Raw genomic sequence first — 141,488 nt, 5'->3', positions numbered from 1 at the left:
AGCTGGGTGTGCCATAGACACCTGCTCTGCACCTTGTGCTGCTCTGGTCACATGCCCTAAACCTCACCTCCGGGGATGTGTTGGAAGTTTTCTCTCCTCTGTGCAGTCTTTGGCCTCTCTCCTGAGACCATTATTTGCCTGGTGGGACTGGCTGGCCACAAAGATTAAAGGCAGGACTGAGTAATCTGATACATCAAACATCGTTAACTTCTTCATGCTAATGGTATTGGCCTCTGCATCAAAGCTAGAGCAGCTGGTTTGAGTGCAGTGTCACCAAGTATGAGATTAGATGTGTCTTATTGGTAAAAATGATGGCCAAAAATCAAGTCTAGTCTGAGGATGTGGCCAAACTTTACAGCCAAATTTTAAGCTCCCGAGAAAAAAGGGATCTGATTTAAATTCTTTGTCAAAGGCTGTTGAAAGGATAGAAAAGCAGATGGAATTCAGCAGCTAGAGATTTATGTGTTGTTTTTGTGCTTTTTAGAGTCATAAGCTGGAGTTAAAGGGAGAAGGGACAGTGCATTTATAACCAAACTGAAAATACTGTGCCAATACCTGTATTAAATTTCTGACAGCTCTTTGAGTAGTGAGTAATGATTGTTCACATGTAAATGGACTGGGCAACTCGCTGTCACAGCACCTTGAGACTGGACTTTAGCAGGATTCCTAAAGCAGATTGGATATGTAGAGAGAAGATAAGATTAACCAAAGTTTGAAGGGAATATTTAAAAACACCGCAGGTCAGACTGCCTGCCTTACAGGATTGGAAATTGACTAAAATGAAGATTTAGCCAGTTGTTAAATACCAAAGCATGGAAAGTCACAACATTGGGAAAGTGTTATCTTGAAAGTGCTTCCAGCAGTATTTCTTATGTCTTCTCAGTAATAGCTGGCATTGGCCCCTAACAGAATCAGGGAAGGGGATTAATTTTTGATTACTGGCCTGAACATGGGAGCACCTATGCCTACTAGGACACTCCTTGCTACAAGGCATAATTTATACTAGAAGCAGCATAATTTGCTGGTACAGAAGTTATATCGCTGATTGCAAACTTTTCTGTGAAACACCAGCTGAACTGCAAATTTTTAACCAAGTCCTAAATCTAAACAAGCTTTGCATGTTTTCAAGCTGTGGTTTGGCTATTTAGTGCATCCCCTCATGTGCCATTATGAATCTTTCATTACTTGCTGTAGTCCAAGTTGACCTCTAATGATACAGCAGAATTATTTTCTCAGTGACTTTCCCCACAGCAGAGCACCGCTGCAACGGGCAGTAGCAGAGTACCTGGCTTTGCCTGAAGTAGCAGCTGTCCCTGGAAATGTACCCAGAGACACGGGGAGCTTCCCTGCCTGAGGCTCAGTGTTTCAGCATCCTGGTGGCTGAGGGCCACAGTGAAAAATGCAGGTGTGACGTGGTGCAGCGGCTGGGGCCTGACCTCAGAACAGAGAGGCTGATCATGGTGGGACCAGGGTCCTGGCAGGACAGAGAAGAGGAGGCAGTGGGTGCAGCTGCTGGGGCTGAGGGTGGCAGGGAGGGTCCTGCTGTGCAGAGAGCGGCTCGGTGCTTCTGCGCGTCTCTGCTCTGCGGAGCCACTACCTGCTCCAGGGGCTGCTCTGCTCCTCCATCACTCTACATACGTATTTCTGACCTCTTTTGTCACCAACTGAAGGAGTTTTTGCTACCAGTGGGCAAGAGGTGCATGAGATAAGAGCAGGAGTAGTGCTAATTTGCCCCTGCCTCCCACTGCTGAGCTGAGATGGGGTAGAAATGGCAAGAAACAGCAAATTCTCCCAGAGGCAGAGCCCGTCTGTCTCCTTTATTGCTACTTTGCCCACAGTAGTTTAACCTCCTGTAAAATAAATTGGCCATCTAGAATTTGGGTGTCGTTCTGGGCTTCCATCCGTAGTGCCTCCAGTGCTTTCAGCAGTATGATTGGAAAATTGTATTTAGATAAATGACAAAATCAAAAGGCTTCTGCATTAGAGTTGGAGTTGTTCAACCTGGAGAAGAGAATGCTCTGGGGAGACCTTATAGCACCTCCCAGTACCTAAAGGAGACCAACAGCAAGAGAGCTGAAGAGAGAGTTTTTGCAAGCGTATATAGTCATGTGAAAAGGAGAAATGGCTTTAAACTGAAAGGAGATAGATTTATATTAAGTATTAGGAAGAAATCTTTTACTCTGAGGGTGGTGAGGCACTGGAACAGGTGGCCCAAAGAAGTGTTGGATGCCTCCTTCCTGGAAGTGTTCAAGGAAGAATTGGATGGGGCTTTGAGCAACCTGTTTTAGTGAAAGGTGTGTCAGGAGGATTGGAACTAGAAATCAACTCAGGATGTTGAATGATTCTATGATTTGTACAGGCAGGGGACAAATCCTGACCTCTGTTCAGTGAAGCAGTGAATACACAGACATCCCTATGTAGTGTTTTGACACTGCTTGAGCTTCAATGTAGCTCAAGAGCAGGGGACAGGGAGGCTACTGGAAAAAAATGTCACCCCTTGCTCTGAAACCTCCATCATAGTACAGTTTGTGAGAAGTTTTCTCTGAGCAGGCTGGGTGACAGAAAAAAAAATGCTGGCAGCTACAGGTGCCTTGTCTAGACCGCAGCTTCCATCCCAGCCCTCTGCTCCAGCAGACCCAGCTTAGCAGGCCTGGGAAATCCCAAAGGGAAAGGCCTGCAGAGGCACACCTCAGAGTAAGGTAATCTGGGCAGCCAGCTGGGAGTATGATGTTACACCGATGAACACTACAGCAAGAGGTATGCGAGTCATCCTACTCCTGCCTCCGTTTCCATACGGCTTGATAATGGCTTTTTCTCCTTAGAGGGTAAGGAGATCTTTCCCGATGATGTTTCAGGGCTGAGAGCTTCTCTGAACAGGACATTGGGGTCTGAAATCTTGAAATAGGCTAGGTATGAAATCTGGGAGAAAGAGTATCTCATCAGCAGCATTTTTCATTTGGCTGGGACTGCTTCCTGCTAGCAGGCTGTGGGACCCCATTACTCTTTCCTCAGGTCTAGGGTAGAAAATGGACCATTTCAGGTCTCCTGGGAATAGTGTGTTTGTAATTCTCATGCAGTTCCCCAGGAAATGCAGGCAAAGAATTTCCATGAGATGTGCCCTCCATGAGAGGGCATAGTAAGTTATTTTTTTATACAAAGTGTTGTTCTTAGGTATTGTACTTGTTGATTCAGAGAGGGATGTAAATTACAGCCTGGATTTCCACTTGTTGAATGAAAAATATTTTGTTCTAATAATAAATACTGAATCTCTGCTGTTCCCATTTACATAACATACATGACACAATGTGTAAATCCTCAACAATATTTTTTTCAGAATTTAGCAGCTTGGTTTTCTGCAAACGTAAACATTTATTTTTGGTGTTAATAATTAATAATATGCCACATGCACATAATAAATGCAAAATCTAATCTTGTATAGGCATAAATGTATCTGCCAAAGTGGTCTTTCTGTGCTGTAAATGACTCTCACAAAGTGGCAGCATACATTCTATTTTCAATCACTGTTTTTTTGTTTTGTGAACAGATATGTCACTAAATTAAATGTTTTCCTGTGCAATTAATAAATACTTCACACTTTAAGAAAAGAAAAATAGTAGATAATTATTTTAAAAAGAGACATGGCTAATAGAAAAGTCTTTGCAGCTGTATCCTAAGCAAAATGCAGACAGAAATGTAGAAAAAATCCAATCAATGGAGAGAAGATCAGATGTGAGAGTATCAGTCCTTTTCTGCAATGAAAAGAAGGAAATGACCTACTTGGGGTCAAAGTCACTCCTGCAGTTGGACAGGGAATGGCTCGATGCTGTGCAGAACAACATACTGGAGTGGCTCAGGGCAGCAGATGGAAGTACACCCTTCTCTCTCTATTGATTCCTCCCTCCAGAGTCCAGTGCTTTTACGTTTCATCACTTCCTCGAAACCAGCAGTAGCTGAGAAACCTCCTGACAAAGCCTTGGGGTTTTATTGCCGCTAATGGCTGTCCCACCTGGCAGCCGGGGGTGCGGCTGCTCCCGGTTCCGCTGTGACCGCTCTTCCTCACGGTGTGAGCACAGCCGGCAGCAGCCGCCAGCTGCAAGCTCTGGCTGCGCTCAGGAACCCTGACTCACAAATTAGGTGGTATTTTAGCGCTGATTTCTGGTACGAGGTGCACTGTAGTTTGTTCATTTTTTGGAAAACCACGTGAAATTGTAATTTGCAAAACTGCGGAGGAAATAACTATCTTTCCAGAGTAGGCTGAGCTGACTTTTTGGGAAAGGTAGTGATACACTAACCCCAAAGGCTTAACAGAACATGGGATGTTCTATTAGGCTGTTTTGTAAAGACTTTTTGTTTATATATTTTTTTGGCTTTTCAAAAATATATAAACAAACACTATTCCAGCCATTAACTCTTGTCTTTGTTGACAGTTTGTTGGGTGTGGTTAGTAAGAGGGGGTGACATAAGGGACCTCAGAAATTTGTCAAACCTTCTAGAAAAAGTAAACCTTAATATTCCACCATGAAATAAGAGAAGAAAGAGATTTATCTAAAGTGTTTTCATGCTATCATTATGCATTCTGTAGAAGACAAAGATCATAAAAGTCCTGTTGCTATTAATGAGCCAATACTTATTAATCAAACAAAAATAAGGTGCCTTAAGAAGGGTGAGTGCGGAGTAACTGGGCTGGGATGACTCAGCCATTTTTACAGCGACAAACTCACTAAATGCTATTGTCCAAGGTGCTTTGGAAGAAAGTTTTCAAAAGTCCTTGTTTTCTGAATTTCCCTCTGCTCAGTTCACCTTGTGTTTGGGGACTTTTTCCAGAGACTCTGGACACTTTTGGAAACCCACAGTCATGCAGAGCTTCACGGAGGCTCACGTTGCTGGAACCGAACCGAATTCTGGGGGAGCCTACTTACCCGCATGGGTGATCATAGGGTACAGCTGTCAATACAATTGATCCAAAATGTGCATAGCAAGGTTTTTTTGCACTTCCAAAAAGGCTTTTAAAAATGAAATGTTCTCTAGAAATGGCCAGCACCAATGCAAGCTTCAGCCATTTTTCAAACATAATAGTAAACACAATATATTATAAATAGGAATAGATTATTTGTCAAAAATATTGGGCCTGTTTTTGAAATGGAGGTTCTATCTTTTGATTCTATATTTTGAAAATATTTCTTTTACTTGGGCTTTTTTTTCGCAGGCAGACTTGTCAGGACTTGGAGTGGGGGACTACTGCTTATGTTTGTGTACAGAACCGAGCACTGCTCTCATCTCAGTTATGCATCTAAGGTTGGACTTGCTGCATTTAATACATACAGTAATTAGCAGTCATTCATCATCTGTCAGCAGGTTCCTTCTAGCTGTTAATACTATCCTAAATGCATTTCCTTTGGAAGAATCACCTTTTTAAAGACACGTAGGTCTCAGTATGTATATGACAACTAACTGAAACAACCAACTAATCTAAACTCAGTTCCCGGATGAAGCTTAATGTTTGGACACAGTCACTATTACATTTGCTGAACCGGCTATATTCTGTTCCCTCAGCAGGGTAAAATGCACATGTTGAGAACTACTGGTTATTTACCTGATCCCACCTGCTCCTACACAAATACAGATATTATTTAGTAGCACTTTTAATCTGTCAAATATTTTAATATTGAACAGAAACATTCCGGTGAAAATTATCTTTATTCTATTATTGAGAGATTTTTTTCATGAAGGAAAAGCATAATTTAACACTGAGGAGGTGATTACAGTAGTGCTCTGACATGGGATATAACACAAGAACATTGGGCAGGGATAGTATAGGCAACAACTTATTCCTCCCAGTGAAAGGCATAAGTATATAAAAACATTTCTTACTTGAAAACTTGGATTGTGCAGAGGCAGTTTTGGCTGTTCATTTGATAGGAATGTGGAAGTCCTGGAGGGAGGAGCAGGGAAAACTCAGTTTTCATGCGGCTGAGCCACAGTTTTGTCAGGTAGCCATTAGTTTTGATTTGTGGTATACCATTATGAACCAGTGAAGGGCAGCACTATCCAACTGTTATAGGTTACTAGATAGATCACTAATTATGTTTTCAAGTTTACAATGATGTAAATATTAAGTGTTTGGATGCATTTGCTATGAAAATGGTTGTGTTGCTGTATTACTGCAAAACAGTAGCTTCAAGAACCTTTTGTAATCATCACCAGATTTCTGCAGTTACAAATTAACAGCTTACTTGTAATGGATTTTAGGGGAGGGCATTTAATTTCTCAAAAAGCTGAATCTCTTGTTAAGAGTCTGGTAAGTTCAATTGCTTTATTAGGTTGCAGCATAGGGTCTACATATCAAAACAGATTTTAGGAAATTGGAATATGATTAGTATCAGAAATATGTAAACAGTAATACAGTTATTTTTGCAGTTCAAAACACTGGAGGTATGGTTTTCTACACAAATTGGTAGAGGAGATTAGTACTTTTATTTCTGAAGATTATTTCAGTATTTTTCAAAAGGAATTAATGATCTATGTGTCTGATACTCATATTTATGCTCCATATAATAGGATATTGGAAAGAACTTTCTTTAACAATTTTATTTTGTTTTTTTCTTTGTGTGTGAAAATTTAGCTGTATAACTTATACAAACCCTGTCAAAGTGCTATCTTATTTACTATGGTGGTTGGGAGGGAATAAAATTAAAAGGTGTTCTACCATTTAGTCTCCTTTTAAAGGTTCTATGCCCGTGCATGCATCTAAAAAATAGCATTTTGGTTCTTACTCCAGAAATAATATCTTGACTTTCCAGAGGAAGCCATGGAGAGTCAAGATATTATACTACAAGTCCATGCTAATGATAGTTCATCTACTTGTAAAAGCAAAGCTATACATTGTTCTGGATTTGAAGTTTTTGTCATGTGAATTCAGATGGTGACACTGTGTCCTTGCAATGTTTTGCATGATGTGAACGCCTTAGTTTTTTTCAAAAGATGTCTAAGACTTTCTGGCATACAGCTGGCTCTTCTGCCAAAAAAAGAGTCCACCTGGTGCGTTCCAGAGCTGGAATTTCACCTGTGGTGCTTCAGGCACAAGAAAGCAGGTGCTGGCTGAGGAAGCTGGTCTTGGCTCCCTGGGCCAGGGGATTAGGTGGGCAAGGATTCATCATCCCTGCAAGATCTGAGTTAATGAGAACCCGACGGGGAGCCTTGTGGCTTAGGGGTGAGCTCCAGGGACAGAGCCCCTGGGTGCTGTGCCGCCAGCCCCAGGATGGCTCTTCCAAACTGCAGCTGAGAGAAGTCTTGGCTGTATTTCCTTGCCTTTTTCACACAGATGTACAATTCCTTCAGCCTTGCAGTACTGTAGGGAGGGTGTCAGGGCCAAGATGATGTTAGTTACTTTCTTTCTCTAGAAGACTTGTGTACTTACTAAACATAAATTTCAGGATATTCACATTCCTATCGCCAACACCATTTATTTATATTTTAAATTTAAATTTCACCTGCATTGCAAGACATTTATTACTATATTTAATGTGCAAGACTGTCCAATTAATTAATGAAAAATTCTGGGACACTGGTTACAAATTAAAATGGCGACATTTGCTGTAATAATGGTTTTTATGTTGGAGAACAAGACCAATACATCAGATTATAGAAAGATGAATGAATCCATAAATGAATAAAATGATTAAAAGCTTAAGTTGGCAGTGAAGTTTATATGTTTACTCTGGTATGTAAAACATCTATTGATCTGAAGTTTGATCACTAATATTTACAAATTTATTCTCATATACATCATTATGATTGCATTCTCTTGTGCTACAAGTTTACTAATTTACCTGAGTAGAGTATACTGGTTACCCAGGCCGCTGCAGATGCTCAGACATCTTGGGAAGCTCTGCCTTCCATGTATTGATAGGGCTTCCACCTGAGGTGGGAGAAAAAAACGAGCAGGAGGGCAAGTGTTTGTCCCAGGCAAAATGATATCGTAGGGGTGCATCAGTTCTCCAGGGTGGTGTGTGCTGCGTGTGACAGCAGGCTGACAGCTGCTGGCGCTGTCCTGGGCCCAAGCATCTGTGGCTGCAGAGGGAGGGAGAGCAGTCTGGGGCTGTCAGCCCTGCCTCCTCCCTCAGGACAGGGCTGTCATTCCTTGCAGGAGCAGTGGAGCGGAGAAGGCTGTAGAGCAGCGAGTGCATGAGTTTGGCCACTGGCATGAGGCAGAGCAGGAGGAGACCAGACCCGTGTCAGTCCTGTGAGCTCAGGCTGCACTGCGGTGCACCTCTGTAGGCTTCTTGTGTTTGTTCTCAGAGGTCTGTTTCTCCAGGGCTTTTAAAAGTAAAGTTCCTGAGGGTAAGCTTTCTTTTTCCTAGTCTTTTCCTCATTTCCTTGATGCTCTGAAAAGACACTATATTAAACATCACACATGCCCTCCCCTCCTCTGAGTATGGACATTTTGAGGGATCCACGGACTGATTTCAAGACCTGAGAGGATGAGAACTCACTGTATTATGCTTGAAAAAGGCATGTACAGAGAGAAAAAGATGTGAACCTGGAGCTTTCACTTTTAAAACAGAACTTAAAAAGAACTGTGAACAATAGACAAGTAATTTCAGAAAAGCAAAACTGGATTAGGCAGAACCTGGGGTTTTTCAAGAGAGGAAAGCTGGGCAGTGGATGAGGTCTGCTGATAAAAGAGAAAGTAAAAGGATCTCTGAAAGCAAATATTTTAACAGAATTAGTATTTTTCAGAATGATTCACAAACACATAAAAAGGATTAAAAGAAAGAAAATTTCCAAAATCAGAAGTTAAATACCAAGGGGATGCATCTAGCATCCATATTTTAGTTGACGGTAAAGCTACAACTGCTTTCAGCAGGTGCAGGGTTCAGATTTGGCTCTTTCAAAGTTGCCTGTCAGGAGTCCTTTGTGCCATCTACCCTCTCCAGCTTTTTGATTTCAGCGGCTTTGTTTGCAGATCTGGGGCTGGGTTCTTAGGGTCTGAGAGCTTGGAGAGCATGTTTTGACATTAGCATCTGTCCCACTGGGGAATCTGCCACTGGCTTGCACTCCTGCCCAGCATTTCACGCAGATCAGAATCAGTATCAGCTACAGCTGTCACTTTAAGTATTGGCCATGTATATCCTTCTAACTTATGCAAAAACATAAACTAAAATATGTGTTCTCATTTTTCATATGCTTCACCTGATGTCTGAAATAACAAATTATACCCAAAATGGGAAACACTCTGTGCTCAACTAGTATATATTGCAACTTTTAAAAAGATGTATTTTTTATAAAGTGTCATAATATATTATATTTGTATATGTTCAGTGGCATGGAGCTAAGCAATATTTTTACAGGAAATATAAATGTGCTGCTCTGGTTGGAGTCTGCAGTGGCCCTGCTGAAACTTTCCATAATGGGCACCCCCAGCAGGCAAAATGGGGCAGGGAATCAGCAGGAAGGGTGTGCTAAATAAATACTCATAGGAGAGCTGAGGCAATACAACTTATAACTGCAGGTGCTAAAGCTTATAAGTAACTTTACTTAGGGGAATAATTTCATCTTAGTTCTTAAGGGTTCTTTTGTCTTTGTAATTGCATTCTCTTGTAAATTAAAATGTAGGTTATCTTACCAAACAGATAACACAAAGTCTTTTACAATAGGAAATGGAAATATTTGAAGTCATGTCATATAGTAAGTTGTTGCCTGAACAATCATTTACTTCTGAGAAACTTGGCCCAACTGCCCTAAAAGGGCTCCTTACTTTATTTAGATGTTTATTTAAAAACTGTATGTAAAATAGGGATCTGAACTAGGTTTTGTTGGATTTTTTGTTTGGTTTTAAATTTTGTTTTAAGGCCCTGTTTTGTTTTAAGCCTGACAGTCTGAGAGTTCAAAAGATAAGCATTTTGTGGCACAAATAAACCGAAATATATTTTAAAAGAAAGCCATTAGAAATACTGTTTTCTAACACATTTCACACTTTACTGATGCTGAGTAGTGAAAAAAAAAAAAGAAGAAATATATCTAGAGTAATTTTTTCACTGGACCATTATAGAAAGCATGATTAGTCTCATAATGAATAATAAACAATGTGCAGCAGAAACTGCAGGCAGGAAGCATGTGCATAACTGCAGTAGAGGTTTCATGGGTTAGTTGTGTGTTGTTAGGTCCTCTCCCCTCCCCCAAATGAAGAAATGAACATCTAGCAGCACAAACAATTGTTTTTCTGTTGTCTTTCAAATGCAGGCTGCTAAAAGACTATGGGAAATGAATTGAGTTGTGTGTCGAAAATGACACTAGCATGGAAAGTCTATTTTCTTGCCTTGGGGCTCTCTATAACTTGTGTGTGGATGTCTCAATGCGGCTGTGGTCTTGTCATCACCATCAATTGCATCTGCTTGCTTATTTCTGCCTCCTTTTATTCACCACAGATCAAAATGAGAAGGTCCATTTCAGCTCTGTGCATGTTCTCCAGTCAATCCAATAACTTCATCCATATTCTCCTGCAGATAGGCTTCTTCACTCCCATCTGCTGTGTAGATCTTCAAAATGGTGTGGAAATTGCTTCAGCAACCTCAGTGTATCAGATGAGAGGTGCATTCACTGTGGAACAGATACAGAACTTTCCTTCCCTTCTAACAGTTTTGAATCATTTAGTTAGTAGATGGTTAGTGGCTCATGTAGCTTTATGGCTTCTTGGCGGCTTCCTGAGCAGGTGGGAATCCTTGGATGGTCTGATTGCACAGTGGTAACATAATATGTGTGATGTCATCCTCTACCACGATGGTTGTTAGCTGGAGTGTGGAACTAATCCTGAGGATTTCTGAAGAAGCTATTCTAGTTTTGCCTTGGTGGATACTGAAATTATTAAGGAATGAATGGGATGAAGTTTGTGTTAATGTCATCTTTGCTCTCCCCTGTACAGTATGTTAAGCATAGCTCAGTCATCTGTCAATATCTGCACCTCTCGATCCCATTGCCAATTACTGGAACCAGCTACTCTCTGTATGTATTTTAGAAATTAATCTCTGATTATTAAATCATGACTGCATGTTAACACACATTATTTTTATAAACCCACTGCAGACTCCCATGCATTATAAATAAATTGTATTAACTCCAGTTCATATGAAATATTTATAAATACTATGGAAAGGGCTCACTTTCTGTGCATAGTTATTAGACATTTTAGATTATAAAAGATTGCAAATGGTCAATTATGTAAAATTATGAGAATACAAACTTAAAACCAGGCTCATAATCCTACAATGAGAGAGACAGAAAACCAAGATTCCAACTGGGTTCAAGAAGAGTGGCATGCTTTATGTTTCTTAATTATCTTTATTTCCCAGTAGCATTGCTATTGCCAGAGCTCAATTTACTATGTGCCAATGAAAGAGTAATAAGTTGCAGAGACACTCCTATATCAGATGGGAGAGTTTCACTCTCCTCTGTTGTCAAAACATAAACCCATAGAGGTCAGATGATTTTAGCTGTACCGTGTTTAACTCAGAGCAATTTTGTGATCTGGGCAAGAATCAGCTGTGAAGTAAATGGTTCTTACCAAAAACCCTTCCAGAGATGGGCACTGAGGCTATTGATTCCACTTAATGTTAAGCAGCTAATAGAATTACAAATCTACATGTTTTTGTAAATCTAGGTCATAACTCCTGAGCCTTTGAAATTTTACCTGGGCGTAGTAATACACCCCAGAAGCCAGAGCAGGAGTACTGAGCCTGCTGGTTTGCAGTGCTCTAGTTTATGGACTGGGGAAGGACATGGCTGAGTGATGGGAAGATGTTTTTGAAAATATTCACAAATATTCCACTGAATCCAATTGGAAATCATCTTTTCTTCTCTGGGAGAACATGAGGAGACCAGTGAAAAATACCTGTGAGACTCTCAGCCTGGTGGTCTGAGCTGACCTTCACAGAGCTGCCCGGCAGTTTCCCCGTCAGGGATTAGAAGCTTTTGAGATGTTTTACCTTTTTGTTTTGGTGAGGAAGCACCTCTAAGAAGACTCTGTATGGTCTTTTACATAAATATGATAAACCTGTTTACCCAACCTCCTCTCATCCACAGCTTTCTTCTAACTAAATCTAGGTTATGTCCCCAGTTAGAAAATTAATGAATAAGTTAAATGTTTGTACAGCACCTTGAAGCTGTAAAGTGCTGTCTAAATCCCAAGTACTAGCAACCCTCTCAATTATGATACAGCATGTTTATACAAATATGTTTGATGTTCTCAGAACATTTGGACTAAGTGGAGCATATTTCCTGTTGAGAATAGATTTTGCTAGTTGGAAGCCATGCCTTATGAAATGCAGACTGCTGTCACAGCATCCAGTTCAGGAAAATAATGACATAAAGAAGCATAATTTGCTACATTAAACCCACATTTTCTACATATTGAGAAGCAGGAGTAAAAGATTTCAAAGAATCTCTTCTTCCCGGTTTAATCAGAATCATGTTTCTTTGCTGATTACGGGAGCACCTGTGAGTTTTATTACAGTGGCATTGCATTTGACTTTAGTTAATGGTCTGACTATTTTCATTATGTATTTTTACAAGTTTATTGTTTGGACATTTTAAAATGGAAACATAATGAAAATCATAATGGAATTAGGAAGCTTTTCTCTAGTGGAGCAGTTTTCACCATAGCCTGTTCCTACCAGTACTGTTTTTCTCACTGTAAGCAGAGGAGAGGGCTGTCTTTGGGAATACTGGGATTTGCTGTGAGGTCCAGGACTGCAGCCAGGGCTTTCTCTAAAGCACTTCCTCTGTCACATTTGCAGGAGATGTGTAATAAGGTGCATGAAAAAACGAAAAGAAAATGTAGTCAGAGTCAGTCTTCTATTTTCACTCTTAAGACAATGACTTCTCCCTCTATATACCAGCCTGTACTTTATTATCATAAGCTTTCTTTGAGTCAGAATATCTTTAGCATTCTGATTCTTGAGTGTTGAAGCTGTCAAGCAGTACCTCAGCAAGCAGAATCTATTTTTTTCAGGGAAGTATTTCTCATCATTACGATGCTTTTTAGCCCCAATTAAGGATGGTTTATGAATTACAATATCACTGCTAATGCCAGTAAAGAGGTCACATTTTGCTGTGATGGAAAAGAAAAATTGTGCCTAAGGACTCCAGAAAATGCATGTACATTTTGGGTAAAGAGCTGTTAGACTTCTAACAACCGTGTCAGAATTCATATGCTCATCGCTGAAAGCTGATACTGGATAATTAAGCCATGCCAACAGATAGCCTCAAAGATATGCTACCAAGGATACACCATGCTATTCATGGCATTAAAAAAGCTCCAAGGCAGAAAGTTCTGAATTGCTCACCATTAGGGTGGCTCTGCTGCCACTGAAGTAAAAGGTAGAAGTCCTGTCAGCCTTCACAGGAACCTTGCTGCTCTGCTGACACGTGTTAGATATCTTCATCATTAATTGCATGACCAAATATCTTAATTGTAAATCTGATTCAACCTTACTCATCAGTAATCTATTAAAAGTATAGGTGGGAAAAGAGCAACCATTGTTGCATTGACAATCAAGCCTTCAGCATTGTGTTTATTTTTTGCCAGATTAAATTGAAATTGAGAGAAGTAGAGAAAACCCCTTCAGAAACAGTGCTCTGATAAGAAATAGCTGTTTGCACAGTGATTAGGGAGTTACCTAAGTGATGGTTAAGAGAATGATTCCCTGTACTTGAGCTGCTGGTGCATTGCTTTCCCTCCGCAGCCTGGGAGCCTCTGTGCCCCAGCAGAGGTGATAAATCACGGCAGGCAGGGCTGCAAGAGGCTCTCCTGGTCCCCATCCTGTGCCCTCCCTCCTGCAAGATCCCTGGGTGCCCCACTGCATCCCACCTGCCCGACCTCCAGGCTGCCGGCAGTGCCCAGGCTGCACAACTGCTTTTCCTGGCAAAAACCTCCAGCCCTAAATCCCTCCTTCCACAGCTTCTCCATCTCTTGTTATGCTACTTTCTGAGTCCATGGTTAATCCCCGCCTTTCATGTCATTTCTTGCCCTGAAAAACATTTCTGAATGGTGCTCAGGCCCCTGGGATATTTCCCCTCCCAGGCTATTGCCTTTCTTTTCCTGCAGTTTCTCTTCATCAGCAAGGCTGTTGATTCTGCCTTTTTTTTTTTTTTTTTTTTTTTTTTTTTTCCCTCTCATATTCTCTATTCCATGGAAATCAGACAACAGTCAGAACTACAGGTGAAAATAAATTGAGTAGTACTCAAATTCATTATGCCAGACTTCTACCTATGTTTTCCATATCTGAAATCTGGTAATAATTTATCTGTGGATAATTTATTGTTGATGGAACCTTTTCTTGTCTTAACTTTTTTGCTTATCAACTGAGACCAAGCCTCTAGAATAGAGCATCCTTCAATTTTCTGCCAAAATCTGTATGGAGACCTGCTGGTTTCTCTGCCTGTGATCCCATACCTGCTGCATCGCTGGACTTGCCTCAGCTATCTCATCATTTTTGTATGAAATATGTGAGGTGGTATCACAGGCACATTGAGCTGTCTTCAGTTTATGCTTTTTGTTCCCATAGTGCAGTGGCCATGGGAATGGGTTGCTCCGCTTTAGCCTATTCCATGTTCATCCCATGCCTGCTTAATTTCCTAAATATCTGATTTTATGTTTGCTTTAAATCTTGTTTGGCAGGTGAATTTTCTGACGTGTTGTTTGGGTATAGAAGCTTCTCTTCTTTTCCTGTGAGTGTCTTTCAGCTGAGGTAGCCCATCACTGCAGGCTCTCTGTGTGACCTCAAAGGACTTGTCCATAGGAATTCCAAATCGTTGTTTAAGCTGATTAGTAAAGAACATTTACTATAGATACTGAAAGCCCAAATGCTTAAGAGATTGTCACACTGCATAAACTCTTATGCAGTATCTTTAGCGTGGTGGTTTTTATTTTTCTAAAATCATCAATATGTCTTATAATTGGGTGTTCATCATGAGCAATTTCCAGTGTTGGCCAAGTATCTTATGGTGATTTCTGAAGCTTTCTGGCTGTCATCTGGAGTAGTAACTCAATTTGTATTTTTGGCGTACAGTATGCAATTTTCTTCTTAAGAATGATCAGAAATCTTAATACCAAGTTGGGAGATTGCTGTACTTTGTTCCCAAGAGCCAAGCCTCTTTACCCACGAGGTTGTCCAACTGGGCAAAGTTGTAGCTAGTATCTACATGATCTGTTTTAATATTGGTGAAGTGATGCATGATCATAGTGTGGCTCCTTACCTCATTTCTTTAATAAATATTCAGACTTTTTCATGTTTTACTGGGCAAAATTCTATATCATAATTACATACATAATTTACCTTAATGCAATAGTATAAATGTACATTAGATTATGTTGTTAAAACTGACCAGAATTTTATTTATTAAATTTCATTTTATTAAATGCAATTTCTAATTAAAAAGTAGGAGTTCCTATGATGTTATTTGCATTCTTTGCAGCATGTGCATTTTAAAGAAATGTTCAGTATATATTGAAATAATATTAATTGATATGAGGGTTACCAGAGCAATAGTTTTAACTGAAAACCACGATAAAGAGAAGAATAAACCCCAAGGTAAATATCAATAGCTTTGTAGCTCCCCATAGCACAACAGGAACTGCTACAGGAAAGCAGTCAATTTCTATACAAGCTTTATTGTTCAGTGCTGGTTTTCCAGCAATTTGAAACTGAAAATGCAGAAAAATATTGCTTTCACGTAAGCAAAATATTTTCTCCAGCACTCTTGTCCACTGGCGTGATGAAGAAATGGCCAGTGAGACACGTAAGAGATCCCCAAGCTTCAGCTCTATTGATCTGTCTGGGATGAGGCTCCCTTGAGTGACACCGTGCAGTGTGAGACTCTGCCCGTCCCAGCGAAGGTGTTGTGCCTTCCCTGGGATGGAATGTGCAGCGTGAGGTGGAATGGGCAGGGGTCAAGGTTTCAGAGGTGAACACTGCCTTTCAGCTTGCCCCTTTGAGCTGTCATGTCTAATAACTCTTTAGAAGCTACTTTTGTTTGGTTCCAGTTCTTCAGCTTTATTCTTTGGTTACTATGAAATATTTCTATATACACGCGCACATAAAATATTCCCTGACAAAGTATGGTAAGAGAGTTTTATTTCCTGGTAAAATTTATTAAAATGTTACCTGGATGAGAATTCTGGATGCACATTATCATATAAACATGCATTGAAATAAATGAATGATTTAGCTGTTGAAATGTTCTTAATTAACAAAATTTATAATATTCCTTTCACTCACCAGTGGAAGGAATGAACGAAGCATGGGCAAGTGATGTTGTCTGATTTCGACAAGAAATATGAATCTTTCTTACACCAGAATACTTCCCAGTTCTCCTCCCCCACCCCGCTCTCCTTCTGAAATTCAGAGTGCAGGGCCAGAAGGATCTTGAGGCTGTCCAGTCAACCCTTCTCTTTCTGTTACAGTACTCATTTTCTTCATCTGCTCTCAGGCTCAATACATTGCTGAATAAATTATTAAATATATATATATTCCTAATTTTTAGTTTGAATTAATCTGCTTTCAGCCATTGCTTCTTGTTACACTTTTTTCCAGCTAGATTAAAGATCGTTTTAGTGCCTGGTATTTTCTCCCTACGAGGCGCTTATCTGTTGTAATCAACTCACCACTCAATCTTCTTGATAAGATAAACAGATTGAGCTGTTCAGCTTTCTTACTGTAAGGTATTTCCTCCAACCTAAAATAGTGTATGTGAGCCTCTTCTGCACATACTTCATTTTTTTTCTTTTTTAACATCCTCTGCCTTTTTATATCTAAAAGGAGCAATCTAGCACAAAAATTGCCTCCCCCCCACCAAGGAACAATCATCATACAATGACCCTATGCAAGCCTCAAAATAACAAGAACTGGATTTCTTTTGACAGCACTCATTTATTAGGCAGCAAGGGCAGCTGAATGTATCTGAATCTTACTGCTTCATTTTTGGGTAAACCAGGTTGCGGTAAAATCCTCTGATTCATCAGAGGGGAAGGTGAACAGTGACACATGTCCCCAGGAGAGGCCACCCTGCCTCACAGCTGCTGATGTGCTGGACTTAAATGTGAAAGCTTTGTGGAAGGGGTGGAAATTGTGTCCAGCACAGGGACAAAGCTGGGGATCGTGCCATGGCCAGCCCTGCTACACCAAACCTAGGAGCATCTTTGTACCACGGAGATTTGGGGATTTTAAACAAACCCCCTACTAAGCAGGAACAAACATATTTTGGGTGCAGAGGGCTCTGGGGAGGAAGAAAAATCAGATGTTGGTACTTTTTTGGGGGTGGGTGAAAGGGAAGGTTTATCCTGGCTGTGCAGGAGATGGCTGAGAGCAGAGGGAAAGCATTCCCTGCTTGCTAAAGTCACTCAAACCCCTTGTTTACTACTCTTATGATACTCACTGGTATTGTTGGTAGCGATGTGGTCCAAGAACCAAATGGTATCAGCTGTGGTATGTTGAAAAAAAAGTGATTTGCCCAAATTTGGTAATTACCTCCCTTTAAAACACAGAATAAGTTGTAGATGATTAAAAAGGCAGTTTTAGGGCTAGTACAAAGAACAGCAGAATAAAAGACATACTAATTAAATTTCTCTCTAATCTATATACCTGGTGGAATCAAATTACATTTTAGAAAACAAAGTGAATTACAGGTGAGTTCCTCCTGATGCTGTCTTACAAAACTTGGCTTTTCTGCTGTTATACCTGTAAACCTCCATGTGAGTGCAGGAAACTGCCCACAGAGACTTCACTGCGTGGCTGGGTTCTAAATAACCAAAAATTCCATCACTCTTACACAGGATTATGGTGAAACGTGGCATTCCTGCCTTCAGCTGCTGAAAGACGGAGGAGATGAGGTGTTGGAATTTCAATAGCTGCCTATGACTGAACAGTCATGGTTCAATACTTTTCCCCTGCTGTTAAAAAAGCTATTTAAGAAATTGCTAATACCTCATTTAAAATCTTGATCCTTTTGATGAGATGACAGGGGGTCAGGCTTGGAGGCGGTGTCACAAACAGAAAGATATGAATGTTCAGCATATAGAAGTGTTCATTAATGACTCATAAGCAAGTGTGCCTGGCAACTAATTGGAGATTTTTGTGCAGAAATATTGTATTTATGGGCTCCATAGAATCTAACTTAGTTTTGTTCTGTGGCTTGTGAGGCTATCTTTTTGGCAAGAATAACTCATTAATCAAAATCCTTCCTTTTGTAAATGACAGAGTATTGAGAGGGTGCGAAGAGAAGAGGGCAGGTAGAACATGCATCTGAAATGCCAGAGAGATTTTGTACTGATACAGCTCATACCACCAAATAGGAGAGGGGATGTCAGAAAAGAGGAAAACCTCTATTCTAATACTGCTTATGTCAGGGCATCATTGATGAAACCCAGCTCCACTTCTCTGTGAAATCTGAAGTTACACTTTTATGATCCTTTTACATTTGTTCATTTTTGTAAAGCAATGCAGCTAAAATCCAGTCTGTTTACCATCAAAGTATTTGAATTAACATTTTACATTCTCAGGCTATTTCTCACTGTCTAAGGGTTCTTGGTGGAATAAAGGTTCGTGGACAGCTGTGGGGTTTGGGCAGGGAGGCTGATCCTGTTTGTAGTTGGGTACAGGACATCTCCTCTCTGCCCATGTGAGCTACCAGAGTTAGGGCAGCCTGGAAAGCAGGCTGCACAGAGCAGTGCTGGGGTGCATGAGGTACCTAGAAACAGAGAACAGCTGTGGATATGCCTAACAATAGCTCCCCTTGAGCTAAGGCCAATGCTGTTTTCACATTTTATTGCTATTGAGCAAGAATCAGGGATAATTTAAACAGATTGAAAAGTATCTCCACCCTTTCAAAGGACTGAAATATGCATTCTCTGAAACAGTTTCCTTGGAACAGAAAATGTGGTATTTAAGCTCCTTTTGCTTATGCTGTGTCATAGACTAACAGATAGGGATTTCACACGTGTCTACTGGCAGACCCACCTTTTATCCTGTTCTAGCAAGGCCCGATTAATCTATCTTTTTAAGATAATAAATATGTCATTGACCCTGCCTGCTCCCATAATTTATAAATTCATTAACACTTTTCCGTGCTTTATTTTTTGCTGTGCCATACGTCTATGCAAAGAAAGCTCCAGCCATTGTACTGTAAATCACTAATACCCGGACTGAAAGCAGTTGCTGTTAATGAGATAGCTCACCTACCACTCACATGTCAGAGATCTTAGTATAAGCAGGATGATGTGCACAGCTTTGGTGGAGGCTAAATTTGTGTCCCTAGCAAATGCAGAAAAAATGGACAGGATGCTTGGCCATGCACCTGAGCAGCCTGTCTGCGATGCCAGCACTTTGAAAAGAACATTAGAGAAATTAACAAAGATGTCCTTCTGATTAGCCAGCTTTTCCCAGTCTTGCTAGCATAAGCTCTTTAGTCTTTGGAAGGAAATACTTCCAAGGAGGATAGAGAATTGTTTTTAGTCGTGGTAATCTTCTAATAAATTACTTCTGACCAAGGGAAGACTTGGAGGGGCAAGGTAATCCCAGAGTAAAGTTGATTTAACTTCTCCATTATTCTCAGGAAGGCTCTGGGATTGGAGGTTTGAAAAACTGTATGTGACATTTTTAAAAGGTTTCAGCAGAGGCTTAAACTCCTATAAAGTTAAATATATTTTCTGAAGCAATGAGATTCTCATGCCAGGGGCAAGACAAGAGGACCGCTTTTGTGTGTGCACTAACGTAGATGACATCGGCTTTTTGACAAGGTCACAAGATGCAAAAGTACTTCTGGGTATAATCTTATTGCTTTCCCAATTAATAACAAACAGACAGTTTCCATTTTTTCTCTGGAATTAAGCACTGTACACAAAAGAAACTTCTGCTATCAGACACGACTGTACCTCAAAACTGTGTCTGATCCAACCTCTGCCCGTGTGCTCTAGGTCTGCCGTGGAGCACGTTGGCAAGGCTCGGGGTGTAGCTGGCTGCCCTCACTGGCCTGTGCATAAAGAGGATATGGCTTTGCGAGTCTTGAGAAGCGCTGCTTTTTTCATTCAGGTACGAGAAGGAAACCTGAAATGGTCATTTTTTGACAGGATGTACTGATTTGCATTACAAGGCTGGGAAGAAAACATGCACTTCATCTGCTTTGACAGTTGGCCTTCTGAATTACACTTATCAGCTGTATTAGCCCGGCGGCCTTTGGCAGGAGAGGAGCAGGGGTGGGTAGTGTTGTTCTTGCTGATCAGGGACGATGCCTGGCTCTGGATTTCTGCATTCCCTTTGGCACTTCGGTGGCATTTAAAAATATGACAGCTGTGAATTAGCTCAGCTATTTACAGGCTGGATTGCGCATGGCTCACTGACAGGCAAGGTGCAAAAGGTTTTTTTCTTCTCTTTCACTTAGTGTTTGATTTCCACCAGGAAAGCTGTGGCAGCCAAATATAATAGCGGTCACAAGCCTCAATAAGACTCTGCTGATCTATTTACCTTGCTAATTTCTGGGGACAGTTATGTTGTATCTGCAGTAGGTCTCGGCAGGAGAATCCTCCTTTTACAGCTCTATGTGCTTGTGTTAAGGGATAATGAAGATGAAGGAGGCTGCACATCTGAATTCCTGCCCTTACAGAGGACTCTCACCCTTGTTGCTGTTTGGGTGCTAATCGTGTTTCTGGCTTTCCCATGGCCTGTTTGATTGGTGTTCCCTGCTGGATGGGCTCTGTAATGAACTGCTAGTGCACGGTGAGAAGCCCACATGGCCTCTGCACCATTACTTTGTCTTCCTTAGTAGGAGTGGAGGGGGGAGCTTCACAACCACTGTTGCTTTTATTTTTAGAAGTTTCTCTCAATATTCCACCTAGTTTGAAAGTTTAAACGTTTGCTGAATTTCTTTGAGGTCATAGGCAGAAGTGACTTTTCCTTAGACTGTACTGGCATGTCTGTATCCAAGGGTGTGCAGAAAGCGCCCAGTATTGCGGGAGAGGAGAGGATGGGAGCTCATCGGGAAAGGCAGAGAGCAGCCGGAGCCTCAGATCTGCCCAGGGTGGGCAAGAGTAGAATCTCCTAAAGCCCTGATTTCCTTTGCAGCAGGCTGTGTCCTGGGAGGGTTGAGGCTGGGCATTTGTCTGCACCAGGCCACTCTGTGAGTGGTTGGCATCTTCTTGCCTATTTCCTCTTCTCATGGAGAGAGTGCCTGTAAGGCACCAGGGAATTAAACAGGGAAGACCCATTCCTTCGTCCACTGAAAGTCTCACTGCTGCCTTCTGTATCAGCCATGAAATTATCCATGTTCTTATTGATGCTGGTAAGGTTCCCCATGCATCACTGTCTAAGTGCCTTAAAACAGGGAGATGCTTTTCCCTCTCTGCTGTCTGGGAAACATGGTCTTCTCTGGTCAGATTGTACCTCAGCAGCATCTCTGCATGGCCTTGTTGTATAGATGTAATCATAGGTCTCTCTTATGTTATATCATATGTTTGTTTGTGGCACAGAGTAGAGCATTGGTGTGGAAAATTATGTCTCATGAGAGTTATTTCTGTGTTTGCACCCCCTTCCCCCATCAGACTTTAGAATGATCTTTTTAAATTTTTGCAGTACCTCCCATACAATTCTGCACAGTCACCACCAAAATCAGTTATCACGGAAAATCCTTCCCCTTCTGCCCCCTCGCATTGCTAAAATCTAATTTTAGCCTGGGAAAAAAAGATTTAAAGGATTCATATGGGTAGGGTGAATTTTGTGACAGACTGGTCCAGAACTCCATTCTGGAAGCAGTCCTGCCTGTCAGCTGAGCCACTGCAGTATCTGTAATTTTTATGTATTAGGGATCTGGCACCTTTCTCTGGCATCTTATGCCATACAGAATTAGCCCAGCATATGGGTAGTGTAAATTGGAGGACATAGGTTTGAGTAATGAACAAACAGTGACTGTGCTAATTGGCTTCATGGACATGGAGTTCAGTGTCTTCAAAAGAGAGTCACCTCAGCTGTTTTGCAACCAAAAATCATAAAATGAGAGTTCCTGATTAGGTAATTTTTGGGTTTTTTTTTCTTTTTGTTTTGGCAATAACAAATATTTCCAGCCTCCTACTTACTGTGATTAGAGTTTGTGTGCAGCCCGATTCTCTGCATATTGTAATGGATGGCTCTTACAAACAGGTGAACCAACATCCTTTTCCTTTAAGTTGTTTAGTGTAGCTGCAGTTGATAATAAAGATCAGCACATCTGAAGGTGTTCATCAAGTTCTAACATCAAAACAAGTATGGAAAGCAGGAATCGCTGCATTCGTAAGAGCTGTAAATATCTCATAAAACTGAACATCAATTTTCAAAAAATAAAGCTTGTTATAAAAAGAAAACCTCAGAAAATATATTTTACAGTAAGATTTATTTTATGAATTTCTACTTACTACAGTGGTTTCCAAACTTGCCAGGCTGGGGTGTTTGTTTTTTTTTTTTTTTTTTTTTTTTTTTTTTTTTTTTTTTTTTTTTCCTTTTTCCCTGCAAACACTTTAATGACCCTCATTCTTTCTCTGCCTGATCCTAATTCTGCTGCCCATGGTCACTGCTGGCTTCTGCACCGGAGTGGCCTCTGGCCTGGAGACTGCTGAGTCAGCATCAGCACTGTCTCTCTTGCCAGCCCTGTTCCTACACCCTGGCTGGCAGAAGTACCCTATTGCTGCAGGGCTGAGCGTGTTCTTTGTCCTTCCAAAAGTTGTGAGCCATGTTGGGTGGGCAGGGGGGATCTGGCATGGAGTGGGAAGCTTTGGGAAGTTGTTTGCTGCCGTTTAGGTCCCTGCTCTCAGTGTGGGCAGGTCTTGCCAAGCACTAATGTTGGGATTTAGTGCAGGCTGAACTTGTGCAGAGTAAGTGCAAGCAATTTCAGTTCTCCTCTCACTGTGAAAAGAAAAGGATGGGGTAGAAGGAAAAGGAAAGAAGAAAAGGTGGTTTTGCCTTGGGAAAGCCAGCTCCTTGAGAGACAGTACTGCTTTCTCATTGCTCTATGAGCACACCTCCGTCCTCATATGCAATTTTGTAATCTGTGTTTTGGGGAACAAAGGTGACCTTTCAAATGGAGTATTCTGGATTTTCTCTGTGGCTCTTGGGGTTATGGAAGTATTCTGAAATTGAGAAGTGTGATCTAAACGCAGTCTACAGAGGACCTCTTAAGCACCCTTTGTTCCTTGTGTTGGTTTAGGAGACCAAGGACCTGCATTTTAGGTACTGCTTGTGTAGTTTTAACTGCGAGTAAATGGAGGAATTTGATAGCCACATCTATCCTGGAGGAGACGTAACTCTAACTTATACGTGTTTCTTGATTGGTCATAAATCATAATCACAGATCTCAGAATTTTTTGAGTTGAAACGGACCCATGAGGATCATCAAGCCCAACTCTTAAGTGAATGGCCCATACGGGGATTGTACCCACAAGCTTGGTGTTTTTAGCACCATGCTCTAACCCACTGGGCTCATCTCAGGGTGATAAAGATCATAAGGTTTCATAGAGATTGACCATTATTCATGGTAAATGAGCTAGAAAAATTTTCATTTCTGTCATACCCCTCCTCAATAACCTGATAATCATTACTGTGCTAAAAACCTTAAAAATATCCTAAACAATTTGCTTATTAATACAGATATGTGTATATTTATATTTGTATATGCAAAAGGCTAATACTACGGTTCTTGTAGTGCTGATATTCTAGGATGTAAATGGGCAGGGTTTTTAGAAGGATAATGTCTTTCACTGGATCAGCAGTTTTAGTTGGGGAACAGTGGTAAGTGCTGGTGTCTGTTCTCTCTGCCTTGCAACAGTAGTGCATACTAGTGCAATCCTCATGTGGTTGTCGTCTGTTATTACTGATGCTGGGGCTTGAGTTCCTCACCTAATCATGATCATTTAAAAGCACATTTTGGTTGCTTTACATTGCACCTCCTGTAATTATCAGTGGAAAAAAAAAGTCCTGCCAATGGCCCCTCTAGCCAGGGACATCCTCACAGTGTATGTTACTTAGAAATTTCCTAGTCATGGCTGCCCACAATTCTTCTCAAGTATTTTTCAGGCATACTGCTCTTCTCTTAAAATTGAATTGCAGAGTACTCCTCATCTCACAACTTCATGCAGTAGGATCAGGACAGCAGAAAATGCTGTAACTGCTGGCCGGTGTTTTATATCACCAGCTGGGCTGCTCTTTTTTAGAGGAGTGCCTCTTTGTTACTGCCCCTGTACCTCCACTGCTGCACAGTAACTTCATCTGCTGGGAGTGAAAGTAATCTAATTTTGAGCAATTTTTAGAACAGACATGGCTAAAATCTCCTGCTGACCTCAATATCTGAAAGATTTCATGAAGCAGAGGAGCTAAGACTCACACCTCACATTAGCTAATTTCTGTCTTAACTATCTGAGGACTAAGAAAAGAATCAGATGGGTGATGTCATGATAATGATAAACTTGTGTAACCATGAGCCCAGATTTTAAAAGAAAAAAAAAAATCATGATCTATACATCTTGTTTTGCCTCGCACTTAAGTTTTCATGAGTTGTACACAGCACAGGCAACGATAATGTGTTCTTTATACTCTTGACAGATGACCAAAACCAGCCTCTTACTCCAAAAGCCAAGCATCAAACATTTTCAACCTTTCTAGTAGATAATTTTAATTCTTTCCAAGTAAAGCAGCACAATTCAGGCAGTACAAAGCTTGGCAGGTAGCATGATGATGAAGATCGAAGAACTTAATTGGGTTTTAGATAGAAAGTGCCCAAAGGAATCAAAGATATAGGAACCAGTAAGAAACAAACTTGGGCAGTCACCCTCTCTTGCTTCCCATCAGACAGTGGGGTGATTTGTAATTTAGTATTCCTGTACCAAATATTTTATCTTTTTCTTCCACAGAGGTATTTGTAGGAGAAATTCAGAAACCTTTACAAATGCCTAATTAAAATTTGGTGTTCCATTATTATAATTTTTATTATTATTAATTGTTAATATTCCATTTATATAGGCATATCTAGCAAAACACTCTTTTCCTTTTTTTAGACTTTAGTTCAATGTGTAAACTGTATTTGAAGAGGCTCATTTCAATTTAATAGCTGCCCACATATCATAAAAGAAAATCACAACTTAAACGAGCCAGCTGCATTTTGCAGGTCACAAAGCTGCAAAGAAGCTTGGTGCAAAGTGTTTTCCAATTCCAATGTTTTTACCTGATTTGCTTTTCTATAAAGAAATTAGGCACACACTTTAAAAATGTATTTAATAATATAATACCTAGCAATTTCATGTAGATAGTAAGGAAGTAGCTTCCTGTCTTTAAAAATAAATAGAGGCATACCCTTTCAATTACTTGCTTGATGTGATCCATTGAATGCCAAGTGTTATATGGGCAAATATACAAGAGGGGAAACAATGATGAAGACAAAAATCCTTGAACAAGAGAAATACAAGTTTCCAGCTGGAAAATAATACCTCTGCTGTTCCTTTTGAAATATAACAGATTTATAATAGATTTAATCATCTCAGAGCTGAGCTGATGGTCACCCCCCACCAAGTACTGTTAGAATTAATCCAGGATACCATAAAAGCACTTCAGTCTTACATTTGCTTTAATAGTATAGAAAGTAGGGTTAATAGGTATCATATCACTACTTCTAGATTTCAATTTTAGCTGCTCTGTTAGTTAAAAAAAATAAGAACACACAAGACAGGGAAAACGAAAAGACACCTTTCTTTCCAAGGCAGAAATCTTTTCACCTCTTTCTGGTCTGGGCTACAGCAGTTCAGAAATACCACAGAACAATGTGGGAGAGAAAAAAAAAAATCTGCATTTGACTGTAAATCCAGGAATAATTTAGTTTATCCAAATTGCAGTTTCTCCTGGATATTGTTATATTGAACACTTCCACACTTACAGGCAATGCTGTGTGCTCTTCAGCAGTCACTGTCCCCAGGACCTTGGCATTGCGTTTCCCACAGAAGCTGGGCTGCCTCCCCACACGGGCACTAGGATTGCTCCTGAAAGATTGTGCTGTGTCTCTGAGGCTTCCTCTCACTCACTTCATTACCGGGGAAGAGTAGCAGGCCAGTCCCTGCCAGAGCTGAAATATCTTGGTGTGGTTTTTGTTCATGGTGCCACCACTCTCAGACTCGCCAGACAAGGTCCCTGCCTGGGAGCAGGGCAGGACCTGGGGCAGCAGGGCAGGGGCAGTGACCCCCCAAGCCCTAGTGCCCTCTGAGGCTCTTGCACATGACCTACCCTGTTGGCAGCTTTGCTGTTATTGGTGCTGTGCTGCTCTTACATATCAGCCCTTGGAAGGCCCTGTGCGACCAGTATCACCTCCCTTCTTCCTGAGCCTTCCTGAAGCCCAACGAGGAGGACGATGGGGAGATGCTGTGTGCCAGCTGCCCACCCCTTCTCTCTTTCTTGGGCTCTAGACATGTTCCTGAAGAAACAGCACTGCTGTGGCAGATCCTGTTCTTGGAAGTAGCTGCCTTTCCTGGTGGCTCAGTGGTACAGTTTTCAGGAGCTGTTTATACGGTCTCCTCTCTGCCTTCTGAATCAATGAACTGCAGTGAGGTTCCAGTGTAGTTTGCCAGCTCTTGTGTTGCTGGCAATGCTTGCAACACTTTTGGTTGGGTGTGCTGTGAAAATGACAGTGTTTGTAGCCAGGCTGGGCAAGTGTCCCCTCACAGGCTTTGTAGGGCATTGTTTACTCCTCTGCTTTATTTCCCTAAACTAATTAGATGCAAAATGGAAACCCGTGCCTTTCAACACTGAGTGTAAAATCTGTTTGGTACTGGAATAAACTGTGGACATAATTCTTGTTAAAAAAGGGAGTCTGCTCAGGTAAAGCATCAAGATGAGTATATATAGCAGTAAGGGGCAAAAAATTGGAAAAGCACAAGCTGTTCATATGCCTATTCATGGCAGCAACTTACTATTCCCTCCCTGTTCTTCTCCTGTGTCTGAAACATCCATCATGGGAAAATAGTTAAAATTTGGTAGTACCTGTGGTTCAAATTAGTACAAAACTTTATCTTTTCAACAATTCCACACGACAAACAACTTTCAAAAATTTTTACATCAGAAATGCCAGAGCAGGAGGTTCTTACTGTCCCATCAGTCAGAGGCAATTTAACATGTTAAAATCAAACCTCAGCACTGTTCTTCCACATGGCCTCAGTTTCAGGCAGTGAGTAGCTCCCACATCTCTGCTGGTGGCATCCATCCTGGAGTTCCTCCGGAACAGCCACCCAGCTCCAACCTCTCTTGCAGGCAAAATTCCAAGTAGGAATTCAAAACTTGTGCAGGGATGAGCACATATTCCTACTAGCGTCCTTCCAACTCTTTTTAAAGATTAAACACATACTTAGCATTTTCTTCTATTAATAAGAATGCATAACAAAGATAATGTATGTTGCTGCCTGTGGTGTTTGTACTACATTGTTCCAATAAAGGTGTTAATATCAGGAATATAAACAACTGAAACCTTTCTCCTGGTGTGTTGGTTATTATTAGAAGAGGTGTAGGCCTACACAGGATGGAATGGAGAGTGCTTCTTCAAAATATAGTGACTGATCCTCTATGTTAATGCTTCCTACTATATATACACACACACATACACACACACACACTTGTTTATATTACAGCACAAAGTAATTTCCACGGCACAATCAAGAGAAATACAGTATATGCATGTGTATTTATCACATATTTGGCTGATACACTTCTGGTGAAAATTAGGAATAACAATAGGACTATGAATACTAGGGCAACGTGACAAGTACATTTAGAACAAGAGAGTAAGCTGCTATCTGGTACTAAACTTTGTACAAGGGTTTTCTTTGTAACAATACAAGGATAAATGTGAAACAATTCCACAGAATTTATTAGGGTGAAAAACAAATATAAAACTGAAGCAAATAAAGCCCTAACTTTGAGTCCTCACCACTTTGGGGGAGAATTTTGGAGATTGCTATTTAGGCCTAATTCTCATCAAAATGTATGTTCAGATATAGCTGAAGTCCAAACCCAGTAATAAAACCCGTGTGTGCCCTGAATTTATATGAATTATTAAATTACATCTGTAGCTATAAAAAAATTGGAAATAGTCTAAGTTTTGAGGAAAACAAACATTATTCAAATCCCCCTTCAATGTCGTTCAAGCCAATTTGCCTTCCATAACAGATGCTACTTCTCTTGACAGTTTATTAAGGCCAAACCATTTCTTTCTAGCCAGAAAACTGAACAAATGACAAAAGCCACACTGGAGGAAGAGATATGTTTTTGTCAGTGGAAAGGCTTTCCTTTCCCCCAAGAAGATGCAGGTTGCATGGGAGGCACAGGTGTTCATTAGCTTAGGACTTGTTTGTTTATATTTTTGCTCTTCTATCTTCTTTTGTTTGTTTATTTGTTTGTTTCCTTAAAAGTTTGTTTTCTCTCAACTCTTTCTCTTCTGGTCCAAGCTAGTTTGGAACATTTTGTCAGTGTTTGGTCTGATGGTCCATTCTGTCCTCTTGGATCTTTACATCATGCAAGTTTGCATCATGCAACTTCACATCTCAGTTCTTGGCCCTTCTATATGTTGTCCACCTCCTTTCCTAGACTGAAGGGTGCATCTTGCTCTACAGGGCAGCATTCTTCTCCTAATTTCAGAAGATATGAAACTCTTCCACTCAATATCAAAATAACTTTAATAATCACTCGCTACTAAATCAGAGTTGCAGCCTGCTGAAGGGATCATTGTGTGGAAGATCCAGAAAATTATAATTATATAATGATTTACTAATTTATATTTTTTCCCCTCTGAGAGATTCCAAGGAGATCATTACACTGCTTTACTTATGACAGCAGTAAGAATTTTAAGGTGGTAGAATACATTATGAAAATAAGCAAAATTGTCACATAATGCATTTTGTCAGGATTTAGAGTCATTGCAGCCAGACACAGAGAGAAACATTTGCTTTTACTGGACAATAGATGTACAAAACAGAAGAGAAAAAGCTCAAAGGAAGGTTTCTGAGGGAGTTCTACTTTCACACCAGTGTGCCCAAATTTCTCTCTGCTCTTGAAAAAGCAACTGATCCAGACATATTTCACTCTTGAATCATGAAAAGGATCCATGACCTTTGAGTACAAACTGTCCTCAGAAAGCTTGTCTTCTCTGAGCCAGTGGTGAATCTTTCTGTCTTCTTCAGTGTCCTTTCACAGCTTTAACAGCCGCACACTTAGGAGAAGCTTGCAAAACCTGAATCTGTCTTGACCCCTGTTCCACAAGATCAAAGATTTCTGCAGAAATTCCAAGGAGTTGAAATATTTTTCCAGAAGCCATTGGGAGCCGGGTACAATGAGAAGTAAGGATTTTGAAGAGGTAGAAAGCAATTTCAGATCTCAGATTCATGGACAGGATCTGACTTTCAATATCACGATTGCTTCATTTGTGCTGAACAGCCAGCATGGTTCTGTCTGGGCTCTGGACAGATAGGGACAGTCAGGCACCAGGGCTGAGCACTGCCTTGAGGGTTTGAAAACAAGATCCTGGCAACGGTTTGCAAGTGACCAGAACCCCTCTGGCCAAAATGATCTGTGTAAAAGTAAGATATAGTCTTACTAGTAAGACTTTTTAGATTCCCTTTGTTACAATTGCATTCACAACGTGAGTGGAGACATGCTGCTAAGATTAAATTCGATGCTTGCGTTGTATTACAATAAAAATTGAAGATAATTTTCCATAGAAAGAGAGAGTAAAAGGAAACCTTTCTATCTTTACTGATGGCATAGCAAACTACCCGTTGTTCAGCCTGCCACCAGCTCTGTACTGCTGTGTTACATGGGAAGGAGGCATAGGTTTCATGCACGTTGAAACCTTTAATTCTCTGACTAAGAAACTAATTTTGCATTATTTATAATTTTACACATTTCATGTCTTGTCACAGTCTTACTTGCATTTGAATGCAGTTTCTCTGTGTGTTAAATATAGCCTTTTAAAATAAGTGACATTTCCTGTATTTTATGTGGTGACAAATTGCAAAGTAAGAGTCTTAAAATGACGTGCATGATAGGCCAGTGAAAGCGAGAATCTTGGTGTTTCATCTCTTCAAGGGGGTTCAAGCGGTAAGCAGTCCATATTCAAGGTGTCAGCAAAGACACCACAGGATGTCATGTAACAGACACTGCTGTCTCATTCCTCTCTGTGCCAGTTCCTAAAAGCTGGAGCCGCGACTTGGATTCAGTGTGTTCTTGGGTACTGTGAGGAAAGGCAGCCTTTTCTCCAAAGGGTTTATGATTAAAGCCTGATTTTTAATATTTTTTTTCCCAGAATGTTATAGATAAGAATAAATTCTACTTCCAGTGGTGCAAATGGTTTCTCTTGATTTTGCTGAGCATATAAGGTGAACTATTTTTTATCACGTTTAGGAAATATTTAACCCTAAATTGTCTGATTCTATCCTGCAGCTATGCATGCGAAGAATCACCAAGGACTCCAGTATACTTGCAACATTACAATTTAGGAACTGCTGAATCAAGTTTTTCCCTCTGTATACCAAAGCAACAGATTTTACTTTATTTGTTACAGGAAAAATCAAGGGAAAATGTTGTTCAAAAATTTTTTAGTAAGAAATCACTGACCATCACTGACATTGTAGATATGGGTGGGCCAATATTAAATGAAAAAACCCAATCCAGACGTGCATGCATTTCAGCTCTCAGATGATTCTAAGCAGTATAGCACATCGCTATTGCATGTTGCTGTATCTTGTTAATGTCAGCCTGAAAACATTTCAGGCAAATCTGTTCAGAAAAAGAGCACAGGATGTACGAATCTCACTAATCTAAACAAGATGGGACGCTACTTACAGGTATGCAGTTTACAAGGCATGGAACATATGTTGAGTGAGCAAAACAAAAGAAATCGTGATCATGTAGCAATGAACCATCTGAATAAGCAAGGATGCTGTGCACAAATGTCATTCATCATGATCACCTGAATTTTCAAAAGGCTTTATTTGATGACTTTTTTGCCTCTAGTGCCTTTATTTCATATTCAATTAAATACTATTTAATATAGTTCATGCAGACAACAAGCAAAAGCCTTAATAAGCTAATAAAAAGTCTTAATAGACTGTAATTATAACAAAGTATCTTGATCAAGAAACCCCAACACTCCTACATTTCCAACCTGATTGTAACAGGATGTTTGCCAGCTGTTCAGATGGGAATGGGCCAGAATTCATCATCTAAAGTAATACCTAATTAATATTTTTCTGCAACAGATATCACTATTTTTTTTTCCCCTAGACCTGAGTGCCTATACTTTTGTGTATTAAACATGTCCTTAGAATCCCATTTTTGACCTCTGTTTTAGTACAACCGACCCGAACTTGCCCTAAAGGAGCAGCTGTGAAACACCCTGGTGCTCAGATGTGCAAAAGTCAGTGCAGGCAGCAGCTCTAGGGACCAGAGCTGTGCTCCGGGGCTGCTGTGGGATGTGTAATTCACAACCCGGGTCACAACTGGTCACTTGCCTCCGCTCACCGATTCGGCTCTGTGGCCTCCTGTGGTCAGAGGGCAGCAAGGGGCCAAGGGCACAAGACTGTGGCGATGTTTTTTTTCCTTTTGTTTTGTCCATTTCTGGGCCAGTTAGTTCTGCCTGTACTCTCCCGTGGCCTTTACCCCACTCGTGTTCCCGATCGGCGCCTGCAGAGGTGTCTGGAAGCGCATGCCGTAGCCAGGCACGGCAGAGTGAGTCAGGGCAGCCTGCGTGGCAGCACCGAGCTGTGTCCCAGCAGAGCCGCTGACGTGTCCCCGGCCTCCCGCCGCAGGTAATTCTGTTCCGTAGCCAGGAGAATTCGCTACAACTGGCCTGCCCACGGCCGTCTCCGCGGCTGCCCCAGCCGCCGGGCCCAGCTGCCGTCGGGCGGTGCGGCCGGCCCCGGCAGCGCCGTCAGCGGCCTCCTTGGGCCGGGCACGCCGGGCCCCGGCACCGCGCCGGCACGGCCGTGCCATCCCGGGACCTGCCTCCAGAGCACAGCCGGGCAATGGGCATGGGGAGCTGCTTACACGGGAGTTGTACTGAGAAGCCCCATTCTACGGGCTCGGAGAGAGAAGAAATACACCCAGACGTAAGAGAAATGGCAAGGAACGCGAAGGAGATGAAAACCGGAGAGACAGGGAATGCAATGACAGGGAGGCAGCTCTAAAATGCTGCATGCTTTTGTTTTCTCTGCCATCTCATCTGCTGTCTAACTTCTCTTCCAAGAAAGAAATAAAATGCAGCTTAACTTGTGGAAGTAAGGAGGGCAAGTCTGGAGTTGGATTTGACCCACTTTATATAGGACCAAAAATTCTAAGGATAACAGTGTAAGCTACAGAATGATGGATTGGAGTGAAGCACAGAGATGGGCATGGAGGGATTCTCTGCAGGGCACACTTGATATTTTTGAAACAAAATGCAATAAAAAAAGGCACGTGTACATGTGTATGTATGAAGAAAACTGACCTTACCTCCAAACAAACTCCAAACTGAATTTTGCAAGTGTGACAATAAATTTAAAAGGAAAGGCTCTTATTTTCCTTCTCTAGACCTTACTCTGCTTCTGTTTTCCCCTGTGAGAGGGAGGTGGAACAAAAGTGGAGTTAAGCCATCCTGTAGCGGGAGTAAGACAGTGCTTTTACAGCCTGACAGCACTGGCTAGGGCTGATGTTGATGAAATCCCTTTGGTTCTTTTGCTGATCCTTTTAAATATTCTAAGGGCAGTGACTGAAATATTTGAAACTGACAAATGGCATGGAGAAACCTACCTTTGGGGTGCACAGTCTATATGGATATTTTAGAAGACTGATTTCTGGAGTCTAAAGTCCCTCCAACTGAGACATTGAAAAAAATGCTCCGATCAGGAAATAGCATTTTTATTTATTTTGAGCTTCCCAGCTTTTGTTGGCTTATAATGTGCAGAAATGTAGTAAAAAACTGTTATACTTTAAAATTTGGCATAAAATTACAAACTCTTTACCTTCTTTAAAGAACTTAATTTAGGAGCTCTTCCTTCTCTTCTTTCCCAATTTTTAGGAATGCATGGAGAGAATTTTAAAAAATGAAAACTGTGTGATGATGGGATAGCTTGCTTGACATTTCTCAACAAAAACAGAGTTCTTGGTTTCAGGCTATTTTTCTAGCCTGAATGAATTTTCATGGTTACATTGTAAACCCTTGAAAATCACAGTTTATGGGGAAATGGGTGATACAACCCTAGTTATGATATATAATGAGCTGCCATTCTTAAAAAAAAAAAAAAGTTAACTCCTTCTGGGAACTTGTGACTATATTGTGATGTTCATGCACCATCTGTTTGGTTATATTCCAAAAAAACGTGATGGTGAAACATGTATAGTCTAAGTGTCAGTTTAGATTAAGTGATCAGCTCCATGAACTACAAACACAGACACACACCTACGCAGCTAATCAATCTAGACTTCATTTGTCAGTTCAGTGCATATCATTTGCGGAGGAGAGGACAAACTCATATGTTTCATGTGGTTAACGTTGCAATAAGGAAGCTTTTCCTGATCTGTATGTTTTCCCTCGTCTATAATTCTGTTTTGGTTACAAAATTTGAAACTGGGGAGTTAACACTCTCAGGAATGCTGACGTTGGGTTAGAAATCATGACTTTTGAGATCTTATTAATTAGTCTCCAGGCCCCTTAAAAACAAAGGCATGATTTTCACAAACTAGCTGACGTGCAGGGGTGGGACTTTGAACAAGTTCTAACAATTAGCAATTTTTTAGCCAAGCAAACACTTTCAGCAGGTAGTTAATAGGGTCTGCCCTCTGACCCCATGGTGTGCGTCAGGCAGGAGCTGGAGCGCGGGGCTGAGCAGCCCTCCGGTTTTCACCGCTGCGCTTTCACGCTCAGCACTTGTGGGTCACAAAGCCAACAACACGACAGTTACAAGGAAATTTTATTGGCTTAGTACAGCCAATAAAATAAGTTTTTTGACCAAAGAAATCTCAGCAGCTGGGGATGGATATATTGGAATTACTGGCTGAAAAAAAAGCAGAACGGGTCTTCCTCCTCCTGGCTCTGCACAGAAGGAATGAATGAAGCATAGGGATTTCAGTTTAAGTTAATGCCATGTTAGCTGACGCACAGGCAGCTTCAATTCTCTTTAATTAGTGCAGCATTAAGTGACAAAGTATTTAATCAGCAAGCTAACAAGTGCAGCGGCTGATTGCTCTGTGCATGCACTTGTGTGGGGGTGTGACTGAAAAAAGTAAATAAAATTACTTCCCTTGCTTTAAATGAAATGGGATCCCTAATTTTATTACAGCTGCAATCAGTTTAGAGGCATGATAAAGCAATAAAAATTGATTCTATCCTGTTTTATTCCTTTAACAAAGTATTTAATTTAAAAAGCTAATACTGTAATTTAACTGTTTATCTTCTTGAGGTATGAATTTAGGCCTTTTTTTCCCACAGTGTCTCTATCAAGGGAATGATCCAGCATGTTGTATTCTTGCATCTAAAGCACACTTCTTTCTATTTGCCACTGATCAGCTTGAAGATTGAGCCTCCTTTTCTTAGAAAGGTCTAGAAATCATGATCCAAGTACATAAGCTTATTAACTTCCAGTATTGCAATTCATTATATCAAGGTCTTAAGATAAATACTGTGAAAACCCTCTAACTGCTGCAAGCCACTTACTGTCTTAGTAATGCAGATTACATCAACATGTCACCCTGCACTATGCTCTCTGCTGGGTTCCTGTTGAATAGGGTCCAGTTCAGGATTTCTGTCCCAGATCCGAAGCCCTCTGCATAGACCCTGCAGTTACCTTGAGACTGTCACTCTGCTGTACTGAACCAAAGCTGCATGAACTGGCAAAGGGTGATTTGTATGGTCCTTTCTTGCCACTGAGTTTGTGGATCTCATGCACATGAGCTGGAAATGGCCCATGCACCTGCTTGTTTTCAGACTCAGAGCTTCCAGTTCCCAGTGGAATGCTTGTTGAACCTGTTGTTTCAGGCACAGGGGGGCTCCACGTGTTAGGTACCCACCAGTCAGAAAGGCAAACCTCATGATAGGCAATTTCTGAAACTAAAGCAGACAGGAGGCAATGGTGATAGGTGAAGGAACTTAGTGAAATAGTGAGTCTGTGTTAATTTATGTGGGCATTAGTGTGAGAACAGTAAGGCTTTTAAGTAAGTGAACGAACTACTTCAGTATTAGCTAACTACCTAATCAAGAACTTGTTTTGTAACTCCCTAAGAGGGAGAAATGAGACTTTTCAAGTGATGGATAAAAAACATGACTCACAAATGCAAAATGACCCCTCGTAGCTGAGTGGCAAAATTCCTAAATATTAATTGAGATTTTTGTCATTGTTTTAAAAAAGCCCATAATTCCAGCCATAATTGATAATTTATAGTTGGAGCCATCCCAGAAAAATGGGCCCAGCAATGGGGGCTGAAATAACTCGAGTGAAAAGGCTGAAGCAGCTCTGATGTGACTAGGTGGTTTGTGGAGGAGAATGGTGCAGAGCACAGCACCACCCAGCCCTGGGAGCGGGGGACAGTGGCACATGCCCACGGCTCTTCCTGTGTCCATGCCTGAGGCAGCAGAAGTCATCAAAAATCTCTAGCATTTTCTTCACTCTTTATCAACAGCAGCACTCCTGGGAAGTTTGTTTTTGGAATTTACAGTAGAGTGCTGAGGGAGGTTAGCCTGAGAAGACAGACATGGAAAACAGACCCTTGAATATGAAGTTGACAGGTTTTATTTAGAAAGCTGGCATATGCACTGGCTGCATTCATATCTGCAGTGTTCCCCAACTTGACAGGCAATCTAGAGTATGGCGTATATTAAAGAGAAGTAGTTTTGAACTCTGATTTTTGTTCTCTTCATACCATTCCTGTAACACTGAACATTTTTAAACAAGTACTGGTTTTGTGTTTCAGTAAAGACTACATGGCTTTTTTTTAACAGCTCACTGAAAAAAAATGTGCAGTTGCATAAGTCTAGCTGCCTAGTTAGGCAAGTTTACTTGCATTTTTAAAATGCAAATATAATACCATCAGAGTTGATCATAAAAGCCTGCCTGAAGAGAGTATAGGAATGCATGACAAAGTTTTTTATGGTTTTAATTTAATCTCAGAAATAATGTCCAGCGAGTAGAATACACTACATAAATAGGTAAGCAATATCAACAGAACCAGAATTCCTTTGAATTTCTCAGTCACCTTAGGAGAATGGGTTGATTCTGCAGGTTTTGTCAGGCTAATAACTCTCCTCTGAGATGACAAAGTAAATGGAATCTAATGTTCATGGGATCTAATGTTGAGTTATGTCATCACATTCAAAAAGAAATATATGTATAAGAAATATGTAGTTGTTCATCCATGTGCTATTGCCCTTGGTTCAAGTCCTGACTCAAGAAAAGGGAGGGCACTTAAACACAATGCCTGTGCTTACATGCTTTTCTGAGGGGGAGTGTGGCTGCAGAATTAGGAAACCTCAAAAAACCTGCCAGACATAATAGTTGAAGTGCATTGGTCCAGAGTCAAGGTGTTGCTAGATCTGTGTAATGAAGACTACCAGGCTGTACTTTAAATGTTGCAATTCAATGAATTTCTTTCATTTATTGAAGAGGAGCTTCCCACACAAACCTTCCCTTGTATGTAGAAGTGTTACTGAAGAACTCTCTCATGTAATTTCTTGACCTTTACAGGCAATTTCTGATTGCACACAGAGCACACCACCATCATTGTGATGCTCCTTCATGACCCTAGAACCACAGGACTGGCTGCTGGGACAGATGTAGATCCTGAGAAAGCAGCTGAACAGTTTTGTAAATAACCTTAAATTGGTCCCAATGGTTAAAAATTATCAACTATTTTAGAGTTAATATGAAATAACTTATTTAAAGCAGCAAACAGAAAAGCCTTCTACAACTTTCAACTTAAAATAATCTCAGAGATGGCTCAAAATCAAATAAAAATTAGTTGAAAATTTATTATGCAAGTTAAAACAATTTAAGTTTTTTATTAATCTCTGTAATATTTTCTTACTTGGATTTATACAGACTTATCAATATATCCCATGAGTTTTACAGTTCTCTTGCAGATCTTCATTATATTGATTTACTGAGAGCAAGTGTGAAAAGAACAGAAAATAAGCATATGACAAAAAATGAATTATTAGGATTTCTCCCAAACTGTGGACTTAATCTGTGTAAGTACTCTGCATGGAAACAACCACAGGTGTTAAGGGCTTTTAGCTCAGGAGATGACGAGACCCACAGTCTGGCACCTGAGTGACTCAGTGTGCAGGTGGGGGTGATTGTTCCGTGACCAATCAGCCCATTCCCCAAGTAATATCAGGGAACTCTCAAGACAGCTGTTTTTGAGTCAGAGATTTTCAGATTGGGCCCTATAAAGCAAAGTATTTACTCTCTTTTCCCTCTCCCACAAAAACCCCAGACCCCACCACCCAAAAAAGGGGTTATGTACTTCTTTTAGTATAAAGTGTTTTAGTTTCTGTGTGCAGCTATGAAGCCTGAAGAGCTGGAGAAGTTACAGAAGGCTGATTGTTTATTGACTGGTAAGTGAAATGAACTTGTGGTTTTAATCCAAACCTCACAAGTGCACATTCAGATAATAAATCCTGTAGCTATTGCTACTTCTGTTTTGGTAATCTTAAGAGAAAGTTCTCTGGAACTCTCATTTGGGGCTGAGGCTGAAAGGCAAAAAATAAGGGTCAGGAATCATGGTGTCAGGAGGGTTTCCACTTTCATTTGTCCACAAGATGCTGCTTCTGATTACAGCTGGAGATTGCTCATAGTAAAATGATGCTCATGGGGGAGGATGCTACTTCATGGTCTGAAATGAGCTTGGGGCAACATGGAGAGTTATTCCCTGACAGGAGAGCTGAGCTTCTGGAGAACCCTGGACTAGGAGAGCAGGTGATAGCAGTGTTTTGCCTGTTAGCAGTGTAAATGCTCTGTCTGTTTTCTGTAGACTGAGTTCTGACTGGACTAGCCATGCAGATTTAAGGTATCTCAGTGGTTTCATGATACTGCCTGCTGTGCAAACTCAGGAGCTGGTTTCTACAGGAAACTAAGTACAGCAACACAGGGGGTGTAGATGTACATAGAAGTGATAAGTACAAATGGAAGTGATTACTTTGGAGTGATTATTTTCTAGGTTTTTAAGGCTCTTGCTGTACTACACTGGCATGTAGGAAATATTTTTAATATATACGTGTTTTTCCTTGGTTAAAATGAAATATTTAACATAGCATGTTTTCTGTGTGTGTGGATAAAAGGGAGTAAACAGAAGAGGGGCAAGGACAGGGAAAGGGGAGGAAAGAAAATCTCTGAAGAAGCTGAAGAGCTTTCCAAAGAACAAATAGCATGATCTACTTTGTGGCTAAACTGATTAGCTCGCATATAATCACATCTCAGCTGATGAACTTTGTGATCTTCCTCTGTAGAGCCCTCTTTGGCTGTTCTGTTTCATTCCTTAAGAAGATTAGGTGGGTAATCCTGGAGCTCCACAAAACCACCTGTTGTTTGGGCTGCTGTATAATATGGCTTTTGAGGCAATCCTTTGACAGTTCCACAGTAGGATTGTGAGTAGGCTCAGATATTTGTGTACCTGCTGCATGCAGTCTGTGTGTGCTGCGGGGCGCTCTGGGCTGGGTTTCCAGCAGCACAAGTAACTGGCCCTTAAGAAGACCGGACCAAATCAACCTCTGTGCCGCTTTCCCCTCTCGAGGGAGCGCTTCTGTCTGCAGCAGCACTGCTCTCCTTGCTGTAGTGACATTTGCAGAGTCTGTGTCTTTACCATCTGGCTGTTCTAAGGTTTCAAATGTACCAGGTGTTGGTAAATTCATCCATTTCATCAGGAAGGGTGTCTTGCCTTGCTCTGTGTCTAGACCAGAATTATTAAAGAAAACAAAAAAATAACCTAAAAGCAGATAAATGCATTGGAGAGAGAGAGTAAATCCAGGAAAGCCAGTCAGTTGCAGGTTGAGCTGTAAACAATAGTCATACCAAAACTGGGTCAAAATCCTTGTTCTACATAATCTGCTGGGACACAATGGTAACTGTTCAGTCTGGAATGTTCTCCTGTAAGCTGCACTGTCTGACCATCCTACTGAAAATGTCACTCACTACAAATGAAATTCCTAAATTGAAACCCACAGCCCTAACTCCAGGGGGATGTAGGAACTTTTTTTTCCCCTCAGAAGAGTTCAGAAACCTGTGATGATAGAATGTAAGATATGAATTAAATACTGAGTTTCCTGTTTTTCTGCTCAGCCAATATTAAGGGATGCAATCTAGCAATATGTTAAGCTGGTGCTTAATTCTAAGCATCTTAATGATCCGCTGGTAGTAGGTAGGAGTGTGGCTGTTTGTCTGCTTTGATTTAAAGACTTCCTTAAATGCATTGCTGATTTTGGCCTTCTCCGCCACAGGTTAATACATTGCGATTAAAAATGAATAAGTGGAGTCATTTCATCAGCCACAAAATTGTCTTTGTCAATCCATTAAAATAATATTATTCTCATCCGTATGTTTATTCTTTTCCATCCCCCTAGTGAAGGCTGTGAGGGGAGGAAAAATTATTTTCAAGTTATAAATCCTATTATAAATGACAGAGAGATTCCAGACAAAGGTCTTAAGAATGTCTTATATTTAGTGCCTTTTCTGTGAAAATATAGACAGACATTAAAGTATGTCTCTCATGTCCTGCTTACACATCTTTCTTACCCTACAAAAGTATGTTTTGGTCAAAGGGTTTTTCAGCATCTGGAGAACACATCCTGGGAGTAAGAGTTGCACACTGCTTGTGTCCTCCCTTAGGGCCATGATGACAGGTAGAGCTACAGCTGTTTGCTGCAGTTAGATTGTGAACACAAGATTTTGTGAGCTATGGGTGCTGAGAAAATCGTGTAACAACTCGTCAGTGCTTTTCTGACTGTGGAAATCTGATTTCTTTTTTTAAAAAAGCAAACATATGGCTATTGTGTTTGATTAATCTGTTTCTTCACGTTCCCTGGCAAGGAACAAAGGGGGCACCAGGCTTGAGCATAGATAAGTCACTTCTGGTTGCCCTTCAATTTGATCTCTAGTAATCACCATTAATGTTGGTGCAGCTTAATTGAATGTTTTGTATTGCAAAATGGATCTGTATGGTTAGCACTTTTCATGCTTAAAATGGCTCAGTAGAAAAAGAATTATCTGAAAAATGTTTTTGACAGGGTGTCTTAAGTGTCAGAGTTAGAGACGAAAACAAAAGATTACTGTTGTGAGGATCAATTTTGTCAGTGGTGCAGAGGGTAAATGGAAAATGGATTAATCATCCTCCTCCTGACAGTGCAGGGCAGAGAGGGTTAATAACAGGGGTATTCTTTCACCGTGCTCTCTGGCTGAGGAAGCTCAAGGTAACCAAATGTAGGGATATGGTTTAATTGACAATTTATTCATCAAGGCATTGATTGTTTCCTGCCATTCACTCTGTAGACAGGTTGTGGAGTAAAGAAGTGTCTAATTAAAATTCCTTTGTGGTGTGATTCCCCTAGAAACACATGAAACCAACAGCTGAGACAGCAGAAGAATATAAAAATACTGTTTTCCAGTGTTTCAAAGTACCTGTTTTGCATGATCACTTTAGAACCCTGATTCTGGAGGTTTGTCCTTCGATGCAGCCGCCCTGTGAAGCAGGCACGTGCCTCTGCTTCCCTTCTGCTTTTGGCTGACGGCTTTGTATTTCCTGATGACAACTTACCAGGGGAGATCTGTGATAAACTGGAGCTTCTCTCAACATAAACCAGGGAATTTAGTCTACTTTTGGTTGAGGAGGTGAATTTGGGTTGTTTATGGCTTCTTCTCTAGGTCAGAAATTGATCCGTGAACTTAGGAGTAGAAAGGAGCTATCTGTTTAGCTTTCTGAAGGGTAGGGGATGGGACAGAGCAAAACAGCTTTTTTGCTTGTAGCAATTACATGAACAGCAGAATTTAAACATTGAAAACTCTCCCACTCCAGGAAGTCAGCATGCTATAGCTCAGCCTTGTGGCTGCTCCTGTTGTACTGGTAGTAATTTTCTGTCCAAGAGTTTCTATAAAACAAATATTCTCTATATTGCAAATATCTCCTCCTGTTTACTCAAAGAATTAGAGTTTTCCAGCCTTCCTATCTCCCAAGGGAAGTGTTAGACAAACTAGGCTGTCACAGGGATAGTAAAATCCCAAATGTTTTGTATGAAGAGTGCTTCTAAAGGGTAAATTAATGCTGGGCAAGCACAACTTTTTAACTTTTAGAAGTTTCTATTGCTGTCTTGTAATCTGTAAGACAGTAAAAAAACCTTTTTCCTAGCAGAGAACTCTAAATTGTATCTTGCAGAACTGGAGAACATTGAGTGGCGTTATATTCCAAAGTACTGAGATACAGCTGCAAAACCCTCAGAGCTGGATGGGGCTGGTGTGTGTGTGTATATATACACAGCTGGCAACAGCCATATTTCTTATTGCAATGAAATATAGGAATAAAGACCCATGAGTGAAACCCCATGATTGTAACTACATTTAATGCAGGTGTTTGCATATTCCATGATGACAGAGAAATTAAATGAGACTTCTTTTAGATCAGTATAAAAGGATCTTTCAATATTGTAGTTATTAATTTTTCTTCATGTCTAGGTATTTTTAGAAGCTTACTGCAGTATCATTGAATTGTTTGAAATGGGCGGAAATAAGAGTTGTATGACCTGAGACAGTGAGAAAAGTCAAAATGTCACCTGGGCAGATGAAGAAAATAAGTTGCTGGATACATTCTTTCTTATTAAAGTTTTTGGCTGTGGAGAATCTGTATTCCTTAATGGGATCATTTCTGCTTATTTTGTTGTAATACTTTCATGAGGATCCAAGTTGGCCCCAAACTGCAGTCCTTCTGATAGTTCAGGGACTCTGATAGAAGGCAGCAGAGCTCTGTCACTGACAGGCAGTGCTACCCATGGACCTGCTCTTAAGTTTTCTTTTATCTAAAGAAAGGGTGGTAAACCTCCCTCAGACCTTAAGTGAGATAGAGAAGAATAAGTCATAGAAAAGATCTGGAGTTATCTGAGTATCTAGAAGTACTTTCTTTTAATTTGTTATTTTCTTAATGGAAGATGGACTTCAGTCCCAAAAGTGGCAAACAAATCACTTGACTGCATTTGGGAAGAATGTGAATAATTCTGTGGTGTGAATTATTATGTGTCATTTAAAGCAACTTTGGTTTAATCAGAAATCATAGAAAATATGTAATTAAAAGGCTTTCAAAATGTATGGGTTAAAAATGTCACTTGGTATGGGTTTATAACAGCTTAATTTGTCTGTTCTGTGCTTGGAGCTGTATGGCAGGACACAATCACACATATAGCACAGTGATTTATAGAGCTAGGAGCAGACACTAATGAGAAAAAGCTTTTAAAATAAAGACTTATATAATTTACGTATCTATGACCATAAAAATTTTAAAAATACTGAACAGATAGTTTCTAGGCTTAAATGTAAAAGTGCCCAAGCTTTATACCCTTATGCATATAAGAGCTATAGTAGGAAAGAGCTGACCATAAATCTGGAGGACAGCTATATCTTGCTAAGTGGCACTTCAAAACTTGTATTAGTTCTAAAAGCTGCAGCCAAACTTGCCTTTTCCCTCCCGTCTTTATGCAGTGAGGAGTTTGGGGTTCAGCTGGTGTTGGGTTTTTCTATTGTAGATAGAAAAATACCACTTGTACACACTATAGAGGCACAGGTCAGAGAGAAGCCTATGTTATTCAATACCATGCAGGCAAAAAGTTTTTAATAAATTATTTATCTAAAGACTTTTGGAGGTGGTGAAGGCGATGCCCAGCTCTGGCTGGTACAAGTCAGCAGTGCTGATGTTAGAAGCTCAGGGCTGAGTCCCATCTGCTGCCAGGGGATAGAGCCCATCACCAGCTCTCACTCCTCTTTAGTAGTTGATGGGAATTGCTGTGCAGTAATGTGGAAAGGCCCTGGCAGCCTGGAACACAACTCTGCACACAAGGAAACAGCTGTGGAGGGAATGCTGCTACCTACTTGTCCCAAGTTCTGAGGACCTTCTGCAGTGAGCTGGGTTTGAACCATACCAAATGTCTTCGCAGCCATTAGCAGTTGTCTCTGTCAGAAAGTCCTGCCTGTGCTTTTGAGTTGAAAAAGGTTTTGCTAATGGCGAGAGTAAAGGGAAGAAGCAGAACATTATAAATAACATTTCTAGTAGATAACTTCATCAGCAAACAAAACCTTACTGGAGAGTCGAGTGATCTGTTGTTTAGGTACCTTGATGTACGAGTAGATTCCCAGTTCTTGAATCTTAGTTTACCAAGGCATGTAATGCTAAGTATGTTTGGGTTTTTTTCTGGCTGACATCTAGTACCTGGCTCAGTGCTACCAGAGAGCTGTTCTTAACGCTCTTGCAGGCAGTCTATGCATTTCATACAGCTTCATAAGTAATGCTGCAAACATTACAGTGCTGTTCCAACCAGCAGCTCAGAGCAGGGCCAGCTTGGGGTGGGTGTCCCTGTCCAAGAGGGACTTGAATGATGCTAAGTAAACATCTATTACAGAAACTAAATAAACTTTTTCTATACTTAAAAATTCTAAAAACCCTCCAAAAACCAAAATAAAACAAACAAACAAAAGAACTACTTTAAGGACTAGTGGACTCTCAAACATGGATTTTATTTGTGAAGAAATGGGAGGGTTTTTTTACTTTGTTAGTTGCTTTTAGCAGCAGGATTTAGGGCATCTTTGTAAACCAGAAATAGGACAGGTTTATAAAGCTCACTCCTACCTGTGGAATCACTGGAGATCCTGTAGGGGTGGATGGCCTTCCTTTGGGGTCAGTGCTTCCTTTCACTAGAAACTGTACAGGTACCCTGTTATATATCCTGATGAGTGTTGCCTCAGCACCATGGAAAGACCTTGCTTGATACCCCAGGTAACTTTTTCTGTGGATATCATAGCTGAGGAGAGAAACAGGCAAGGCTTTTGCCCAGCCCAGGAACCTGAGTCAGGCTGGGGGCCAGTGCTGTGTGGTGTGCATGCTGAATGACTGCTAGTAAAACCACTGCCTTGTTCAGATCCAAACCCATAGGACTGTTTTAGCACTGTATTTCTGAGGTAGGTAGTTATGAGGGATGGACAGAAACAGCCTATCAAACCTACTGCATGAGGAGGAACTATTGCATTCCCAAGCACAACCTCTAAATTTTTGGCACCTTGGGAGCTACTTCAGCCTCAAGGGCTGTTTTTTGTGGTATAAAGCCAGGATTGAGTCCCTTGTATAATATAGCATGGGTGGGCTTTGGTGTGCATATTAGTAGAAACAGTGATATTAATATACATATTAGTTCACATACCTGGTGAATTACAAATTATTCTAATTATAAAACAAATTATCTTTTTTTTAATAGTTCTTCATTCCTAAACAACAGTTAGTCTTAGAGGAAGCTACCAGGGGACTTTTCAGGCAATTAATTAAAAAAAATGCAGTGTTTTCTGAATGTATGATTTTTGCTTGGCTTTTGTTAGATTAATAATTTAGTAAATATAGTTGAGTGTGTTTAATGCAATTTTCTCCTCTTTAAAATGTTCTTGTAGGTAAAAGAAAAATCACTCTTATTTGTGCTTTCATGAAAATAATACCATTTTCCTCCCTTCAGGATGATCTAATGCTGCAGCAATAGGGGTTGGGGATTGGAGCGGGAAGGCTTGAGCAGCTGGGTTGTTCAAGCATCACTGTCAAGTTGGAATGGCCAGTGCAAACCAATTGCTTTTCATAGTTTCCCTCTTGGTAAGCACTTTGCATATGACCATAATTTGAACTGAAGGCAGCTTGGTGACAGTGCTGTGGCAGAGAAGGCAGTAGAGAGGTCTGGAAGTGGAGGTGAGGCGTGAGGACACCTGGAGAAGCAGTCTGCTCTCGCTTTGCCTGCCCCACGTGCACGCAGCGGAGGTGCAATGTTTGATGGGCTGGGATCTGCTCCTCTGTGCACAGGTGCTGCTGCACTGACAGCTCGACACACCTGTGGCTCTTAGTGAGTTCTCTGGGCCTGCTGCTCTTTCCCTCTTTCAAATGGTGCTCCTTCGCTGTGTGCTTGTACCATGAGCTACATAAAAGAGAAGTTCCCAGTTGCTCCAGTCACTGCCCCGGAGGCTACAAAGGGTCGATGTGCGCGGTTGTGGCTGCCAGCAGGTGCCCCTCCCTCTCATGACACATGGGCTCCAGACCCCATCATGTCATGGAAAAGATCAGGAAGGAAGGATACGGCCATCCACCCGCCAGCAGCTGGGCTGAACAAAGCATTGTATTAAACAGGTCTGCTGCTTTCTGCTGGCAAGAGAAACAAGCAGTAAGCAAGAGAGTAACACGAGCTCTAGTTTCAGCATTAGCAGAGCTTTGTAGCGGAGCCTCTTGTTCCCTAGAGGCTGTCCAGCACATCATCTGCTGCTGTGGGCTGCATGCTCACCAGCCAAAATTTGGCACTTGGGGAACAGATATTAAGTATTTTTGCCTAATTCTCCAGAAGTACTATTGGAAACTAGACCAGGAATTGCACTGCTGGGCATGAAAATTTTATGTTAAATCGTTCAAATGATTAGTCTAAAAATTAAAAACTCTCATCTTTTCACAACTGGAATACAGAGCAGGATATTCAGGTAAAAATAATTTATGGCAGTAATTATGGTATAAACCAATTTTTCAGCAGCCAGTTGCTTAAGTTCCTTCTTCCCCACTCCACACTTATCAAATCTGTAGGGAAATCACTGCAAGAAATACCCCTTCTGCCAGATATATTCATCAGAAACAGGATGTTGTATGTGAACACTTAACTGTGTAATGAAAAAAGGATCTCATATGCAATGATCTGGAGGATCAAGAGGTCAACCAGTTTTCTGAAACAAAGTCTAATTTTTACTGGCAGCATCTAATATTAATTACTAAAGCTCACACCTTTCCCCATTAAATTCTGAACATTTATGCACTTTAATATGAGACATCTAATGGTGTGACAGATTTAATTTTTTTTTCACTGTGTGTATTTCATTTTGTTTAACCACAAGAAAACTGAACTTCTATTTATTATGGTAAAAATTGATTCAGAATAAATCCTGACAGTTTGAGTTACTTCTGAGCTTTTGTATTTAATGGAAACACAGTATGAAATCCCTTTCTATGCTCCCTGTGTGGGAAGGGGGGATTTGACAGTAGGAGAGCAGATATCACCGCTAATAAAAGTGACTGCATGGCAGGGTAGGACAGGCATGTTGTGCAGTCATTTTGCTTCAGGACCCTTCCCCAGCAGGGAAGCTCCAGCACGATGGTACTTGAGTGCAGACAACAGAGAGCAGCTCCAGCAGGCAGCATTAGTTGTGATAAATGTGCAAGATTGTTGGTATTGCTGCCTTTACACCAGGGGTTTCTGCAGACCAGAGGTAGTCAATAGATGATCAGATGTCCACTCTCCAACCATCTCCAGGCAACCTGAAACCTGTATGGTAAATGCAGATGCTGCATTCAGAAAACAAACCTTGTTTGGTTGAACTCTTCCTCATTGCCACAGGAGCATTGCAGAGATCTGGCGCTCCCTGGACTTTGGCTGAAATGCTCGGTCTGGTGTGACAAGCATGGGTGCCAACTGGATCAAGTATGTATTGCTGCAAAACTGGAACGTGGTCGCCAACTAATTTCACACCAGCTACTGGAGAGATACCGGTTGAATAGAAAGGCATAAACTTGGTATGGGATTTGAGAAAGAAAAAAAACCCACAATCCCAAGCCATATTTTAATCATTAAAAAATAAAGCATAAATGAAATGCTGGCTACTGAAGAAGGCTAGGTGAGGGCATTGAGAGGCCCTAAGGAAATTCCTTATAGGAGAACAGTTACTGCAGCAGAGTTCAGAAGTGGTAGGGAGATGCTCAGGCAGCAAGGAGAGAGTGGAAAGAGTAGATGAGCTGTCCTTGATAGGACAAGGACATGACTATTAAACAGCAATTTCTGCTATTGCTTGCTTGTCTACCTTGTTTTTTCACTTTGACTCAGCTTGAATAGTAGCTTAATAACTGCTTTTGTTTTGGTAGTCCCCTGACAGGAGTGCTATCAGGCTGGATAAGCTTTGAGAAATTCAGGACTCCTGAAGCAGAGGTGGCTCTGACCTCAGGTGCTGAAGCTCAGTCCCTGCCTCCCTCTTGCTTGTCACTCCCTCTCTTGTTGCCAAGGGGGGGATTTCTCCTCATCACTTCTGACACTTTTCAGTCTTTAAGATTGTTTTGTAAACCATGGATGTTGGAAGCAGGTATATCTAAGCTGTCTAGAGTCCAGGCTCTTGTGCAAGGTTATTGCTTGGCAGAGGGAGAAATCCTTCCTAGTCCTTACCCTGCAGTAACATAGGATAGTGAGCAGGAAATGGTCTGATAGTTAAAGCAGATGGTTTCTCAGCAAAAGCCTTCTGTGGCTTGTGTTCTCTGTAACTTTTTTTAGTGAGACAAACCAGCTTTCCTGATATGACAGCTTCATTGCTGTGCCTTGTGGAAACATGCTGCCACTTATACTAATTTTACCTTGTAAGAATATGAGAGCACAGTGGTAAAGCAAAAAAAGTCATCGTTGCTATGATTTGAGAGATGCTTTTTTTTCTTTTTTTTTTGTGGCATAAATGGTTGCCAGTAGAGGGAAACAATTTGTTAAGCTGTGTAGAGAACAATAGCATTAAAATATAGATGTTTTCCTAATTTTTACATATCTGCATCATGAGCCAATGCAATTGCTAAAAGAGTGCTCCCCAAAAGGGCTGTTTTACAGCTACATGGTTTGTAAATGACAACAGTTAGGGGAAAAATAATAATGACAACCTTATTCCAGAAGACTGCATTCTCAGGGTTTAGAATCTGAAACAGGGTGCATGCAAATGGATGTAGAGCACTGGTGTTGATAAAGGCCAGGGAATGCTGCTAACAGGGCTGGTGAGCTGGGAGATGTAGGAGTGCATTAACCATCCAGGGAGTGAGGGGGACCAGGGAGGTGGTGACATGTCTGGCACATCTTGGTTTGTGCAGACCAGGGGAAAGGGAGATGCATCTGGATCCCCTCTGAGGTATAAAGGAGGAGCAAACTTGTTCACAGCGTCCTCTCCTTTAACTGGTGCATTGGACCTTTGTGTAAATTGGAGATGAAAATATGATAATTAGTTTGTTTAGGCTATATTGACTTCCATTGAATATATCAAAAGATTTCAAGTTAGAGCCTGAGTAACACTGCAGTGCTTGGCTTCCTACAATGCCAAGCACTGTCTGTGTTTGATGGGAAGGGGTCACGGTGGTACCTAATGCCCTTCATGCTAGTTATTAGAGTTAACCATTTTGGAGTTATTTAAGGTCTCTGAAGGTCAAAGTACAGGAAATAAAACTAATAATCACTTATAACAATTCAGAAACAATCTCTGGAAATGCCTTCACCGTATTAACTGTTGGTGTAAAATAAGAATTCTTAAATGATTGTGCATTCATCATTCACATTTCAGCTCTGTGGGGCTGACCTCATTGTTTTTAAAGTCATGTCCCAAGACACTTCAGTTTCCTAACCCTGTATTCGGGCTCTAAATGACAAGTCGATGACACCGTGATAATTTTTCTTATGTTGTAAATGGTGAAGCCATTACTACATGAGTTAACAGGACTATATGTCTTTCAACCAAAGAGAATGTGTTCTCAAAGAAAAAAGTTCTTAGTCAAAACCATATCTTCAGTAACAGCAGGGAAAATACAGAAAATTACTGTCAAAGTAAATTGCATTTTGGATGAATACCACCTCCTTTCAAGTATGCCCCACCTTGATAATCCTTCTTTATTTACTGATGTTGGCCTTTTCTCTTTAGAGACCTTTAATGAAGACTTATTTTATGTTTCATGTATCATTAAAGTGACTTAAATGATCAAGTATGTGGTAGGCCTGACATTTATTTTTAATTATTAACATAAATAAAGAGCCATCTATATTCCACACCTACTGCAATTATAAAAATATATTTTCTTCATTTATAAAACAAATTAATTGCTTCAGGGAGTCAACCAGAGAGAAAAGAGAGGCTGTTCTTTTTGATATTCTCTCTATATTGTCAATGTTTATTAGATCTGACTGCAATGATGTGTTTTTGATGCCATGCAATTCATAATTTCTGTGTGGTTCCTGTCTGTATAGTAATGAAAACAGAATTGTGGAAGAAAAATATTCCATAAGTGTTATATCACAGCTACATATCTACACACTGGGCCAGAGAGCCTTAGATATTGTATTTCTCAAAAGAGCAGTTTGATGAGAAATGCTATATTGGTCACAAAAAACGTAAGCTAGAACAGAAAAGATGCCCCTTCGGCTTTTAGATACCATCTAAAAAGCACTTCAGTTTAAATTTTGGTCCCTTTAAGGATGAAAAGTTTCATATGAATTGAAAAAGCCCAGTTATGTTTTACTCAGCATTGCTTTCTATCTTCTATTCCATTTGTATGTGTAAGTCAGCATTAGCTATAAAATGTATATGTAATTACGTTTTAGAAAATACAACACTTTCAATTAATCTAATCTGAGACTCCATTTATCAAAGTACTCTGCTTTAGTAGTTTATACTCCCTTCTCATACAGGCTGTCATATTTTTTTTTAAATGAAAAGTCTATCATGAAATAGTAATGGTGTTTTAACACTCTTGGCAAGACTGGCTACAGCTCAACAGTGGAATCAACTGGTTACAACTAAATAATTCCTCTTCAAACTGTAGTGCCTTAGGTTAAGGAGTCTCATCTAACAAGGCTGAGAGAAGCTTTCTGTACTTGGCTGTGTGGTGGAAGAAAGCCTCTTTTACATTGCACTAAATAATTTCTATTTCCTGAACTGCTCTTCCTGTTCAACAGTTAACTGGCTTCAGTGAGTTGTGGTATCCTGTACAACAGGTGAAGATGTTTTACATTTGGATGTTTTCAGTCTGGAGATTTCTTGTGATCCCGTTAGATGTAAGGGGACCACACACAGTCTTCTGAGGTCCATGTGGCTCTCTGAGGCTTCCCTGTCTCACAAAATGTCACAGCTCTTCACGCTTGTGAGGGTTTTCACAGCACAGGGCGTCTAATGTGACATGTTTGCTTCTTGTGACATGACAAGATTGCCTAGCATTTGTCACAGTGTAAATTATTAGCTGGATACCTTTTGTTACAAAGAGATATAATGGCAATTTGGTAAGTTAGTGTAAATTCATAAATTTGTTGTTTAAAAATTAAAGTAATTAGTTAAAAGCGTTTTGATTAATGATAGCTAACAGCTTGTATGTGTGAATATTATAGTGCTGAGTGGCTGTATTCCAGGTGAAGTGATTGATTGTGTTCTGGGGGTGCACATATGTTCTGGGTGCACATAAATTATTGTTAGTCATGCAATTTCACTAATGGGATTATTTTCAGTGGTATCTCTGCAAATTTAATATGCTCGCTTTACAGTCTGGTTCCAGATATCCAAAGCTGCTCTGTCTTGCATCACTGTAGTTATTCTCTTGTTCTTTCATGTAAATGTCCTTGGGGACAATGGGAACAAGAAAAATGAAAAGAAAATGTATTTTGATGTCTTGAAAACAGCAACATGGACAAGAAAAAAAACATAAACCAAAAAACGAAACCCATAATACTCAGTATTTTAAGCAAATAAAAGGTCTACTTTGAATTTCTGGTGCCAAGACAATTTGGCTTTTAGCATACTATTTCCACATGTGTTCAACAGTCACCTAAGTAAAACTCTTTGGCTATCTGTCTTCTATTTGTTTCAGTTTGAGGTAGGAATCCAGACTATATGGTGAAAGAAACTGGTCTCTAAAAGGTTCACATAGCTTGTTCCTCATGATGTAGACCTTTATATCACTTGACATTCAGGGAAGCAAGTGTTCTTTTGCTACAAAAACGTTTCTTGAAATTCCATTTGAAGGCAACAAACTGAACTGTGTGGGCTCAGCTTACCAAGCATGTTGCAGCTGCTCTGGTGGTTTTGTTAGCACGGAGAGCCCACTTGACATCTCTGGCTATACCAAGAGATCTGTGTGAGCACTAAGCTTCTAGGATATGGCTAGAGCCCAAGAGTCTGACTGAGACCTTGCTGTGGGGTTAGGCATCACCTTGAGCCAGTGGGGATTTTGATATGTAATCTAAGATGGAACAACCTGTGATGGAGATCAATTTAATACCAAGGCACCACAGGGTGTAGGGAATTCAGAGGTGGCATCAGCTCAGCTTTGCCCCCAACCTCTGACCTGGGCAATAGCCCTTTGGCTGCAGCCCACAAATGCAGAGCTAAAGAACATGTTGTTCTGAAAAACAAACCAAGGTGCTAGACTGGCAGCAATTGCTGTGCAGAGCTAAATTGTCTCAGTGATGCAACTAAAAATTCAGCAAAGAAGCACGTCTTCTGCCATTCCCTGTTTCCATGAACCTCATCCAGGTTTTACTAAAACCGTTTTTAGACGTAAAGGTATCCCTTGTGTCCTTTCAGGGTTTGGCCTCTATGCTCAGACTGTCTGGAATTTTGTGGGAAGGATGCCTGTCTCCCACAGCCCAGACTGGGACCATCCACTCATTGCACACAGCGAGGAGAGCAGTTGTCAGACAGTAACTGTTTTCATCCACTGACCCTCTCCCTCTGTTATTTGCACATTACTGTCGTTTCTGCCTCTCATCTCATGCGCAGCATATCTGCTTCTAGATGTTCTCAGCAGTTTCTGCATGTAGATCTGGTGCAGGTTGCCTATCAGAAATCAATATTTTAAATGATGTTTTCCCCGCAAGATTATTATCATTGTAAAATCAAAATATTTTGCAGATCTTGAAAGCTCCAAGAGTATTCTGTGTATGAGCTGACAGGAAACCATAATCAAATTGTCAAGCAATTGCTTCTACTGTGGCAAAGTGAGAATGTTAGATTACATGTGTCAGCATGTGAAAATAAAGACTGTGTAGTGAACAGCACGCTGAAGACTTGATAGGAGATGGGAAGTTTATCGCTGTACGCTGTGACCTATTGTGGACAGTTCTGCTATCTCAGCAGTCCTCAGTTTGCATTAAAAACTATGATCAATAAAATGCCTCAGTTTTGTCATTCTACCAACTTTATTTGGTCAATTAAACTGAAAACTAATTGCTATTCCAAAGGGTTAAGCAATAAAAGATGCAGAATACTAATATATGTTCAGTAGTTGTTTACTGAATCTAATATTATTATCACTGCTCTAATCTCCCCAAACTGGCATCAAAATGTATGCTGCTGTGATTATTTGACTAAGAAAAATGGCTCATTTATTCAACATATGTATTGGCTGCTGATCTGGGATTTCAGATGTTTAAAGATTTATGTTCAAATTATTTTTTTTTTCAGTTTTCCTGTCCTCTTACCTATCCTTCTGTAAATTCTTCATTCTTCCTGTTCTCTATGACTGCTCTATGTTCACTGAAAACTTCTTGCCAGTGTTTGGTGCTGAGCTTGGGACTCAAACCCAAATCATGCTGAGAACTTGAACTCTCATTAAATTCAGTCATTATTAATGACTCATCACCTTGCAAGATCAAGGCTTGTGGGACATGTTCTCAAGGAGCCCAATCATTCCTGTAGCTTTTTCTCTTGTAGAGAAAGAAAACGTATTTGCAGGAGTGGAATTTAAAAGGTAGTAACCAGATTGCTGTTCAGGGTCATTGTTTAACTGTAGCAGAGAACAGGCATTTAATATCAGTTAAATAAATTAGTCATTTTAGAAAAGTACAGTATTTAGCCAGTCAATTGTACAACCTTTATCTGAGCATGAAATGACCCCAACAAAATTCAAAAGGAATTAAACAGTAATATGTGATGGGAGAAGGAAAATAAATAGTAGACAATCAGAATTAGGTTACCAATGGTAGATTAAACTAGTATTGAACATTAAGAGGGTGACTGTTGAAGGGAATGAACAAAATTTTATCATTTTGGTTGGCGAGAAAATATTTGCAAGGGTATTGTTTAAAGGTATACGGAGGGAAATATAATGGAGAATGACAAATTCATGAAGACTATAAGCATCATGTGTATTAATTTAAAGATAAGAAAAAAGAAGATAAACTGTGAATGTTTAGACTGATTTAGAAATAGATTTCTATTCTTCCTGTGGTAAGGGAAGCAGCCTTCCAGCAAGACTTGTAAGTGGGAAATGTGCTTTCACCTTCAGCCATATGACTCAATTTCCTCTGACTTGCACTAGAGAGGGCAAAGCAGCTGGTGTGCCTCTGCTTTTCTGTTAGTGGGGGCTGCAGGTGGACTGTCACCTTAATACTAAACAATAAGGTAAATTTAGGTTTAAACTGGAAATTAGTCAGCTAGTGAGACAATCATGTAATGGGGAGTTGGGACTAGACAAGGTGTCCTATGACTCAGCTCTAGCTTTCTAGTCTTGCATATTTTATACTAAAGGACACGTTATTTCTTAGAACTATGTCTGGTAGGGGCATTAATTCACAGATTGAAGGGCAAAGCCTGTGCTTCTGTGATTGGTATATCTGCTGCTTTAGCGTATGTCATTTGAGAATGTGTACTGGGGAGCAATTGGGCCTAGGCTTGTACATTTATTTAGTACCTACCAGGTGAGCTCTCTCTAACTTGAAATTCCTTTGTTCCTTCTGGGGGTCATATGCACTTATAGTTGAATGCTAGCCCCATTAAAGCAGTAGGAGGATGACAGATGAGATTCTCTTGATTTGGAGAAAATATTCTTTGTCAGGGTCTTGAAGGCCTCCTGTCAAATGTTAGGAGTCTGCAACTCAGAAGAAGAGAGACTGAGGCTGCGACTGATCCAAGATCCAAGTGTAGTGCTAGGGAAAAAAAAAAATCTTTTTCATTCCAAGCTACAAGATCTTTTAAACGTGCACTCCAGCGTCTCCTCTCTCCTTGATTTCTCTCTGTGAGAACAGTTTTCCTACAGTCCACAGCAATATAAAGCAATTTAAGAATGTTGTTGAAAAAGGTAGGATTTGAACCTGTATAAAAATGATCATATAAGGGTAGTATCCTAGGGGAAGATTGAATTACAAAAGGAAAGTTAAGAAAACCCTGTGGGCTGAAAACTTGCTGTTGATGCAAGCTCAGTACACACTAGTTTAGTGCTCAGAAATTTTTGTTTGCCAGCAATCTGTAGGCTTTTTCATTAGCAAATTATCGTTTGTGTTCCATCACCGTTTTCCTATCCCAAAGGCTTATCAACTATTTCACTAAGCAAATGTGTCTCTTCAGTGAAGTTGGCAGTCCAGAAAGCCAGCTGCACCCTGGGCTGCATCCAATGACCCCTCTGCTCTGCTCTGGTGAGACCCCACCTGCAGTGCTGTGTCTAGGGCTGGAAACACAGGCACGATGTGGATCTGTTGAAGTGAAATCAGAGGGGAGACCAAGGAAATATCCAGAGGGCTGGAACACCTTTCCTATGAAGACGTGCTGTGAGCTGGGGCTGTTCAGCCTGGGGAAGAGAGGGCTCTGGAGAGACCTTAGAGACCCTTTGAGCACCTAAAGAAGAGCCTGTAAGAGGGGTGTGCAGTGCTAGGACAAGGGGGAATGGCTTTAAACTGAAAGGAGGTAGGTTTATGTTAGACTCTAGGAAGAAATTCTTTGCTTTGAGGATGGCGAGGCACTGGAACATTCCACTGTGTATCTGTGGAAGCGTTCATGGCTACAGAGGATGGTGTTTTAAGCAACCTGATCTAATGGGAGGTGTCCCTCCCAATCCAAACTCTTCTATGATCTTAGTTGACAGCTATACAGCTAATAAGTTTTGTTCACTCTTCCTAAGCAATGAATCGTGACTGGCTACACTCTTTGTGCTGTCACAATGGGAACTGCAATTGAACAGGAATTAAGTAGCAGTTACTGTTGCTTTAACTCTTGGTTTGAAACTGCTTACTTGTGGTTTATTTTTGCACAGGTCTCCAAGCTGCTTAGCTGAAAAAGCATTTAAAATGTTTGTTGTATTGCTGGGAAGGATAGCCTGCCAAGGGCTATTATGATGACAAAATAAATGCCAGTGACTGTACTTTGCCAGCGGACTATTGGACCATAACTTTTTTCTTCAACATTTTTGATAGTCATTATCTGAATGGAAAATGGCAAGAGTGTTGGGGTGAAATGCCACAGATTCAGCATTCTCCCTTGACTTGCTCTCCTCTTTGCTTGTTGGAACTTAAGTACACACCTTCCTGAAGTGAATCTTTTACAGGACCTTACCTCATCTTCTTGCCTCTTTCAATTGCTTTGATAATGAGAAGTATTTTAGCATTAGAATAATGCCTTTGTAGTATCACTCAAGGAGGAGTCTCTGTTATCATACATCTTAATAATTTATCACCGTCTTGATAAGAATTCTAGATCAGTAGATAAGAGTAAACAGGCTCAGGGAGACAGCCGTTTGTTGCTGATGTTAATTTTGCAGCAGCTGAATTGCTCTTCTGTCATTACAATTTAAGATGTATAATTGCAAGATCATCATTTTGGGGAAGTTACCGCTGCCAAATATTTTACAAAATGTGTATTAATTAAGCAGCTGAAAATGAAATACACCTTTCCTTACTAACTTGGAAAAGAGGAAAAAACTGTAATGTTGAGACCTTAAAGCATTTATAAATGAGGAGGAGAATGTGCTGCAATCTCTATGCTAAAATAAGAAAAGTTTTTATTTTTTTTTAATATAACCAAGCCATTAGAAATGGGTAGACTAGTTCAGATGAAAATAGAATTAAACTGAACCTATAGTTAATATTCAAAAATACTGAATCTTTGAGAAACTGATAATCTTTTTTGAATATCTCAGTAACTTGTCTCATTAGCAGGGGCTAAGAAAAGCAAGAGAATATGTAATAAAAAATGTAACTCTAGAGAGGAAAGTGGTTTAGTGATCTAAGTGTAAGCATTTGGGAGTTTCTATGTGCTTTTTTCACCATGATGTCTGTTAGTGTGTTTACAAATAACTATAGTAGGAAACCATATGGAAGAACAGCACATGAATGCAACATCAGCTCAGTGAGAAATGCCTGCAGCTGCTTGTGAACCTGACTGTATATGGGAATGATGAGCTTTGTAATGCCCTTTGTCAGTGGTAAAAAGAAGGTGGTGGTTCTTAGCTCCCTCCGCGACACTCCTTATGAGAAGTGACAGCGGATCTGAGTGATCTGTGAAAAAGGAGGGCACAAAATATGTGACTTGTATCAAGTTTCTGCTCAAGTGCAATGAGAACAGCAAAAATGGTTGTTGGATGTTAATTAGTCTGTTTCTACCATACTGGAAAAATCTTAGCTGCTACAAAATCCTTGCTAAAGAATTCTAAAAATCTATTTGGGAGAGAGCAGACCACTGTAGCTGGGGAGATAAAGAAACAGCATTATGGAATATTTCAGGAAATTTGAGGAAATGAAACCAAAATCCCTTTCAGGAACAACCCTTTGAGAAGTTTGATTTTGGAACATAATGGAAGGGGGATAGTGTCGGTTTATTTATTCTTATTGGAGAAAGCAAGAGCTTAGGTTCTAATCTAAGATGCAACGCTAGAAGCCAGGAATTACTTTATAAAATGAAAGGTGCTACAGAAGTATAACAAAATCTGATCTCGTGGCTCTGGTGACTTGGGTTCTGCTTGTGGAGTTATGTTTGCTTTTAAAATAATGTGTTCAAGCATTTGCCTCATTACTACTCTGTGCTGGTTCTGCTTTTACCTTTATGCAGATATCTAGGAGTGGGCAGATGTGTTTGTCGATCCATTTAGACTAGACCCCACTACTCAGATCAGCTTACTGCCCAAAGCCAGGAAAGTCTTGGCCTGTAAATCTGTTTCTTTGTGGTCCAAGTCCCTGTCCCAAGAGCACTGATTAGCTGCTGATGTTTCTGGTATGAGGACAGCAGTAAAAACAGCTATTAAAATGGAATGAAACCAAGCACAGCTAGGAAAAAGCTAACTCAAGATGAAGAGGATGGGAAGCCTGGAAGAGGTAATGGTCCTGGAAAACATTCTGGCCTTAGGACAAAGGGTTATTTCTCATAGGTTTTCTCAAAAGCGTTGTCAACAAAAATTCCTTCTGTTCTGTAGAGATCTCTTTCTGTTTCGGTATCTTTCACAAACCTCTATCACTGTGTAGTTGTTGCTGTCTCATCTTTTCCATCTGGACATTTTCTCTTCTTCAAAGTGATTTTAATTGTTGCAGTAACATAGCTACTCTATGGATCTTTGTTGCCTTCTCTAAGAACTCTTGCCCAATGCTGAACCAGGGCTGAAGCTGTCCGTTATAAACAAAACACAATGCAGCTTCACAAACAGCATTATTGAAGAGGCACTTTGCATTATTCCAAGTACCCACTTTACTAACGTGTGTCTACTCTCAAGAGTAATAAGGGCTGCATTTGATTCTCTGTGAACAATTCAAGGGTCAGGGTCTAGATTCACTTGTGCTGGGATAAATGTAGTGGAGAACCACAGAAATCGGTTGTTGTTATGGCTCTGTATGGCTGGAGCAGAGATGGAAATGTTTTTCTCTGTATCACAAGTAGGGCTCTCTCAGGCCAAATACATAGATTATATTTCCTAAGCATTTACCACCAAATGGAAGAAATATGTATTTAACAACCTTGGAGGAATGAAAATAGGATTTAGTAACTTAAGACATTAACACTTTTTGTCAATCTCCAGTTGTTTGTTTGCCCTTTTTCTCTAACGTTATTGTTTGCAGCTTTCCATTGTATTTGGGCTAAAAAAAAAATTGATGAAAGAGAGGAGTAATATCTTCTAGCATTTTTATAGTAACAGGTATGGTAATTTTAGAACATTGTCATGCCAGTTGGTGTGTTAAGGTAATTTGAAGACATTACAAGAAGATAGAAAAAAAAAATCTTTTATGCTGATGATGTCTGATTTACTCGCAGTGGAAGCCTGGGTTTTCATCACTGTTGGTGTAGCAGGCCTGCTGTTACACCAGCCTCACTACTTCCCAAATAAAACTGGTTGTAACTCCTGGTTTTTGGACATTCCTGACTGAGTCCCCACTGCTGAGAATCTGACCTGTCTGGAGCTGCACAGTAATGTGCCATGTTATTTTAATGAAGAGGACTGAAGGCAAAGAGATGAAGGGTATCTTTCCCAAATCATGCACAAGTCTGTACCAGAAAGCCTGGGGTCTGTTGAGGCTGCCAATGCACGTTTCTGGTGTGCACCCCGGGTGACACAGTGTCTCCCCTATCTTGTGCCCTGTTGCCCTCACTTTCCCAGTGGCTGCCTCTCCTTTCCTTTTCCATCCATCTCATTGAGGGCAGGAAGATGTGGTTCTGTTGAGCTGAAAGGAAGAAGAAAATGTAACTTTTCCACTTTCAGTTTTCAGTGATTTTTAATGGGCATGGCTGATATGGGAGGCTGGAGCTGGCTGAGGGGTAGAGGTTGCGGTGGGATTGCCCTGGGATGTCGGGGTGAACATGGGGCTGCACCCTCAGCCAGGAGCTCTGCTGAGGGCGAGTGAGGTGTCCCCTCCCTGAGGAGACAACACACTGCCATGCAAATTGCTGAATCACAAAGGTTGATCTGTTCAGGAGTGCATTCGGACCAGGGTGGTTTGTGGAGCCACCTCAGCCTTGACCCTGTTTGTCAGGAGAGTGTGCTGGAAGTGGCCATGTGTAAGGGAGAGCAGAAAGGAGCCAAGCGATTGAGATAAGGGCTTTGGGGATTTGCAGGGGATGCCTTCAGAGGTGACCTGTTCCTGAACCAGTGCTTCCTTACCAAGGTGAGGACTAGCTGCTCCTTCCTCATGAATTCCTGGCTCTGGCTTAGTGCCAGTGTCTCTATGGCTGTTGGATTTAACCTGTTCAGCAGGCTGAAGTGCTCAGCCTGTGACTGGCTTGGAGCACAAGGGGGTTGGTTTTGCCTGTCCTGTTTAGCGGGACAAATGCAGCAGAAGCCCTCGAAGGAAGCTGGTGCCTGCTTCCTCTGTGAGGGAAAGAATGTGTAACCTGGGGAGTGCATGTCTGCAAAAGCTTTTTCTCACCTACACAGGGAGCAACAAGGAGAAACAGGGCCAGTCTGTTGGGAAGTTAAAGCTTAAAGCATCCTTAACAGGAGAGTGGGAGGGAATACTGTTTAATATGAGTTTTACCACTCTCAGGAGATAAGAGTGGAGGAGTGCGGAAAGTACATCATGACATACTCTGTGACATGGCAGAGAAATGTACTCTTTTTTGCAACATTGCCAAAGAGCACAAGTTATAGACTTGCACTCAATTGTAGCCAGGTACTGTACAAACACAGCAAAACCCTGTAAACTCCTTGGGAAGGGGTTGTCTTTCTAAGCCAGGGAGTACAGACCCCTTGTTTATGCTCTGACAAGCTGGCTTTCCTACAAGTCAAGCAGTATTTCCTCTAAAATCAGAAACAGGTGCCTGTTTCATGTGTTTTCTAGTGGTACCTGGTTTTCACTGCCCTCTCTAAGCATGAGCAGTGTGCACCCAGCGGGCTCAGCATCTTTTTCCACAGTAAATTACCCATTGGACTTACCTGAGCTTCTGTGGCTTCCCAGAAAATAACTGAGTGTAAAGCATTCTCTGAGAATCAGCAGTTTTTATTATTTGTTACAGATCCCTGAATTTATACACAGTTATTAAAAAAGGGTGAATTTCTTGGTGTAGCAAATATTAATATACACTATTGTCATAGTGATAGCAATTCAATATTGCTTTTTCCAGTGTCTGGTCAAAGGAGGAGATGAGGAAAGGTCCTTTTCACCAAAACTTTGCTCTCAATGGCCCTTCAGGTGTGTCTGCAAAATACAGAATAACACAGTGTACAATTCTCATGGGAAGTGATCTCTACCAATGGGAGACTTGTGTCTCATTGTCTCTCTCTGCCCACCTCTCTTTTCTGGCAGTCAGTGATAGCTCTTGGTTTACAGCAGGTGACCCAATGGCACACGTGTGTAAAGGTGGCAAACCAGCTGCTGTGCAGCACCTGCCCTGTTTAACACGTGCTCCGGCATCGTAAGCAGGAGCAACTGGCTGCGAGTTTGGTCAGGTTCTGATGAAATCAAGATAGTTACTGTGGGAGATGTGTTGGTAGACAACCTGCTGTGTGGGTAGGGATGCCCAGGGTGGGATACTCATCTTCCCCCAGCTGGTTACTGGACAGAGATCCAGTTTGTCTTTGCTCTTTGTCCTGTTTTCTTGCTTCTATCACCAAAGTAACTTTCACTATTACAGTATGCCATTAGCTATGGACCCTACTGATAAGATTTTGTGTGTGTGAGCCTGTCTCAATGTGTTTTGTGCTACAGTTAACATGTTAGAACCTAACATCCATTGGAGTCTTTGGTGATGGTAGTAACGCAGCAATACAGTATCACAAAGCTCATTTGCATAGACTGTCAAGTGTTACCGTGGTGCCACATAACCCCTCTTAGAAGGACAGGGAGACCTGAGAATTTTACAGTAAATGAAGAGGAAAAGCTACAACTGGTATTCACTTATAGTTAGGATTCTTGTCCAGTACACACTTCAGATGGAGCAATAAGCTTTCAGCTTCCATGTAACTATGCGCAGCAGGTCACCCACTTGGTCTGTCTGGATGTAGATGAGAAAGGAGGTTCTTGTCAAAAATCCAAAGAATGCTCTATGGAGCAGATTTTTAAAAGACAAGTCATTATCCATGATGCAAGCCAGACTTCCTTCAAAGCTTATCCCCAGTTTAGGCACCAAAACAAAGTGATCACATTCAACCCAAGAGCTCAGTGTTCTGTGTGTGCAGAGTCCTCATCTCTGTGGCACTGCCAGGGCAATGGGGGGCAGCTGCTTCTCAAAATCATAAAAGTGTCTAAATATGACCTTGGCATATTGAAAAATCTGTCCATCCTCAACTGAGGGTGCTGGACCCTTGAAGATTTACCCCCTGGGCTCTTGTGGCAGTCTGGTCCTGCATCTGTTTGATCTGGAAGTGCTGGGAGGGAGCTCTTGCTATGAAGATTCACGTTCCTTGTTGAATTAATTTAGAACTGGTTATCATATTTTGTAATTACTCTGTCATAAGCATAAATATATTTGTGGGAGTAAAAATTAATATTAATTTGTTAATGTACTATTACAAATCTCTTTGGCGTAGTTTTCATTATTCTCTGTTTTGTTAGAAGCATGTATCTTTTTCACAGCAAATTACACTTCACTTGATTAAATGCTGGGAGAAACTTTGCTCCCTGTCAGTGGACCAGCCTTTGCTACGATGGTGGTTCTATACTTTTCACTTTGACTAACTTCAGAGAAGTAGGTTTAAGGAATAATTAAGACTAGATTACATTTGAGAGAATTTTTAATTCTTTTTTCCCTTTCCCCGTTTTTTTGCTTTACTTCCTGGTGGTGTTGATAAAAGAGCTCTGTTCACAACTTGCTTTTGGCTTCAACATGTCAGGGGGTCATCACAGGGCTGTGGTCTGCCTTTACCTGTTTTGTTATTTTTAACTTAGTTTATTACTTGCTTTGCTACAACTCAAAAATTCTGGGATATTGTTAGGAGTTCTTAAGAGCACAAGCCTGTGCTCAGGAAAATGTAGAGAAGCTAACAGCTTAGCTGATGTCATGCCTTGCAACCAATTGTTTTCTTAGTGTTTTCCAGAATGGAAGCCCACTTATTCAGACAGTGGGTTTGTGCTGTGAATACAGACAGTGAAACACTGTGATCCTCTGGCTGAAAGAGTTCAATCAATATGTGGAATTGTGGTTGTTACTAATGATTTACATTACCCATTTTTTATAAATTGTTTGTGGTTTTGCTAAAATAATGCTTTGACCCCTTGCAAACCATAACACATTTTCAGTATATTCTTTCAAGCTATGGTGTTTAAAGACTTTTAATTTTGTTCTGTAGATTTTTATAATTGTTGATAAACAGTGTCAGTATGCATGGTCATATACACCTTATGTGGTGTGCATGACTTCTCGATTTCTCTTGCACTGTTGAATAATTTGCCAGAACACAGCCGGTACAGTAATCCAGCAGAATTTGTGCTATGCTGTCCCTGATTTGCAGTAAGAGAAACACTGGGAGTCACGTTCCCCTATGTCACAGCTTTAATCTCACTGGATTTGTCCTAATTGAGAATATCATCCTTGCTACAGAGACATACATTAAAATAATCCCCTTTTTTAAAATCTGTGGATATTTATTAACCTAAGGGAACACCCTAAACTTGTCCTATGAGAAAACTTTTAATAGCTGGACAAACAGGGGGAGTATTGAGAGAACAACTTTTGTCTGATAAAAATAATTCAATCCTCTTGGTGCCCAGGGTTCAAAGATTAGGCCACGCATCTTAACCAGTGATAACCTACCATCCATGGGAAGTCAAAGATCCCTTTCACTCATAATCTGTATCCCTGTATAACTCATGTCTTAACTTCTGTACATCCCATGGAGAGCCTGTGTTGCACAAAATTTACATACAGTCCCTTCTGTTTCATGGATGGTATTCATTGTTGGGAGTAGAAATCGCATTTCTCCCCACGTCTGCAGTTCCTTGTTGAAGGGTTAGTGGAATAAGGTTATGGTTCCACCTCTGTCTCTAAACAAGAATGTGCAGTAAATGGTGGGTGCACCTGGGACTGACTGGCACCAAAGCAGAGCTTTTTCTCTCAGAATCTCAGACCCTTTGCAAACCCAAAATAGTGTCATTAACTCTATTTTATGCATGACAATATGAGAGACAGATTTTAGTTATGATCTTTACCTTTAAAAAAGTAACTTCTGATGTTTGGATGCTTTGGTTTTGTTGTAAGTAAATGAAAAATGATCTCTGCCAGGAAATCTTCTTTATGCTCTTGCCTGCATCTTCTGCACTTCTATGACTTGGAATAATCTTTCTAAGTGTTTGAAAGGGTTGGTTTTGGTTTAGTTTTTTTTAAATAGGCTACTTGAAAGGTTTGGTGGTTTTTAATAGGCTATTATTAATAGGTAATATTTTCAAAAGTCCCAAGTTTTAGTAGAAGCATAGGGAGAGACTTTATCTTGGTTTTCAGGCTGTAAAATATGATCAATAAAAAGTAAAATGAAAAGTTTGTATTTGTTGTTTCGCATAGATAAGAGTTTTGCATCCTATGGTGGTTTTAATGTTGTCATGACACTGAGGCATTTGCAGAAGGCATAGAAACTCCTGGAGTACAGTGTGGATTCAGGGTTTTACTGCCCCAGCACAGAGTGGGTAATAAGTCCACCTGGACATTGTGGACAGAGAAAACAAGAAGTGAAGGAAACTAAAATATGTTTGAAACAGAAACAAAAGTGTTTCTGATAGGCAAGAAGCAAATCAATTATTTCATCCACAATCAGCCTTGAAATGAGAGGATCTAATTCCAAGGACTTCTGTGCTTGTTGCAGTGTTTGATTTCAAATGCAAAATGTAAGTTTTCCCTGCTGCTGTTATTACATGTGATTTTGACATCTGATGTAAAAATATTACTAAAATACTTTATCATTCTTTGTGGAGTAATCCCAGGTATCTTTTCAAATGGCGCCATCATGGAAATGTTGTTTTTATTTTTCCCATAAGTGATTTTAATTATCTTGGAAAAAACATCTATGATAATTGTAGAGTGTGTTTTGTTTGACTTATAGCCTTTATTATTTTAGGTGATTACCAATAAAATGCCATTATTGTTACTGCATAAAAATCTTGTAACAAATTAAGTTTCAACTTAAGAACTTCAGATAACAAATGCTTGAGACAAGTGTGCCCTGGTTTGCTTTCACTGTTGGCAAGAAAGGAGGTGGGGAGCAGGGGGGAGTTCTATCTGCAGTTATTCCTTTCCTGGGGAGCAGATTTGATGGATGAGTTCTGTGAACACCTCCAGCAAGACTCAGTATTTCTCATATACTCAATTAACAGCCACACAAAGGGCTTTTGCATAGGAAACACATCCTCCAGTGAGCTAGAGAAGAACCATAGATGTCCCCCAATAATGATAGATAGGCTGTACCTCCACAGTGATTTAATGTGCAACAACCTCGTTTATAGATATGAATCCTTGTCACATCGATGTGAGTGATTCTGTACAGCACCCTAATAGGGTTCCCAGCAGTCTGGGAAATGGTCTGCCTCAAACTGATCCTTAATGAGACCTTAAAGATCATCTAATTCCAACTCTGCCTTCCTCAAGAATTCCAGAACCATGAGGACTCCTGTACTTCCCTTTCTTTAGAGCACTTCTAGGCTGGAGACATGGCCGAATGGATATAAGAGCTCACTTGCAGAAAATGTTTATAAATGCATCTGCACTATTAACCTGGATCATCTACTTAACCTGTAATCCATTACAAAAAAGAAAACATTTTAAAATTTCTTTTAATAATCAAGTTATGGATTTAGAAGCTTTATAGCATCAGTTTAAAATAGGCAAAATAGATCCTATGGGTGCATTCGGAGTGTTAAACAGCATTTAACAAGTTATATCCCATTAAAATCATAGGCTGCTGTCTGGAAAAAAAAAAGAGCAGCAAGAATGTAATGGAAAACAAAATAAATCAAGCAAATGCACACTGAATCTTAGCTATGAATCTGGCCTTAGGCAATTTGGCACCAGTTTTCACCCTTGGAGATCAGCTGCATTGCAGAGGAGCTACTCTCTGATGAGAGGGTGCCTTTAAAGCCTGTTCAAGGCTCTGCTGCAGCCCTCTGCCAAATGAGTTTCTCCTGCCCAGGGACAGGTGCTGAATCACGTCTCTCTTGGTCAAACAGGAGCCATCTGCTTCTGTACCAGCACTGTCCTTTCCTGGTGGAGATGTTGGCTTCTCCTCTGTGACGGAGAGCCTGCAGGATAATTGTGATTCTGAACCTAAGAAGAGGGATTAGTGGCTGAGCAGTGAGTCTAATCCTGTGTTCTAAGGATTTTTTTTTTTTTTTTTTTTTTTTTTTTTTTTTTTTTTTTTTTTTTTTTTTTTTGGCCAATATGGTGATGTAGTCACTCATTTCACTAACCAGCTGAAATGAGAGGATGATTCTGGAGTCACTTGCACAATATCTATCTACCAAAACCTTTGCTAGAGACACTTATGTTTAACCAGCACCCCTGAGGTTGTATAAACATATGAATTTGAACAATAAGCACTGTAACTGAGAGCACCAGTTAAACAGGATGATAAAGTCAAGCTTGTAACACAGGAGGAGAAATCCCACCTGCCTGTGCAACTGGGTTGTTTCTGCAGGTCCCATAACAGACTGAAGAAGCTCAATTTTCAGTGGTAATAAAGTGCAGTAAACCAGCAGAAGCCTAAGTCCTTCAGGTTTAGTAGCACTGTTTGAAACCATCCTGCTTTGGTCCCTTCTCAAAGGGTGTAAATGTGACTTGTACTTGGACACTTTTGTGACTGAAGTTTTAAGTCAAGGCTGTAACTCTTCAGAAAGGATGTTTTTGGAGGAAGTGGTTGACTGTGGCCTGAAATAAATGGCTGGTCCCAGAGTCCCTGGAGCAGCTTGCTTTCCTTGGACAGCACAGGACGGGCAGCACGCTAAGCTTCAAATACTGACAAATGTTTTTTGAAGTGCTACTAGCTATATTAAACCTGCAAATGCTCACAGTAGCCCCATTTTTAGCCACTTACCCTCATTTTTCCTGCAGCCATTATTTGTTCCCTTCATTTTCTTGTAGCTCAGCAGTTCTCTGCCATGAAAATGGCACACAGAAACAATATTGGCAAAAAAAAAGGGAGATAGATTGAAAATATAGATGAAGATGTGAGTATTTATGCATCCCACATTAGCTATTACTGTAAAATGCGCCAATTTGAATGAGTCGTCATTGATAACTGCTTTACAATTACTTGAAAATATTGCAAAAGAGGACTTTGATCTGTAAAGAGCACCGAGGAACAAATGCTGGAAAGCCTTCTGGTACAGGAAAGTATATGTTTTGTTTTGTTTTAAGGCTGTTTAAACAGTCATGCTGAATATCTTAGGACTCACCCATTTAAATGCATTGTTAAATGGTGACCTAAAGCTTTCCAGCTATATGAAGATACCAGTAAAAATAAGTGTATTTAATAAGAGACATATTTTAAAATAATAATAATAATAAAAAAGTCGATGCTGGTTATGTTCCTGGGGTTAGCAAAAGGCCATTAGCCTTCTTCATCCATTAATTAATCCAGGAGGAATTACATGAACTTTTGTTGTCATTCGTCTGTTCCAGATGAAAAGTAAACCTGTGCTTCTTGGTGGAATGTGGACTGGTTAAATACTTCCCTTTGCTTTTTATTACTACAGATGTGCTCTTCCACTTTGGGGAAAAGAAGAAATGAAATCTTTAACTATTTAAGAGCAGACTTAATTTTACATTTTCAGTCTGAACAAGGACAGATATCTGTCTGGACTGTTAGTAATAAATAGTTCTTTTATTTCTCAGAAGGATTATATTTATACTTCTGGTAAAACAGTTTATTACATTTTATATGTAAATAAAAGTTGTATTTGAAAAGGTAATTCTTACTGATAAGAAAAGTTGTTTCTAAGTAATTTGTAGATGCTATGATAATGTGTTGGGATTTTTTTTTAAGAAGAGCCTCATACCAGAATACTCACCCTCCATAAATATTTTTTTACTATGAAACATTCAATAGCAGGAAAATTATGGCAAAAATTAGCACCAAAACAAAATAAAACAAACCAAAAAATTGGGTTGTTGTCACCCAGAGCAGTGTGCCTGCCAGAAATATTTAAGGCAGATATTGATTGAGATACCGTCTTACACTCTTGGCAGTGAGATAACTTTTACACAGAACAAGGAAAGCCAAAAGGCTAAATTCTCTGAAGAGCAGGGTGTTCAAAAACCTGCCCAGGCTCATGACCCAAGAGCAGTCTCTTCAGAGTACTTCTGAGTGAAACAGTCTATTATTGATTCAACAGGCTTTCTTGCTTTCCTTGTCTTTAGTTTCTTCTGCTGTCCTTCATTTCAGTCATTTGGGGCTTTTCAGGAAATCTCAAAGAAGAAGTATCTGACCTCTTGTTTTGCAACTTTTATTATTCTCATCTAGAATCTTGTTGAAGTGATAAGAAGTTTGAGAACACACTAGAAATTTAAAGATGTGGAGCGGTAAAATAATATACAATTTTGTAGATAGTATAATTTTTGTGTATTTATATATATATAAATATATTTATAAAGCCCTACATTATTCTCACAGAATTTAAAATGCAGTCCAATGCACTGTCAAGGCTGAATGTCAATGAAACTAGAGAATTCTGAATAATGGAGGTGCAAGGTTAAGGTCACTCCAGCCAACTTCTGTGCTGTTCTTGTTAGTAGGACTATGAACAGCCTTTTGCATAGTTTAGGGGATTAACCTGAGAGGAGGAGCACTTTTCTGTAAAGTGCAAGAATACTGTGGTCTTATAAGGAGCTCACTGCAAGTTTGCCAGAAGCATAACGGTATATTTTTAGCTAAAACAAATTGGTCTTTCCTTTAGAAAGCTGTGTGCTGGGACACTTCTAGTAGCAGAGGAATGAAAGTCAGTTTTTATGAGGGAATGCCAGATTAATATGGCTGCTGCTACCCCAAAGCCAGTGGAGTCCAAGTTGCTGTGGGTGTTTTTGTTTGGCTTGTAGGTTGTTGGGTTTTTTTTGGTGTTTTTTTTTTTTTTTTTTTTTTTTTTTTTTTTTTTTTTTTTTGTGTGTGTGGTTTTTGTGGGTGTGGGGTTTTTTTTGTGTGTGTGTGTTTTTTGTGGGTGTGTTTTTTTTTGTGTGTGTGTGCGATTTTGTTGGTTTTAAATTTTTTTTTTCAGAACAGTCCTATTCATTGAGGATTTCATTCACTGAGGTCAGTCAGGGCTGTAGCTCTTGCTAAGCTTCTTAGGAATGTGTCATTTGGTGGGTACAAACACATCTTTTGGAATTGAGGGAAATGGGGCAAATCAAGTACCAAAAAACTTCTATTTTTTCCGTTCTAGGGAGAAAAAAAATCTTTTTTCCATGTTTCTGAAAGACTGAATTACAAAATGGCAAATACAGAATGCATGTGGGAAATGGAGAGAATGGTGGAGATGTTTGGAAGGGGGGGCGGGTGGAAAAATGCAGTTGAGTTTAGCAATCTTTCTGGTCATGATCAGATTTGTTATCATGTCAGGCACTTAAGACTATAGAGTTTTTATTTATTTCTTAGTGTTGACTTGGAAGAGAAGATAGATTATTTTGTTTGATATTCTGGATTCATTAACTTCATTCTCATTTTCATTGTGTGTCCACTGGAAGACTACTACTTTACTACAAATTTCTGGAGCAGAAATATGTAAACTTTTAATTTTCAGTTTGAATTGACCATACAAAAGAAAGTACTTGACGACTTGCACTACAACTGTCTGGGTACATCTGAGCCTCTATCTTTAACATCACATCTGTGCCCAGTGCACTTTATTCTCTGAGCATCTCAGGTCAGAGCAGTTTTATGAGGGCCTGGCTTGGAGCAACTTAGCCTGGGGCTTTTCCAAGCTGCCAACCCCGTTTTCTCCAGATCTTAGTGCTTTTTAATCCCACCTCTTTTTACAGGACTATATTTCTTCACAAAGGCTATGAAACATGTAGCAGTATTTCTGAACACTTCTGGCTGTTTATTAATGGTTGATGCTAAGTGGGCACATGGGAGAGAATAGGAGCTGCTTTCTCCAGCTTCTAGCTAACACTGTATCCTTTGGACTGGAAGTTCATGATCCGGTGGGTGGCAAAATTTTCTAGATACTGTGACTCCATGGGGATAGATGATAGACTATTTAATGAATTTCCTTTTATCTTACAATTTTACTGCAAATCCAACCTGGTACACTGGGGTATAACTTTTTTGCATTGTAAATCCATTTAATTTATAATTATCAATAACTGGTTGTACCTGCTTTTCTCTAACATGCTTAACAATATGATCCACGGACCAAAGATGTTAAAATACAAGTAATGTGTTGGGCTCAATCCTCAGGGTGAAAGGTTCAGTAGATTTGCTACAGCCAATCTTCCTCAAATTCCTGTCTTTTACTAAATTCCTCAGAACTGAGACTGTGTATGCTGTATAGGAAACTTTAGAATGATTTTCTGGATGTAATACAGCAAGTCAATTATATAAATTCATTCTTCTTAGGTGATTTGCTACTGGCTGCTTATTGATCTTTGATGAAAAAGTATTATGAAAGGAAATTTATGTGCCCATAAACTTGATGGCAATAGTGATAAACAGGATTTGCATTCAAGAATAACTACTGCTTGCATTCCCAACAGAGAGGTTATATTGCTTCCCTCCCTGTGACTGGAAGTGGGAAATAGTGCCCTACCTTTTAGATGAATAAATTTGTTGTATGTGTGTCTGTGCATGTGTGCAAGCATGGAATATACTCATCATATGGTAAATTGGAGATATTTAGCTCTTTCATTTACATTTAGTGACTGAAGCACATCTTGGGTAGATCAGGCTCAGCTCAGATTCTATGCTACTGATGCACTTTCCACACAGGAAGCGTTCCCCTGTGTTTGGGCTTTTCACATTATTTCTGCTGGGGGAATATCTCCGGGGGGCTGGCTGCAGCCTTTCTCAGTTCTTCAGAGGGGGACAAGTGGTTTGTACCTCTTTAGTTTACGCTGGGGTTGGGTTCCGTGAGTTGAATATTCCCCGAATGTTTGTTTCGGTTCCGCTGACAAATAGGGATGAGGGGTTAGATGCCAGTGTAGGAGTTGATGTCACTTTGAGAGCTCCCCACTGGCATGGGGGAGGTTGTCAGGCTTTTCTGCAGAACCCTTTGGTGCAAGGCCTGTGGGGCTCAGCCAAACACAGCATGCTGTCAGCAGGGACTACCATTTTTTGCCACGGTTTAAAGTAGAAGTCACATGAAAATTGGTGACTTGTAATAACCTTGTGATCCATCCTCAAGGTGTTAATCATCCTCACAGTACATTAAACAGTCAATTTGATCTGTGCATCAATCTCCCACAAAATGATGGGAAAAACAATATCATAGTAAGCTAGCCCAACAAAATAATTAATATGCACTATTAAATCTCTCATAAATGGACAGTGAGGAAAAGAAAGCTCAGTCATTACATTGGATTTAATTTGCTGAGGGAAACAGCCTTCACACCTGAGCCACAGTCACAGCTTGGTTTTCTCTCAATTAAATCCATGCTTGTCTAAAGCAATGAGGATTTGGAGGACAAGATCAGGGCACATGCTAATGAAATTCCCTGCAGAACAAGGACATTATGCAGAAACTGTTACAAGGCATAGACCACATAATCTGTTTTTAAAATTCTCTCTAAAGCAATGAATGCAAAAGCTTGGTGAACATTAGATATAGACTATGCTATTAATAATGAGAATTATTTTTTTCAAAGTAAAAATCTATGGATATTCTAAGCTTTTGCTATAGGATGTTGCTATTCAAGAGTACTTATCACAAGATTTATGTTTTTACACCTATCCTTTTGAATTCTAAACAAAAAGTTGTTGCTTAGTCCTCTCCAGATCCATTTAGAATTCCTCCCTTCATAAACGATGTTGTTGGCCAAATCAAACTATAGCACTATGATCTACAGCAATACTGCTCTAATTAGGTTTTCTTGCCAGACTGTTAGAATTTCTGGCAGTATCACATAGCTCCCAGAGAATCTCTAAGTTGGGGCTTCCAGAAAGCTGCAAGTAGTTATTATGAAGGATTGCTTTTCCTTTACTGAAAACCATGCCTTAGAAGGGTGATGAGCAATTACATTCAAAAAGATTTTGAGATATGCCAACTGTAGATTTTTTTTTTTTTCTTCTTTTCTCAAACATGGCAAAGATTTTTCAGGAAGTTTTTCAAGGTTCTTCATCTGTATACATGTATAAGCAAGTACCCCCATCAAATAATTCTAGACCATATGCGTATACATTCAGAAATTCCTTCTCTGAATCTAGAATTGAATTTGAACTGTTTCAAGTAATTCCTAACTAATTCCTTTCTTTAATTCTATAGGGTGTTTTTTTGCTTCTGTCCATAACTCTTGAGAGAATTTAATAAAAGAAATTTCAAGGAGCTTAAGAAACTTGTTAAAACTAACACTTTTACATTTAATAATGTTTTAATTTGCCTTCAAAATGTTAATTCTGAGGGTATTGTTTTTTTGTTTTTCCCCTCCCTGTGCCAAAGTCATCAGTCTCCAAATTTGGCATTGGAGAAATCTAACACTGTAAGTTTGCAACTTTAGGAGTCCCATCCTATGACTTCACATAGTTTATTTATATGTAAATATAATAAAATAACTGTAAATGACTGGCAAGAGGAAACCCATTTTCAGAATCTGTTCATTTGGAAAATTCTGAATTAAAAATACTGGACATGAAAAGAGAGGGTCTAAGAAATCATTTAGTTTTTCTCTTCCCTTTCCTGCTTATCCCTAGGATGCTCTTGGATTTGCCTTGTTTTAAGCAGGGGTCTCAATGACCTATTTCCCCTCTATCTAAGGGAATTTTGTCAGCTATACAGCTATTTTTATCATAGTCTTAATTTGATCCAACTTGTGTCATATGTCACATTTATGCCATTGCTATTTTTTGTCTAGTCTTGCTGTTTATATATGACAAAAAACTTCCTAGCTGAGCCTAATCATTGGGCTCCTATCCCAAAATTATAAACTGAATTTCAAATAGTGAGCTGAGTTGCAAACAGGAAGCAAAACCCTTAAGAAAGGATTAAAAAAAACCCCAAACCAAACAACCCAACAAAAACATCACCATATGTTGGTAGCCACTTAGGATTACATCTTTTGAACATGCTGAGGTACTTCTGCCAGGAACAGTGCTTAACTAGGCTATTTGGAGGTTTGCTATTTAATAATTTATGAAAATCCCCCAGCTAGTAATTTCCACTTTGGTGTGGTTTCATGATTTGTTTGGGGTGTTTTTTGAACACTCTCTCTTGGTAGTGTGGTTTTTTGTTTTTTTTTTTTTCTTTTTTTTTTTTTTCATTCTGACCTTGTCTAGTTTGTGTACTCTGAGTCATCAAGATTTGGACTCTGCTTATGTTACTTTATTTGCATGTGACTTTATTTGCATGTAAAGCACAAAGCAGCAGTGGTCCGTTCACAGAAGCAAAGAATATCCTTAGTTATAAGAGACCCATGAGGCTCATGGAATCCACATAGGGGCCATGTGTTAAACATCTGAGGGCATTGTCTGAATGCTTGCTGGGCACCAAAAGGCTTGGCAACTTGGCCACTTCCCAATCTCCCTCACACCTCCTTCACACTGACTTTTCTGGATGCTTTGTATTCTTCTAAAAGTAAACAGTCCGCTGATTTTTTTTGGTTCAAAAGCGTAACCCCACCATTGAAAATTGAAAGAAATATTGAAAAAGAAGAAAATTGAAAATTATAAATTCTTCAAACTGTGAAATGTGTACAAGCCAGCCTCAGAAAGTTTATAAAGCCAGCCCCATTTCTGGTGTTATCATGTTTATGCCACTCCCATGGAATTGCCTTGAATCTCCTAGCACTATTGATAAGAATTCTCAGTATGACCTGAAAACAAATTCATGTGGAATAAACGAGTAACACTCCCAGGGGTCCTATGAATTCTGAGATTGATGGGTGTGGCAATAACTAATGCATGACTCTGCAGATTTGAATATGCAAAAATAAGCAGAGTAAGAGATGTGAGAAAATTGGCAAAAAATAAAGAGCTATTTTAAAAAAAGTCTTAGATGATGGAACACTTATAGTGTAAATGGATTTAATGATTAAATTTAAGAAGAAGGAAATTAATTAACTTCTTTTCACCTCAAATTACAAAATAGGACTCTGCACTCTCTCTTAGTCAGAATATGAAAACCTAAAAAAAGGATGGATCTGTAAAAGTTTGTTTTGTTGCACATAAATCCAGAGAAAAGAAAGAAGGAAGAAAACCCCCACATCAAGCACTAAAAATGATCCTAGAAAGAAAAGGATAATAAAAGTGTGTTACTGAGGGAAACTTGGCAGTATGACTGGATCTCTAACCAGTATTAGTGAACAACAGATCAGTGAAACATGTTTTTGTGTTAGGATTTGGCATTAAAGAGTTGGCATGTTTTGTTGTGGTCTGCTTTTCACCTTCCATGCAAAAATGTTGCAATAGTGCAAATCATTCTTTAATTCACTTTGATCAGAATTACGCCTAAGGGGATGTAAGAGCCAGGAGCAGTGCATGTTCAGGTTTGGGTGTCAGCAGCATCTAATTATGGCAGACACGAAGTTGTGGAGTAAAGAATTAGTAAGAAATGGTAATGTGGGTGCATAAGTGATGGAATCAAGCTCTGTGTGTACTAAATCAATGGAATCTTTGGTAGGTTAAGGAAAAAGAAGAAGAGTGTTGTAATGATCTCTGTGAACATAACTTATTATTTTCCAAAATTTTCCAAAATTTTTCTGGTTTCCTTCCTAAATTTAAATCATGGTGTTTTTTGCTTTTTTTTCTTTTTCATTTTTACTAACTAAAATATGTGGCATGTATGACATGATTGAAGGTTATTTTTTCATATTATGGCAAGTAAATTTCATGTGTTTTTAAGGGGAAAAAAAGAAAACAAAATTTTAAGAGTAACTACACTTTAATTTCCAAAAAATGAACCAAAAGATCGCCTTTATTTTCTCTTGTGGATTTGCAAGGGCAGCTGTCCTCCAACTTTCCTCCTTCTGTAAAAGAAATCCAAGAAGATGACATGTAAGGTGGTAATTAAATCTGCTTCACACTGTGTAGTTCAAAATGCAAAGGTAAAGCAGAACAGAGAGAGAAGAGCTCTCTGCTGCACCTATTGAGCTGCAGAGAATTAACTTCTTTTTGAGCATCCTGTAATCTCAAAGGAAGGACTGCTTCACAGAAAAACCTAAATGAAATCCCAGTAATCACAAATGCTCAGAGGTTTATAAACAAGTTGTTATAATGGGGCTAAGGCATGCACAAAACAAACTTCAGGTTGAAATGGAAAGCAGTCTTTATGCTCACTGCCATGTTAGAAACCAACATTTGTGAGAGGCTCAGACTATAAAAAGGTGGCTCAAGGTGCACTCACTCAGTTGTGACTGGTCATGTTTTCCTATTACTGTTATCAGATGAAATGTTTAAGTATGAAATGCACTGTTGAAGAATATTAGCCTAAAAAGTAAAAACCAAGCACAAAGCAAAACAAAATAACCCTTAACCCCTGCCTCTGCTTCTCCAAACCAAAAGAATCCCTGAAACAGATACCCAAGTTTCTTTATGGGTGTAATGTTTACAATTACTTTCTCAAGACTTCCTCAGGAGGAGCCAGAATGAATAAGAAATAAAGGGATCTCATTTGTGAAGAAACACTAAACAAAGATTTTAATTTTTTTTTCTTAACCAAGACATGGTTTCTGACAGTACCTTTTCTGACAGAAACACTGGCTCTGAAGCCAGCAGTAGAAAGTTATGAGATAATAAACTTGTATAGGTTAGGGTAAGAAACTGGTGATACCATTTTAATAATAAGCTTGTAAAAGAGTGCCATAGTCAGGTAACAACTTCAATAATGATAATTTTCAAGAACCAAATTATTACTGGAAATGCTATAAGTGTTTTCTATGGTTCATAGCTTAACTATGCAAGACATCTGATTGTAATGACTTTAATTTTGCTTGAAGGTATGACATGGAAAGAAGTGCATGGAAACTGAGAGGGAGGAATGGAAGCAGCTAGCTGAGAACACACCATGACATACACCAAAGCTTCTGTAGAACTAAGAGATGTGCCCAGGACTGGAGGTTAGAACTTGCTGTGTTACATGCATTATATAATGATATCACATTTGGCACTTGAGTTCAAAAACGAAATTAATTCTATATCCTTGCAGATATGTTTTCAAATACATGTCTGAATAGAGAGAGATATGGTACTATGCAAAGAGCAATGGGTACAGTGCCAGACATGGAATTATTTTCACAGGAGATTTCTGGCAGTGTGAGCTAGACGCAAGCCTGAAGAAAAGGGTGTCAGAGTAACCAGAAGCTAAGAGGACCAAACTCTGTCCAAAGCTTCATGAAAAATGTAGTGGGTCTAGAAAGAGGGTGGCTATTTGTCAAAGGGTAGTGAGTCCCACTAGAACCCTATTAAATTTGCTGAAATAATTTTCTATATTTTGACTTTGTCATCGCTGCATATCCATATTACAAAAGAGAAGTTAAAGAGAATAGAAATATGTCACGTGTGAAGTTGTACTATGTTGTAAGTTGTTACAATATGGGAACTTTTAATAGATTTTGTTGTTGTTTTCCTGGTTCTTATGCAAGTCAGCATTGTTTGTTCTTGTTGTTCCTTCCAGTTTGAATTTCCCATGGGAGCTTTATCTGTCAGCTAGAACTTGTTGGAGAGTTTAGTGATTAAGATTTGAGGTTGTCTTTTGTTCTGACCCCTTATATCCCTTGCTTTGGACTGTCAGTTTCAAGAGAATAACTAAACTAGCACTTGTAATCAAGCCAACAGGAGTAAGGGCTGAAGACAAAAAAACCCTTGTGAAACCACCACAGACATTTGGAGACAAATAGAATTGACATTTTGAAGGAGTAAATGGAGAAAGGAAAGAATCCAGAGAGGCAGTAGTAAGGGAAAACCATAATATGATGGCATTTCAGGTTTTAATTTCTTGGGTTGGAGCTACTGGATGACTAGCTGTCCTATTAAATGAAATGTGACTAAATTAGAATTTGAGATTGGCCTGGTCTTTAGAAATATCTGCATTGTAAGGACAGTGTTTAAAGAAAAATAAACAAACTAAAAAGCACCACATTTTCAGGTGTAGGTATCTGAATTTCAAGGCATGTCCATTTTCAATGTAATATTTGCATAAAAATTTGCTAGAATGTAAGAAAAAACCCCATTGCAATTATAAAGGTTTTTTCATCTTTTTAGGTTAACTACCAGATGGATTGTAGTAACTTTAATACTAAGAAATATTTCTGTGGCAAGAATCAGGCAGATATCAGATATCTCACATCCAAAAACCTTTAAAGGTTTGGCCTTCTTAAATTCTAGACAGAAGAAGGTATCAGATTGATTGTCAAGTATGTGTTAGTTACTGAATAGCGATAAAGTTGTGCTATATCTAGATATTTGGCTGTAATCCAGTTAAAAATCTTATTTTGTCCAGATTTTTACTATATACTTGCTAAATTAATTTCTGTGAAAGCCACTAACTGGAAGGAGCAGTAGAGCAGTACATGGGGGAGGAATGCTACAGCATATGCTCTGGTTCTGCCCTTGAATAGAACAGTTCTGAAAACAAATTATATAATGTGTTGACAGAAAACTATAATCCCTGAGGTAAATTTGGCTTCAGAAAATATTCTCTAAGAATCATTTGACAGGTCCTTTGAGAACAACAATATGGTAAGAATGGTATCTGATGAACTGTTAGCAGATTTGAATCTATCCAATCTTTTTAAAGAGATCTGAAGTATCTATGGTTTATAGTGGATGTAGGGCAAATACTATAATATTTGCTTAATTTTGAAGGGATCTTTTTCCATCTACAGGATTATGTTCTAACACATTTGTTCTTGATCCCATATCTAGCAAAAAGGGTGAAATTCTGCTCAGAGTCCTGCTGAGACTTTGGCCAAATTTAGCTCTCAGCTGAACCTCTAGAAATCCAGAACTGCTTTAGTTAGTAAGGTCTGTGTGAACTTGCACAAAAATTACTGTCAGAAGAACCTGACTCAGTCAAGTATTACCAAGTGGTATATTTTATAAATGACTGGTATCAAACTTACAGTCTTCTCACTGATGTAAGCTGGAAATACAGTAAAAGTGGAGGAGAGTGCGTGGTGCTGGGTCATGGCTCGTGCTTCAATGGATTGTTTTCACAGCTTATGTGAGACTGTTTTAAAGAGAATGAAGTTTCAGCAAGGAAAGTTTAATACAGTTATTTTGGTACTGGCTGGATTCCACTACAATGAAAGCTGAATAACCCTTCTTATATTTTAAACTGCTCGTTAGTCATAGGAAGACTATAATGTACTACTGTATTTACAACAAACACCATTTAACTGCTCTTTGGTGTGTGAGCCTGGGCTTGAGAAGCTCATGTGCTCGAGACCATTTTTGTCATGAAGTCACTAGTGTGGTTCTTTCAGAACTGATCACATGTACAGGTGTCATACAGCTGAATGAGTATGACTGACAATTTAACCTTCGCAGGAAAAATAGGAATTCACAGAACAGGCAGTTTTGGGGGCTTCCTTTGTAAAAAGAGGCATTCAACCTGTCAGTGAGTTAATAAACTCCTAAGGGTTTAGTGGAATTATGGAATAATCATTAGTGATCTGCTGCGAAGGTGAGTACAGTTTTGGACAAGCCCAAAGTGTTGGTGGCTTAAGCTTGCTCACGGAAACAGATGCGTGCTTTGCTGAAAATGAGGTTGGTGTTGATGTTTTTAACAATGCCTTGAAATACTGGTAGCTAATACGTAAAGGTCAAAGGTTGCATTTCACTGGTGGAAGCCATTTAAAGGTAAAAAGGCTCTTCAAAATCTTTATGGAAAAAACAGTTGTTAACAGCGCATCTTTTTAGCTGTACTATTGGATGAGTTCTTACTTTTCATACTTTCAGTGCATGATAGCTGTTTGGTGTTTGGTCTTTGGTCATTCAGTGCATTAAATGGCAATTAAATATCACTGGGAAGCCTTTTGTTTGGTTAAAAGAGTGAAATGCCATGGTTTCCATGCAAGCTCTTGCATAGTTGAAATAAAGGAAGATCTTGCTAGTGATATCCACGGATATCACAAAACTTTATTAGGGTACAGAAGGCTTGAGGAGGTACTTTTGCCTGGGTATTGGGACTATGTCCAGCTGCCCTACTCAGACAGCAAGACTGTCACAGCATAAAAACCTTTTAATGCTTTGAGAAATATATTCTGTGTTTTTTGTAAAGTACTGGATGGGGGTTTTTTTAAGCTACTGCTCCTTCTCTCACTATTTCGTCCTTACCTACAAAATGTTTCCACTCTGTACTTGTGAGGTCTTCTGTGACATTCATTTGGTCCTTGCAGGGAAATCTTTTACTTACACAAATTCAAAGCAAGTCAGAGGCCACCTTGAGGAGCCCATGGTGGATGAAGTTGCAGTATAACAGTATCATGCTCAGAATAATGATCCCTCTTCCACTTTCAATAGAAATCAGAGGTACTTCTCTGCAATGTAGAATTCTCATTCTGCTCACATTCTTTATTGATTTCCAGTGCTCGAATCTGATTTTATTGAAGTATCCTTCCCACCAGCTGCAAAATGTCAACATGGTTTACAAAATTTTTCATCTTTTCTATGACCAAATTCTATTCGATTAAATGTATAGCATCAGCAAGCATTAAAACTCCAGAGTTTTCTGAGGGAAATAATGCAGTATAGTTTTTAAAATTTATTTTCTTTCACTGTCTGAGGTCTTCATTCAAATGCAGTTGAGTAAGACAACTGTCATTAACAGGCAGCCTTTTCAGCAGCTGAAAATGACTGCGGAGCTGCTGAGCATCATTTGTGTGTTAGACAAAGTCACTCTTCAATAATTATTTAGCCAAACTGTATGACCTGTCAATTTATGTGACTTCACAGAGCATCTGTGAACTGGATGTTACTAAACTACAGTCTGTGTTGGGACTGATTTTTTTATCTGGTGTTTTTTGAAAGTATCTTGACCAAGAGCTAAATCCTGCTGCCTTACCAATGATAACGAGTACTGATACTGAGTGTTCAACAGTGTTAAAGGAAAAAGACATTACTTAGCATGAAGAAAGGCGGGGGGAGTCATGCTTTACAATATGAGCCATCCATTCCTATAGCAGTGAAGAACTGGATATCATTAAAAAGCAAGGAAAAAAAGATATTTTTAATTTTTTTCTTTGTTGGGATTATTCAGCAAGGAGCCAAATGATCCTTGGAAATCTGTTCAAAAACTCAAGTAAAAGTGTGTTAAGACTGAATCTCACACAGTTCAGATGTCTTATTCCAGCAGCCCACAGTGCCTGCTGCAAGGGTGTTTGAATGTTTGTTGGCAATTAGGGATATTGTGGCCAGTCTGGCTCAGTGGGTATGAAATGAAAGATTGAACCTCAGTCTTCAGATGTCATTTTAACTGTATTTCTTTAGGGACGCATGTATTTGAGTCCCAGCTCTAAAGCTGATCCTGCTCTCTGCCTTAGTGGACAGCCAAGTTCAAGTCATGCTGTAATAAATCAGGTACCTAGAGAAGAGTAAACAGGAAAGCCGAGTCAGAGCTCTTCTCTTGCATAGCCCATCAGGTTTTTGTGCTTCAGGCAAACATCAGACCCACAAACATCCCTTCCTGTGCACACTGACAAAGGGATGCCCCTTTCTGCCACAGAAGAAGGTGAGGATAGAGATACTACCTGCAGAGAGTAATGATCCAGATTCTAGCTTTCTGTACCTCTTTCCTGGCCCTGTAAAGGGATTTTGGAAAGGATTGCACAGGCAGTGACTCAGACTTGTTGATTTAGAGTCACATTGAATCAGCCCACAGGAGCTTGAGCGCAACATATATACGTTATCTGACCCACTTGAGAAGATCAGATTTAAAAGGGAGATGACTGAAATATAGCAAACAAGAGGAACAAAAAAAGATATGAAAGTCTGACCCATACTAAATTTTGCCATGCTTTTTCACTTAAATTGGTTCACTTTACGTAATAGGTCAAAGGAGCTACATAAACTTTGCAAGAAAATCTTGAATTTTAGCCTTTGTCTCCTAACCTGACAGGAGACATAAGCTTTCCTTTATACCTTGCTCTCTTCTAACGACAAACAGGGCATCCTTTTTTTTCCCCCTAATTACTTCATATCTTGGGTCTAATTCACTTGGTCAGATTTTATGACCAACTTAGATGAACAACACATACTAATTTTATTTTCTTAGCTTTGTCAGAAATTTTTAATTCCTCTGGACTCAATAATGATCATAAAAATGAGCCTGCATGAATAACTATGGCAAGGGTATCTGTCACTCTTACAAGTGATACGTTTCCAAGTGACCGAAGGGCTCTTCAGAGTTAGGGGAGAGAAACAGGATTGTCCCGCTGGAACTGCTTCTGCAAGTAATGAAAGAGCTCATCATTTTTTTTCATAAGATCTCTGTAGAGTCTTTAAAATGACGAGAACTTGTGTGAATAGTGTAGACAGCCGTTAATCATGTTGGGTTAGGTGGGAGGAATCCCAGGCTGTGTTTGGAAAGGTTTGTTTATCGTGGTGCCTCTAGAAAGGGTGTTTGCACTGTTCGTGGCTCCCCTTCAGTTTGGGAGCTCCCAGCAGCTCCCAGCCTCTGCCCTGCAGTGCAGGTGCTCGGGCAGGCACTGGGATTCTCACAGAGCAGCTCCCCTGCTCACGCACAGCAAACCTGGATTTCTCACCTTGGAATTCTGTTGTCTTTTTCCCTCTGTCAAGATTATTTCAAACTCTAATCCTGCTTGTCATTGTTACCTGCAGTCCCTCTTGGCTCTGTGTCAGTTCCATAATTTTACATCTGTCTCGTAGTAATTTCACTTGCATCATATTTCTGAAGCTTCTTCCCTATGAGAATGTCATGCAAAACTGTCAAAAGCTTTCCTGAAACCAAAGAACATGACACTTATTCCTTTTTTTCTGTTCACACAGTCTGTCTTGAAAGGAAGCTGGACAGATTTGATGTTTGCTCTTGACTTAACACAGTGGCTGCTGTTAACCTCCCTGCTGCTGTCCCAGCACTCACAAACAGTTTTTAATAAGTGTTCCAGACATTTTGTCCACTGAGCCAATTTGTGTAACATTACCCAGTTCTTCTGTTTTCCTTCTTAGCTCCACAAAGAAAGAGGAAATAGTATAAAAAAACCTATGAAAGTATGATTTATGGTGCAGTAGACCAGAAGTTTGTAGTGATGTTTTTTTCTTGGTAAACTTCTATTAGTGAGAATTCAGATTTGTGAAAGAATGCTGCTCAGAGGAAAGCTTTTGTTTTGGTGAAAGAACTGACTAAATTTGAATCTGAGGGAAATCCTATAAACCTTTTGTAAGCAATATTGTCTTTGATAAGAGGCCAATTGGGAAAAAAGGTAATTTCCTTTAAAAAGAGCTATGTGATTTAGCACTAGTGAAACCAAGATCTAGGACTGTTATTATAAACAATTTTGGCAACATATGAGTCTGAATCAATTATTGCTTGATGCAAGATCAAAATTTAATGTTTGCAAAAAATAATACCTAATTTTAGTAAATAATCTATATCTGAGGATATGCTTAGGCCTTTAAAATATTGTCAATAGAGAAAAGGTCCTGTGGTATTTATTTTCTTCTGGTGCTTTGTTTTTCATTGGAAACTACTGACTCAGAAATGCCAACTATTTGCAGAATTTTGCAACAACCTACTTTGGTAATAAAAATTAGAATATTAAGAACTCCTTTTGTTTCAGCAAGCTTAAAAAACACTATTGCCCTCTTATAATTTCAGAGTAGATCCTGAATATCCATTTTTGTAAAATGCATCACATGTTACATGCAAGACATAAAATGCTTGATAAAAAGGGTTATTGTCTTTGTTTAACACAGAAAAGAGAGGCTGAAGGAAGAAGTTTTCATAGTTTCTAGGACTCAAAAGGCTACAAAAAAGACTGTAATTACCTTAATTTTAAGAAAAGATGATTTATATCAAGTAAATATTAATGATATGGATATTTAACAACCAAAAAAGGCTACCTGTGGAGGCTGTGAAATGCCCTTAACAGCAGAATATTAATTATAGATCTTGCATGGACAGCATAGTTATACTTGACTCTGTATCAAGTTCCAGGGCATAAATGGGATGACTTCTTTAGGTTCTTTCAGGTCTTTTCTTATTTTTGTAATGAATATCAAAGTGGTCACACTTAAATATTTTGAAAAAATAGTGACATATAAGAATATATAACAATATAAAATGACCTTCAGATTCTCAAATGGATTAATGTTTTTTTACATCAGCTTGGGCAATCAATATCGCTTTTTCTCTATTATTTAACACCATCATTTAGGCTTCTAAAAGCTGTGATTAAAAGCATTCTTCCCACAAATAGATCTTGAAGTAATTGGCTGTCTTTGATAGAGTTTATCTAACCAAAACCGCATGATTTCAAACCCTGTTCGGGGACACATCATTGCATCTGGGATGAGGGAAATGGATCATGTGTTTTAGCAAAGCAAATGAATGTGATGCATTATTATCTCTTGTTTGCATGGCACCAAGAATGACCCAGTTGCTATCGAGGCAGGCAATAAAACAAAGGGGAATGAGCTCCGGACATAAATGATGCTGTTCTGCACGAACGTGGATCCAGACATAAGAAGGGAATGAGCTGAAAGAAAAGCAATAAGTAGCTTTTAGCCTGAAGACTCAGCAATTATTGTGTGGAAACCATTGATGCTGTGATGTGCCAGGGTGCAGGATGGCATTCCGGGGCTGATTCTCGGGATCATTACGGAGGTGATGACATTTCTGCAAAACTGAACGTGTCTCCTCTGGAAGCAGCAGTTATTCCCCCTGAAGGTGCACTAAAATGTACCAAAGGAGAGAATTTGCAGAATCATGCACACAGTGTATGTGTGAAAAGACTTGTTTTGAATACAACAATCATGACTTTAATAGTCAGCGATTACAAAGAGATTATGAAACTTGAACCCATGCTTTATGACTGCCAAAACAGCATTCAGCCGTATGTTAGATAAAGTCTCAGGAATAAAAATGCAAAACTTTTGTCAACTGTAATTTCAGAAACTTTGCAATTGACAGTAACTGCTTTAAAAGAAAAAAAGCATCCTCATTAATGAACACTACTGTGAAAACTCATCTGCATGTAAAGCATAATTTTAAGAAGAATTAGCATTTCTCATATAAAAAGAGGATTCCAGTGGCTTTAACAAGCAATATCATTGGTTTATCCTTGTATCTAGGGGAATGTGAAAAAAAAGTTCCATAGTTTCAGTAGATGAAACTTAGTTACTGCAACACTCATGAGCCTCTGTTCTGTAAAGGTCATAAAATGAAAGCTGGCAGGGTCAGTCCAGCAGGTCCTTCAGTCTGAAGCAGGACATACCCTCTACACTCCAGAGAAAATAAAACAAGTATTTGCTCTCATTGCAGAAACAGCAAAATGTTTATTATTATTGCAAGGTCCCACCCTTTCTTTTAATTCCCGTGCCACCCCCCCCACCCCCCCAATTCTGGAAAAAAATGGGGGCATGACTGACTTGTTTGTTTCTGATTAAAATGCCAATTATTTGTGATTTACATTACATGCTATTGTCATAGTACTAGGAAGGATGTGTAAAAGTATCGCATGAGCTTGCATTTCAAGCAATTAAAACTGAAAAATAGAAAAGAGGGTAGGACAGGAAAGAAATTTCAATTTGTTTTTCCTACTTTTGATCTGCTTTTTTCTAATGAGGCTGGGTGGATCAGAAATGAGGCAGAAGACTATGCAGGGAAAATACAGCCACTGAAAACCTCTTAAAAACTAATAAATACATCAAAATTGAGCCTGTAACTTGTAATACCTTTAAGAAACTTCCTGTTCTTTCTAATGGAGTTTTTGAGCTTTTTAGGGCATGTATTTTCAGCTTTTCTCTGTGCTTATGAGGGTTTTTCCTATTAGCTGTAAATCAAAAGTTGACCTACTCACAAAATCAGCAGATTCTAGCATATAAAATATGCTCAGGATTATGAAATACTGAATGTTGCAAAACTGAGAGAGTGGGTAATATCTGCTTGAAATCCATAGGATTTAAAGGCAAATATGCCAAAGCAGAAGGAGGGAACTGAAGTAAGGGAAAAAGGCAGTAACAAATTCAGAGATAAAAGGTATAATTTTCCCCATCTATTGTTTACCATGGCCACAAGGAACAGATACTTCATACCTAAAAACCATCACAGAGCTCTTCTTAAACCTTTTGTTTAAGCTGCTTCAACTTATTGTCCCTGGTTCCTCCGTTTAGAGGTGTGCAGAGCTTTCAGGCGTTTCTTTTCTTGGCTGCTGTGTGACACTCTGCATGTGGCCTCTTCAGTTCTCCTTGTCCTTGAGCAGAGCCCTCACCTCCTCCCTTTGCTGTGTCCTTTTTCTGGGAGTCTCGGGGCTTGTGCCAGAGTGCATCATGTACCAAAGGAAGAGTGACTGTGTTGGAGATGCCGGCATTGCCGTTGGAAGCATTGAGGACACGTTGTGCTTGTAGGACAGAAGAGGTGAAATAGTGGAGCAGGCTGGTGGCAGCAAGACAAGTCACTTTGCTGTGTTGTTGCAGTAGGAAATCAAGGAAGTAGGTTTTCTGTGAAACTTCAAAAGAATGACAGCCCAGTTTTCTTCTATTCTAAATGCTACTGTATGCCTCTAACTAAACCGGAGAAATCTGCTCCTTACAAAGTTTCCTGTAAAGAGCATCCTGACTCAGTTTCAGAAAGTTCCTCTGACCCTGTGTCAGGGTCAGGTAAAGCCAGTAGCCCCTATGATCTACCGAGGGAAGGGAACTGATGAGTAATTAAGAGGCAACACTACTGGCGCAAGCTCCTGTCTTGGAAAGCATCAAACCCAAAGCGCTGTGAAGTACTTGACATGAGACATTGCAGAGATTCTAGGCTCCTGCAAGTTGCTGTTTTGATGGGCAGTAATTGTGATTTTGAAAGCAGGTGGCAGCGTTCATAAGCCGCCATGTTCTTTGGATCGCTGAGGCACAAAATGTTTTCTGTTTTACAGAAGATGATTTCAGTAACATAATCTTGTTTTGTTTTATAATGGCCTGCTGGGAAACAATTCTACCCCATGGGGGGGTGTGGTTAAAATAGCTCAAGGCCTGCTGTAATGGTGCCAAAAAAATACCATTGTTTGTACATATGAGTTACGTGTTGTCTTTTGTGGGTTGAAGCAAGATGAATAAAATTAACAGTTTTAACAGATAAATTATCTTTCTGCTCAGGAAGTCTATCTGTCTAAATAGGCTTTTATAAGAGAGGGAAATGCTGGTCGTACTTTTCATCTTTAGTGATGGTACCAGAATAATCTCAAAAAATGGATTTTGTAAAACAGCTTGGGTCACGAAGTACAAAGTGGGTGAAAAATATGTGTATATAAATAAGTTACTTCTCTGATTATTTAAAGCAGTAGAAGTTACTGAGGCTATGTCCTCAGCTGGTGAAAATTAGGTTGGCGTAATTGGCTTTAAGTTAGGTTTGTTGGTTTACTCTGACTTTCATCATCTGATTTAGTGGTTGTAGCTTTTAATCAAAACAGGACAAGAAGAAAACTAGTGTGAACTCTCTGCTCTTTAGCTGTGGAGCAGTTGCTATAATAGGGTTGTTTGTTTTGTTTTACCTAAAAATCCCCCAACCAAAACCAGCCCAAAGAAAGCAGCATGAGAAGGATGATGGTGATCTCTCCTGGTTGACAAGCAAGTACAATTCAATAAGAAACAGAATTTTAAAACTTCTAAAGTTGATTTTGGACAATGCAGAGGCTCTGATGTGGCTGGGATTTTGGGGTCCCAGGAGGGATTTCTGCCAGTTGGGGCACAGAGGGCCTGTCCAGGTCTCAGGCATGAATATTGTCTCTTAGCAGCCCCATGCCTGTTTCCTAGGTGAGGAAAAAGCAATATATAAAGCATGATGCTCCTATTTTAAAAAAACCCCAAAACTCTGACTTCAGTGGAAATAGGAATATGGAGAAAGTTTGGCTTTTTCATTTGCCTTGCATGTGTGCAGACATTTAAGGTTACTCTACTACAAAATTATTGGGTTTTATTTAATTCTCTCTTCATTTTAAAATGCTGTTGGTTTTGCTCTATGTTTGCATATATTGTGGATTCTCTCTGAAAGCATTAATGGACTTAGAAAAATAATGGAAAATTTTGTGTTGCAGAAGCTTAATTTAATTAAGCTGTTACTCTTCAAAACTTTGTTTTATTCAAGTCAATGAAAGACAAGAATTTTACTTTAAAGTCTTTCTGTTGCAAGATTCGAAGGCTGAGGCAGGTTTATTTGAGGCTTTTGAGAACTGGAAATATGTGTGGGGGTGGTACTCCCGTCTTGAACTTAACAATGTCTGAAAAGAAGTCAACTTTCTGCTTGCAACATTTTAAGATGGGGTTTTCCGTCCGTCAGTTTCTATTAAAAGTCTGACATCCAACTTGGCCCCATCTGTGGAGTCTCTCAATTAGGTGAAAATGTTGTTTCAACCAATAACATAATTATTCCATTATGATCTTTCCTTAAAAGAACTCAATAAAAGTAATGGGAAAATAATTTGTGCACAGAGCTTATCACATACGTCTTCCCAGGCATTGTGGAAGTGTAATATAGTAGGAGGTTAAACTTGCTTTTAGTGCACTGAATCAATATTTTTGTCCTAACTACTTAGTGTCAATATATCTTTTCATATGCCTTATAGATGAAAACCACTTTTTTTTAGTTGATAAACAAATATCTATACACACACTCTGACAATTTTTTCTTGAACATAAAATTTCTTATTCTTCCTCTGCTTTTAACAAGAAAGAGACTTATTGAATTCCTACAGTGATTGACTAAATGCAGAAGTGATGTAAATAACATCATGCTGGTGTAACTTCTAACGGAATCTTATAATGCATGTGGTGTTTGGGGATTCTGACCACTGAGTTCCTTCTAACTTTGTCTCATTTCTGTGGGTTATAGCATTGTTCTTTCATGCATCTGTCAGGTTTGATAAAGCAGAAAGAAGTAACAAATAACCAGGTAAAGTGATAATGCTTCATCTTAAATCCTTGTTTTTATTTGCTGTTCTTCTGGAGCACCATCCCTTGGTTCAGCTTGGAACTTACACCAATGTTCATGAGTTTCCTCACACCAGTGCAGGGTTTTAAATGAAGGTCTATGAAGGGATGATAAGAATCTTCAAGAAAGTGGTGTTGCTTCTTGGCCAGAGTCAAAAATCCAAAATTTTATATATATTTAATATGACAAGTTCAAAGAGACAGAGAATGATAGTAGGAAAGTTTTTAAGATCACCTTTGATGTCTTTGTTAGGCCTATACAAAGTAGAGAATTTTCTACTTTGTATAGAGAGGTTTTGTGAAGTAATTTATGTGCCAGCTATACTAATACTTGAAGAACTTAGTGATCCATTCAACAAAGACAAAATCTTGAAAAAAGGAAGATGCATGGCTCTGTATGAAATATGCCTATATTCCTTCCAAGGCAGAGATCAAGGAGGACAGTAAACCTCTGATCCTTGGGTGACAGCTGGAAAGGAGAGCCATGATGAGCATTGTTGGTGGGGTGTTCACTATGAGCTGCCAGACTTAAGGGCTGGGTGAAGCTGTTGGTAAGCAGGGGACCTGAGGCACATGGCGGCGATGAGAGAGGGGCTGGAGTGGCTGAGATGGAAAAGGAGTATAGTAGGGAACAAATCAGATTCTTTAAATCAATCTCTGTCTCTTCTTTTACTTAAAAATTGAGAAGATTTTGGGGACAGATACTTTTTTAGACTTGATTGTTAACTCCTAGGTAAATTCTGGCTGATTAGTATTAAAGTCAGAGGTAGTTTGAATGAGGGCAGCCAAAACACTATAGTATGATTTCTAGGAAGGTTCTTACCTTCCAGAGCAGAAACAATCTTATCCTCCCGGGCAAGCAAAAAACCTGCAAAATGTGCATTAAAGGAACCAAAGTATTTCACAAAGATAGTTTTCAACTGTCACAGAAAACACCTGAAGTACTTTTTCTGAAAGGCTGGTCCAATTGAAAAAAACCCAGACATACAGTGATTTAGCAGATCTCATAAGGAAAATAGTTTTTGTATACTTTGGGGGAGCAAAATGTAGTTGAAGTTGCTTGGAAATCCATACCCAGAGAGCTGCTTGGTGGTCCAGATTCAGAATGGAGGGCAATGTGGAACAGTGCTGTTCAGTTACTTGTCTTGGGTCTGGTCATTTGCTGTGTGCATTTATTAATTTTTTTAGTGAATGAGCTAGAGGATTGAATAGTGTCACAGCTTTTTAAATCTGGAGTACATATAGGAGAAAATTTGGATGTGTTGGAGGATGGAAATGGAATCCAAAAATTATATTGAAAAATTGGAGAAATCCTGTGAAGATGATGGATGAAGTTCTGATGGTTATGCTCTGTGGGAGGAAAAGCAGGAACAACAGGCTGCCAAGTTCTGCAGGGAAGAGCAGTGGGCTTGTAGTGGATCATGACCTGAACACGGCTTTAGTTTGTCTAAAGTGGCAAATTTGCTAATTTTGCCATGGCTGGAAAGAATTGTCATAAGCACTCCAGGGAAATGTGATCCTGATAATGCTGTGAGACTGATACGAGCAGCAGTGCACCCTGCCAGATGCATGGGGTAACTTGGAGTTCCTGAGCAAGCCTCAGCTGCAGCATGGTTGTTTGCACACTGCAGTTCAAGACTGATGCAGATAAAAAGGAAGATTCTACAGAGGAGGAGAGTGAGCTATTTGGTATAGAAACAGAAGCTTTACAGAGAAAAATGGAAAGAATTGGGAAAGAAAGAAGAAGGACATCTCTTGAAGGATATAAAATGCTGCTGCAAACCAGAAGGGGATGAGCCATTCTCCATCTCCACAATGAATAAGACAGGAAATATCTATAGATTTCTGCAAGAAAAACTGATGTTGGGAATGGGGATGAATCCTGTTAGTGCAAAAACAAGGGAGTCTTGGTGTGGGAAATGATTGCCTTTGTAAGCTGTGGAAGGGCAGCGATGGAGACCTGCAGAACAGAAACCTGTCAGGAGTGATGGTGGGGCCCAGCAGCACAGTAGATGACTGCTTGAAATTTCTTCCAGGTGTGTGTTTAAAACATTCCTTTGCCATTTTAATGAGTCTCTAAACAAAGCACAAAAAGTGAAAATGAAGTGGGTTTGCAAGACCCAAGCTATCCTGTTTCATTGCTTCTTACTGCTCCAGAGCACTAGGTGCTTTGTTACCTGGTAAACTGATTTTACTGAGTTGGTGCTGGAGCTTTTAGTGATGGAAATGGAATCTCATAGGGTTTTTTTCATTCATTCAACCAGGACCAATCTCCGTATAATGACTACTTTAATTTACACAAGGAATATTGGAATTAGAAACTTTGAATTTACTTTGCAGTAAATTCTTCCTTTCATACATAAATTCAAGAGTAGTATAAGCAGAATTTGCCACATCCAATTTGAATTATTAACCATTGTGCATTTTAATTATCCACAAATTCTCTCTATATCTATTTGGGGTTTTCTAGAAAACTCTGAATTTTAAAAGTTACTATCTTTTGACATGTCTGGTCTAATTTTGGCTTAGCAACTCCTTTGGGGTTTTTTTGTTGAGTGTTATATGAAAGACATGGGAAACCCATCCTTTGAGCTGATTAGATGATTGTATGAATGTAATAGATTTGCTAATCAGTTTCAGTTGAAGAATATATCATTGGACAATAAGTCTGTCAAATAAATTCAAAAGCTTGACAAAATATTTTTGTACAAACGTGATATTAAATAGGCAGCTGCTATCTCGTGTAGAGACATGGATCTATGTCTTGCAGAACAGTGAATTCACATTTTAATGAAAAGATTATTTCATAAAAGCAGCAGGTCTTGGTTCTTTGTGACATTTTATTGACCCACACTTTTCAAATCAACATTTAGTTGAACTTCGTAAATATTGTTTATTATTTTTAGTCATTCACAACATCCATGAATCTGTGTTCTTGTGGAGGCAGTAATGCATTCATCATAAATGATACAGAGTTTTGAGCATATTTTAACAGAAATAACCACGGTATACAGTCATTTAAAAACATTTGCAAAATACTGTTTTGCAACCAAAATGAAATGCTAGTGCTGAATATAGACACAATATTTCAGATATGACAGATTCCACTTTTCTTCTCAGTTTCTAACATTATTGTTACAAGTTGTCATGTGTAGCTGAGTGCTTGGTGATTCTGAATCCTTGTGATGGTGCATTCAATTACTGCAATGAACTTTGTGCTTAGGGAAGTTCAGTAACGCAGAGCTGATTCCTTTCCAGATGAAAGGAATTCCAGAGCTGGTTTCTTGATTCCTTTTCTGTTCTTTAAATACTGGAAGGGAGCAGAAGTTCATTAATCTTTAGGGTCTCTCAGTAGATGTGGAGCAGGGTGGGTTTTAATATTTGGAGGAGGGAGCGCATGCTCAGAGAGAGTGAGCCTCATTTTCTGTGAGAAACACTTGGAGAAGAGCGAGAAAGGGGAAGGTTTTCCCCCACTCATCCAGAATCTAATTTGCTGCTGGAGGATAATCATGTGCTTGTGTCTCAGGTAATCATTACCAGCATTTAGGATTGTTTTAGTTCATTTTCTAAAGCAGGCAAGGACAATTTGAAATAAGGCTTACCCTCCTGGAGCTGGTCACAGTTTTACCTCATGGAGTGGCTTAGCTCATACTCTTTTTTACTCTGTGGGCCTTTAGGGGTGAAGTGAGTGCATCTCTGCCAGCTGCTGAGCACCAACCACACTTTACAAATCTTAGTACTGATAATCAAACTTAGATCACAGTAACACATGTTTACAGTACACAACATTTGTAGCAGAGTCAGCGTGTTCCTGGCAGTCTCAACACAATGCAGTAATGCTTTGCTTTTGTGCACATGAGGTAGTTTGAGGGGTCTTTTAGTGTCCCATTTTTCCATATTTTTTTCCTGATGTTACTGATCAGATAGTAAGATTTACTTTATCTGCTAAATAATACCTGGGATTAGCAAAACTATTCCTATTTTCCATTGTTATAAGAACAAAGACAGTCAGATCTAGTTTGTGTATATCTGTTTATTTTTTAAAGTGAATTTATATTTTAAAGGAATTGCACTTTTGGAATTAATTTAAATAACCAGTGGACATTGCTGCTGGCTCTGCCAAAGACAGGAGCAGGCATATTTCTCAGGCTGTTTAAATATAGACAAGTTTAGGTCCAGAAGTTCTTAATAGGGCAGCTTTGGAAGCTTGCCTCCTGTCTCTATTCCCTAAAAGTTGTGTTTTGATTTTAGTATTCATAACCAGCCATTGATTTTTCCAACCTAATTTCCTCCCTGATGTATTTAATATCAAGCCAGATCTGCCATCTATCTACAAATCACCCTGGCTTTACAAGCCAGCTCTGCCATCCATCTACAAATCATAATGGCTTTAGTCAGGAAATTAGAAGTAGGCTTAATTTTTTTTGAAAGTAAAGGATTCTTAAACCACTTACTTCAGCCCTCTCTCATGACTCAGCTTGTGTTTCTATTTGTTGCTGTTCCTGGCTCATGGACTTCATCAAGTTATAACATACAGCATATTGTAGCTGATTCAAATTCTGGCAATCAGGATGGTTCATTCCACTTTTTCTTTTTAAAGAAAAAGTCTTCCTTTTTGGGTAATCATTCTATAAATATGCATTTTAATGACAAGACAGAGTCAAAATCAATTGCATTAGACGAAGGAAACATATAGTAGAACAACAGTACCTCTTTAATAAAGAACAGGAAACGATTTAAAATTAATTGCTGATAATTAATGACTGTAATTATGTCCTGAATTTCCTTGATATGATAAACTCTAGAATCAAAACCTTGTTCTTTGTAAAAGTCCTCTCAGCATATATTACCAGAAGTAAAACTGAAGTTACAGAAAGAATAAAAATATTGAAGTTCAATGATCTTTATTTCTGACAGATTTTGAAGATGATTCAAAAGCATCACGATTGTTCCAGTGAAGCATATTCCAAAGACATGGCTCCCAGTGTGTTCCAGCCATAATGGGATGATCCATCACCTTTGTCTTTGCTGCTGAGAGCAGAAATTGATGAAAATCAGCATTTGGGAGTTTACATGGACTCATTGTGCCCTAGAATTCAATAGCAAAATTTCAGATGCTCTGTTGATATTGATTCATGTTTAAGATCATCCTGTAATTAAGTTGTTACTATTATGTATTAAGCTTATAGTACTTGATACAGAACATTCATCAGCATAATATATACAATCTCATATACTCATGCTTTGGTTTCATATGACAGTATATTTTTATGCTACTTTGGGGGTGGAAAGACCAGAGAACTACTTTTAGAAGAGGTAGGTATGCACCCAGATGGATTTTCTAAAGTATCTGAAAACCAGCAAACCTTTGAACTGTGAAAAATTTTCTAGATTTGAAACTCTTGTTGGGCGATCTTCAGAAGTTTTAAATCACATAGGGTAGTATTTTCTAAGGGACAGATTCTGTTTATGTGTTTCTGATGTTATTGCTGGAAGAGGCAGTTTCCCCTACCAACAGATCATTGTGCCCTACTCAGCAGGGTGCCCTGCAGTGCTCACCCATTGAACTGAACCCATTTAAACTCCCAAGTACAGAGCTATACATTGTCAAAGAGAATTACCTTGAGCTTCTGCACATAGATTAAAAAATGCTTGACTAAATTGTAGAATTCTTAGCTTAGGAAAATAATATCCACCCTCTAAATAAAACGTCATGAAAATCTCAAAATCTGAAAAACTGTGTATGAGATGTTAAGGGTCAAGAAAGGTACCACGTGAAAACAGCTACGAATTATTGAGCAGACAGTGGATCTATGCACCTGGAGCACATGAGCATCAATACCAGGCATTGCCAGGTTATGTCTGTCTTTGGTTCAAATCAGCTTCTTTTGGGGGGTGGGGGGCTGCTGTCCTTCCAGTATTTTTCCTGAAAGACCAGGTATTCTTGCTATTCCTTTTATGAGATAATTTCATATTTTTTCTTGTACTTACTGCTTGTGTGTATAACTTTTACGCTCTTTATAAACTAATGATGTCCTACAGAGATATTTACGAAGATGACTCAGTTTAGTTGTATTTTGAACAGATTTCTTGTAATGTATCATTTATAGTGAAAGGAGAATTCATCTGATAGAAAAAGAAAGCTGATGCTCTACAAAATGTTCTTTGCTGCCAAACCCTTCATGCATATGGACTGGCTCTGTGTTTTGACAGTGTGTGAGGGGAATACCAGATGTCAACTAATCAATGTATACTCAAAGCACTCCAAAAATGTTTGTTTACCAATAAGTTGTTTTTTAAAATTTTTTTTTCTTTTTTTTCTTCTTTGTGCTGCTCGAATGAGCTGTTCAACAGCTCAATTAGTTATTGCTGGGGCTGTATCCTGAACTGAAAGGGAAAAGACACTACTGGAAAGAGAAGTCTTGTGTTTCTTCTCCATGGGAACATGATGTCTTGGAGAATTAGATAAGGGTGTTGAAAAGCACCAAGTGAAGGTTTTAAATGTTGTTATAAATCACTATATAAAAAGTCATTCACGTACAACACCTCAGGATTTATGGATCAGAAATATAAATTTCAAGCAAGTTAAATTTTTTCTATATAGGTAACAGAGTAGTGGACTTCAAATCAGTTGGCTCTACACCAAAAAGTTTGAAGATATTAAATATTTATCAAGATGTACCTTTTAACCTTCGCTCCCACTGCAAAGCAGCCTAAACTTTGTCCAAATCTTTAAATTAATCCTTGGTGGCCTCTTCAAAATCAAAATTTCATTTCTTTAGCAATGCAAATCGTACTATTAATGCTTGAAAATATTCAATACAAAAAAACCACCTCATCCACCTGTCTATTTTGGTCTGGTCTGATATCTTCAGCATTGTTAAATTAGACACATTATATAAAACATAGTTTTATTATTGCAATTAGATGGCAACAGCTAGCTTTATTTGAAGGATTAGAAGGTTAGTCTTTTTATCTGCTTTATGCTGCTGAAGAAGATATGTGGACAGTGCAAACTGAACTATGTAAGAGGAAAAGGTATATTGCTGTGAAAGATTTTACTATCACTTTGATTCTGCAGTAAGTTTTGGGACTGCCTTTTTTAACACGGTTCAGGAGGGTCAGCTTCAGAGCAGGGCTGCTGAGTGCTTCCCTCACTTAGCTTGGTGCCAGGGGAAGCCTGGGGATCGCCCTGGCTCCAGCTCAGGTGCCCTGGTTCACCTTCTGAGCTCCCTTGGGTTTCCAGTAGCAGCTGCTTGGTGAGAGGGACTTGGAGATTCCTCATGAAAGCACCTGGCACGCATGGCTGTGTCAGAGTGGCTTTTGTAAACTCCGTGACGGCATCTTGCTGAGGTGCCCCGTGCTGGGGGAGCTGCGGTCCGTGCACCGCTCTGCTGATGCTGCAGCTCTCCTGAGCAGCCACAGCGAGGGTGCTGCTGGTGCATGGCTCGTGCTCCCCACCCATCCTGCACCCACAGCCCTGTGGGTGCCACTAGGGAAAGGTGGCACCGGGGTGTTTGTCACCTTCTTGTCCAAGCTTGGGTGGACACCCGAGGCTGATCCTGGAGCGCTGCCAAATCCAGCAGCCAGAAATGGGAAAGCCTGGGCTACTGGCACGACTTGGAAGGGGAACTGAGCAGTCCTTGCACCTGCTGCTACCCTTCTGCACGCCAAAACACGCAAGTGAACGTCATCAGGTTACATTATTTTTCCTCCTGGCTGTTGCCTTGGTTTCAGGAGGACACAGGTGGCTGAGGGATGGCCTTGGGCAGGAGAATTGTTCTACCCACAGGGAAATGTCAGTAAGGAGGTGGGAACTGCAGCTTCTGAGAGTGTATGAGGGTCCAGGCAGTCTGCTGGAGTGAGGGGGAGTGCCTGAGACCAGCAGAGACATGAAACCAGCAGACAAACCCCTTCTGCGCTGCTGATCACTTTGCCTTTCTCTGTTCAGTCCAGTCCCGCCACTTTGGCTTTTCTCCATTTGGAGATATATTTTAAAAATAACTTGCTATGTTGAGTTTTGAAACTTTTTCATCCTCTGCTATAAAGTTAGAAAGTCCAGACAGGTCTAATTGAAATCTCAGGCTAAGCTGGAGTCCTGTCACAAATTTAATGTCCTTAAGTTTTCATGCAGTTAAAACAAGTAAAGATGCTGACGTGAATAATTGAATGGTGTGTAGAGAAATGCTAGTGCTAAGTAACCTGGAAGACATCTCTTATTAAATGGGTTCCTGTTCTGATTTTGAGGCAGGTTCCATGTTTTGGGAAGCTTCAGTTCAAATCTAGATAACCTGTGGTCTGTCTTTTGTGCTTAATGAAAAGGGAGAGGTCTTGTCGAGTTATTGTAAAACTAAATCAAAATACTTTAATTGCTTCAAGAATTGTGGTTGAAATGCTTCAACGCTTTATGATTTTAGGGAATTACCATTTACTTTAGAATCAGAAATCTTTGTGCTGTATTTCTACATGCCAACTTTCCTTTAAATATTTACGATGCTTTCAGCTTTCAGATTTTTCAATTGTTTCAAATGTTTCGGGTGAACTGGAGTATAGGATATCCAAGGATATCCAAACAAGTGCTTGTTCTGGTTGATTGTTGCCTTTGTTCTACATTATACGAGCAATATATTGACATATTGTAAAACAATAATACTTCAAAAAACTTAGCTCAAGAATCAAATCTGTTAAAATTTATTGATTTTGATAACAATATAGGTTTTTCTCTTCTGTCACAAAATACCACATTCTGTGGTAGCCTCAAGCACAGTGAGCTGGGGAGGAGCAGAGAAGGGATGATTGGAGGAAAATGTTCTGGTGCTTTCCAGGCTATACCCAGCTCCTCATAGATCACAAGTATGAGGTCACAGCTGATGCAGTTGTGAGAATGTTTGTGATGGTTCTCTACTCTCTCTGCTGAGGTGATCTCAACACTGGGGAGAATTTTTTACTAAGTAATTACTTGCATATAATATTTTTCAGTAAGTTTTGAAGCGTCACGTTGAATGAAAAAGATTTTGATTATTGTTTTACCACATAAATCATTTATGGAGACCTGAGAAAAAATTGTTCTTAGTTCTGTTCCCTAACAAAATATTCTTAAATAAAAGCTAATTATAGTGGTTTTGGTCTCAAATATGCACACACAGGTAAGTTCAATATTGGTTTGGTAAGCATATCTGTCAATGAATATACAGGTCTGAGAAGGATGTAGATATCAGAGCTGAGCAATCTAAACTGTAAATCCATGTTCCTGCTGGAAAGCAGGCATTTCTTATTAATGGAAATTATTGAAATTACATTTCTGAGTTACTGAAAAAATAAGAAAAGCAAACATATATTTGGTCACGTTGTCTTTTAAAAATAGCTTTCTTTTACTCATATCCACAGATCAATGAAAGATACAGAAAAAGATAATAGCTATTGTACTTACAGCAGGGTGGTTCCTTCAAGCTCATCCTTTCACAAAGCAAGCAACTTTTTTTAATGTTTGTTATACCTATGACATAAACTTTAAAATATATGTGGTAGCATGTTAACAAGTCATAATATATATTAATAAAAAACTTTGAAAATATTATAATATTTTGATATGGAGAAAAAAGACTAATTTAGTTCAAAGATTTACATAAAACAGTCCTCTTGTTGATGTCTGCTGATCCCAGATTTAACTGTGTCATGGGATACCATTCAACATCTGTGCTTGTCTGTATTCCCAGATCTTGGGGATAAAAGAAGCACACTCTTATGTCTGAGATCTGGGAGTTATGGCTTTTTTTGCCCTGTAAACTCACACTGACTGCTCAGTTATTTTTTTCCCAGGATGTAATGCTGTTTGACATGTTTCACAACTCTCTGAACAATCACTCCAAGCTCTTTAGGCCCCCACCGTGCACTCAGGCTGCTCAGTGACTGCAGAAGTGGAGTCACTGCTGCCCCATGACCATTTCCATCCCTGGCCTTGTGCTGACATTTCTTTATGTTTTGATAATTTCAAGGTTGTTTAATTCACACACAACTTCCATCTGAGATGCGTAGGTAAGGAACAGCACCAGATTTCTGTGAGGGTAAAAATCCACTCTGAGGTGGAAAAATGCACTCTGAATGCTGCTGCTCTGCTGTGGGTTCTGTAGATACAGGGCAGAATGCAGAGTCTATGGGTTGCATATAATGCCATAGAGGGCATGGTGAGATGGACCATGGGTGAACTGAGGTTCCAGGCAAAACTACTGAGCTTTTTCAGTCGTGCTCTTCCCCTTTCCTGCTCTGGGGACAAAGCTTTCTGTAGAAGGAATTAAAGAAGATGGAAGGAAAGCAAAGGAAAGGAATTATCTTTGATATCACATGGCTCCCGGCAAATCATTTCACTTGACATGACAACTATTTGTTGGAAAGACCAAGTTTTGGGAATTTTAAAGCTATAATCAGAGGAGCATCTGATTTTTTTCTAATTTTTTCCTGTGGCTAGTATGGAAATAAAGTGTATTGCTCCATGATTAAATTTAAAACTTTTAATTGGTTTGATATAAAACCAGTTTATAAATTTTAACAATATTTCTGTAGTCGATCAACAAATCCTAAATTCAAAATAGTTTGGAAAGAATGTCAGCATTCTTTTGTGGAAATCAATGGAATCAACTTCTCTTTTAACTTCAGTGTTCTCTGTCTGCAGAGACTTTTAAAAATTTCTAGAAAGAGAAACATGATGGTAATTTATAAAAAAAAAATGGAGAAAAACTTATGGGTGAGAATTTTGATCATTAAGGAGAATTTTTCATAGTCAGGGTCTTGTTCTATGAAGTGTTGGCTTTGCTGTGTTTTATTGAATCATGGGGCAGCTACCATATGTCCCTGAGTTTCATATCCTTTATATATCTAGAATAATTGTCCTCCCACCTGCTGCCTAACAGTTTGCCAGCGATGCCCTGCTTTATGTAAATATAATACTTTGTATTATACTTTACTTTAGTGTAAATAATGCAACTTACTGTGTACTAATATATAGAGAGGGTCAGATTGACATTTATATAGCCCAGATAAATATCTCATACTAATAACCATACAAAAGACAGCATCTGCTATCCATATAAGTAACTTCTGTTCAACTTGGCCATTTTTCTAAAGCTTATACAGTTGCATGGGGTATGTCAGAGTACCAGGAGCTCGTATTAGTATTTTTTGAAAGACCTTACTAGGAATATTAATTCATGCTAACCTGTGGCTCTGTAATATGTATTTCTGTAATGCCCCTTGAAGCGATGAATGAAAACTTGAAGAGATTTTACAAAGATAAAGTAGGTGAAGCCTCAAGACCCTGGTCTGTGGTACCTAGTATTATTGTGCTGTATGGATAAGGAAACGTCTGGGGGACATGGAAAAGTTCTGTTCTGCCAGCAGGCAGGAGTGAGACCTGTGTGATTTGCCCAGAGAGTCACAGGAATCCCTGGCAGAGCTGTGAAGAGAAACCAGGGGAGAGGATGACTGAGGCAACATGTCCCAGTCCACAGCTGCTTGTGGATGTGTGAAGGTTCCTCTTTTGCTGAATGCACACTGGGAGGAAGTTCAGGGCATTTTGATTTCCTCTGTTTTACCACAAAGGGGTAGATAGGATTCAAGAGTCAAAGCTTGTAGATTTTTTCTGCTAATACTTAACAGATCACCATCTATGTATACCTACTAGCTGTATAAGTCAGTCTGTAAGCCACCTAAAGCATCTTTGTTTAGATCTCTCTGTGTTAATGTGAGGGTCAGTGATTTTTGGGTCCCTCAGCCACAGACTATTTTTTGAGATTATTTTTCAGGGAGACAAAATGGGGTTTGTGCATTGTTTCATTATTAGTGAAGTTGTTTGCATATTTATCTGAAGCTGAAAGTTTTAGCAACATAGTCAATGAGTGCTCATATGTTAATTACAGAGGTGTGGGAATTCTAAATTGGCTTATCCACTAATGTAAAAGGATGAGACTGTACAATGGGCACTCATTGGTACAACAGCAAGACAGTCTTATGAGTTAAGGTTTCAATTTCAAAGTATTTAGAAATTAAATGGGTATTCTCTTTTTTTTTCCCCCAAAAATAATTGTCACAGGCATCACAATGATTAGTGTTTTCATAAGAAAAATATTAATTTACTTAGAAGAGCCTACTGGTTCCTTACTAGACCTTCCAATCATTCTTTCTAGTTTACACAGTCTATTACTCTAGAGGGTGAAATCCAGAAGTCTGCACTCAGTATTTATGCGGTTTCAATTGAAATCAAATCCCCAGCAGCTTCAATAGGACTTTTACCTAAACCAATTTCTGAATAAACACTTCAGAATCTGGACCCTAGTGGAAATACGTAATCTGAATTTAAAAAGAATTGCTCTAAGTATACAGAAAGCTATAAGGTTCAGCAGCTGAAGAAGAGAATTCACAGCATCTGAGGTTTTAAATTATTAATTCCTATGAATTTGTTATCCTCTACTTTCCTTCAAAACTTTTTACTGCAGAAGAAATTATCGCTGGTGTCGGGTTTCTGCCAGCGCAGCTCACAACGCTTTTCCTCAGAGGGGGTCTGGTTACTCTTTGCTGAGAGTCCCCTACTTATGTCACACAACCCCAGTGAACCCCAGGTCAGTTATAATTTCTTGTGGTAGATGAAGGAATCATCCAGGAGTACGGCCTCATGCTTATGAGCTAGCACAGAGCCAGGGCTCCTCTGTGCACCTCAGGGGAAGGCGGCGTTTGGGCACGCTTGAACTTTAAATAACCTACTCCAATAGTAAAAGTTGTGATAAATATTATTGGGACGTATGATAATGCTTCTGTATTTGTTGTTGCCTGCAATATTTCGTGTCTATTCAAAGGTAGTATTCAATATTTGATCTTATCCAAGACTAAGCAAGAAGGGAATTGTGCAATATGCACATTTTTTCACCCTTTTTTGACCTTCTGTGTCTTCCATCTTTTCAAGCAGCAGCGAATCGCCTAGAAAAATATTCCTTTGTGTGAATTAATTTTTCCACAGTAGTTGAAAATAAGACCAGATTAATATGGAATTTCATGGCTTTTTTGAGTTTCTTCGGCTGTGACAGTATTCAGTATGGGCAATACAGCCCTGTGACAAACTTAATATTGATGACACTTATATAGAGCCTGATCTGGGGCACCACGTTACTGATTCGATCAATTGATGATATCCAAAGAATGTCTTTCCTTGCTTTGCTGCCTTATGGAAACGTTCTCTCTCAGGGTAATCGCCTCATGAAGTTCCAGCCTTTTTCCAGATTCAGGGAAGAGAAATGCTCTAAGACAAATCAAGTCAGCAAATGTCTCTGTTTGATTTGTGTAGTATGTTGGTTTCACTCCCTAAAAGTTTTTAGATATAGTAGTGTTGGAAAAAGGGAGTAGTTCAGAGTATATTATGTAAATAAATAAAAAAACCCAACAAATCAAAATTAACAAGGAAAATGTTATTTAATCAAACATTGTGGAAGAAACACTACTGAATATGGTAATGCTGTAATTTCCCTTTGAATGTCTTTTGTTTGCATTTTATGTGACTTGGAGTACAGAATGTTTTCATATGGGCTGGAACGGGTAATAAAGTACAGTAGTGAATATTATTGACATTTGGAAACCAAAATATATCTATTTTGGTGAAGTATAAGTGTGACTTGATGTATTTGTTTCCCAGTTCTATAAGTGTAACTTACCACATTCTGTTTTTCAGCAGAACTCATTCTCACAGATTCTGAATCCCAAGTCCTAAAGACTTTGGTTTAATGGGTCCAGGTTTTTGGTTTAGAGAAATAAGTCTTGCAAAAAGTTGTTTTACCAGACCCTAGTGGAACAATAAATTAAAAAGTGGACACATTAGTAGGATGAGCACAGCCTGTGCATATTTGTTTAAGAATTTGGGGTTAAACTTGTTGCTGAAGATAACAAACTTTAAAGTGAGTGTGCTATATTATCCAAGGAACCATATGGTGTTAACAGCTTTACTGCTTGGATCAGTCTACCACTCAGATGAAAAACAAGAAAATGGAACTTGATCATTTGTGAAATTAGTGAGAGGTTGGCCACTGAGTTTGATCAGAAAATATAAAATATAGGACCTTTGCTCCCTGCCTGATACTTTCTATGAAACTTCTGTATTTTGAAAAGTCTCATACGGAGACTTAACATCTTTGAAAATGTGTATATATTTAGAGAAGAAAGAAATTTAGAAATTATAAACATTTGAGAAAATGGAAAGAAACCCCTCCACAGAATTAGAATAGTCTCTAAGGGCATGAGGGAAAAGGCTTTTATTTCTAGCCGATGGCTATGTTTTATCATATGATGTTCTTAGCAGTTCCTTCAATCCCCTTGATCTTAAATGGTAATCAGTACTACAATATGCAGTCATCCAATACACATTAGGAAGCTGTAAAAAATAACTGCCTTCTTCATACATTTTCTAATAAACTTAAATTTGGAAGTGTTCTCCATTCCTTAGTACAAATAAAACCAAGGAAGATACATTTTTTAAAAAAAGTAATTTTCAAAAATTAGTTGTTGAATTGAATTTCCTCTTTCCTACAGTCAGCTGATAGAATCAGATTAGTCTGTGTGGGTTTCTCTTTCGGCAGCATAGGGAATCCTTCAGAATGACCCCAGCAGTTAATGAGCAGTCAGTTTCTTGCGCTGCTCCTTCTGAGTACCATCTTGTTCTGTACTGGAGTCAGTTAAGAAAACCTTTGAAGTACAGAAGTGAAGCACAAGGACTGGAAGTTTACTGGTCACTTTTCATTAGCTACTTCTCTGCAGTATGAAACAGCGTCACATAATCGAAAACTGCCTAAAGCCTGTCTTGTAGGCACTGTAGGTGGTACAGAATCCAAGGAGTTAGTATATTGAGGGAGAAATTGATCCAAAATGGGAAGGTAATGCATGAATTCTTAAAATCATACTTTTCTCTTGTTTTCTATAGATAGGCTGAGGATATTTTTAAAATCATCCCACCACCCTGCCAAATCACAGGATAGAGTTACTCAGTGTCTCCTTTCCATTGAATGTTTTGCCACATGCAAACTTTCATCTTCTGTCTCAGTGTACTTTTGTGTTCTGCTAGGCTTACTTAAAAAAGGTAGCTATTTTGCTAACATATGAAACTGCAAGGAAGCTTAATCATAAATGACAGAGTGCAGAGTCATGTGTCTAATGTCTTTGTCTAGTGGTACATTTCTTATCATTATGTGGTTTGATGATGATAGGAATTGTTTTTTATTGTTTTATACCCTGGAAATTGAGTGCAAAGAAAACGAACTAGTATAGGTTGTAATTATAATGGATTTTTTTTCTCTTCATTGTGTGTGGATTAAAAACAAATTGAATTGATATCCCTCTGATTTCTTTTCTTTCCTTTAGGAAGAGTGGAAGGTTAAATGTATCCAATAATATTTTCTATGTGGAAAGAAGCTACCACAGAGCAAATTGCAGCTGCAAATGTGTGACCCCAAAAAGCCCTTTCATCCTGACTCACAGCTTCAGTGTCAATAGCTATTATCCCTCGACTAGTAGTTTACAGTTAGTGTCAAAGACACCAGACATGTTGCTGGAAGCATGAAATAAATCAACTAACAATGCAGATTACTTCTGGTCTACAAAATTTCTTAATCTAGCTAAATTAATAATTCCTGTGAATGCAGGTGATTTTGTCAGAAGGAAAACATCTGATTATAGATGTTTAAAGGGACATAGAGGGAGATGAGGCTGTTCTGGTGTGTTGGGGTACCAGTTTCAGAGCTTTGGTTTGTTTGATTGCTTTGAAATGCCAGCAGATTGAATTAATTCTGAACTCATTATTGGGTCTCTTTCTGCTGATTTCAATAATCTTACCTAGAAGCAATAAAAAACTTTCTCTGTAACAAAACAAAAAAACCCCAATCAAAACCTGCACAAGCAAGAACATATATTTTTTGAGAAGATTAAATAGGAAGCTTTAGTATTTATTGAACAAATTTATGGTAGGGTATTTCATGATTGTTCTTTTTTGGGGGTTCAAATTTTTTTTCATAACTTTTCTGCTGAAGGACTCAGACATAAAATTTCCTTGTTTAATGGCTATGCAAATATCAATTAACAGTACTCATAATTTTATTTTATTGAAATTTTATTTTTATATTCTCTCAAGTAAACTTCAGATATCAGTACTCACTTTCATTAAGTTAAAGTATTTCCTAGGTGATAGTGCAGGCCACAGTGGTTTGGTGTGTTTGAGTTGCATTTCAATATTACAGGAACCTTCCTTGGGCTGTTCTACCTCATACCGTCCAATCTTAAATGAAGCTTCTCCAGCTCCAGTAAAGGCATAGAATTTAAATGAATCATAGAGAACATTAAATATGACTTCATATTTTCCTCATTAGTTTGTGTTGCATAAATAAAAGGTGCTCTGTGTCTTGTATCAAGCCAGGCCCATCTCTATAATCCTGTAGTTTCATCTGAGCCCACAGCAAAGGGAAGCGGCACACACTGAGCACCGTTTTATGATCACGGTAATCTCGCTGTGACACATTTACTTTAATCTGTCAATGATTCATGTTTGACACAGACTTGAATTAATGTTAAGAGAATTAAAAGAATAGGAAAACCTTTTATTTTTAAAATAGGGATGCAAAACAGGCAGAGAGTTGAATGGCTCTGGCCAAGACAATATATCAAAGAATGTTCTGTGGGGTAGACCCAAAGATTAAGGTGCTCTTGCCATGAGGGAGAGGGATTTGTTTTGAAAAATTATATAAACATATCCAGAAAAATGAAACAAAAAATGCTATTTACTTTCCTTCCTCTAGGATGAGAAATGCAGTAAAAGATGGTTAGGTTTGCATGCAATGGACATAACCAGACTGAGGCATGATGAATTAATGCATATGCAATTTCTGCAGTGATCACTAAATGCACCAAAGAAGCCAGACATACACAACAAAGATGTGTGTTCTCTAAAGAGAAGCTTGGTGCCTGACGAAGGGTCAAATGAAAAAGTGACCAGATGAAGAGGGAGGATGCTTTTTTTAAATCCAAGATTTTGGCTTCCACCCTGCAAAAGCATCCAATGAGTCTCATGCTGCTACTGTCATGGTCTGGCGAATTTTGTGATGTCTCCCTCTCTAAGGGGTGATGTTGGGAGTCTTGTAAGTTTCATATCTACTTCATATTAATAATTGAGAGGGTCTGTGTTGGTGCCTCAGATGTTTAGATGGTTACTCTTGCTCCCAGATCCAGCAGGCTGGAACCGGGCAGGGAAGAGAGGAGGATTTTCCCAGCCAGGGAATTTGCTTCTCAGATTAGTACCATATTCATTTTTCCTTTTAAGTAAGTAGAATCAAGAACACAATCACACTATTTATCAGTATTTATTGTAGTCCATAAACCTGACCCTGGAAGCTGCCCTGTCTGGTCATCAGGTGAAGTTTACTGAGCTAAAGCCTAAAAAAATGACTGTTGACTTGTATTGGGACAAATACCCAAGTGAGGCTAGGGCAAATTTCCCTTGAATAACAGCTTCTGAATCTTGTGTTTTGCTTTAGAGAAGTATTGGTTGGCAGTATTTATGCAAGAGCTATTCTGAGGTTTCATTATTTTTTTTTTTTTAAAAAAGCCTATCCTCCATGTTTTTACTTGGGAAAAAAGATCTATAATTTCCAGAAGCAAATTATCATTTTAACTCTCTTGTTTCCCTATTTTCTTGTCAAGGTTAAAAGAATGGAGTGTACTGGAGTGGGAAAAGCTCGGTGTCGGTTGGAGGTGAAGTCACCAGCATTGCATTTCTGCACCAGTCACAACTGATAAGTTCAAAACCACATCAGGTGAGATTATTGTACCCTTGACTTGAAATGTGAAAGTCAGTGCATGTGCAATCAGATATCGCTGTTAAATCTCTTCCTTGTCAAATCACATATCATTAATGAGTTTTTAACTGTGAGTTTGGCTATGTAAATTGTCAAATTTCTTCTGCATTCATATGGTAGGATCAACTAGGTAAAAATAGCAATGTTGTGGTACCTTCTGCATTTTAGGTTAAAAAAAGTGCATATAATTTTCCTTTTTACTCAAAAAGAATTGCTAGCAAATCAAAGTAGAAAACACAAGCAAACAGAGGAGGGAATATTTGAACTAGTACATGCAAAATAATTATTCAGCACTGCAGACTAGTCTTTTACAAAGCTTTAAATAATATATGTACAGAGATTAAAAATCCCTGCAAGGAAGTTTTTAATTCTTTCCTGCATGCTTCTCTCCAATATTTTCTTTGAAGCTTGCATGGCATATCTTTTAGCTTAATTCAAAATGGTGTTTTTTACATCAAAAACTGCAGCCAAACCAATACTTTTCCTTAAACTGGTTATTCAAAGGGGAAAAAATTGTTAACATTTGTTTTTTAAAAACAGTCTGCTTCATGTTAGTCAACGTGCTATTCCCTCCCCTCCCTCCCCAAACCAAACCACCTGTCCATACAATAGATTTTTTAAAAAAGATATCTCTGTATTTCTTTAAATGTTGCTTTCATTAAAAATATTTTTGCTCTAAAACATGATAAAGAAACAGGTTTTTTTCTTTAATAGATGGCCACACAGTGGTTAAAAATCCAACAATTCTTAGTTGGAAAGTACTAGTAAATGGTACAAACTTTTTTTGTAACAAAATTCTTTAGCTGAATTACAAAGTATGTGAAAGAAAGTGCAGAATGATCAGGGGTTAGAAACAAAACTATAAAAACAAAGGTATAAAGACATACTATATTAAGCCCTGCGGCAGTGCACCTTATTTATACAACAGAGAATGTCTACAGAATAAGCAACCAGCACAACAGAGGTATGACTAATAGATAGGTATGAATCAGTGGATTTGTATTCTCATCACACATCCCTCTTCCCAAAAGCAGAGAAAATGAAAGAAACCCCCTCCTGCGCTTTTTCACACATTCATCCTTTTCAAACCTGATGCTCACAGTTATGATAGTTAAATTTTAGCTTTGGGCATCCCAGGGTACTAATGTTGCATGACCTGTTCCAAATGAAATCAGGCCCTTATGACTCATTTGCTTTCCCTGTCTAATTTTTTTTCTCTTTGAGGATCCTGTATCCAAGGACTATCTCTATCAAAATAATAATAATTTAAAAAAGATAATCTAGAACCTATATCTTGTTGCTATAGATATAAACATGAAGTGGTAGAACATAGGTTTCAATATTGTGGAATCTGGATTACTTCTAGATCACAGTTTTCCTGCTTCTATTTAGCTGCATGGAAGGACATTTTCGTAATATCAGGTTTGTAACTCCCCGTGAGTGCCAATAAATCAATACCTAATTGCAGTGCAGTTAAAATCGATTGATAAATTTGTTTTTATGGTTCTTATAGGGAGGCAACTACTAAGAATAGAAAGTACCATTTCTACCATGATAAATCACCCCCAGGAAAACAGGCTTATCCCAGCTCAAGGTGGCCATGAAATCAACATTCTAGCAAGTGGCTTTGTCTCAAAAGATCCCACATATTTTATCACTAATTATTCATGTAAATTCAGATCTTCCAGGGCTTTCTTTTCAAATGTAGTACTTATGGGTTACTTGGAGGTATGTGTATGGATTTCAGCCTTTCACAATATCTCCTCACAAAAAAAAAGAGTATTTCTATTTTTTATTTGAGAAGATATATATCACTATAACCAGTTTGTGCCTTAAATGTGCTTTTCCATGCAGCTGGGGTTTGAGAAGGATTCCAGTGATTCATAGGCCTTGTCCTGGATCTTGTACAATAGCACATTAACCTTGGTGGAATATGTTAAAAGAACAGGGTCTTGACCTTGCAAACAGTACTCCATGTGCCAAGCTTCCCCTGTGGGACTCCCTGCATCTCCCCTGGAAAATGCCTAAAGCCATATATGGGAGGATTGATTTTGCCAGGGAAATGATGTTAGGATACAAGCCATATTCTGTACTTATCCTGCCTTTCTAATGTAATACAAAAGCCCTGCAATCTGCTTTCAGCTATGATTGGAGTTAGCAGATGAATACAGTGGGCTTCTGTAAAGGATTGGTGGTTTTACCCAGCCTCCTTGTGCTTAGCTGTTCTTGTTTGGCTCTGTAATTAATGACAATGTGTTTTTTCTCATGTTTTTTATCTGTGGTTGGGTAACTCCAGATGCAAATGCCAGATCTGATGAACCTGAAAGGCAAAGTAGGTGGGAGCAAATTTTCCAAGAGTGTTATTCTAGTTGACAGGTCTGCCTCTTGTGACATTAATAATGCTTCACAAATATTGATATAAATCAAGATATAGCTAGAAGCAAACCATAGGCAGGGTGGGGAGCCTTGGCTCTGCAGTTTTAGCATTGCCAGAGCTAATAGTAAGACTGCAGCTTTCGGCTGTGAATACCTTCCTGCTTATCCCAGAAACTTGTACAACATAGATCCTACATCTGCCTGTATATATGAATTGCATCAGGCATCCCCAGGGCTAAACCAGCAAACTTGATTGAAAATTTGATCCAAAATAGTGATTAAAAAAAAAAAAACAAACCCTCTTTTAATAGACTTTGGTGGGCATAATCTTAGCATTTCACTGAAATTTAATTCTCTGGCTACTTCTGTGACTTTGAAGGTCCACATTTCTGGAGCACTTTGCTATCAAAATACCAGCTTGGTCTTCCAGTCCTTATGGAAGAAGGCACATCATAAATTTATAGAAATAAGAATGTAGCCGGCTGTCTTGCAGAGTTTATGTGCAAAATAAGTTGGTTATAAGCCTTATGCTGCTTCTGGAAGTAAGGACAAATATTAGTTCCCCTTGGTGCTACAGAGCCCCTCCCTAGCTTTGGTTGGTGGTGAAGTGTTCAGTCTGAGATTAGTAAAGAGCCGGGCAATCTACAAAGTACACAGGAGAGGAATGAGACTTGGAGCCAAGGTAAGTGTTTGCAGTACTCTGTTAGAGTCCCTGCCTAATAATGAGGTGCCTTTTGGAAGTGAAGGGCGTTATCTCTCCTGAATGTAGAAATCTGTTCCTAAAATATGTCTTTTAACACCTGCAGCTGCTGATTTTGCTTTTCTGATGCTGTATGGTTAAAACAGCAAACACCAGAGGATAATATTTTGGCAGGAACTACTCTGTCTGCACTTTTCCTTCCATGGAAGATGCACGAAGGTCAAAAGATTTCAAGGGAGGTTTTGTGGACAAGAGAGCTGCATGTTCTGTAGTGGAAGGTGGATGCCACAGTAGCATTATAAGAAATTGGCATTGTAACTTTTTTTTTTGGTGGATGTTCTTGCGAAGCCCTTGACTTCCATAGTGTGTGGAGCTCTCTCCTCGCAGACTACATTTTTTAACTAAAACCATTTGTCCATCTGGACCAGTAGTCAAACTCTGCTCACTTAACCTCCTGCCCAGCTTCTCTCTCTCCACTCTTTCTCTTTCTGACAGGTCTCAGAGTCTTTCTCACTTAAGCTCCCTTGCAAATGGAGAGAAAGCCCTTGCTTGCTTCTCTGCCATTCCTGACAGCGTTTACTCCTGGAACCTGTGTACAAACAACTGTTTGTACACCTCCTGACACCAGCCTCAGTCCTTTCTTTGCCTTGCTAAATGTACAGCCTCCCTTAAAGCAATATGTATCTTTAAACAAAGGCATGGTCTTTTCAATTAACAGTGAAATTTGATGTAAATTCCAGAGAGCACTTCTCTCTTTGATGTACTTGTCTACATCATTTAGATCTCCTTACCAAAGGAGATCTTACCATATTGCTCCAAATCTGAACACTAATGCATGGCAAAAATGCCCTCAAGACCTTGAACTTCCCGGGAAGCCTTCATTTACTTCCATCAAGGTATAGGGAAAGGGCAATTAAATGCCTGCATTGTGTACTGAACTGCAGTTGCTGAGTTTAATGCAGCATTTGTACCCAGCAGAGTAAATCAGCTGTGCAGCAGGTTGAGCTTCTGATCATAAGATAGGGCAATACCCTGCCTGTAAGACATGAAGCCACATCTCCAACAATGTGGTAAGACTGGGACAGAAGAAAAGGAAAAAAATATAATTAAACCCCTCTGTCCTTGTGGAAAATGGACCTTGTGGAGACCTTGGAAATTTATTATTTGGCTATTCTGCAGTAAAGCAAGAGAACAACCCTTACTGACTCTTTCTGGGCAAGATTCTTGATCCCAGCTATTACAAAATGCTGAAATTCCATGGCATGGAAACATCTCTCCACATCCATGTCTCTCTTAATGGTAAACATTTGAAACAGTGTCCTTAAAGCCCTTCCTTGGGTTGTAAACTTTAGTGCATTTTTCTGACGTTACTGGAGTTAAAATTCATGGTTTTCAGATGTGGGTAAGTTTCTTCTACATTCTTGAATTCCAACCAAGTTCCCTGCAATTTTGGTTTACCTTTAGCAGGTCCTTAAGTTTCCAGGGAACAGACTATGACAATTTGAAAAGGGTTTAGCCACATTAGGGGTTGTCTACCAAACTATGACTCTCTCTGTTCCCCTGACAATTGCTTCAGTTCTCATTTGACAGAAGAATCTGTGACTTACTTTTGCACATAATAAAATGTAAAATTGTCTTTTCATGCAATTTTTGAACATCTGACTATTTTATATTATTAATGTACTTTTTTTTTTTAATGTAAATAACCTCCAACAACAACATCAGATGATGGATTCTCTTCATTTATATAACCTTGACTTTACCAGGTGCATTTATCCCAGAAAGGCCTGGCAAGCCCCAGGGTTCTCATTTTTCTTGTAATCTCCTTTCATTGGCATCTAAAGTGGCATTAAGTATACAGACATTTTGACCTTGAAGTCTTCTCGACAGAACAGAAAAGCAAGACCCCTTAAATAATAAAAGAGGCAGTTCATAGTTTTATGGTTATAAAATAAGATCCCATTTCTTTTCAAATGCTGTAGTGATTTTTCAGTGTCTACATTGACTGCCTCTTTGGAGACTTACAAGTTTGTTTCTTTCATCTCCTGAAAACACAACTGAAGTCTAGAAGGCATCGTCTCTTTTAAAAAATTTTCATTTCTGGAAATGCTAGTTCTCTTTCACCATTTATACCCTTTCAATCTTCCTATAATAACCACTCCTCTTTCCCATTACTTTTTTTTCTTTTTCTTGACAAAATGCTTTGTGTTTCATATTGTCATGCTCCATTTTGACTAAAGATCCTCTAACATTTTGGATATTCAGTATTAGTCCTTAACTGCTCACTGCACAGACTTCATAAATACTATATTAGCTTTCTCTTTAACAAAAAGAGCCAAAATGTCCTATTTTTATTAAGAGCAGAGTGATGAAAACTCATGTAATTTACTTTTGGTACAGTCTCTCATTAAGAGAAATGGAAGGCTGATTTTATAGTCTGAATTGGTGCCTTGATAATATAATAGCATATGTCTCATTGACAGAACACAATAAAAGATATTTCATTGATACAACACCCCAGTTTCATTTTAATAAGTAAAGAGTTCACAGTATTCCAGACGATTCATTCTGTGATCAAAGTGTTGGCAGGGATTTAAAAAAAAACGTTGCCTGCCGGACATATTCTCCTACATTTCTCTATGGCACATAAAGCATTTAGGACTAATTACCATTGTCACCTTTAGAAACCATGACTTGAAACCTGGAAAGAGAAAACGTCAGCCGCCACCATTGCAGCTCTGTGGCCATGAGCTCTCCAGGGCCAGGGAGCAGCAGAGTCTGTGTCTGTTTGGGGTGGCTCCAGGTCTGCCTGGAGAATGGCACTAGCACAGCAGGGCAGAAACCTTCCCACACAGTTCATGGTCTCTCCAGCAGCAAGCTCAGAACATCAGGTGCCTCTTCTGGGGAGGGACTGAACTTTCTGGGGTTTTTGGGCACTGACAGAAGGATACACAAGGATGGGGTAGGGGGTTGCAGGGCCTGCAGAATTGTATTTTAGATATTAGTTACTGTTTGGGAGCCCTTATTTTGATGTAGGAAACTTTTCTGCAGTGAACCTCCTGCTGAAGCAAGCTCTGTGCCAGGTTACCACTGAGTGAGTTTACTAACCCTTGAAAAGTGAGGATGGCACAGCTCGGTGGCCTGTGTAAGCTTCTTGTCCCTTAAACGCCAGTGTATGAGAATTCCATATTCTCCCTCTGTGCCTCTCTTTTTCACACTCAGTTGTTCATTCTTCACATTCTTGACTTTGTTTTCATCCTATTTCTCTCTGGAGTTTTTCTCTGGTCCCTCACTGATCCTTCATTTGTAATCTCTCCTAAGCAGAATAACAATCAAGTGACATTCAATTTTGTACCAGTCTTTTCAAAACAGTGTGATTTGAAATTAATGAGCTTGAATATAGTGTCTCCAAATCTGTACACAGATGTGTTGTGGATAAATCAAAATTAAAATAATTGGGGAATTGTTTTTAAAATTGCAGCTTACATATGAATTTACAAGGATAGTCCTTAGCCTTGGAAAAACCTTCACTGGAATTAAAATTGGGCAGTGGACTAATCCCGCCAGAAGACATGCTGCAGATACTGGATAATTTTTGATGTAGGATAAAACTGCAGAGATTGCACATTTACTCTGTGTTGCAAAATTATATATAATTATATTGTTTGTCCATGTTTTTGTATTTCCATTAATTATATATAAACGTGAAGATTAAACATGTAACATTGGATAGGAATTTGTGTGCCTGTAGAATTCATTTCACCATACCACCATAGACAAAATCACTGTCTCCAAACTATCCACACATTCTGCTTCAGCAGTTAAATTGACATGTGGTTAAGTCCTTCAGTTCTGTGGAAAAGCAGACTTCTAAGCACATGCTTATATAGATAAAAGTACTTTATGGTCTGAATTAAGATGTATGGGCGTAATTCCTTACCACTGAAATTTTAATTGTTGAATTTAATATCATACAAGTGTTAATGTCTAAAAGCCTGAACCTCATTTACACCTGCAAATTCATTTAGCATCCTCTAGTAAAATGTTTTAGGTGTTTAAAGCTTCATGCGCAGTGCTAAAAATTTTCTTACAAAGTGCCCATGCCAAAATCAACTGCAAAAGTTTTATACAACACTCATCTAGTGTGTCTAATAGTTCTGAATGTGTGCATGTGTTATGAGTTATAGTTACAATAATTCTGGCTTATTTCACTTGTAAAATGCTACATTTGTGAGCTGAAGGCTGGATTCTGTGGTGCATGTAACCAGACCAGGGTAAATCCTGAGAAATGCTTTATCCAGAGTCATCTTCTCTAGATGATTCTCTTGTGTTTAAGCTACTTTCACAGTGATGTATTCAGAAAAAAAATTTTGAAACAGCCATTCAGATCATCATATGAAACAGCTCATGCAATTTTATCTTCTCACACAAGACTTAAATCTCTCTTGAAAGACATAGTTAATTTTTAATGATTTTTCTCCAGAACCAGCCAAATTATTAAAACTAAAGCTGATATTATCCCCATAAACGAATGACATCTGTTGAAATGTACTTTTTTTCCCCCAAGGTGATTGATGCAATTTCATATTTAAGTGACCTTTGTTAGAAATGTTTTGACTATAATGATTTCCTGTCCTTTTTGCTCAGCAATTGGAACAGCAGAAATGGCATCAGCCTGTTTCAGCTGCTTGCTCTTAATGCTTGAAGGGAAGCAAGCTGCACTGAATTCCTGCCTGAAGGATGGGCAGTGGCTACAAGTGAGGGTCAGCACCAATGAGCAATGGAAATTTAAAATCCCAACCTGAGAGGTTAGTAAGGAGCCAGACCTGGGCTTCATACCACTAAAATTACAGTCAAAATTCTATCTTGAATTTAATTATTTTACCTCAAATTTCTTAGCAAGAAGTTTTGTTCTCAGGGGAATTGCGTTTCTGACGTGTGTATAGGCTTATTCCTGTTTTTATAGGCTGATCTTTTTTGTGTTGGAAGCCTGGCACCTAGAAAACCTATGATTTATGCTTGTGAATGATACCTATTATATAGTTGCATCTGTAAAAGTGATTGATAGGTCCTTATATGAAACCATCTTATTACGAGTGTCTAGAAGTGCTGAGGATGGCAGTGATCTTTTGTAAATTCTATGGATGAACGTTCTTTAAAAGATATTTTCATTTAACAGGGAGAAGTACAGTTAAATTTTTCTGTGTGAAATTAATTCTGAAAAGCATGAGTCAAAACTTTATGCCATTCAGGAAAACACAGTTACCAAAGAAAAGTAACATCCATTCCCATTTCAAAAGAAAACTTAAGTGTAGTCCTAAAATGAATGTGTGATAGGCACTTGGATTAGATGCCCCACACGACCTGCTGGTTTTAAAATGTGTAGGCAGTACTGCAAGATTATTTTAATTTGAACAGTATTAAATATCATATCCATACAGGCAGAATACTGAGTAAGACCAACTCACCATGGCAGATGTTTTTTCCTTCTTTGTTTTCTTAATTTTCCTGTAGAGAAGAAAATACTCTTTAACATGTAGACCCCTGTTTATCATCTCCTGTTTGTAGGAAGAGATGAAGCAATATCATTGCCTTGCTATTCTTTCAACTGTGAAGTGAACTTTTGTATAACAACCCTGTGATCTGAATATTTTAGTAAATAAATCAGAAATACAGAATGTAATAGAATTAAAAGGATCTGCTTAAAAATAAGGTTGTAATTACAAGCTACCAGCATTTATTTCATAGAGCATATGGCTTCTCTAATTAAGAGGAAGGCTGTTATTTTTTTTTGTCTTTTAAGCTGCATATAATACTCTAAGTTCTATTCATGTGCTGCCAAACTTGTCAAATGTGCCTGCTTTTGCAGCTAATTTTTTGCTCTTGTTCAACCCCCTCTTATCAAAGGCTGAAGTTAAAAAAAAAAAAAAAAAAAAAAAGGCACACACCATAGAATAATATTGAGCTTTGAAGCTAATGCTGGACTTTCTTTTAAATTTCTTTTAACTCTTAAGTTTACTGTCCTGAAGTTCAGTGCCCCCATCTATTTGAAAGTGTTCACCTGATGTTCATCCTTTATTAAGGGCTTCTGTATCCTATGTTCTAAGCTGATAGGATAATGCATTTATTACATGATTATTGCCATGTCAGCTATTCTGAACATAATTTGAAACATTAAATTAAAGATGGTCTTGGCTGTTGCAATAAAATATAGGACATAATTTACATGGTTTAGAAAGCTATTTTGTCTTCTTTGTTGTCTGCTTGGTAAGAAAAATCACAAGAGTTTAAGCAGACTAACAATCTAGGAACAATATTTTAAGAGAACTAGGTTGGAGTTTACTGCAGAATTTTTCCTTGCTTTGCTAAGTATATCTACTAGAAGCCCCAAAATTGCCAGCTGCTAAATGTTGTTAGTACTTGGTGGCCACATTCTGTTTTGGTTTATTGCCTGTTGAGAATGGAAAAGGATTAAAGGAGCTTTTTTGTCACATGCATCTGACTTGTTACATAGCAAGATTTAAGTGCTGAACCCAGTCTTGCTGGGTCATAGAGCAGAAAGGACATTCCAAATTACACCAAGCTAGAAAAAGTAATTGGCATAGCCTTGTGCCCAGGGCTTTAGGGAAAATGTGTCTCTCCTGGATGCACCTCTCTGTTTCTGCTCATCAGTGCAGTGTGTCTGTGGGTTTGCACACTGACCAGCAACCCAGCTCTAGGGCAGTCCCAGGCTGGCACAGCTACAGGCATGGCCCTGAAAGAGACAGGCTTCAAAATGACTCAGCTTGGAGATCTGCAGAATAAGGTTTGGCATGTGTTTCTTAAAGCTGATCCTGTGACAACTTGAGAAGCTGCCGATGATCCTGTGAGGCTTTTAGCTGTTTGAATAACTTCTGGAGGATCTAGGCTTTTACAGTAGGAGAGCTGTGATACCTCTGGGCATTGAGGTTAAATGCTATCCCGAAGTTCCCCTTGCCCTCCCCCAGGAACCGATGAGTTTATCAGCTAATAAATTTTGCTTCATCTGCCTCCAGCCTGCTACTCTTCCATTCAACAGCACTTAGTGCACAAATCATCCTTCTGTTTTCAGTGAGGTTCCTCATGTGAGTACCACTGCACACAGTGTGTGTGAGTGATGGGATCAGCATCTACATTGTCCCCCACGTGGTTGTAAAGACATTAGTGCACATTGGCTTGGATATACCCACAACTTGCAGTCATTAAAAAAATCTAAACCAAACCAAAACCCCAAGCAAATAAAAATCCCCCATCAAAAAAGTAGAGAAATAATGGGAATTGAGGATTATTGATGTGTTTCTCTTATTATGTTTGACTTTTTTCTAATGCAAGCCTACCCACTCTACTCTTATATTTATGAATTCACATGCTAGGCAGCCTTGTAATGATTTTTTTTTTTTTTTGGTAACAACAAGCCAAGTCCATTCTCTTTGTATTTATTTTGTACATTGGCTTATCAATAAATCATTCGAATAATCTTAGTCATCTAGTGCAAAGTGAAGAGGCTATTCTTTGTTTCTGTCAAATCTGCTTCTGAAGTTATCTGTTCACATGAACCTGTTCACAGGTACATGAATATTTATACAGATGACATTTTCAAGGCATTTTTGGCCCTAGATTCCTAATGGAGAATAATATTCCCATTTAAATGAGTTTAAATTGTTTTCATTTAATTTTCTATGAAACATTATCACTGCACATAAACTAATGTTTTGTTCACTTGTTTTGATCCCTAATAATGTAATCATATGCAAAAATTATAAGTGAGCTATAAACATTGGTGAATTATAATTAAAAGCAGATTTAATAAGGTGCTCTTAGCCGCTAATTGCCTTCTTGAATTGAAATCTGAACATTCATGGAGGATGTCTTTACAGAAAGTCACGTTAGGTACGAGTTTTGTGAATATGTTCTTTAATGATGTCAGTAAAGAGGAAGGAGGCATTGAGCTATATTGTTAACACTGATGCTGCCAACGTCTACAGCTGACGATTCATCCAACTATTGCATTACACATGGAGAAAAATATGGATATTGCGTTCAGGTCCTGGGTCTGACCATGTTCCTTTTTATCACCTCAGGTTCTCACTGGGAAAGGGCTGTAACAAGCATTGCACTGGGATCTGTTGAAATGTGTCACACTTGATCAGTTTTCTGTAAAATGTGCAGAGGTCTCTGCACAGGAATGGCATGTAGGAAGTTTTAATATATTCACAAATAAGTGGTTTTTTTCAAAGGAAACCTTTAACAAGGTGCTTTGGGGATGTTATCTGTTCTCTGCAGTATCCTTAAACTCCATGCTCAGGGTCATCTTCAAAAGTTCAATCTGTGAGTAAGCATGAAACAGATTTGTCAAGCTGCTGTCCACAAAGTCCTCAACAACCTGCATGGTGAAAGGTGGAGGAAAAAACCAGCTGCTTATGGCTTGAACGCTTATTACAATTCAGCTAGCAATTTGCTTAAAAGGGGATTATGTTGTTTAAATAAAATAACATAAACCTAATATGAGACTTAGGAACTGTCCCATTTGATCATATTGGACTATTACAGAGACAATATTTTGTGCTATAGATACTAGATATATATCTATGTCTATCTATATATCAATAGATATCTCTATCTATATATATTCTAGCAAAATACCTGCAAATAATCCAGTGTCTGAAATTGACGGGTCCCTTGCGTCGCAGGGCCTGTTGTGTGAACTCCCTGAAAGGAGCCTTTGTTTCCATAGGCAACAGAGCTGCTGTGGCACTATGGATCAAACACATCCGGATTTACTTTTATGCCTCTGAGGTAAACAGTTGCCTGCTGCACTACATAAATACTGAAAGAAAAACTCCCTTTCAGCAGAAGACCTGAGCAGCATGAACTGAGCGTAACTGCAGGCTGCTGAGGAGAGCCTGGCGCAGGCAGCTCCTGGGAGAGCGCTACGTTGCGCTGCCATTTTTGCCTTTTCTGTCATTTAGTGCTCTTTTTTGTTGTGTATTTCACAGCTTAAAGAGTAATAGAAAGAAATCTTTGATGTGATCATTTTTCCTTCCCCCACATCCAGGAAGAATATGTTTTGGTTGTCTTGTCACAGTGAGGCTGGTGATAAAATTATCAAGTATTTCTGCTTTTGACTATTTGAATTGTAGAATTAACTGCACCTTCTGATCTCAGCCCAAACTGTTTGATACAGCTAAATAGAGAGTTTTAGAAAACAATGGAAATCTGGCTGGGTTTTGAAAGCATACCCTTCCATTTTAACCAGAGTTAATGACATTAAAACAATATATTATAGAAGGCGGCACAGGAAAAATGACCTTTAAGTAAAAAAAATGAGATGTCTCATGATTGTTGTTGTACAAGAAAACCACAAAGATCAAAGAGAAATGTTAGCTACCGATAAGTTATGTCTAGGTTTGCTGAGGGTGCGTATTCATCTGATTAAAATGATGTAATTCATTGCGATCTATGTTTATTTTATTTTGCACTTCCTATTTGTCTTGCTAATGGTTTTGTTCTCTAAAAGGTGGGTTTCCAGAGGTGCAAGCCACAGGGACCTGGTACACTCTGCTCATTCGATGCAAGAGAAGCCTAATCCTGAGTTAAGTACACAAAGTTTTACAGATACTGCGGTGAGAATTTTTTGATTTATTTTAATGTTATCCACTGTCACGTTTCTGAAACCTCTGTTAACCTGCAAACAATCAAACCCATCGAGTTTCTGTCTCTGTGATATTAGATTGAGTCTCATAAAATGTTTGTTCCGCTGCTAAAAATGCTCTTAGTGCTTTACTTAGGCATTTTAATGAAAAGCAAGTCCTTGACCAGTAGGCAGAAGTTTGTGAGAGTGTCCAGGGCACAGAAACTCTGCTGCCAGAGGGCTGTCTCCCTCTGACAGGATGGATTTGTCCAATGCCCGACTCGTGCCCCCACAGAGGTGGCACCGTGGCATCTCAGGCCCCCTGTGCTGAACCAGGCTCCTCCCTGCTCCCCACGGGAGCCCCAACCTGTCCCTGACCTTCCACTGGGCCTCCTTCGGCATTCTGCTCCTGCTGGAGCAGCTTCTCTCCAGAAAGGGAGGATGGAACATGCCTTTTGGTCTGTGACTTTCTCTGTCATAAGAGGTCAAGTACCGAATATGTTTATCCCAGCTGCTCTTGTCATAGAAATACTCCTTGAATTCATATAAGTGCTCCGTTTGTTTGTCCTGATTAAGGCTACTGAATAAATTAAATATTATTCAATAATTACTGAATAATTATTGAGGGCAAAATTAAAAATGTCATTTTAAAATAGAAAAATGTGATAAATCACAAAGTGAATATGTGATAATCCTAAGGAGATGAGCACGGTCTGCATGGCAATGCATATTTTTTGAGTTCCATGTCCTAGGTCTCTACATCCTTTTTTGGTTAACATGAAAGCTTTTCAAGGTCAGCAGTGCCATACAGGTAATGATGAGCCTGGGGAAGGCTTATGTTAAATGTGTCCTCAGTGTTCAGGTTAATCTTTTCATTTGTGATTCTCTTCCCATAAATAGATACATGGAATGACATTACCTGTGTCACAAAAGTAATTTTTCTGTCTTTAAATATTACGGTGGTCTATTTTTCAAATAAGAGGTTAATTTATGCATTAAAAACTGTGACATTCATTAACAATCTCCTAACTTCAAGCACTTTATTTAGGAAAATGTAAACTCTGGGTAATGCAGGGTTGTATAGATGTAAAAATAAAGGGATAAATAAAAATAGGGCAGCTTATCTGTACTTTTACATTTAATCCAAAATTGCAGGTTATTTTATCTGACCCAAATAGGTGGAAACAATAAGTTGGTGAGTTGAACAGATTACCAGTGTCTAGAAAGTGGAGATCAGTTTAGATACTGCTGGGCTGAGCCCTGTAGTCCTTATCTGATCTTGTGATCTCCGTCTGCTACCTTCACTTTCCATTTATTTTAGTGAGATGTTGATTTTTGTTAGCATGAGCATCATTTGGTGTTATTTTGCAAAGATTTGCAAGGGTCATTGTTTGCCAAAACACTTTCATTTACTAGGAAATTGTGTGTTGTTGTTCTTTCCTCTGAGACTCCTGAGTCTTAAACAGCAATCCAACTAGTTTCTTAGGATTTCCTTATTATAAGGATCCAGATGTCCTGTATTTCCCCATGCGTGAAACTGAACATAAAAAAATAAAATAGTTTTTAGGAAAATACTTTCAGCCTGTTTTTATAGCAATAATATTTTTTGCATTTTGTTTGTGTATGACTGTCTAAATGTCTTGTCTAATAAATTTCAAACCCACTGACCAGTGTCAACCAAATTTGACAGAAGTAGTCTAAGGATAATTGAGTTCTCAGTAGCTTTGGAAAAATGGACCCCATAAGCATTTTGACTGAAGGAAAGACAGGAGTGAAAGCTCATATTTTATGAGAGGCTATAAATTCCCATTCCAGAAGAAAAGCTCAAATTAGAGCATAAATCATGAGAAACAAATCCACAGAAAACCAAGCTGCATTTATTTCAGGCTCCATTGTTTCACTTTTGTTTCTAATAACATCTTATGGGATTTAGAGATCAAAAATTTTTAATCTTTTGTATTTGTCATTATTTGTACTGTTTATTTGGTTTTCACTGTCCAGACTTATTGAAAAGAGATTATTTTTCTCTTTGCATTTTGTCAACATAAAATGAAGCATCAGTTTATGGGAGGTGCAAATGGTTGTGTTTGCTGCTTAATTACTAATTTCTATATGCTGTGTGCTTTGACAACATTATTCCATGTTTTATTCTTTTTAATACAATGACTGTGTTGTACCCTTTCTTTGAAAATTGATTTGAAAAATCTGCAACCAGTGAGCTGTGAGATCCTTGTTGCCTCTGGGTCTTTGACAAACACCTGGAGAAATAATTCTGAGCTGTTGTTTGTTTGCTACAGGCATCTTGCTTCCCCTAAACATGCGACGGGATTTGACATCGGCGCTGTTTCTCCTTGGTGGTATTGTGATTAAACTCCCAGATTTGAGCAGGTATTTGAACATGCTAAACAAATCCTTCACCTTTTCTAGTCTTCCCCAACCAAAGGCCACTTTCATGCCCACTTCCCTGCAACACCTTTTCTATGCAGAGGAAGGAAGGACCCTGGAGAGAAGACGTGGGAACCTGTGTTAAGGTGCATTTTCCGTGGCTGCTTGCTTTGGTGAAAAATTACAAGTCTATGTTTTAGTTTTTTTCTAAAAATTCCTCCACATGTTAGATCCTGGCAAGGAGGTAAGGGGGACTGTGAATTCCTGCTTTCTCCTGTATTTATCCTGGCAGGATGAGCTGTGCAAAAGGGAGCACTCTGTCAGTAGTGTGCATACTGACAATACCACTGTAGATGGGGACTGCTCTCTGAACAGTGCTTATAATTGTGCTAGAAAAATTAAACCAGATAAAGTGTCCTGAAAGTTTATTATGTAATTATATATTCCAAGCAGTTTTTTTTTTTTTTTTTAAATTTCACTTGGCAGAAGCATTTGTTCAAAGTCAGTAGTAACTGAGAGCAAACAAGCAAATACTTCAGGGTCTTGGGGTAGCTTGCATGCCTGTCATCTAAGTGACTGCCATGTCACACATCTGCTTTGTGATATGTCACTGCCTTTCTATAACATGCCACATCCTAAGCACTGTGCTGAGTGACAGCATGTCACTCACCTCACTGTCATGCACAGACTTGTAGTACTGAAACCTTCTTAGGAAATGGATAAAAAATTGAAAATTGCTCCATGTTTGCACAGTGAGTGGTGAAAGAGTAGGGAGAAAACTGATTAAAGGGAATAGACTCCCACTTATTGTTTGCTTTCTGTTACCAGTTAATTCTAGTCCACTAAGCACACATTTTTGCACTTGTTTGGTACGATATTCCACCCATTGTCCTTTGGAAAGAAGCTGCCTATATTGGAGGCACTCAGGAGCTGGGATTTTATAACTGTAAGTCAGGGTTCTGACAGATTAGCTCCGACAGATTTAGATGCAGTGACAGAATGCTTACACTTTACACCTTGCTTCTCAGCTGGAAATAACCACCTGAAGAGCAAAGGCAGCAGAATTGATGTGTGATGTAGCTCATAGGCCAGGGACAGTCCAGCTGAAACTGCTTACGAAGGTAGCACTCAAACCAGAACAAGTGTCCCATTTTGTGGTACAGGGATGGAGATGGGTGGAGGGAACGCTGCAAATCACAACAGGTAAATACCTGAGGGAAATGTTGCTCTTCTGCTGAATAGGCCAGGGGATCTGATGAAGGATGTGGGAAAGGCCAAGATACTCAGCACCTTTTGGCCTCAGTCTTTCCTGATGAGGCCAGCCTTTAGGGATACTGAGCCAGCTGCTGCTTAATCCCTTACTGAAGTGGCCAGTGGGTGAGAGTTCACCCTGTGAAGCTTTGTGGTTGATAAAAGACTGGGAAGAGTCTTGGAAATACCAGGTACTGTCATTCAGAGGGACCTGCAGAGGAGCTCACAGAAATCTCATCAAGTTCAGCGAAGTGCTGCACCTGGGTAGCAGTAATCCTGTGTGGCACTAGCTGCTGGGGGGCAGCCAGCTGAAAAGAAGCTCTGCAGTGGAACACCTTGGGATCCTGGTGGATGAGAACATTGTCACTAGGTCCAGGGACCTGAACTTTCCCCTCAAATCAGCAGTGGTGAAACACATCTGGTTGTGTGTCCAGTTCTGGCTCCACAGGACAAGAGATATGACAAAAGGAAATGGGCGCAACTGAAATAGGGGACATTCCAGTTAAATATAAGGAAAAACACTTACAGCAGAAGTGATGAAACAGGGACACATTTTCAACAGAGCTTGTGAAGTCTCTTTCCTTAGAGACAGATACTCAAAACCTGCTGGGACTTGGCTCTGAGCAAGTTGCTCTTACCAGAGGGTTGGGCTAGACAATCTCCTCTAGAGGTGCCTGGTGCAGCCAGTCTGAAAGTCTGTGACTGAAAAGCTCACACATCAGACTCCCCAGTCTCTAGACTGAACACTGTTATGCTTTAAAATTTGTTTGCTGAGTTGCTTTACTTTTGTTTGGTTCTCAAGAGAATGCAACGTACAAAATACACTACTGGGCTAGTGTTTGCAAAATACTTGTACAACCTCAGGGTAATAAGGGTAACAAAAGTAGGCAGTGGTGCAAGAGCTGGCAGTTTTAAAAGGTGTCTCCTGGAAATAAACTCTTTATAGGTATTTCTTGACCATTTTCTTGGAATTCTGTGAGGTAAGTTTCCTTTCTTCTTATGCCTTTAGACAGATGTACAAACTGCTTTGAAACCAACCATACTGGAATTAATAGTTCCTTCAAGCCATTACAGACTTTTTCTTTTTTTTTTCTTTTTTTTTCTTTTTTTTTTCTTTTTTTTTTTTTCTTTTTTAATTTCTTCTCTTAGAGACCTCTTTAAGAGATTTAACTTGGAAGCCTTTGTCCCTTTGAATGTTATTGTCTTCAGCAGCAATTTGTAACTCCCAGCATTCCCTTTCTACTGCAAATATGAATGTAAGTCTCTACATTATTCATTCTTTCTAAAGTGAGAAGGGAGAGTTGTAAACTGCTGAATTACAGCCTGCAGTTGCCAAGAGGCAGGAACAACTTAAGAGCAATTTAATTGTAGATGTTTTCCTCCTTTCCTCTTTAACTCTTTCCTCAGGGAAGGATAAACACTACAGGCAGTTGAATAGTAAAGGAGCTGTTCTGGAGACAGAGACAAGCAGGGATAGAGAAGGTCAGAAGGAACTTTGCAGCTAGGAGAACAAAAGACAGCCAGATTATCAGACCATCTTTAGAAGGACGGGTATTTGAAATTAGTGCATTGAGTTACTCTGTTCAAGTTTGGTAATGTGCTGGACTTTACTCGTAAAAAAAAATTAAATTTCAGTTTAACATTGGGAAGGAGTTAGAACTGTTGCATAATTGTCAGTGGGTGAGATTCCATCAATGCCCTACACTAGCCCAGCCAGTTCAAGACAGAATTTTGTGAAGGAAGCAGATGTGAGGTAAAAGTAAAATGAAGCTAACAAGGGGGTCATTATAAAATCAAAGGGCATGGTCTCAGGCCAGTTGAAGCTGTCATAGTTACACTTGTACTGATATTTATGCTAGTCTGAGAATGTCATCATGAAAAGTGAGTGCTATTCTGGAACAGCCAGTTCAGAGCGTGCTGAATTAGTGCTACTCCTCTTAAGTGCCTTTTTTATCCATTCCATTATTTGTTTGCGACCATAGGAACTTGTGTGGTCCCTCACCATCATTTCCACAGTAATAATGTGGAAGTAACCTGCCTCCTAACAGTGAATCTCTACAAGATGTCATGTCAAAAAATTGTGTCATTTGGAGAACCTTAGGCAGATTATATCCACAGTCAACAGCAACACTGCAATCCTGAACTTTGCACATGCTGCAAACTGCAGTGCCTGACAGCAGGGTGAGCTGTTCCTGTTGACTGAAAATATTCTGCTTTTTATTTAGAGTGAGGAGTGGTTGAAAGGGTTTGAGAGAGACGCTTATTTTGCCATCTTCCATAAGCTTCATGTTAAAAGCAGTACAAAACTGCGACCTTTTTACCTGGGTATCCACTACTAGAGAGGGACAAGCCTTGAAGCCAAGAGCTTTTGTAAAAGGCATGAATAATATTAATGCTATTACCATGGTTGAAATAGAAGTGGGCATATTCTTCTGTTGTTGGCTTTGTGAGAATGCCTTATTTTCTACTACCAGCATGAACACTATGTACTGCCAGCTAAGAGTGACCCTTTTTCTGTGCACAAGTTGCACACGGTATCTGTGAAGTGCACAGGCATTTTTGCATGACATTGCATACTGTATTTTTGCAATTCCTGAATGTAGCTGAAAGAGGATGTTTACAAAGAAGATGTATTTTAGGCATCTGCAAAAAGATTTTTCTTAGGCTCTGCCTGAAGTGGAAGGTCTATAAACCTGCCAACATATTAATTCACTATATGAGGTGTCTGCTGGTTTTAGATAATCTTGTTATACCTCTGGTCCTCAGAGTCTGGCCAGAAAAAAATCAAAATATGCACAAAAGTATTCTTTAAAAAAATATTTTTGTTTTTTTCTCTTCCCTTTTTTGTCTGATTTAGTTGGATTCTCATATACCATTCTTTGAACTAAAGAAAATAGGAAGACAAAAAAAGTTGGCTTTTTTTTTTTTTTTTTTTTATCTCTCTCATTTTGATGACAAGTCAAATATGGGGTCATTTGTTTTGTCTGAACTACAAGGCAGTGTTAGCCTTGAGCTTGTTTCCTCTAGAGAAGAGAGATTATGTAGCAGCACTAAATGGTGTTAGCCTGGACAAATAAATAAACCTGGCTTACTCCTTGAAGGTAGATAGGGACAAATATATAACAAGAGCAGATAAGGGAAACTTTTCTATGAGTGGCTGAAATTTACTTGTGGAACCACAACACTGCTGGTGTCATTTTAGCTGCCTTCTCCTTTCCCAATGAAGAAAATCCTCAGAAATGCTGGATGTTTGCAGCCATTTGACCAAAAGCTGGAATTGTCAATGCACTCTGCTATAATCAACTCTGCAGTGCTCAGTGACATGTGTCCTTGGGGCCCTTGCAAGTTGAACAAGTTTTCTGAAGTGACTCGTCTTTAGTCTCCCGAGATTTTTCACCACCTTTATTCCCTCTGTGTGTTCCCAGCCCATTGTTCTGTGGTTCCATGCGTAGTTACCTCAATATGGCTGACATACAAAGCTCTGGGAACTTAGTCTGTACTAAATCAAGGCCATCTAAGACTTACAAACAAAACCTACTGTTGTTAACCACTTTAAATAATAAAATCCTGTGGTGTTCCATGGCCATTTACTGAATACAGTCACCAACCATAAAGAATTTTATACCTTCTAATCTTATTAAAAAAGAAACCTGTCATATTACTTTAACAGACTATTCAGGGAGAAGAAATATTTTTCTTTGGAATTCATACTTCCATTCTGCAGTAACCAAAATTTACTTTGGTTTCTTTGTACTCCTACAACTTTAAATTTTCTCTTTAGTGCCTGGAATGTTCTGTCTTTTAGCCTGGGTCCTCACTCCTTCTGACATGACATTCTTGACACTTTGGGGGTAAAAAGTGCATTATGTGTGTAAGTTTTTTCTTTCAAGTCTTTCTGTATTATTTAGGTTCTCCTTCTCTTACAGGTTAAAGTGAGCAGTTTTCTTAGTATGTGTTCATAGATGTTTTCTAGATGTGTGAGCACATCAGCCCCTACAAGACAGATTGCAGCTGGGACATGCTACAGCAACAAGTATGTTGTTGGGGATTGTAGATAACAGGGGATAAACAAATTACCTCCAAAATCCACATCCTGAGTTTCCAAGATTTGCATATTTAAGTGATTGAACATCTATTGACCATGTGGAATGTCTTTTTTAAGTACTGGCTGTACTTTAAAACAAGCACAATCTTATCTGAAACAATACTACATAACAGTTCTGTTCATAACAGCCATGTCAGAATTTTCTGATCCCTCTGTGCATGCATCACTTTCATTTGGGGATATAAATAAACATACTCTGAAGGGAAAACACTTCCTACTGATGGCTAAGACTATATGCCATTGCTTGGGAAAGAATATTATTGCCTAATTTTTTTCCCCGAATGGTATTAGACTTCACCTCACTTCCCATTGTACTGGGTTTTTATTTATCTTTAGTGCCATTCTCCCTATCTGGAGGGATTTGAGTAGCCTAACTTGCATTTCTTTTTATTTCTTTTAATGTCCCTATTTCATGTCTGCACAAGGACGAATAAAGCTCTCAAAATTTTTTTCTAGATTAACAATATTTAAAAGTACTCAAGTAGTATTTCAAACCCAACTGTTATCAGCAAGGACTATGAGAGGAGGGGTGGATGTGTCCCATGTGCCCTATTCATTTGGGGAGAAGGTTACTTGCAAGCGTTTTTCTCACTCAAATGCCAAGTTGAAGACAAAAAGTATTTTGAAGAGAAGAGCTGCTTGGTAATAACCTACAGTTTCATTGAATAATTGATGAAGAAATACATGGATGAGATAAATGTTTTTTATCTCATAATGTGACAGAATACAGCTTAAAATCCTTTTAGCAAGATACTGTCACTGTGGGCAGGACGGTGACCTTTACTCATAATATGTACACCTGCTTTGAATCGAGGTTGTTTGGGTTGATGAGCAAGGAAGAAAGAAGAGCCACAATTTTCTTTCAGATTTTGGGATTGCAAAAGGCTCAGATTATATTCATAGTTATTTTTACAGTAATCCATGAAATTAGTGGTGCAAGACTGATAATAAGCTAGTAAGCTTGTGCTCAATTACAAATACTTCAATATTAAAATTTCTAAAAGATAACAAGCATTCTACAATGCATGTTTTATAATTATTTTTTCATCTGTCCACTCTCAGGCTATTAAAATTCACTTTGAAATGCTTGAGTAAACACTTTTTCAGATTGTTCATTTAGTGTCTGTTTTTTGATAATACTGTTCTGTGATCTTTCTTTTCAGCTAGGCACACCAGGCAGAGGAATCTGCAGCACATATAGTACCAAAATCAAGAACATGTGAGCAGCAAAATACACTTGTCTGACTTAGCCTATGAAAAGATTAGAATTAATTGCTCACAGGCAGCCTTTTCATAACCATCCTGAGTGATGCTAAATTGTGAAGGTAAAATTCTGATTGAGAATCTACCAAAATAATACAGAAGGAAGGCTTTTGTGCAATGGCTGTATCTTAAACCCACAGGGAACTAAATATGGGGAGCTATTCACCTATCAGATATTTTAAGGTAAGTATGTGTATAAATGTAAAGGACACAGGCTTCCAAAATAAATTTGGAACATTTATTTTGATTTATTTCCTATAACAACCAGAACTTGATCTTAAAATGAAGAAATATTTCAGGAAATAGTTCTCCTCCCTTAACTTCTGTTTTTCTAGGTAAAACATTGTTATTTGTGGTGTTTATATAATTATATTCCAGTGTAATTCAAGTATGTAATGACATTTCTTAAATGAAAGCATTTAAATAACTCAGGAAATTGTTTTACTGTTCTGTTTCCTGACTTAAACCCCATTTTGTCATGTTCGTTTTATTGTTCAATCTGTCTGAGCTCATCTAGGTATATTCTTCCCTATACAGAGTAAAATGAAATATTTTCTAGCTGGTCATCTCATAGATGTTTACATACAAATATGCATGTAATATTAAAACCACTCATTGATATCTCTATCATCTATATCTATCTATATCATCTATATCTCCCTATACAATTATTATTTTCACCTCTTACTCAGTTTTAGTTTACATAAAAATGAGAAATCTCACTCACATAACACCAGAATGTGACTAGCCTATAATAAAAAAATGAGTGATCTTAAATGACAGAGTATCAAATAATAAATCTATTGGTTATTGAACAAAAATTTTTTTAAAAGAAATCACTTTAATCTTTCATGCAGTAGCAATCAATTGTAAGAAATATAGAGTTTTTCTTTGTATTTGACAGTACAGTAAAACCATTTTCTTACATGTACAGCCCTAAGTGATGCTTTGTTTTTTTTCAATGGAATGGAATAGTTTGATACAGAACTAGTATTTTTCAGCAAAGAAGGGGAAAATTTACCAGGCTTGCAAGGGAACTGAGTCTTCCTTTACCCTAAAGACCCTTCTATGAGACAAGTGATAGGTTAACCTGTCTCATTTTTATCCAGAGCTTTTTTAATTTAGTGGATAAGATAAAGAGCAAGCTGAACACCACAGGTGTAGCTTGAGTTTTTAATCTGCTTGACTCAAGTTAATCTAGTTCCTGAATGGGGCTACTAATAATATAGTTCCCAAAGTAAAATAGGAAACCTAAGTACTGCAATGATTTTTATTCAGCTTTGAATAAACCAGAGGAGCATAAAATATACTGAAACAGATTAATTTTGATTCCTGCAGGAATCAGGGTTTTAGAAGTTGCAGTAGAGATGGAGAGAAACTCAGCAGCGGAGATCAGGCTCTGCTGGGTTGCGGTGCCCAGAGAAATGCCCTGGGGGCTGCTCCAAGCCCTGGGCACCTGGCCTGAATAAACAGCTTAGCCACAGCCATATTCCTGGTTTTCATGCAAAGGATAGACACCAGTGAGATTATGGTACTTATTTCTGTGTAATCCTGCACTGGAAAATCTGTCTTCATGATCCAGGGCAAAAATGGAAGGAGAGGTAGAAAAATACCCTGAAATAGTTGCTGGTATATAAGTAGGGTCTAATTTAGCACTATAGCATAAATTATTGGGTGTTTTTTTTTTTTTAAAAAAAAAAAACACTTTAATTTTTATGTATCCCAAGCCAAATTCTTTAGCCCTTAGGTGATCAGAATTCCTGCTGCTCATGCTGAGAGGTCTGCTCAGTTAAAGAGCACAAAAGCTTCATCCTGTGTTAGCTGTTGGCTTTGATATTTCTGCAAGATTATTTTTGTGAGCTGAGGAGTCACAACCCCCTGTCTGTGTCACTCAGCTCCTGGGATGGCACTGTAAAGGCAGCAGAGTGAAGCCTGCCCCACAGGATTGGGGTCAGCTGATAGCAGCACCCCGGTGGGGACTGGAGTGAGAGCAGGGAAGTGATGGGAGAGAAAAAAATGCGTGGGTACCAACAACTGCAGGATGTTGTTCAGAGGAGCAATGGGTTTTGTAAAAGCCTTTTCTTGCCAAAAGGAACACTAGAATGCTTAGTTCCTCCCTCACCCCAGTTGGGTCTGGAAAGCAGCAGGGCTACAAGCATTGCCTGGAAGGGGCTCTGGGCATCCCTGAGTCCATGGGAAGGAGAGCCAGCACAGGCGCTGCACAGTGACCGTGCTACAAGGGTGGATGCAGCAGCCCTGGCTACAGAGGTTCCACCTGAAGAACTTCTACCTGTCCCCAGAGCTGATTCTGTGAGTGCTTCCGAGTTTTTCCTGCATCTTAAGCTTCAGAAAGAAACGTGAACTTTGTCTGTTTTTCTTCATTGGAACACAATGTATTTCCTAGATGTTGACTCTAAATTTGGCAAAATAAATCCACTGGATATGATTGTAACTGTGAAGGCTCAACTTCATTTTATATACCGTCATTATACTATTTAGGGAGACTGAGCAACTTGAATTTTTAGTATTTAGCTCAGCAGTCAATATATACTGGCATGCTTTAGTCAATACTCATTCATATGTATTTAAATATACTGTCTTTTTCTTTTTTTTTTTTTTTTTTTTTTACAAGTAAAGAAACTAACATGTTCTTTTAACAGTGTTATTTACAGAAAATTTTTGAGAAAATTTAATGATCTGAACAACTGCTACAGCTTGTTGTAGCAGTGAAGGGCTAAGGCACTAACAGAAACTGGAGTGTTTCTCTAATTTATTGAAGAAGATAACCATAAATATTTGAGAATCAATGTAAGTACACATCCTTAAATAAAAATACATATGTAAGCACCTCACGGAGTCCTAGCTTTCCTGGGTACTTGTGTTATGGTGATCAGTAATTACAGTTAAAAAGGTAGTGTATGTGTTAATCACTTGGTGTGCTGTGGTTAAACCATCCTGCTTATTTGAAGTTTAGATAATTTTCATCAAATAAAGAAAATATTCTGGTCCTCCGTTTAGCAGTTTACAAGTGCAAAATATGGAGTTGTTTTTAGTTTTCCATAACTTAATCCTCTTCTTAATATTTAAGAAATATAAATTTTACCACTACTATGTACTTGGCAGGTATTTGTTACAACAATATTTGGAACTAATTTCATATAGATGTATTCCACTAGACTGCAAGCAAGGAAGGAAGGAAGTTAAAGGTGAAGAGATTTCAGATTATATTTCATATAGAAGAAACTGCATACCTCTGCCAGTGCAATGATGTTTCTTCTCAAGCCTAACCCACTCCTCAACTGGTACAGTAGAATTTGTAGATGTTGATTTTTTTTTTTGTGATCTCTGTTCCTGTGAGGAATTCAAGCTTAAAGAGTGAAAAAAATATTGAAAAGTCTTGCATTTTTAAATTCAGCTACAATCTATCTAAGAAATACCATATATGATGACCTACAGGCCATTTCTCAGATAGAGTAACTGGGGCCAAGAGGGCTCAGATGGCTCCCTTGTGTGATCAGTTATGATGTACTGTGTTAATGGTTCCTAACTTAAATCTTGTCAAAAAAAGCAATAGAAACCCCACTTAAGTATCTCAGTCAGTGCTTCTTGGAGAATAAAATCTGTTCAAGAAATAATAGATACTATTAGAGTTACTCATGCTTGAAAAATATTGCATCCTGATTGTCAGAAAGCCCTAAGGGTAAAAATGGTGACTCCATCCTAGCAGCTCTGAGGAGAGAATATAGGGTGCCTTTTCTCCTCATTGGAAGGTAAGTTGTGCAGGGTTCAAAACCCTCTGGTTACTGGGGAGTCAGTGAGAACCTCATCAGTTTCTGCTAAGTGTTCTCTGCTTGTCTTGCAGGACCATACCTGATTGCCTGATGGTAGCAGACGTGATGCAAGCTTCAGTGTGCAAGGAAGCAGAGTTCAAATTCCTTTTGTGTCTATAAATACAGAGCTGCTGTGAAAGGCTTTGTGAATAGGGTTTGGGCCTAATGCATGAGGACCCCTGAGGCAAGAGGTGTGATGGAAATGGGGAGGCATATAAAACACGCACCTGGGGACAATTGTTTTCACTCCTCCATTCTAAGAATGGTTCAAGTTTTTAGTAAATGTAATCCTATCAGCAAAAGCCACACAGTTTGCAAAGAACAGGTGAGATACGTAGCTGTCAGTACAGTAACTTTGCTCTGCTAATGACAAGTTCCACCTGGCTGCAGTTACTTAACTACTTTACAAAACTTTTCAGCTTACTCAACATGCCTGTCAGCTCACCCAGCTGTGCAGGAGCTGTCATTACCAACTTTCAAGCTCTGTTCAAAGTCCATCAATGCTTTAGAGGATCACCCTTCCAAGATAAGGAATCTCTACAGAAGTTATTGTCCTGACCAAAGAGGCTTATGGACAGTTAGATACTACCTACAATATTTTTTTCCTTTTTCTTCTGAATATCTTGTACAGAAAATGTGAATTGAAATTAATGCAGTAAGGACTTCTCAAGTGAAACGAGGTGCAATGGTTAGAGCATAATCAGGGATTGATGGTCAGCCTAAACTGGATTCACCTGAATCTGATTTCTCATCTGCTTTATATCCCATCCCACCACCCATTTTTTCTTTTTTCCTCCATCCATTTAGTATCTCACTAAACAGTTTGGTGTTTTCTTGCCAGCTTTAAGAGCCAATTGTTGTAGGGGTATGCTAAAGTCTTTGTAAGAAGTTTTCAATACTGGATGTTTCCTTTGGTCAGAGAACTGTAAAGCTTCAAGAACCTCTGAGGTAAGGCTTTATTTCTGCTTTCTGTTGATTCACCTGGAACTGTCTTGCATGTGTTCTGTCTCTCTCTAGCAAAGTAAAAAAATTCTGGGTTCATTCTTTTTCTGGATTTTGTATCCTATGTCAAATAGCGGAGTTAAATACTTATTTAACAACATCCTACAACAAGAAAAACTTTAAACACAGAGTTTTAGTACTACACTGTGCTAGGTAGAAAAGCTATATTTGAAGCTGTGCATCTGCGTATCTCAGAAAAGATGATTCTGGTCATTGTGGACAGTGAAGCATGTGCACTTGTGGGCAAATTCTGCTTCTTAATCTGGAATCTCTAAGATGACTAAATGTCAGCAATTTTCCCTGGAGACCATGAACAAGTAAATGTTTAGTTCTCTGGGGCACAAGTTTTGTTCATTAGAGTCCTTGCACCAAATTTCCTGATTCCTAATTTGGTGTTACCTATTGGGCTATTTAAATAAAATAAAACAGCCTTAATGTTCTTTTCCTTGTCTCTTATCTAGAGATGAGCATTATTTTTAATGCAGATGCCCCAAATTACTTTATTCATGTGTATGAATAAAGCAGAATTTTTAAATTCCAATAGACGAGTGTACATTATGGAGGTAGAATTTTAATTTTTAGGAAGATTTGCAGTTTTTGCTTGTTTGTTTTTATTTATTTTTTATTTCGAAGATACAATGTTTGCTGAAGAGATGCCTTTTTGTGGGGAAAAAAGCAGCATTTATATATATATCTATTAGTATTGAGTCAAGGAAAGGATTTATGGAAAGGCCTTGGTAACTAATGTTTCTGTAATGACAACTTACCGCTGCTTTTGTTGGAAGGTATTAGACGGTAAAAACCTCAAGATTTTGAACTACAGAAATAGCCATGCATGCAGGTGTTCCATTATCTGGCTACCAGAAAATGTAGTTTTAGGATTATAACTGATTTTTCTGTATAATTTTCAACCTCTAAATTGGGCTGGCCTATAGTTAGTACTTGGAGTCTGAGACCCTTGAAACATGGCCAATGTCTTACATTTGATTCGTTTGTAGTGACTGGATTTCCCTTTATTTGGGCTAGTTCTAGATCTCAAATTAAAAGCTACTAAATCTAATGTTAAAGTAGCTCTTGATATGGTTGTCATACATATTTGACTTAAAAGATTTCTTTAATTCTTGAGTGGGACTATTGCACAACCGGTTGGAATATTGATTCTTTAGCTTCCTCTGTAACCTACACAACTGAATTCTCTGCCAGTTTTGAATTGTGATGTGAGGATTGTTAATGGTTAAATGGTTAAATTGTTGAAAAAAACCCCAAACCTGTAATCACTGTCACTTTCTAAAAGAACAAGGTTATTTGCTTTCCATTTACTTGCTTTCATTTTGTGAGACTGTATTCTGCACAGATGAATCCTATTTTCAGACTAGTGATCTTCCTGCAAGAAAATCTAATACAAGAGAGCAACATCAAACTGACAGGAAGATTGAATGGGTAATACATGCCCTCTTCTTTTTAATGTGGGGTGTCTTTATGATACTGTGGCCTGTGGTCTACAACATTGACCCACATCTTTCTTTTTGGTTAACCTCCATCAACTATTTAATATAGCTTCACATGTTTGTCATGTGAATCTGTAATTAATGCCATTCTATTCCCCATGTTAATATGTTCACTGAAAATGATATAGAAGGAAGGGCACTTAGATCTACAGAGAATTAATTAGCATGTAATTTTCAGCATATCATCTTGTGTTAATTAGCAGTTAAACCATCTTCTAGTGCATGACCTGCTGATTTAAATACAGCATTCTGTTGCAGTGGCCCTGGGGGATAATGTCTTGAAAGGGTATTCTCTTGAAAATGGAACTCCTTGTTTGTCTCTTTATTTCTTTGTGCCTTAACATCAGATCTTTGTCAGCCCTTTCTGCCACACAAAAGCCCTTTTACTTAAGTGATCAGCAAGCAGCAATTTTGATATTAATCAGAAAAGGATAATGATAGATTTAAGCATGCCAAATCATGCTTAAATGTGCTGCCTGATAGAGGTGTGATAACTGTTGTTAAAGGAGGGTCACATCCTCTCTGATGGATCTCTAACTGCAGTAACTTCAGCTTTGCTCTCTTTTCTTTAAATACATAAAATGTTACCATGAGGAACTGTAATACTGCTTAGCTGAGCCATTCAGCAGCTCTGTCTTTACACAGTTGTAGTGTATCAGTTTATGTTTCTTGTGGAAAAAAAAACCAAAACAAGTGCTATATTATATTTTAACTACCTCGCTTAATCTGCTTATGTTTTGCTATTCCTCTTCTCTGAAGTTGTGAGTGATCCTTTAAATTTTTTATTTCATCCGTGTAAAAATATCCAAAGCTCTATTTTATTGAGCATTTCCATCACCCTGAATACCTCTATTATACTGCTTTTGAAGACTTATTTTTCTATGCAATCCAATTCCCTTGACCTCAGAAGAGTATTTATTCCTGGTATCCATGCTTTATATTATAAAGGCTTTACCCTGGTGTGTCATCAAAGCTGTTGTGGTGAAGTGGTGAGTTTTAGTACTGTGAAATTGAACTCTTTCATGGTGATAGAGAACAACTGACCCTAGTTCTTCAACTAGTTGATGATGGATTAGGAGAGGAAACTAAGTGAGAAGTTTCTTGTGCTCCTTCTTGTGCTGCTGGTGGTATTTTTGATGTGTGTGTGTTTTTTGGTTTTGTTGTTTTGCTTTGTTTGGATTCTTATTTCCTTAATATTTCCAAGGTCACGTGTTGCAGTGCAGGATGCTATTGGACTGAAAAGAAAATACTCTCTTGAACGGAAGAGATGACTTAGCCGGAAAATGTCCAATGCTTGAGTTTCTGGAATGAGAAGTCTCTTAATGACCAAAAAATCAATCCCATCACTTGTCACCAGAATTGCGCAGATTCTCTTGATAGAAGTTATCAGATGGGCAATATATGACAGATACCTAGTATACTTTAAGAGCCAGATGTCTCAGATGGTTGCAATGAAATTTCTGCCTAAATCAAAGATGGATTGTAAATCTCTTTATTGCCTTTATGAAGCACTTTTTTAGGGCCAGTTAGAAAAGACTGTAGTTTTCAATTAAGTGGCAAGCAACTTAGTGAACACTTTAGATCAAAAATTCATTCTTCTTTGCGAATTATTGTATTGTCCACGAGCTAATCTCAACTACATCAATATATTCATTGTTCAGTTCTCCTAAAAGACTCTGTCACTATGGATTCATCAAGAATTTAGTGCTGATAGCTAAACATTGCTTTTATTTGCTCTCCATGGGAAGAATCAAAACTGCATTTGATAGAATTAATTTGTGAATAAAGCTATATTAAACCTGTACACCTACTTTCATGCTATGAAATCGCTGCCTACTCAACCGGACCAGTCCAAGCAGTCAGTGGTAAATTTAAGTGCTGATATTTCCCTGACCTGTGACATGTTCAAATACTTTTCCCCCCAGCCGTCCTAGAGAAGCACTGGCTAGTGCTAATAGTCTACTGACTACTGAAACTAAGCTCAGAGTGTGGAAATCATTTCCAAAGCATTGTGTGGCTTGGTGCTTAAACTGTTTCATGTGATGTGTTTCTGGCCTGACTGCTGGACTCCCTTTAGCTGATATTGGTTGGGCCATGCTGTACTGTACTGTGGGGCTGGGGGAGCAGTTTAAGGTGAATTGGTGGGAGAGTAGTGTTGTGGTTTTTGGTCATTTATTTTTTTGCTGGCAGAATTTGGGATATCAATGTTTTCAGGCAAAGGAATGGATTAGTTTCCTTTTCACTGTGATTATTAAATTTATCAAACTTTGACCATTTCAGATTCTGCATTTGTAATTTTTTTTTCCTGCTAACTGGAAAGGAAGTCTTGGTCCTACCAATTTTAAAAAAACAACAAAAAACCCCACAACCTTTAAAACACTTTTGTGTGTATTTAAAATACTTTAAAATTATTGTGTGTTCAAAACTGGGGGGGGGGGGGGGCGGCAATGTCTGAGACACTGTTCTTACTCTGGTAAATCTCTTTTTCACAATCAGAGGTAGGGAGTACCTATTTGCATATCAGTAAATGAAAACAATAAATTATCAGGCCCAGCTATATTTTATATACAATGAGGTAACACCAGTGTTAGAAATGTTCCAGTATGTTCAAATAACCTATGTTTCCTCTTCCTCAGCACAGAATTAGCTCTCATTGCCAGACCCTAATGGATTTGTTGAAATCTCTTCTGATTATGACATCCACCCAAAAAAGTTTGGGCTGAAGCTTACTAAAGCTGTTCCTTCATTGTGGTTCCTACTTTCTTTCTTTGCAAAAATTTCCTGTAACTACTTCTCTTGTACAAAATAGCCAGTTGCTTTTTCCCTGGCGTTAAGAGCCTATTACAAACCCTCTGATTGCAAAATCCTGAGCTCCCACTGTCAGTACTATTTCAATTCCGAATTTCTAGGTCATATTAAAATACTATGGTAGTAGCTTTTATTCATCTTTCCCTGTTTATATGTCTCATTTTATGGGCTCCTGGCGTAGCATTCACACTGAAAAGTGTTACTGCTTGTGTGAGTAAGTGGCACAAACAGACTTTGCAGAAGCCTGTAAGCTGTAATTTGCTGAATGATGAAAAGGGATGAATAGGGTAAGGTTGGTCCAATATGCTCTGTTTCTCACCAAAGGCTGAAGTGTTGAGAGGATGAAAAGGAGATTGTTGCTTTCTTTGCAACAAAGAAATCTTCTTTGTTGACTACCTAATGATCCATAGATATTTTGTTCACTAAAATTGAAGATTGTGGTTTTTAACACTTTGCCATTCCTTGTGTCAGCAGGGGCCATGATGAATCCTCTTGGCCTAAATAGAAATGAATCAAGTTATTTGAATAGGCTGCTGTTGTAATTCTACTTCTTGTGCAACGCTTTTGATTAGCTCCTACGTAGATGCCTATACCCAAACTAGAGCTTTCAGAAAGAACCGGAATTTGAGCATTGCATGCAGGCTTACCAAGAATCAAAAAATTTCCAGAAAATTGTCATGTAACATTACAATTGTCATGTAACAGTCCTGTGAAGATGCCGCTCAAAAGCTTTGACTATCTTCTAGTCTAATAAAAATCCCAGTCTAAAATTAATTATTTATTGCTGCAAATTTTTGATTATTGCTATACTTATGGTACTATGAAAGGAATTTATGATACTAAGATCATACATCTTAGTATCACAAAGATGAGGCAAATTCTGGAGAACATATGAAAATTAAAAATATTTTTTAATTGTTGTGTAGGAAAACCTGTAATTATTAGCCTAACTGGCCAATAAAATCTAGGCTTTTAAAAAGAATGTTTACATATTCTTTTGCTTCAGTAGGGAAAAAACCCTAAGAAGGTGCTCTTTGAAATGTATAGGCAATGTGAAAGAATGCAAGAATGGAGCTGCGTCTCTTGAAACTCACTTCAAGAATAAACAACTGTAGCTGGGACAAGCTGTGCCCCAGAGGTTGAAAGGAAGGATGGGGACAAAGGAAGGATGAGTCAAACGCTACTGTTGAAGGCCAGGTAAGCCCTGTCATAATGCTGCCAGAGCTGGTTGTTCTGGAGTGCATTAACATGGCTTTCCAAAATGGTTGATGTGTTCCCACTCTCTTCTGTACCAGAGAACGTTAACTCAGCAGCTGACTGACAAATGTAAAACTTTTAATCTTGATTTGAAGTCTGCACCTTTTAGATTTGTTTGTGCTATTTCTAGTTTAAATTGGGATTGGTGTGAGAAGCTGCATCTACAATGAAGAACACACTTCTATTTCTGGTCTGTTTCACACAGACAGCCTGAAAGGCTTCCGCTCGGATGGAAGCAGGTCACATTTCATCCCAAAGCAATTGAAATGACAGCTACAAATTCTGTAAAAAGTTTATAACCAGTCTGCTGACAGATACTCAAATAAGGGGTATTGGACACCAATGATAGAATGTTCATGATGGCCCTCATGGTACAAATCTTGATCAGGTACAAATTCTACCAAGCTTCATTACTGATGCTAGCAAATACTTTCAATAATAAGTAGACTAATTGAAATTCAAAGTGTGTTATCAAAATACGGGAGAAAGGAAAGCAATATCTTTCTTGGCCTCTCATAAAATTCTTACCTGTTCCTATGTCATTAATATATTCCAGGAATGGCATATATTCCACTATATGACACAGTCTTGTTTTTTTCTTAACTGCTCTTAACACCTGGAGATTATTCTTTGAATCTCAATTTCCTGTGAGCAAATTTTGGATGTCTGGAGTGTCTTGGGCTGGTACTGGGACCACAGAAGAGGAATTAATTTGGAGCAAGTAAGATGATGGCCCACATTGCAGGCAATGTCAGTATTGAGGAACCAGTGAAAAAATGGTGTGTTTTGCTCTCTGGAAAATCCCTGGCTGAGAACAGAAACTGCCAACCTGCTTATGATGCCATCCAAAACCCAAAACACCAGCCTAAAAGTATTTGAAGTGATCTCCATGTAGTCAAGAAGATTTCTGGATTCAAATCCTTTAAAGAAGGGTGATGTACTCAGCTGTTTCAGTGTGAGCAGAAACATTAGCTGCAATTTAGGTTCTGAGGAAGAAAATTATCTACTTTCTGTTCTCTCTTAAGGTGCCTTGGATTCTTAATCACTTCATGTTGGGACCAGTGCAATGTTCAATTAGTGCATTCAGTGCCTGTTATTAATCTGTTTTTCTCAGGGTAGTAACACTATCACTCCACTTTGGTACATGTGTACTTGGAGTAAATGCACACTGAAGGCAATCAAAACTACATCCATGTTTCTAGGGGCAAAGTTTGGCATTCACAGTTCAACCAGTGACACAACAATGACCAAACGTAGTAAAGTGGGAAAAAGCTCTTTTTCCAGAAGACCTTAGTGGCACATAAATAATACCATGGAGAATTCATTCTTTTTAGTAACTCCTAGCCTATCAGGAAGCTGACAGTTGGATAGGTTTAATCCCTGAGGGTCTAAAATAAGACTGGTCAGCTGTGGTTTGTGGATCACCAGTAGTCCATGGTGGTCCATCTGTTATAAAGGGATTAGGGAAGGACCCACTTATCTTAAGGCAACTATGCCTTCCTAATTGCTTTAAGGAGTTACAGAACCTTCAGAAATATTTTTTTCCTCTTGCCAATGGAAATAAAGATATCAAGTACTTGCCTGTCCTGTGCTGCAATGTCTCTTTTCTGCTACCTTTTTGGAGGAAATTTGACATTCTACTTTTCTGAAATGGAAAGAAGGGAAGAGAGGCTGCAAAGGCCAACCTTGAATCTCAAAATCACCAGGGAAGTTTGAAGTTGCTTCTAAGAGAGAGAGGAAGATATGGGACTCGTAATCCTCAGCAGCCAGGAAAAAGTAAATATTACAATTTCACAGACATAACCAAGCACAGTGGAATTCATTATATCTTTTCTCCTTAGAACTGTCGTACTTTGATGCTGCAGTAGGATGGTCACACGAGGGAACACGTTGGCTTGTGGGTGAGTGTGAGAGCACTGCTGGCCAGGAAAGGAGATCTGCTCTAAGAAGTAGCCTGAATATGAAGTAGTCTAAGATCTTATTTTAAATACCATAATCTCCCTGGGGTATTAACACTGGCTAGCAAAGAAGTCACTAAGTTATTACAGTTTCCATTTGTGTTGTTTAAGCATGTAACCTGGTTCTCCTTACTCAACATTGACATTCAGTTCTGGAACTTTGGTCTTAACTTCGTTGATTGGGACTCAGATATTTCTCCCATGACTTCTAATAATGCTTTCTTTTGTCTTGAGAGGTCTTAAATGAAAATGAATAATGAAAAAATAATTCATTTCATACAGATTTTTTCCTGAGCTCTTGCAGTTCTAATAGGAGGTTATTGCAAAACATCTATGTTAAAATTTAAATAGCAAGAAAGAAAAAGGCAGGCGGGAGGCAGTAAGAAAAAAGGCACAATGGAGGGTTAAAAAAGGAGATAATGGTCTATAAGCTCTTTGTGGCAAGGAAGGATTCCTTGTGCAGAACAGCATACCAGTGGGCTTAATTAATGCCTGCTACTTGCCACTTAAGTCTTGTTCTGAAACTGCTGGTAAGAAGCAAAGAGAAAATGAGTGGAAGATAGAAATTCTGGAAGGGAAATGAAGAAAACACAGGACAAATACCTCCCTTGAGCTTCCTGCTTTAGACTACAGGAACTTCTTGGAAGTAGAGACTCCTACAGCTGCATGATGATAGTGGTTGTAAATTGGGGGTGCAACAATGTTGGGATGGGGAAGGGACGACTATCTTTACCCTTTCATGTGAGATTTGTCCCATGGTAGTCTTATTATGGGTTTATTATTGGATGATTTAAACTGTGGGAGCTGGTAATAGGCTTCAAGAGGATGTGTCAATGTCCGAGTGTTGCTGAGGCCAAGAAGGAAAATAGAATGGTACCTGGTTTCTCTAGCTTGTGAAAGTACAGAATCAAAATAGAATAGCAAGTACCTAAAATAGAACAGCTGTTCAGCTATGCATTGTTTTAATGCAAAACTATCCCCTTTTTCCCCTTTTTTGTTTTCTAAATATGTTCTAAATTATTATTCAGATCATAGCAATAATCATAATAATACAAATAAATTTTCCAGGCATTGTTTTATAGACAGATTTATTTTTACATGGTTGTTTATGCACCATCTGAATTGTTGTGTTAATATCTAGTATCACGTTATCAAGCGTGAGAGAACAATCTGATCTGTCTGAAAAATGGAGTTGATGTGTAAACTCTGTACATCAAAGGCAGTTATCTAGTGACTGTCCTGTCATATGCACACAGAGGACAAATTTCAGTAATGAGCTTTTTTTCTTGAAATAATATCTAAACACATCTTTGAAAATGGTGAGTGATCCCTGTTCAAGCTTACAGTTTCGGGGGAGGTATGCACTCGTGACATCCAGAGTGAACTGATGCTTCAGCGCTTGTACATCATCGCAGTTCCTCCACACAGACACCTTGGAGAAGGAGCTGCTGCTTTGGGAACTACAGCAGAGATGAGTAGCATGGCCCTACTGCCTTGGGGTCCGCTCACGTTTCACGTGCTGGACAGGAACATGCCTTGTTAACCTTTGGCTTAAAGGTAATCCATGGTTTACACAAGTTAAGATATTTATGGTCTTTTATTAGCCTCACTCACTGAAAGACCTATTATTTTGCTCTGATTCAAATGCAATATGTAGTGGTATTAGGGATATAATTTTATTTGTTTTGACGGGACATAAGGATACAGGTGTGAGAGAGTTGATTATATTCCATACTATGCATTTGGAGATAGAGCCAGTAATATGCTAGTTCACAGTTTCACATAATCTCATTGACTTCAGCGGCTTTATCCTTTTCTTGCACTATAAATGAAAAAGGCTCAGTCCATTAACATTTAAATTGGAGATACAGATTCCTGATGTAAACTGTTTGCAATGACATTAATAGTGGGCACAGCCCATTAGCATGAGCTCATATTAGCAACATCTTAATAATCATGGCAGAGCTATTTTTAAAGTTATGGGAATTTCACTGTAGCATATAATTAAATGTGTATGGAATTTTTATTGGTTATAATTAAGATGCATGATCTTTGTTTATTATAGCATTAGAAAGTACTATAATGGATCTGAAAAGCACTGCTTGTCATGTGGTACTGCTTAATTATGGAAAAATACTATAACACTTCAGGTTGGACTGATTAAAGCAATTAGCACAACATTATAATTGGATGCTATTAAAGTATGTAAAAATATTTACAAGCCTTCTCATGACTATGGGAATTGGGCCTTAAATGTTTTTCTTCTTAAGAAGACACAATTTTATATTTTTCTTGCTGCTATATGAGGAACAAAATATGAATCTATTAGCTACTTATTGAGCAATGTTACCAGGGTCTTATGTGTGTGCATGTATTTAAAACTATTTTCAAATTCTTTAAAATCTGAAATTATGTGTCTTGATTTTATCCACAGAAGCATTCTCATCTCTATTTTTCTAACCAATACTAAGCAGTGTGTAAATTGGATCCTTATTTTCTTGACAGACCTAAAGTTCATGTTCCTCTACCTAGAGTATACCTAGACTATGATAAGATTGTTTTCTCCTGTCCCATTTTCTTCACTTGGGAA

The 141,488-nt window shown here is 39.0% G+C and overlaps 1 long non-coding RNA gene across 2 annotated transcripts; it reads left to right on the top strand.

The window, feature by feature from the left end:
* Positions 1 to 37,441: 37,441 nt before the first annotated feature.
* On the top strand, positions 37,442 to 125,262 carry LOC120756625 (uncharacterized). Of its 2 annotated transcripts, XR_005702183.2 has the most exons (8): positions 37,442 to 37,623; positions 74,777 to 74,896; positions 104,652 to 104,764; positions 117,418 to 117,523; positions 119,829 to 119,919; positions 120,018 to 120,062; positions 122,317 to 122,423; positions 125,094 to 125,262. It is a non-coding gene; the product is annotated as an uncharacterized LOC120756625 (long non-coding RNA). The 2 variants fall into 2 exon arrangements; XR_005702182.2 differs by lacking the exons at positions 104,652 to 104,764; positions 117,418 to 117,523; positions 119,829 to 119,919; ... (1 more) ...; positions 122,317 to 122,423; positions 125,094 to 125,262 and adding an exon at positions 91,851 to 92,175.
* Positions 125,263 to 141,488: the final 16,226 nt, after the last annotated feature.

This window comes from Hirundo rustica, chromosome 9 (genome assembly GCF_015227805.2).
Source record: "Hirundo rustica isolate bHirRus1 chromosome 9, bHirRus1.pri.v3, whole genome shotgun sequence".
In the NCBI taxonomy this organism is placed as follows: Eukaryota; Metazoa; Chordata; class Aves; order Passeriformes; family Hirundinidae; genus Hirundo; species Hirundo rustica.
This window is presented reverse-complemented; position numbering and strand designations above follow the sequence as displayed.